Source organism: Sipha flava, unplaced genomic scaffold (genome assembly GCF_003268045.1).
Source record: "Sipha flava isolate LNK unplaced genomic scaffold, YSA_version1 41_pilon_pilon, whole genome shotgun sequence".
NCBI classification, from domain to species: Eukaryota; Metazoa; Arthropoda; class Insecta; order Hemiptera; family Aphididae; genus Sipha; species Sipha flava.
The window spans coordinates 1,470,475-1,614,653 of NW_020273144.1; the positions used below are offsets into that span (position 1 = coordinate 1,470,475).

General features: G+C 32.5%; 2 protein-coding genes across 2 annotated transcripts; both read right to left on the reverse strand.

Moving 5' to 3' along the window:
* Positions 1-6,425: 6,425 nt before the first annotated feature.
* LOC112688977 (paired box pox-meso protein) lies at positions 6,426-27,686 on the reverse strand. Its single transcript, XM_025562445.1, has 2 exons — positions 26,919-27,686; positions 6,426-8,821 (listed from the first exon to the last, which is right to left on the reverse strand). The coding sequence occupies exons 1-2, from the start codon at positions 26,977-26,979 to the stop codon at positions 7,005-7,007; spliced, it is 1,878 nt and encodes a 625-aa protein (XP_025418230.1). The 5' UTR covers positions 26,980-27,686; the 3' UTR covers positions 6,426-7,004.
* A 17,618-nt stretch (positions 27,687-45,304) lies between these two features.
* Positions 45,305-91,165, reverse strand: LOC112688909. Its single transcript, XM_025562325.1, has 15 exons — positions 90,236-91,165; positions 78,613-79,134; positions 67,851-67,899; positions 65,226-65,483; positions 65,057-65,117; positions 60,538-60,671; positions 54,910-55,251; positions 52,675-52,797; positions 52,266-52,577; positions 51,615-51,826; positions 50,458-50,848; positions 48,400-48,641; positions 47,576-48,262; positions 47,179-47,509; positions 45,305-47,106 (listed from the first exon to the last, which is right to left on the reverse strand). The coding sequence occupies exons 1-15, from the start codon at positions 90,536-90,538 to the stop codon at positions 46,040-46,042; spliced, it is 5,034 nt and encodes a 1,677-aa protein (XP_025418110.1). The 5' UTR covers positions 90,539-91,165; the 3' UTR covers positions 45,305-46,039.
* Between the last annotated feature and the right edge of the window lie 53,014 nt (positions 91,166-144,179).

Genomic DNA, 144,179 nt, shown 5'->3' on the forward strand with positions numbered 1-144,179 from the left:
TTTAAGGGTTTACTCCACTATTTAGATGCAAACACATTATTTAATCATATTAAAATAAAATTAAATAAATGTAAGATTGATATAATTAAATGTGTTGCACAGACATATGATGGAGTTAATGTTATGAGTGGTTCAATTAATGGAGTTCAAGCTTTATTTAAATATAAAGTTCCTCATGCTTTTTATATTCATTGCCACAATCATCGTCTTAATTTAGTTCTTGTAGATGTAACAAAAATGTAAATTTTTTTTTTAAATTTTTTACAAGATTTCAATAATTTTATATCTGGATCTTCAATTCATTCTAAGTTTATTGAGCTTCAAAAACAAATTTTAAAAATTCCAAAACCAATTGAACTTAAAAGATTATGCCTTACTCGTTAGTCATCTCAAATTTATACATGTCGAGCTGTTAAAGCTACTTTGGAAATTATACTGTTGTTATTATATAAAATTTCAAATGAAAAAGGTATGTGTTCCTCAGAAGCTATTGGTTTACTTAAGAACATAGATTTTAAATTTATATATTTATTACTTTTTTTTTAATGATTTACTATTCTATTTTAACTTGTTGACCAAATATTTACAAGATAAAAATGTTGATATGGCCAAAGCAATTATATTAATGAATTCTCTTAAAGAACATTTTTGTGAAATAAGAAATAATCTGAGTTATCATTCAAAATTACATAGTGAATCCAAAATAATGGCAAATAAATTAAATATAAAACACCCTTCTGCACAAAATAAAGAAAAAAAACAGAGTTAAAAAATTACTCAAACATTTGCAAAAATTTATAGTTGAAGGTAGTTCATTGGAAAGTTCAGTATTAAGTTCAGAAACTGATTTTCGAAAAAACCTTTATTTAATTATTATAGATAAAATCAATGCTGAACTAAGTAAAAGATTTTCTAATAACGAAGATTTATTGAATGGAATTAGTGTAATGGACCCAAGAAATAATAATTTTTTGGATAAAAATCTTATTCATCCATTTGCTTTAGCTTATATGTGTGATATTGATTCTTTAGATTCTGAGTTAAACATTATTAGAAAATCAATAAAACAATTTGAATTAAAATACCATTCAATAAAAACTATTTTTTCAATTTCATAAATTTTATTGGATTATCAACTAGCATTTTTTGAATTATACAAGTTATGTACTAATGCAATGAAAATACCTGTATCTTCAGCAGCATGTGAAAGAACTTTTTCATGTATGAAATGAATTAAATCATATTTGAGAAATTCTATGTTTTACAACAATCTATCTAGCTTAAGTATAATTGCTATAGAAAAATCTGGAGCAAAATCATTAAATATTGAGAATATAATCAATATTTTTGCTGAATGTCATAACAATAGAAGAATTTTATTAAAATAAATTATTTATATTATTATGTATATTATTGCTGTTTTTTTAACTTACCTACATGTGTTATACAGGTACTTATATATTATTATCTTATCGTTCTTATTATTTCCAATTAATTTTTATTAAGTAAACAAATAATTAATATTAAAAGTTTTTAATTGTTCAATTTAATCTTTAAACACAGTCGTTTTTTATTTTATCTTAAAATATTATATTTATATTGTTTTTTTTTTTTTTTTACATAATAAGATATGTTTGTTGAATTGTTTATTTGAATTAGTATTATAACATAATATAATGTTTATTGTCAGTTTAAAATACTTGTAGTTATGTTTTTATAGTTACAGAAACTCAATTGTACTACAATTGATGCCTGATGGTATAATTGGTATTGAGCGTAATTTTGGGTTAGGGAGTATAAAAATTAAAAAGTGTTTACATGAATATATATTTTGTTAGGAAATAAATACTATTAATACATGTTTATAAATCATTTTTTTAGTAAGTTTACACGAAGAAGTGTGAAAAAAATTGAAAATTTGAAATATATATATATATATATATATAAAACAATAGTGATGACAGGAAATTGTGCAGAGGGGGAGGGGGAGGGTCAACTTTCAATTTTTCAATTTTTTTCACACTTCTTCGTGTAAACTTACTAAAACAATGATTTGTAAACATGTATTAATAGTATTTATTTTCTAACAAAATATATATTCATGTAAACATATATCAAGTCAACAATTTGGGCCTCCCTAAAAAATTTTGGCCTCAGCCTGGCCCACCTGGTATTTTTTATTTTTAGTATACATACATAACTCTTACGCTGAATAGTTATTATTTCATTCTTGGAACCCATAAAGTCGTAACTACTTATAAAATAATGAAAATTTTCAAATTAATATTATATGGAAAACAATATTGTTAACTTAAAATATTTTTTTATGTATTCTGTATTCATCCTGATACGTACAAAGCAATTTTCATTTTTTTTTTGTTAACATTTTAGTGATTAACTGTCATTAAATATTGTACAATATTTATAAATACTGCTTAATGGTACACTACATTACTGCAATAAACATTAAACACCTAGATATCTACCTATTGATAATAATGATTATAATCTGGACATATTTAAGGGGTGGGCCTATGGGCCCATTATTATCGTATTTTATACATTATTTATTATTGTAGACCCTCTTATTTTTCACGCACGGGCACACGATGAAATACTGGAATATCAATATATCATGATAATATGATACCATTGATTAAACGGATTAGCATTGTATACACGTTGAATACACCTTAATATACATCCTGAAATAATTATAAAACCAGAAGAAGTAGTTAATGCATATGCTAATAAACACCCCAGATGTCTTTAATTATTGTAATTATAAAAATTATATTTAAAAATATGTTTTATTGTAAATTTGTGTAATAAAAGTTTATGTTTCTATCAAACATTTGTATTTTGATTATTTTGGTTATGAATAACGACAGTTCTTTGAGATCGAAAAGTTATAACTATCTATACTTTGAACTTTTTGTTTGTGCCTCCCCCCCCATAAGACATTCCTAAATACGCCCCTGATTATAATTGAGTCTTCATCGATATTATTGGAATATGAATTTTGACCAAAAAATAACATTTTTTGAAAATATCTTTTTTTATCTAGATAAAAATGAAATTATATTTTATCTTTATCTAGATATTTTAATTTTTTTTATCTATTATCTTTATCTAGATGAATTTGGACATATTATCTTTCATCTTTACCTAGAAAAATTTTGCATTATCTATTCCTAACACTGATCATTCGGAGCCGGAGCACGCCAAATTTTAAGGAGTATTGGATAGGCATTTTATTTATCTTGTTTTATTGGTTGTATCTGTGTGAAAAAAAATTAATGTTATCGCAAGTATTTTTATTCCTGGAGTTTTTTCCATATCAAAATCTATTGGCAAAACCAGTTTGACGATAACGAATAAACGACCAGCGTGGGTGATTGTCGTTAGTCGAATATATCCTTTAACTCATAAGCAGGACTAGGATTTGTATACAATAAAAATAGTAAAATATGCATTTTATTTATCAAAATTGCATTTAAATTTTTATAAGACAAACACAAAAATATAGTTACAAAAAAAAAAAAAAAATGATTTATTAAAATACATCAGTGGTTGGCTATTTGTCTTAATATAATACAAATGAGAAATAAAATAAAATAATTTAAAATAAATTTGTTTGATAAAAAAATCAAGTTTTATACTTTAATCAACAGGGCTAGAATTAAATACGAAATATACTCTAAAACATTCAATTTCCGCATTCTTTTAATAATATTAATTTTATTCAATATATGCAATAATATGCATTCAATCCAAAATATGCAAAAACATGCAAAATAAAAACACAATCATTTATCTTATCATGAGGTGATTCGTGGACATTACTAACAAAATCAATAATCAGAAGTCACCAAAAAAACATGCTGTTGCATACAAACATACTAATCTAGCCCGGCTCACAAGAATAGTAAATACAAAAATGACCACCCAATTAGACATTTAATTTATCCAAATTTTCTTTATTTTCTAGTTAACCACACGCTTGGCCTGTACTAACTGTAGCACTTACAATGCTCAAGTTAATATTTATAATTGTATTATTAGTATTATTATCTTCGATTAGAATATTTTTATCCATTCCACATATTTTACTTTTATTTAAATTTTATCATACTTTTGACTCATATCTAATGGCTGAATCGTTAATATTAAAATGATTGTACCGACAAAACTACAAAAGTAGTGGTGTCAACAATGGTTTAGTAGATAAACGAGTGCGAGTAGCAAGTTCAACTGCTTCTGAATATTTCCACATTTTGTACATGTACATATTAATAGGTATTCTCAAGATTCATTAAGCATTCAACAAATAGTTTTTAGCTAAACTATCGACTTATTTGCTATGAAATTCGTTAAGTATGGCTTACCCGGTGAAAAACGATTGAGCATAGAATATTTTATGCGACGTTTGCCACATTCACGTTTCCGAAATTTTATAACTTATATTATTTATATACTATTTTTCACGTATTATTACACCAATTATAAAGATATTAAACTTAAACGAGCCACGAGTTGAGGGCCGGGTCCAACTTTACCGGCAACGTTATCGATTATTAATTTAAAAATTTTCCTTCTGAATAGTATATATTTATATATATAGACAATAGTAAAGAACTAGTGAAATGGTTGAAAATGTTTTTTAGTTTGGCATTTATGCCCTAAGAAGAAATAGTTTATGCATTTTACGAATTAATATCAATTTGTCCACATGAAGATGGTTTTATATTTTCTGACTACATTCTACACAACTATATTGAAAGCACTGCCAATTTCCGCCAAGTATTTAGGCTAACATTCCTTCGCTTAACCCAAGATTTGTATAGTATTTGTATAAATTTTATATTAAAAATAAACTTTCATATTAATTTCTGTTATTTTATTTAATTTTGTAGAACGACCAATGCAGCTGAAAGCTTTCATCACACGTACAATTTGCAGTCTTATTCACCTCACCCTCATGTTTATGGAGTTGTAAGAGTATATCTCGAAACACAAGCAGAAATGTTGACAAATATTTCTTCAATTGAAAATATACGTACGCAATTACAGGTAGAATCCCCTAAAAAAGTTAAAAACTAGAATTTGATGTAAAAACTTATAAACAATATTCAAAACCTAAGAGTACAGAATATTTATTATTATATTTATATAAACTTGGAAACAAATAACAAGGTATTCCAATTTAATTAATTTTTTTTATAAATTTCAACCGTTATGATTTTTTAATTATTTGAATTATTAATTTTTTTTATTATTTAATTTTTAATTTTTAAAACAGACCTATGAAACTGATTTATTTTCATAATTTGTTCTATATTTTGAATTATTATAAATTATAATTATTTAATTAAATATTTTTTGTATAATATTGTTCAAAATTGAAATCGACATCATCACAGAGTATTTTATGCTCAATTGTGTTGGTTTTTTTGTATTTCTATATCCTTCAATATACGTACCAACAAATTTACTCAATCATGTTATATTCGACTCTCCAGTATTAAGTACTAAAGAACGATTTTAAAAAAATGTAATTTTATTTTCAATCTATTCATTAATCTTATTATCAATATATTTAATTGTACACATTATACTTATACAACGATTTGATTCAGCAAATTTTCAAACATCCTAATAGAGACCCTAGTGTTAGGTTATGTAAGTCTATTAATCCAATAAGTCCTTAATCCATTATGTTTTAATACTATAAATGGTAAATGGTGAAAGTCAATGTAAACTTCGAGTAATTTTTTTATAGATTTTAACTCGCGAGTTAGACTACATTATGGCCTAGTTGGCCAGGGTCGTAACTGCATGCTGACATACTATTCATAGATACGTTTTTAAGTCCACTTGTTGTAAGCCTTGTATACACGCTGTTACGCAAAGAATTTTCTTAAGTTATAATACATACATAATGCATTATAATTTCTATAATAGATATATTTTAGATTTACAATTTCGAAAAGTTATTAAAGTGATTAGAATGTAAAGTAGTAAAGCACATTTCTGATATTTTAGTTCATAATACAATTGTATTTGTGTTTATTTTATCAGTATTTAAAAAGCCTGTCAACAAAGAAGCAATAATATTTTACAGTTACTATTATAATGAAATTTTAAATTATTATCATCCTTCACGTCTTAACAATTGAATCAAAGTCGAAAAAGATAATTCTGTAATGACTTATTTAAAATACGTTCGACAACAATAACTTACCAAGCACATTGATAGTAATTGACTTGTAAGTAATTTACTCAACTCACTATACGCATTCGCACTACATTCCAATCCTCATATAGTTATTGTCTGTATAGGTATTTATTGATTATATTGTGCGTTTATATTTATTAAAACAAAATTCAATAATAAATATTCTTAACTTTATTTTATACATTTGATATAGTTTAGAGATAAATAATTATATTAAAAAAAAAAAAAGTAAAAGAAAATATTGGGAATATTAAAACAGTTAGTACAGCTTATTTTACGTCGTATATTCACTGTCTTCGTGCACATTATACTCGGTTGGCGAGATAAAGATCAGATAAAAATGTGGTACTGGATCACGGGCAAAACCATTTGATCATCCGCCGCTGACCGATAAAATACGAGATGATTACTTATTTATACTGCCACGTAGCACAACGGGATCTCGTTATCTTTCCGTAGCGGGGAAACGGACTGCAGTATTTGGTCATCGAATGCATTTCCAGGTCACTAAAAAAGTCACTAGAACGCGATTTCAGGTTTATCGTAAGTGATTGAACACTTGGTTCACGAACGATTAGTTTGCGTTCAGATGCTTGAGTTCTCGATTTAAGTATACTGTTTACGAATCATTACGAGCTCATCCATATGAATCGGAAGAGTGCATTTTCATTTCAACATTATTACGTCATCGCGTTTCGAGCTCCAATTCTTCCATCGCCGATAACAATGTTAATATTTTCACGTGAAAACCGACCTACGCGATTCGTTACGTGGTGGCTGCGGCCGCGGCTGGAAGTGACACCGTCGGTGACGGTGGGGGTGGTGGGGGTGGCTGTGGCAATGGCGGAGGTACGCCTGGCCACACGGCAGCGGCCGTGCATGGTGGCGATGGGTTCAGATGATGTGGTTGATGACGACCCGCTGCCGCTATACTGCCTGCTGCAGTGGCCGCGTAAACCATGGCGTGATGGTAATAACTGCTGCAGTAAGTATTGTATGCCGCGGCTGCAGCTGCAGCCGCAGCGCTACCACCGGATGAAGTGTCGTAGTTGGCCGCTGCGGCTGCCGCGGCCGCAGCAGCGGCGGCAGCGGCAGCCGCAGTGGCCGCCGAAGTGTCACCGCTGCCACCACTGCCGCCGCTAACACCACCTCCTCCACCACCACCACCGATGCTTCCACCAGTGACGCTACCCACGCCGTAATGACTGTTGGCCGGGTGTTGGGATGGGTGTAAGTGGTGTGAGTGCGATGGGTGTAAGTGTTGATGGTGGTGTTGGTGCTGTTGCTGAGCTGCGGCGGCCGCCGCCAATATGTCCGTGACAGCGTGTGGGCTAGGCCAACAGTGTTGTGGTGGTGGTGGCGGCTGGAGCGATGGTACCGTCAGGGGCGGTGGTGGTGGCGTGGACGAATGGGGAACGGAACCGACTCTCGACATGGCAGTCGGTGGTGATGAACAACACACGGGGCTACCGGCTACGGTAGTTAAGCCAGACGGTGGCGATGAACAGAGGTGATGGTGTTGGTGCTGTTGGTAATGATGATTATGGTACAGTTGGTGATGTTGAGAGTGCTGGTGATGATATTGGCCATGTTGGTGTAGTTGATAGCCTGCCGTGACAGACGGTGGCGACGAGGATGAGTGATGATGATGATGATGGTGGTATGGGCTGTACATATGATGTGCTGCGGTCGTTGGTGACAGACCACCACCACCACCACCACCAGCGGCGACAGCAGCAGCGGCGGCGGCCGCGGCAGCGACTGTGTTCTGCTGCGGTGTCGTTGTTTGTGTAGGGCCCCCACCACCGGTAGTTCCGATCTTGTTCCGCAAGATCCTGCTGATGCTGGACACGCTAGGCACGTTGAACTTGTCGCACACCCCGTCGGCTAGTAGTCGGTCACGGATTTCCCAAGCGAACACCCCCGGGTCCTTACGCTTCAGTCGACCAATATACGCCACCACTCTCGGCGTGGTCACCCGAGGTTTGCTACCTCCTATAGCGCCGGGCATTACACTGCCTGTTTCATGATACCGGGCTAGTATTTTGGACACGCAGCCGTGCGAGACACGCAGCTGCCGGCTAATGTCACACGGCCGTATGCCCACACGGGCCAATTCGACAATGCGCACGCGCACCGCGTTGGGCAGCGGTCGGCCGTTGACGAACACGCCGCCCAGTTGGTTTACCTCACCGTACTGCTGCTGTTGCTGCTGCAAGCTCTGTTGGTGCTGTTGCAAGTTCTGCTGGTGCTGCTGTAAACTATGGTGGTGCAGCTCATGCATCTGGTGCTCGTGGTGTTGCTGCTGTTGGTGTTGATGAGATTGCACTTGGTCGTGCTGCTGCTGGTGGTGCATCCGATGCTGTTGGTTGAGGTGGCTGTCGTGCTGTTGATGTTGTTGCTGTTGTAGCAATTGTTGCTGGTGCTCCTGCTGATGTTGGTTTTGTTGCTGATTTAGGTGGTGCTGATGTAACAGGAGCATTTGTTGCTGCCGCTCCCCATTACCTTCGTCCCCGCCACCACTACTGCCACCCCCACCATGCTGTGGTTCCAATAACATTTGGTTGTGTCGATGTTGTAATCCTGCAAGTGAAGACACGTTCATTAATATAGTTGCTATAATTAATGTATAAACACCACACTCAATTTTTTTATTATATGCGTATATTCAAATAGAATATTTTACAATCAAAATAGGATACAAATACTCGTACTAGGATATCATTATGGTATGTATAAAAAGAATTCTAAAAAAAGCAAATGTTTCTATTCAATTTAAATAAAACTATACTTGATGAATCGGTCAGTTTATATATATTTGAATAATTTATATTTTTAACATTTTTGTTTTTACTTAAGTTTGTGTTCATATGAATATTTTATTTTTTGACATTTTACGAATTTTTGAAGTAGTGACTCGTATTGTTAAGTAATCTGAATAATTATTTTTTTAATTCAAATTTTTTAGCTACTCCATAACTAATTTTTATGTGTCTTTAATAATTATATACAATTTTAAATCGTCTCGTGTTAGTAACAAAGTGTTTATGAGAGGAATTAAGATGTACAGTAGAATTACTTAAATCAATTACTACGTTTATATGATAGCGTTACAACAGTTTAAAATTTAACCGTTTTAAAATTATTTAAAACAGTTTAGCTTAAACCAATTTTAGATGTTTATATACAAATATATACTAAATCGGTTTAGCTAATATTTTATAAACCGTTTTAAAATTAATATTTTTACTTCATGACTTAGGTCGTTTGTTCCAGGAGGATATCTGATAAGTAATATATTGATTCATAATATATTTTCATAATAAATTTATAATTTTGCATTTATTGTGTTCTTATTAAATTATTATTAAGTTATACAAATAATAATATACAAAAATTAATATAATTAAATAATAAATATATAAAAACAAAATCTGATAAGTGATAACTGATAACATGAATCACAATAATTGTGATAAACGTATTAATGCAAAACATATCCCGCGTTTATATGTACATTTAATAATCCGGTTTGAGCATATAAAACGGTTTTTAATTCTTAAACTACATAGCGCGAGCGTTTTAACTTTTAAAACGGTTTACATTTTTTAAACTGTTTTTAAGTGTTTACATGATGTTAATGGGTCTTAATTTCAAAACGGTTTAATTTCAAACCGTTTTAACGCTATCATATAAACGTAGTAAATTAGGACCTCACTTAGTTTGGATGCTAGAAAAAAATTATTTTATTTTTTAAACATATATACAAGTTTTATTATATTGTTATTATATACAAACACTTAAATATTATTATTATTATTATTATTATAACGGTAGAATTACATTATTTTAAAATACAGAGGAACATATGTTTATTATTATTACATAGCAAAATGATCTATTTTCAGTTGACGAAAAGCTGCGACGTGTTTTTCAGCTGCTAAACAAGCTAGCATTTAAATCTCACAAACTTTTAAGGAGTTCATAATAAATTAAGATAATGATAATACATATCGGTAAACCGGCCGCTCGTGAGCGATTGTTTCAACTCGTTTTGAAGTTCGAATATGTCAAATGGAGTTCGGATAATAGTGAGTTTATATAACGGAGGTTCAGATAATCGATGTTCTACTGTAGTAATATTTAAATTAATTGTATTTCTGGCTCTGCTCAGTGGCGTATACAAGGGGGGTGTTTGGTAGATATGACACCTCCCTTGAGTCGTATCATATATTACATTATTATAGGAATATAGGTAAATCGATAATACAATATGAAATATAAAATAATGCATAATACTAATTACATATATATATATAGGTTAACACTATCGCGATTGCGACAATACGTGACGAAAATTATTCGTTTACGTTTTTGTGCAACACAAAACGTTTAATAATAATAGGTATTGTAGCATCGAATACTGATATTCAAATAGTCAAATATTCGAATAATTTATGGTAAAGCTATCCGAATTCGAATATACATTACATCTCCATTACAGACATTATATATACATATTAATTAATTAAAATAAAAGTTTTAGTTCGTACGAATTATATATAATATTTAATAATTATAATTAACACTCCCCTTCAGAAAATCCTAGCTACGCCACTGGCTCTGCTATTATACTTTTTTGTAATATATTTTTTAATTATAAATAATTAGTTATAATATAATACTAAAACGTTTACTTTTCATCCATGTTTATATTTATAAATATGGATCACCATTCATAAGGAACTATGAAGCTAAAACTAAACTAGTGAAATTATATTAAGTTGTTTTCACAGACAAATTTATATAAGTAAAATTCTAAAACGAATATATACGAATAATAATACAACCGAAAAAGGTTAATTGCTGTTAATAAATTACTACCAATCAAAATTGAAGCTGCTTATAAATAAAACTAGTTAAGTGTTAAATGTAATGAATGTCCAAATGTTAGTATATTTAGTCCTATTTTATGTGGATAAATGATCCACTCATAACATAAGTTTGTGGTTAGATTGGTGTTATTACCTAAATATAATGCTTAGTCAATGTTACAGCATATAACTTGATTAATGTTTAAAATTGTTAAAAAAAGAACCAAAACCATTAAAAACCAGATAAGGTTTTGATAAAATGTCCTATAATATAACAATCATTATTTGTCGAAAAGTATTGAAGTACAATTTTACGAATCTCAAGAAATATGGGGTTGCATATTTTTAACATTAAGACAACTATGTTTTAATTTATACAAATATTAATGATATAACAATACAATATAAATTAGCGTAATATCATTAATAATTTATCGAACGTAAACTGAATTAATTTAGAGCCCAGCAAGGATTTACGTAATCCATTAGGGGTTTGTTCATTGATTTACCGCGGTATTGTTTACAATCGTATTAATAATGTAAGACCAACGAGATGAATCGGTGAGTGTTTAATGTACCGGGATCAAAACAGTATCCGTTTCAACCACAACCGTACACGTACATAATCATAATACAATATGACCAGCTAGTATTATACAGCATTGTATCGCACACGATCTTTAACCGTACCCGAACGCGGTCAGGAATATCACGCGGATTACCTATACGTAATGTATCTACTCGTGGGCAGTAGGTACAGTACCCGCCGCGTGTAGTGTACTGTTTAACACGCTTGATATCGTTTTAGTGCGTAAACGGCGGGCGCGTTTTTTTTTTTTTTTTTAATATTGTTTAGTCTACCGCGACCGTCCTGCGAGAGTCGGGTTACCACGCGGCAGCTCATATTTCTCGTTAAAAAAAATCGCGCGGCCGTACGTCGAATCGGTGCATTGCGTATAATTTAAACGATTGTTGTTCGGCGTGTTATGACTTTTGAGGCACGCGAATATTCGCACGTATATCATTATACGTATTGCACGTATACATCGTACGCATAAAAAATAAATAATTATCGTACGTAAACGTATGTGTGCGTGCGTGTACGAACGCGTGTGTACGAACGTACGCATTCGTCATGTCTCTGAAAAACACCAGTGTAATTATAGAATCGTACGTACGGGGTAGTCGAAGTTACTAATAAACATCAATACAATTATAAACTACCCATTTATTTATCGTTTATACACCTGTTTGTCGTACGGCACGAACAAAAAAATTAACTACTTCAAAGATCAGACGGAACGTTTAATTTATGATTGATATACTGTTTTTACACTTGGAATTATACAATAGCGATTACGTTCTAACGCACGTAGTTTTTGGTTAACCCCATTCAACATTTTTTTTGAGCGCAGTTAAAATTTATACACATGCTACATGTACAAGCTAGTATCGTTGGTACGTGTAGTTTGGTAGTTTTTAATTTTTCATAATGCACAAACAATAGTAAAATGGATTCAGTCAGCGTTTTCTCGAGAAAAAAAGTAACAGTAATTTATAGGTTTTAAATATATTATATTAATACCGTTTTGATCCATTCCTTTTTTTAAATAATTCAGATAATTTTTGTATGAAATGTATAAACAATCATTTTTAATATGTTTTGCTCTTAACAGTAGTTAAACATAAGCACTAAGATCTAGTTTTATCGAAAACGAAATCTACACAGATTCGCAGGAAAATTCATTTACGATGTTTTGCCAAATAAGCGGTAAAAATATACTCATGGTGTACAATAACTATTTGCAGGGGAAAATAATCTATGTGACACGCCTATATCCGATAGTATATTCGAGTGTTAGAATTTTTTTAGTATCTTGAACAAAACGAAATGAACACTGCATAGTGTTATTAAATTGTGTTCTTAACGGAACGATTATTTACTTAATTAAAGCAAACGGAGCGTTGCGACCCCGTTCGCCCTTCTCCCGCTCGCATACCGGTAAACACATAAATTTTTTCTCACAACCGCGGTCTGGTACGACCGCATTGGTCCCGAGCGGTGTTCTCAATACACCATATTACAGCGACTACAATGCTGTTTTCAGTTTGGCTGCAGTGCGTCGCGGATCGCTTTTTATTTTTATTGTCCATTTTCACGTTTCACGCGAGCGTATAAATAAATGTGTAGGCGCGCATCCAATGCATGGCCACGGGATGGGCGGACGGACGGACGGACGGGCGAGCCAAGAAAATAATTACAATCGCCCGGCTCTGTCTATCCGGCGCTGCATGCGTGCGCGCGTGTATGTGTGTACCCGGGACAGCGCGTTAGAGTGTGCGAGCGCGATCGTGGTGTACTTGTAGCCGAGGGGCGGTACGCGTCATTTACGAATCCATTACACGGCGACGGACGGACGGACGGCGGCAGATGCCCGTTGTGCGCGCCGGGCGGGGGACCCGGATGGCTGCCATCGCGTCTATACAATACAGACGCGTTTACAATTCGACCGTACCGAGATTATAATGACGCGTACGAAGATTAATAATCGTCACCGTAAAAATAAAACGTCGCCGTTGTCACTAAATAATAATAATAAGAACGCTCGGCCACAATATATACCGTTTTCTAGTGCGTGCATTAAAAAATGTTTGAGCTTACGCGTGTATATTACACGTCGGGATACGTGAGATTGATCGCCGGCGATGGCGAAGGCGCGGCCCACTTGCCAGGAAAAAATGTAGTTATATGAAAAAAGAGCGGAACGACGCGCGTCTAATACCGGTGCAATGCATTTTGTGTACCTGTAAGCACTGTAGCGGTTGCTGTGATGAAGTCTTCTAAGCAACTGAAAGTTATCAGGTGCATCGCGTTGTCTACGTATACGGTTTTGAGATCTGCAGCCGACTGTACGTACACTAAAACTGAAGGCTGGGAAGAACCATGCAATGCTTTAGTGTTATTACGATACTCTAAAACACTAAGTAGTTAGTATTTCGTAACTATTGTATAACGAACGAGTTACATTATTAAATTATTTGTAAAATAAAATCTTATACTTTTTTAAACAGTAATACATGTTTTAATTTCATATAAAGCTCAATAGCTTGTGAAGATGTTTATTTATCAAAACCAACTGTACAAGTATTTTAATCATTTAAATGAAAATAGATCCGATAAGGTGGAATTTTCCAAAAGTATAATACATATTTTCAATAGTTTTTGAGAAACTATGTACAATCTCACTCATATAGATAAATTGTAGTCTTATGAAATTGTTGAAATACATTGAAATAAAAATTGTCAGTAATACATTAATTAATAAATAAATAGTAGCGGGAAGTTACTTATTTTAAATAAACATTTACAAAAATATAAAATTAAACCTAGAAAAAAAAACTATGATCTACTTTAAGTTATTTTAAATCTTAAATTTCGTTTTGTTTGTAGAATAAATATACGACTTTTGTTCAAATTTGTGCCCCTTTCGTAGGTACAGTTCGCCATATCCTTACTACGCAACTGCGTAGAATAATTTTAACAATCTTAGACGTTGGTCCATATGATATTCATAATAGAAAATATTATATGTTATAATGATTTTAATGATATGGCACAATAACTAATAATTGGTTTTGAATTGTGACAACGACGAGAGTTAATCGACATAACACGAATAACTTTTCCGTATAAAAAACATATTAATAACGGTTACAAAATAATAATAAATACACTTAAAATTTTTCTAATTAAACTAATCTGGAGGTATTCGAGGACATAAAATAATTGGAAGACAATAATTGTCTTGTATTGTATTATAATTGTCTATTATTGAAACAATTATTGTTTCAATAATACAAAAAATAATGATGTATTCTAATATTTATTATCTATTATATATTTTATCTATAGCCAGTTGAGCTAAATTTGTTTAAATTGTTTAGACTCTTAACATTAAAAAAATGTATGAGTATTTAATTGTATTATTTATTTATAAATTTATTAGCAATAAAAACCATCACACCATTAAAAAACGAAGTATAGGCGAAACCTAATGTTATATAAAATTGACCATAATAGGTTTAAAAACAAATTTATGTCTCAATTCTAATCTATAAAAACTAATATTGTATTAAATTTTAGGTTATTATTCCTGAAAACAGACAGATATGGTTGATATAATATTAGAAAAACTACTTCAGATATCTGGTACTTTATATTTGTATAAAGTTTCTAATAGTAGAAGAAACGACAGTATATATATTAGACATTTAACGTTTAAAAAAATTCAAAGGGGGGAAGAAAAAATGACAACATTGTAAAATAAATATTTTTCACTACTCTTAGAAACGAAAATTGCTTAAATAGCTTCAACACTATACTATTATTTGAAAAAAATTAGTATAGAACATTTTTTATTAAAAATTATATGATTATTAATTGCTAATTATTATCATTAGCGAGTGACAAAATTATTAAATTAGTATAAATTATTATACCATTAAAATATATTTAAATAAGTTATATCACTATGCGTTAATAATTAAAATTGATTAAATTAAGTAAATCTATTTAAACCTATAGTTTAAAGATTAGTATTTATTTAATGAAAACTGTGTTATACACCTATCCGAAATTAATTAAACACTCATCCGTGAAATACTTTGGACTGTTAATTCATCAAAATTTAAAATGGAATATTCACATAAAAAATCTTATAATAAAATTATGAACTTAACTTACGAACTTTTTCCTCACAGCTAGAAAAATACTAAACAAACACTACCTTAGAATAACGTATTTTGCAATTCTTCAATATTTAATAAAATACGGCATTATTACTAGGGGGGAGGGGGCTGTAACATTACCTTTAAACATAATTTATCTGTAGCAAAAAAATGCCTAGTAAAAATTATCTTAAATAAACTTAAGACATTCCCCTCGAATAAGTTATTCAAATTATTACGAGTACTTGATATTGAAAAACTTTATAAAAAACAAGAAATATATTTGATTTATAAAACTAAGTCATTCAAAACAAAAACCAAAATTCACATCCTCAGAAGAAAATATGAGTATATTGAAATACCATTTACTAACACCAAGAAAGTCTCCAACACATACTCGTAAATACAAGTTAGATTAAAATCTCTAGATACCATCCCAAATTAAATACGAAATTGTTAAAATTATTCATATTTTAAATACAAATTGAAAAATTGTTTATATAATATTCTGTACAAATATTTTGTAATCTAATTTCACTGCATATACATATGAGTATGCATAATACACGAATTATTTACTTTCTGCATATTAATATTAATATTCTAAAATTTAAAAAAAATATCTACTATTAAGCATTTTTATATTATTATATTATATAATTATATTATATATATATATATAATATATATATTATAATTATATTAATTATATTATTATAATTTCTTTATACATAATAACGTAAATAACATGTATCTATATATTTATTTATTTTTTCTTGTTAGTACAAACTATAATTTATTTTTGATAAGTATTCTTGCTTTACAAAAAGAGGTTTTACCTCAGCGTAGAGAAAATCTAATAACTTCATTTACGTATATATTTTATTTTGTGTTAAAATCTAATATCTAGTAAATATATATTACATATAAATGTGAAAATGAAGTCTTTGTCACGCATGGTCTCTGAAACTACTCATGCGATTACCTTGCGGTTTTTTTTTTTTATTAAAAGGATATATTATAGAGCAGGTTTTAGGCTTAATTTAAATTCTATAAGTTAATCGAGTAATTATTTATTTATAATTTTATTTTTCAATACACTATGGTACAACTTGGCAATAAAAACACAATCGTCTAGCTTTTATGTTAAAACTGTAAATTATATCACCACTAGACAGCTAAATAAAAAACTAAAAATCTTAAAATTTCTAACCATGCTAGCAAAAAACTTGCTGTAAGCCCTAATTCTGGGTTAAAATGAGAAAGAAAACGACGATTAAAATTTAATTTTGCGTTAATTTAATTATAATTAATTTTTAACTTGCGTACCTATTGTTACTACACACTTAGGTATACAAAAAATAAATAATTAAGTAAATTCACAACAATTATTAGATTTATTTTATCAAAAGTTACTATATTTGATACAAAGAAAAAAGTAATGATTATTTCAAAGTTGTAAGTCACAATATTCTGTAAAATTCTGTGTGTATCAGAGGACTGAATCGTTAGCGCTCGTGCCCTTCAAATAGTCTCACCATCTAATCAAAGGAGTTTTTCAGCACATTCCTTTTAACCAACGATGGTTTATAAGAAATATAATAACATAAGATCTAATAATATTATGTATATACAAATATTACTATACTTAACTTATTATAAACAGTGATTCAAAACATTATAGTTGCTTAAGCTATCAAAAAAAAAAAAAAAAAGCATTTATTTTCACGGGTGATACCTAATCGGGTAATTCAGATAGTATAGTATAAAAATTACAAAAATAATACAAAAAAGAAAAATCTTGGAGTATTCAAATCTTTGATATATGTTCCAGGTCTGAATATCTCCGACAAAATATATTTTATTTAAATATCTCCCATGAAAATATTTAAACGTTTAATATATTTTGTATTAATATTAATGTGTTTATAAAAATAATTATTAAAAGTAGGTAAAAAAAATATTATATATTTATTGCAATAATGTTTAGAAAATGATCTCGCGGGCTATAATAACTAATCACAATATTAGTCAATATAACGAAATTACATCTCTGAAATATTTAAAAGGAATCGCCCACAATCTTAAATTTTAATTTAATTGGATTATTTATTTATTTATTTATTTTTTTTTATATTGTAGTACTTTAATTCTAGATTTTTTGCAATCATACCTTTTAACTTGTATATTAAATGTATTTATTTTATTTTTTATTTTATCACTCAATCGTTTGGAACCTTAAATTTTAATTTAATATATATTTTTGTAATCATCTTGTTATAGAATTTTTATTGTCTATGGATTATTTTCCATTTTTGTTGCAAACATTATTGTATACACATATAACTTACCGTAATAAAAATACAGTCGATTATGTAGTAAATAATTTATTTTTTATTTGTAATAATAATAACATGTTATTTTGTAAATTACAAATTATGATTAGATACAATAACATATTTCTAAATATTATTAAATATTTTTCATGGGAGATATTTCTTTTAAAGATATTTTTAAACGGAGACATTTTGTACCATAGGAATTTTTTATTGAAAATATTTTAAATCGAAGATACTTTTGACTGATCACCTTTAAATATACCCGATTATGAGATTTATCAATTAATAATATTAGTAATATAAAACTAAAGTCTTTTATTTTCATGTTATTTATCGGATAATCTACGTGTTGATTTTCAAAATTGCTTTTATGAAAATAAATAACTGTGTAATAAGTTTTATAAATTACCAACTAAGTATAAATTAATTAATAATTGTATAATAATAAACTTATATATAAAATTTGATATTTATATTAAATTATATATTATATTAATAGATTAATAATTTTATGGATAAATCCAGTAAAATTAGTTGTAGTTGTGAATAAATATTTTCGAATCATGGATGAAAACTAAATTGAAACGTAATGTTAACTGATTCTACAAGCATCATTATAAACTATCAAAACTTTTTGAACATTTGTCATACTAATTACAGTAATAAGTTAACAAGCAGCAGTATAATTAATGGATACGATGTAAGCCTGTTGACTTTTTGGCGTTTATAAAACTAATGGTACTTGATTTTTAATTTAATCTTTCTAACTGTCTCCTCTGAAATGAACACTATTGATATCGGGTACAAATAAATTACATTTGTTCAGACCATAGACCTTACATGGTACACAAATGGCTGCTATACTAATGGTGAAGTACTGAGGCGACCCCTAATCTTTTTTTACTTTATCAAAATTAATCGACAGGCGTTACACCCTTATCCGAAAAAATCATGTTGTCCTTAACCAACAAAAATAATGGAATTTATTCACCCTATGTATATATTTGTATAAGTACACACCCACATTATAACTATGACGATGAATGTATTACATATACAATTAACAATATATCAATTTATCGTTGATGTATTATAGAATAATATAACCAATGATACAATTGCAATATCGATGTATTATTTTTTTTATTAAAAGTTATATATAATAGCTTTATCGACTTTATTATTATTAATTAAAAGAACTTATAATAAAGCAACGAGTTTATTTGATCGACAATTCGTCGAATAATCGAATGGTATGAATAATGAACTATTGAAATAAACGCTTTTAATTATATTATTAATAAATATATAATAAAATTTATAATGTAATATTATATGAAGTAAGTTATAAAATTATTTTTTAATTCATAATTATTGGAATGTAAATAGATTAAGAAATATACCATAATATATCAGTTTGTTTCGATAAGTAAATAACTTGCTGAATGATAATTTAACTGTTTGTTGAGAGTCAGTTTATAAAACTTAATTTAATTAAATGCATAAGTAAATCTAACGCTGAACATAATGTATACTTTAGTATATTATACACTTTTACGTTTATTATAAGATTATGTCGGTTTTTTAAATATTATTTTTGTATTCCTGATGACAATACATAATCAAAGCAATTAAAATAATCATTATGTATGTTACGTAATTTAGTTTATTAGTTATGACAATTAATTAGCTATAATATATAAATTTAATCAATATGCAGTACCATGATTCTGGTGGTAGACGATAATGAAAATAGTTTAAACAAATACAAATAAAGATTTATTTATAAAAATGAGTTACTTATTAGTCATTGATTTACTAAATATTATTTAAAACTAAAGACTAATATGTTTGTACTAGAAATATTATTTTTTTTATTATTCTTAATAATTTTTATTTTATCCTATTTTATTATATTTAGTGACATTAAGTTAGAATATTTGAATAAAAATACTAATTTTTAGAATTGCTAACATCTAAACTAATGTTTGGATATAATATTTCCTTATTCGTGGTGTAATTTAAGCCTTCAGGTTGTATACCTATACATTTGTAAGATATATTAAATATATATAGAAATAATAAAATTAAGTTTAGTAGTAATACGATAATACGATATTCGTATTATAAGATATAATATCTATTTTTTTAAAATATATTTGAATAATATATTAATATATTAATCAAATATTACGGTGGACGAAATTTGTAATATTAAATATATTTAATATATTTTGAAAAAAGAAAAATGAAAAATCATGTGACGTGAAAAAAGTTAATGAAATATTCTAAATCCGCATAACAAAAAAAAGTATAAAAACAAAATAAAACGAATAATAAATAAATGTCGTAAAATACGGAAAATGAAACATATGACATAAAAGGAAAATATTGATGTACATTTTAAATCACAAAAAACTGTAAGATGACAATTATAAACTTGAAACCTTCGGACAACAAAATAAATTTGCGCGTAGATGTCGGTGATTCGGCATAGTACAATGTTTAAAGAAAAAAACGTACCATCAACGTTCTGTCCTTATGGGCCGCGTATCGATAAATCATTATTACGAAACCCGCGTACATCACGTGCGTCGACTGTCCCTATATATAAACCGCAGTGCACACAATGTGTCAACTAAAAGAATAACTACTGTCTCGTGCACTACATTAGCAGACGTGGGTGCGTAAAATCTAAGTATATACGTATGGGCTATCTTTGCAGTATCGGTCGCTGTTTACGGGCAGCTGCAGCGCCGCGGTCGTCCGTCGCCGAGACGTGAGCGGTGGGTACGTTTAACCCTTGTGCACGCGGAGCGAACGAAGACGCGATTTAATGAGGATCAGATTTAAATAATGAGCGGCGGCGTCCCGTTTACGTACGCGCGCGTACACCTACACCCGCGACCGGTGGCACCGTCCGTCCCAATAATTGACCCCCGAGCGGGAATAGTATACGTGTGCCCCCCCCCCCCCGTGCGTGTGCAGCTGCTGCCGCGAACCACGCGACAATGATTAACCTATCCGAGGAACCCATTCGACGACCAGAGGCACATCGCGTATCATCATTGTCTGCGCGCACGTTTCGCCATCCGCGGCGACGGACCGGAATAGACGCGCGTTTCGCACGTGATGTGCGCGCGTTCACCGAAACCGTCAACCGACCGCCCCACCCGTCAATGCAATATATTTACGTGTACGTGTACGAACGCGCGTAACGCGATGCGGTTGAACGCGACGGGGAAAACCGCCGGGACCGGAACGCGACAAAAGCGGCGGAAACGGGTGTCGAGCCGCGGATGAGAGGCGAACAACACCGCCACCGCCGCCGGATAAATAAAAATACCACTGCCGGTAGCGGTTTTTTAAACACCGAGATAATTATAATTAATTGGCGTCGGCGTACATGACAAAACGACGACGGGCTAGAGAACACGATATTAGAAGCGCGCGCGCGCGACGGCGGTGATGTGATGTTCACTGTCCTCCGCTTCCCGTTGCGGTTCTCTATTATACTCGCACGCGCACGCGCACGCACACACGCCTGGTAGCGGAGCAAACTAATTTGACGACAACCTCAGCGGAGTCGATCTATGCGCGCGGCGGCCGCATAGTAGGAAGACGACGGACGGGACGGCGGCGGCTGCGGCTGCGGCGGCGGCATTAGAACAAAGACGACGTCAACCGTACATATAATATATTTGCTTCGGGAGTGTGCGAGTGCGGACGGGGTGAAGGGACGTTGCCTTGGTCGTATACTCGTGTAATATAATTGTGGTCGTCGCCGCCGTCGTCCCTTTGACGGTAGTCGCTCATTTTCACATTTACATTATAATTAGCCGGTTTGTTTCTTTGCAACCGCCACCGCTACCGCACCCCGACCGTCGCTACCGCCGCATCGTTTGTGTGTACGATATATGCTTATACGTTTGTCTCATTTATTACCGCCGCCGTGGCCGTGTTTTACACGTGTTTTCACGCTCAGTCCTGTAGGGCGGGCGACGAGGACAGCAGGGATCCCCGTTACAATTATAATTACGAATATTATTATTAGTAGGAACGACGTTTCTAAAGCTATTACGAAGACAGTAGTGGGCTGCGGCGGTGTCTAGGGTTTACACAAACGATAGCCTGCACCGAATCTTTTGAGCGCGTTTTTCCGCCTATACCGTCGACTGTCACCTAGTCTAATCCGCTACTCCGAAGGTACGCGCGAGTACACGTTCAACGATGGTGTGCAAATACGCGATCGCGAAGAAAAAAAAAAAAAAACTCTAACAATATAAACGATTTACGGCGCCATAGAATCAATCTCTAGTAGCGCACGCATTACATACTACATGTGTTATATTTATATTCACTTAATGCCGCCGCCGTAGCTAATCTGTTCGTCGACGGTGGATTATCAACAGCAGCCACCCCTATTTGTACTAGTGCATGCGAATAAAAAGGTTCTTTTCCCTACTTCGGTAGTCGGTACTAATGGTTAATACAGGCGCGCATACTTGTCCACGGTAAGTACCCGTACTACTAATAGTCGGTGAGATGCTACTGTCGCCGGCGCCGGTGGTTTGTTATTGCGGCGGCGGGTGTCGCACAAACAAATCGGCAAACAAACGAGCGCAAACATACGTCAACAGTGACGGTGAGTGAGAACCGCCGTCCTGGTTTACATTGGACAGAGGTTCGGGGTTACGCATCACTGCTGTGTATAACAACACGAATTCGAATGTCACAAATAAGGAGGACACGGCTTGGTGCGCAAGCCGTCTCAAAATCGTTTACGGCCCCGCAGAAAATATTTTGGAAAACAATCAACAACATAATAGAATATGTAAGCGAATGTACTGCCAACCTATATACATCTGCAGTGGAGTTTTCGGCGAGGAGAATCAGGGGAAAAGAAGGGAGGAGTGCTAACAGCGTAAAAAGCGAAAAATTTCAAGTTTAATAACATAAAACGGGCACGTGCATAATAAATACCGCGGTCGATGGTGTTATATTTATATACCGTCGTGTAATAGCTGGCTAAAAAACAAAAAAAAATAAAAATAAAAATAAAAAAAGGAAATAACACGACGACTGTTGTAATATGACAGGGCGTTGAGCCAACATCCACGACGACAAATCTGTGATGGCAAGAGTTATAATTATAAATGATTACACACGCGATTATGATTATTATGATCGTGTAGATATTTCCCGTGCTCTATGCTGCGTGTACGCCCACGCCGCCCACGCGTAATTATAAAACGTAAACATACGCTAATACAACGACGACGGTCCCTTTGAACAGATTAATTTTTTCTTTGCACTCATCCGCTCATGTGTGTGTGTGTTGGGATTTGGAAAGAAAAACAGACGCTTCTAACATACATATTATGTCTATATAACGAAATTACCGCATGTACCTCCATGTACTCAACGGTGAGTTGGTACTCGATACACCATAAATATCTTTTTAGTTGAAATTTATGTACAACAGCTTCTTAATATATTAGAAATAATAACAATATGTGCGCTTATATATTTTTTCCAGATGAATCAAACGCGCGTATTGCAATCGTTTAAATTGATTTTACTGAACTCCTCGAGTATATAAAAATGAGAATATAAATATTGGTAATGTCATCCGTGCGGAACAAAGCATATTAACACTTAGACATGCAAATTGTGCCGAGAATCAACTTATATGCGAGTTATTCACTCGCAAAAATAAAAATAAATAATATATATATATATATTATATATGTTATGGTGAAAGACAAGGCGATAATTAATAAAAGACGTAATTTACGTGTAAATAGCATTTGTAATTCAAATTTACTAATTTCACCGGTCAATCATGTCATTTACTAAAACTATTGGTAAATAATAACAAATCTCATATTTTTCATAATTTTAAACCAATTAATTATTTTACTATGTAATACACATGAAATAATAATCATTTATCGTAAAGGATTCCTGCTAATACCAATCTTATCCTTATTATGATATATTTGATTAACAAAGCTATGTCACATACGATAATCACTAGACGTCCGTAAATAACTGAAAAATAATAACAAATATAATAATAAAATAATGACTCATACCGATACGCGGCATGTTAACCTTACCAAACCATAATTGAAAAATAAATTAAGACAAATTAATATCTAAATTTACATTTTTCTCCAGAAATCAAAAACTTTAACAACTCTTTAGTTGGTAAATTTGGATTAAATACGTAATATTTTGACTTAACTATTAATAGACATCAATTACCGGTAAATGTCTATAATTACAACATTTACCAATTAGCAGGGATATTATCTCATTTATCGGTAAATTATATCATTCACTGCGTTGACATCTTTCACTTTAGCAAATTATAGGTATGCTGTACAAGCAAAGAGTTCATAATTGTACTGGTTCAAATATAATTAATTACCTTCAGAGACATTTCTAAAATTTTAAGAGTGGTTTTGAACTTAAGTGACTACTGATTAAAAAAAAATTAATATTTTTAATGGTAAGTTGTATATAAGTACTAAAAACGTGTTAAGCTAATATAAAGTTTTTAAACCTCAAACTAAGCGTAGATAAAAAATTCAAATGTGTAATTTATAACATAATAACAAACTAAGAAAAATAATTTTGGTGGTCTTTAAATGGTTATTTATCATTACTTTTCAGTAGCATTCAATACTTGTTGTTGAAACTATCTATATCTAGAATTTAAATAATTATACAGAATAAAAAATGTTGAATTTAATTATTCATTAGTTGTAGTATATAAAGCGGCAAAAAAGGGCATGAAGAACTCATCTATACATTTCATTATCATTGATAATATAATTTATCAACGTTCCATATATTCCCATGCAGTTAATAGATAATTAAATATTAAACTATATATATATATTATGAGGTCTTAGTGAAAAATATTTTTCACAAACGATTAATTTATTGTAAAAATGTGTAAACTTATAAATTACTTACTTATTGTTTCAAAAGTACAATTTGTTAATATTTTTTAATAAAATAAAAATAATGTATCTATATATATATATATTAATAAATATACATTTTATAATTTATATTTAAAATTAATTAGTTTTTTTTTTGTAGAACACTGTTTGACACCTAGTGACGTCAGTTAAATCGTAAAGCGATTTTTTTTTATCAAACAATACAGCGTTTCAGTAACCTTTTTAGAGAAACGTTAAAGGGAATACTTTATAAGTGCTGTTGAGAGGTAGGGAGGCTGAGTCCCCTTGTGCCCTCCCTCCCACTTAAGTCTTGATTAGTTATTGGTTTTACAATAAACGACTCTAATTCTCATATCTTTTGTGTCATTTTAACGAAAGTGATCATAGGTGTGCGCACGGGGTGTTCTGGGTATGCCTGTGCACGCAGACATTTAATTGAGGCCCTAAAATTTAAGTTCTATAGCAAATATATAAAAAAAGCAAATTATATTTTGGGATATAAAAATAATGAAACGTAAAATATTTTAAATTTGTATTGAAAAACGTATTTAGATTATAAAAGCTAGATGTTATTGATTACAAAAGTTCAAATAATAAATCAACATTGCAATTATCTAAAAAAAAAGATATTAGATTCAAATATTCAAGGAAATATACTAGGGTCCCTTGCGATTTAATATTGTACAGCTTTTACTATATATTATAAAAGTGTTATTATTGAAATATACTAATTTGTTACTAAACACTGTTACGTATAACAAATAAGGTGACGTCGAGCCAACAAAACGTTTATGTGTACTTTGACGAACGATGTGAATAGTAAGTTATACGTATATACAGATAAGGTTCTATCGCGTGTGTAGTTAATTATTTAGTTCGTGAACTTAATGAATTAGAAATTGAATCAAAGATTGCAAACAATAAAGACCATCACCGCTATGACGTTTTTACAGATAATATACTGTTGTTTTTTTTTTTAATATTTTTTAGATATTCACAGACCGGATTTTTACAGACGATTTCCGGTCGCCGAGCCGGTGCAAACTACATTGGGTCAGCTGCAGTATGGTCGTAGCAGTGAGCTTTCTTATCGGACAACATTTTCCACTGCTATCAATATAATATGCACCGAAGTGCATTCAACACAATCGTAGTTGTGTTCTCGTAAATCTTTTCGCATTGATCATCAAGCATATTTTACCGCCAAAGGTGCACTCGTACACAGGTACACGCACGGTGTTATCTATCGTTTTACGTGTACCGTTATTGCATTTATTAATTAACCTAAATAATAATAATTAGACATATAAAATGTCTGCGGTTACGACCATTGTTGTCTGTACGAGTATGAAAATAGCTGTAAACAACACTACAGTAATAGTATACAATTCAAACCGTGTTTTAATTAAAACAACTTGAATAGTTGAAAAGGGCTGTTGACGTTGAAGAGTCCGGTAAGATTTCTACTTCGGATTCGAAACGGTTGAACGGTATACGCCAGCGTTTGTGACCTCGATAAGTCTAAGAACGAAAATATTCATAACGAATTAGGTTTTACCTATTAGATTCGTATGGTAACTCGAAATTATCGCTTATTATACGTATCCTATGCATGCGAGACACGGACTACGATCACATAGAGTTCGGACGGACGATGTGATCAGCCGAAATTATACGAAATATGAATTCCAATAATGCACTTGCCATTAACAGCCACGTGCACGTGAACCGGTATTGTTTAATTATTGTCTATTGACCGTACCTAGAAGCTGTTCCGATGATGTCGACAACGATTGGTGCCGCAGGTGATGCTGCAAATCCATACGCCGGCGTGGCCGTCGGCTTCCGGTGTCTTGTGATCGTTTTTCTATCACCACGAAGCTGTAAAAATCGTCCGTTGCCACGGCTGCGCCATCATCCCGACGTCACCGAGCAATCCCGCGGGGCACAACCTATCCGGCACCGCCAGCCGGTGCGCCGACGGCGGCGCGAGCGCGCGCGCACAACCGCGACTGCGACACGACTGCCGCGGCGACGGCTGCGGTAACGTCGGACGATAACAACAAACAATTTTTCTCGAATTTTACCGCTGCCGCCCGTGGGTGCCGGTCGTTGCGCGGCGTTACGGTGCGCGTGCAGTCGGTTGCAGCGATTGCACGACCGTGTTAAGACGCCGACACGGGTGCGCGCTTAAACGCGTCTCGCGCTCGCGCTACTATCAACGTACCGTATCCGTAACGCGTAGTGTCGCGTGTCCGCCGCAGGGCCGTGCCGGGAACGCGGGATCGGACGTGCGTGCCGCGCTGCTGGTTAGTCGGTCGGTCTGTCCGTGTCCGTCCGTCAGTCGGTCGGTTGGTCGGCCGGTACCGAAAGTCGCGGCTGTTAAGGGCTGTGTGGGCGGACCGGAACACGATCGCTTATTGTTAGCGTCGCGCCGTGGGAAAACGATGATACGCGTATGCACGGACCGTAACTGGCTACTGCAGTGTTGTTATACAACTGCACAGCGCGCGCGCGCGCTATACGACTGTAACGCTAATGACGTTTTGCGCGTAACGTTGGCGGCGGTCGGACGCCGATCCCGTGACGTGTCGGGGGCGGGAGGGGCTGCTCCGCGTTTGCGACGGTTCAACGGCAGTGCCAGGAGGCTGGAACACGCGACGCATCGCTAGGACCCCGCCCACCGGCCAGCGCCGGAAACTCCACTACCCGCTACGCGCACCACCACCGTCACCGTAACCACCGTCACAGCCAATCACGATCGTCGCCGTCTGCACCCGTCGGCGTAAACCCTTCCGTCGTCCGTATCCCTCGTCCCGCACGTTAATCCACCGCTTAATGCGTCGGTGCGCACAAATATTTTCACCTACGCTATACTAACGTGCGTAACGAGCTTATCGGTTTTTCGATTTTCGGATGTCGTATTATTATGCTCTATATCGTTAGTCATTCGTAGTCAATAAATGCTAAAAAAAAAAAAAAGAAAATTAAACAATGTTGATTTTTCTTCGAAATCTGTCGATTGTATAGAAAAAAGCGTTGCATTAAGTGAAGAGGGATGGGTATAACCTCTAAATCTGTCAACTTTCCATTATTTTGTCTATTTAGTCGCTTTTGTAATAGCGTACATTTTTTAATACGGAATACGAACGGCTACGAACAATACGAAGCAATAAGCAACGGCAGTGGCATCGATTCCCGAAATACATGCGCGATGCGAGCACGGTTATTAGTACAAGTCACTCGCATCACTGTACGTCTTGTGTCATGTAATAATAGCGGCGATAAATCTCCGGTGGCGATGGATGGCCAACGCCGTTGTCGGTCGGACGAGCGTCAGCCGAACGACGGCCGTCGCGCGTATAAGTGATACGGTCCATGTACGCGCCATCGGCGCTGGGACACGGAACGTTTATCGCTTGCGTGCGCTTGACGGACGATTGCGTCCTAGTGTAAATATCGCCGCCGGGTTGAACGTCCCCGCGCCGTGATGCCACGGACGTCACTTTGCCCGGTTGGTAACTATTGCGTCCCGTTCGGACGAACGCAGCCGTATGAAAGTGACAATGATATTGCGACCACAGCAAAGCAGAAGAAAAGTAAAGTTGAGCTACGAATCTGGTCCGACACTCATGTTTTTTTTTCTGTTCCGGTTTTCCATTGAACCATAAATACGAATTGGTTCTTAACTAAGAGTGGTCGTTCCAAAAATGAGCTTGAGGGCTCCCGTACCTATTTTTTCGGTAACCGAACAATTTATAAATCATAAAATATCCCCATCTCGTAAACCTTAACAATAATAATTAACAAAAGTCATAATTATTTAATAATATACACATTGATTTTGAAATACTTTTGATAACGAAATGTGATTAATTACATCAGATAAAAGATGAAACAGTAATTATAAATAATTATAATAAAATAGTTATTTTATTATAATTATTTATAATTACAGTTAGTTAATTACAGTTATTAAGTTCATAGCAGTTCACACGTCTAGTTATACTATAAAAATGTTTGATGTACATCATATACTTATCTTGTAATAATTTTTTTCTTTTAGTAATTAAATTTACATTTCAAATTGTTTATCTGTTTCCTGTCTACTCAATATTTGTGTTGGAGGTAGAGAAAATGTATAAAATACATTTTATTTTTGTTTATTTATTTATTTTTATTATTAGGATAAACCTCGACAACAAGGCCATTTTTTCGATGAGAATTTATTTGTAACATATATATATATATATGTTACGATAAAAATAGCAATATCGACGGTAAAACTTAAAATACAAAAAATAGTTTGATCAAATCCCGAATTATTTTTATAGTCAAAATTTTTTCAAACGATATTTAGTCTTAGTCTTAAAATAACCAACTTGTATTGGTAAAAGTCCGATATTTTTTACCAATGATGTGATATTTTTTTCCCTTGCTTGAACTTGTTTATAAATGATATATACTATATCGTATATAAATCATAATAATCATATTTTTTTATTTTATTTTATATTTTCGCAAATCTTATTGATTCTATGAAATTAATGTAATTATTTGGTTGTTGAATATATTATATTTACTTTACTGCGGAGTATTTTACCAGCATTTAAGCTTTATACTCATATATACTACAATTACAATTAACTATTTGAATTTTTCTTCTTCTTTTTCTACAACTTTTACAGTCATAGAGTTATTTTCGCTGCCTCTACTAAATTTTTCCATCTGCCTCTGTCGATACTGTTCTCTATCGTTATTCTTTTGAATACTTATTTAGATCATCGTTGACCCTGTAAATCTAGCGTTGTATAGGCCGACCTCTAGATCTCTTCCCGTCTACTTTCCCTTCAAATATTTTATTTATTATTTCATTCGACCTCCAGACGTAGCCAGTCCATTCGATTATTTTACTCATTATATATGCATTAATTCCAAGCTTTTGGTAAAAGAATTAAATCACTCTATTAGTTATTCTTCTTCTACATAGGTACCTACTTCACTTTTTATGATATGACCATCAATTTTTTTAACTACTCTTCTTTCCAAGCAAGTCATTTTTCTTTCGTCACTATTTTTGATTGACCAAGTTTCGCACGCGCAAATTTGAACTGTTCCTAGATAACTAGAATATAAGCATTATTTTAATTGTCTGGAAAGAAGTTTCGATTTAAATAACATTTTCAACGCATAATAATCCTTATTAGTGGCGAATTCTCTCAGCTTAATTTTATTATGTATATTATTCTGATTATTTAGATCTGCCCCAAGATATTTTAAATTTTCCACTTGTTGAAAGGAATAATTCCCTTCTACCAAATCCAAGTAGTCTCTTGTACCTCTAGTCATGACTAGATATTTTGTTTTGTGTTTGATTAATTTCTAGACCCATTGGATTTGCTGCTCTTATTAATACATTTTTTCTTGTCATAACCTTTTGGCGAGTATTACTTATTATAACTATACCATCAGCATAGGCAAGAAAAGTGTTATTAGATAAACATTCCATTCTTTAGCGTATTGGTATTGACCTTATAAATTTTCCAAGTACTAATTTGAGAAGGACAGGGGACAACGCATCACCCTATTTAAGATCAGCTTTGACTTCAAAGCTCTGTGATATACTATTTCATAGTATTTCTATGTCATAATATATTATATGTATTATTATTTTTTTATGTATTTAATTTTTTTTCTATTTTATACTATTTTTATATAAATTATTATAAACTTTTTGGATTAGTTGAAATATTATAATTTATTTAGTTCGAACAAAAAATTAAACGAAATAGAATACTAGATGCAATGATCATTATATTGTTAAAAAGTTCATTATACCCCATAAATTGTATCCATTATACGGAAATGTAGGTTATATTATAGTTGAAATTTGCTGAAATTAGTTATTCAGAAGCGAATTTTTATTTTTTACTAATGTTAAGTAATACTTAAGAATATCTATCATTCCAAAATTAATTAATTTTACATATTATCAAAATACACGGAATACAAAAATTCAAAAAAAAAAGTCTTGTATAATTCAACAGCCTTAAATATAATAAAATATTAATATAAAATATTTTAAGCGCGGGTATTTTCTTTCATTAAATATGGTTATTTTAATTTCTATATCTTTTATTTTATTATTATAACTCGATAAAGAACAAATTAAAATAAATATTACAAATAGGAAAAACAATTAAAAATCTAAAAAAATGAAATGTTTTAAATTAATTTTGAGTGGTTAATTAATGATAACTTAATTATTCACTTTTAAAGTAATTATTTAATAAAATAAATTTAAAAAAATAATGTACTCGTATTGTTGAAATGTTTATGTTATGTTATAATTTGAAACTGTATTGAAATATCTACTAATGATCTAGCATAAATAATGTTCGTTATATGTTAAGGGTTAATATATAGAATTAGATGATACACCCACATGTAGATGTTATTTTTTCCTCAGTAAAAACGGATGTTGCCTAACCCATTAACTAGAGACCACCATGTTTACTAGAATAAGATACTATAATAGTCATACACACTGTCTTGGGGTAGTATGTCTAATCAAGAGTCCTAATCCAGTAGTATTTATAAAGAAATATATTGAATATATTGTAGTTAACCTAGGCTGCCGCAAGCAATCACACATTTTTAGACTTAATGAATATATTATGATTGGTTCAGTGTTGAGTTAGTTACATTAAAAAATTAATAAGTTACTCTACTCATGACTCATTACTTAAATGTAATAAAATTACGAAATTACTTTACTTCTCATTGAAAAAAGTAATTACTTTTCAACTTTCAAGTTACAATTCAAAGAAAAAAAAATTCAAAATAATTGATCTTCTAAATTTTTAGAAAACACACGATAAGGTGACAATATGAATTTGAGCCCAGAAAACAATCTCTCCGCGCTTACTTGGGTAGAAGGAACAGAAAAAATTATTTTTGCTAGTTTAGCAAGCTCTGGATAAATGGTTTTTATATGTTTCCAAAACTTTAAAATTTCCAATTTGTGGCTCAACCTTTTTTGATTAATGTAATATGATTTAAAACGATTTGATTTTCGATTCTAGTAGCTATAGAACCTTGATTTGACGAGTTGAAACTTAAAGAGGACTCATTTACATTTTCTCGAAGAAAAATTTCAAGTTCTTCTAAATCATCTATTGCAGTAAAATCGTTATGTTGTATAGTTTGACTTTTCGTAGAACCAACAAACTCAATTTCTTTTTGTTCTAATTCATTTATATGGATCCAGAAATTAATTAAATGCTCTATAGTAATAGTGGACTGTTCTTGATTCAACATATTTTAAAAATGAGGATCAAGATACATAAAAGATAAAAAAACTTTGTTGTTCATTATATGTTGTTCCCTCATAATTAAACACTAGGCTAAATTATTTGAAAAATTGGTAGGTATTCAATGATTGTGTTTGAATTTTGCAAGTTAACCATGCTCCATAAAAGTCAGTAAATGTCAGCTGTTCCGATTCCTATTTTTTTGCACATATTTTGGCAGGTAGTAAAGCTTTACATATATAGTACATAACTACTTAACTACTTGTTAGTTTCAATAACTAATATATCGATAAAAGTTAACATGGCATTTAAAAAGTGACTACAATTATTTTATTAATAGCTTCTCAAGAATAACCAGTAAAAATCTGTCAATATTTTGGGCAACAATGTCAGTTATAATTTTTTCTGTTTTTTCAAATTGTTCATCAACATCATTAAAGCTTTCAATTAATAAATTAGATATTTCTCCGTCATCAAGACCTGGATTGAAGGTTAATACATTTTCATGGTCACTAGAAAAAATGAATTCTATTTTTTTATTTGTTTACAACATATAAGTATTACCTACTATTATCATCAGGACCGTGGAGAGAGGAACCCGGGCCCGAGAGGTATATTTTAATTTTTTCTGCAGTGTTCTTTAAATTCTTATCATTAATTGTGTTTATTTTTTAATAATTTGTAGTCCCTAATTTTCGGGCTTTCTCAAAAATTCCTGGTCCGAGAGGGATCATCCCTTCCCCCCTTCACGTCAGGTCTGATTATCATTATCGTCTTCTGATGTTAATGTAGAATCTCTATCATTTACTAGTTTATAAACTGGTTCATCGACTTTTATATTATTATATCCATACAGCTGTGTTTTTAATTCATTTTCATATAAATGTATGACTTTTAGCATATTTTCTCCATTGTCCGATGTAATTGTGTAAACTTGATTTATGTCAATTTTAAATATTTTTAAAATATTTACAATTATATCTTTTAAATGTTCACCTAACAGAAAAATATAAAGAGCTTGAAATCAATTTTAAATATCTCTGAAAAATGTCTCGTTATATTAAATGTATACTTTACCTATATGTGATTCAGTACGTTCTATTAAGCCAATCGTCTAAAGTATAATACTATTATCTACTAAACTAGCTGAATTACCCGTCATTGCCGGGTTTAAGTATATAAATGTATGTAACCTGCCAAGATTAAATTTTGTTAAATCTATTGAAATTTAAATTAATTAAGATTTTTGAAATAATATTTTATACATATTAATTTAGTTTTTAAGATAATGATTATTATCATAACCTATTCGATAAGTTATAACTTACAACTACCTGAACCTCTCTACAGTTTGATATTCTGTTGAATACATATAGCATCTCACTTCTCCGAATATTTTACCTTTTGTCAATAAGTTCATGGTCTTCTTGACTTTTAACCGAAACACTCTTGCAATTATATCATGTCGATCATATGATCTTTGTCCGGGAAGTAAGAGCTCTTTTATCTCGTCTCAGCGAGGATTACATGTAAAAGTAATAAAAGGGTCAGGACGACCGTAATGTCTAACGTAGGTCATAGCATCTTGTGTTCTTTCGTGCATGTACCTTGGCCCACCAGTAAAAGTTTACGGGAGTATAACCATTTGGCCTAACTGATTAGCTTCTATGTCTCGTCGTCCAATCGCATCTTTTAAATGAATATAACTATCTGCACGCAATTTGGCTTGGTTGTTTTTGATGTAATTTAGTCTTTCAGTTTCAATTTTAGCGTATTCATCTACCAAATATTGACTGAAAAGAGAACGATAATTAACTAAATAGTTGTCTTCCCCTTCTCTGTCCATTATTCTAAAAACTTGATGCAGAGACATTTTTTTTAAGCGGTAACTTGGTTTTTGGATCGCGTTGTGGTATATTGATTGCATACCCATCATCCCCCCCAACAAAACATTAAAGGATACTGCAGTGCGTCGTATGCTCGATGTATCTCACTGATACGGTTAAGTGAGTTACTTCGGTTTTCGAGGATGATGTCTCTTCGATCAAACTGCTGATCTACTAACACTAAAGCAACTTTATTTGCCGTTGGTGCATTATACCTGCCTCTATGTTCTTCTGGTGGTTTTTTATCTGCATGTATTACAACTTTAAATGACTCTGAAGGAGGTATTTTATCGATGGTAAATTGTAATGATCAATTGTAAATTATGCGGTGGCATGCCTAGTAAATCCAATGAGTTTAAAAACTCTGTTAGATAATTTACTACTTCAGTAGCATCGCAAACTGTATCTAGATTTGTATGACACCAAGTTTTCTGGTAATAAATTTTGTATCTTGAGATTCAATTCGTTGACCTCCACATTTTTTGCTACTAAAATTGCTCTTTCTGCCAGCCACTCATGATTTGTGTATTGTCTGTGTACACTGGGACATATCTGGTCAATGAGAGCATCTTGCGAATAAATGATTGTGCAGAAATCGTTCGGTAATTTTATACATCCCGTTTCATCTGTAGTAACTTTCCCATCTCCAATATCTAACAATTGTTTTGAGAATCTTATGCACGCAGCTTTTTTTGATTGAATCAAAATCGAAGTATCGAAATCGTTCGCTATCTATCTTTATATATATTTCGACCATGAATTGTTGACAAAGCGTATGCATCGTAAAGTAACTTAGTCCTAATCGCGTCTAATCATCAACCGATATGCATAATAATTTTTTGAACTAACATTCTTATTTGTTTTGGCACCTGTTGCGGGATCTTTTTGTTTAATATTTATGCGATACCCGTCATTTACTACCAAAAATAAAATTAATAGTTTTTAATAGTTTTTTAATAATTTTTTAATAGTTTTATTTAATTTTCAATAGCGCAGTTATCAACCTGGTCAAAAAATATTAAACCGATTTCAACCCTTTAAATTCAAAATTTCGAAAAATTCTTTCTTAGCGCACGTCTACATCATAATAGCTATCTATATGCCAAATTTCAGCCAGATCCGTCCAATGGTTTGAGTTGTGCGTTGATAGCAGTCAATCAGCTTACTGTTTTATATATACAGAAAAAGAAGAAGAAGATATTAAATGTTTATCCCTAGGAATGCTTTGTTCAGCTGTGTGACTACATCTAATTTTATACTTATAAGCTTAAATAGTGTATCTTTAATAATTAGTTTTTTAATCTGATCGCATACTTCATGTAAGTATTTTCTAAAAAATATAGACAGTTATAAATTATTAAAACTTAAAAATATTGACTAATTTACAATTTTCTTACCTAATGGATTTTGAATTTATAACAACACTATTTTTTATACCATTTAAAACTGGATCTAATATCTTGCGGAGTCTTGGATCGTTTCATATATTGAATGGACGTCCTAACCTAACCGTGACTAATTCAACACAGGAATCTGTAATATTTTTCATAGTTATCGAAATTTGTACATTTGGTCATGAAGAGTTAAACAATCTTTGATGTGCTTGACTTTTTGAATTGATCTTTAAAATGTTTTTTTTTCAAGGATTTTTTTTTTTGATTCAGGTTGATTACATTTTTCAAACAAATCCACATGAACACTTAAATTTTTTTTTTAAATTTCTGTCAGGCTTTCCCTAAAATTATTCAGAAGATTTAAATTAAATTTTTTACCTGGAAGATATAATATATTTATGATGACTAGACTTACTCTTTTTCATTGAACAGTACTCTTTTTTGATATATTGTCCTAGTGTTCATAACAAAAGTGTTAGTTACATTAAATTGCATTATTTTTTATAGTTAGATTATTAATTTATGCTTTATGGTTTGATGTAATGCATTTTGGTTGGTTGGTTAATTAAATTAATTATATATTGTTTTTATAGTAATATGTAGGAAACATATTAAAGTTTTGTATTAATTTATTCAAATTTTAAACTTTGTATTTTTACGTTTTTGAATTAAATTAAATATTTATACTTAAGTTAAAGTTAACTTAAATTTCAAAGTATTTTCATCATTAAGACTAAATAAGTTGACATTATAATTTCAAATACTTAGTTTTTTTTTTTTTTTTTTTTTTTTATAGTAAAAAGAAAAATCATGTAATCAGATAAAAAAACAATACATTATATAGGTAGATGGGCTAAGACATAGGCAAAATGGTTGGAATAAATATTGGCCAAATATGACACAGTAGGAGCCAAGTTCTAAATGTATATTTTTTTACATTTTTATATCTAGTCACCATAAATATATTACCCAATATACATATTATGTAATCGAGCAAAAAACAAAATTCAAAAATGAATGTTAAAAATTACCTAACTTTGTGGTAAAATTAGTAAGTAGTAGCATGGGCGTAACTTGGAAATTTATTAGGGGGAGGCAAATATATAATTACGTATCTAACAAAAAGGGTGTCCGTGGCAAAGGTTGGACTAGCTCTATAGCTCGGCCCGGTTAAAATAATTACGAACAGCCCAATGAAATATTATAAGTTGGTAAGTATCTAATCAAATTATTGTTTAACTGAAAATGTATCTTCGTAACTTAAAAAACAATATATACACAAGTATATTTGTATATTTTCAGATTTAATGTTTTACCTTAAATAAATCCAGTTTACGCATGTATATCTTATCTATAATATTGATATAATGACCTACCTATTAAAGAAAATTTTACACCATAAAAAATTATTTGATTAAAATATGTTTATACATTTAATTTTAATTTAGTTAGAATAGTGGGGTCGGCAACTAATATCTCTTTTATGCGGCCCGCAGTAAATTTCAAAACTAGTAAATGTCATTGAATATCATATACATTTTTTATATTGTCTGTCCTTAAACAATTTTTAATTTGTGAATGTGGCTCAAAGGTCCATAAAGGTTGCCAACCACTGAGTTAGAACATATTGTTTTTTATAAAATAATTAATTACCGGTAATAATTGACTTGAAGTCAATGGAAAGGTTGGAAACTAGTAACAAACTTGTTATTGACTGAACGTCAAAACTATTAAAATGTTTTTAAATAAAAGTCTAATAAATCTTATAAAAATTATTATTATTAAAAAACAATTTCGCTATTGTATATCTTACACACAGTGTCTACCCATATCAATATTTTTTTTTAGTTAAATGTTGTTTGAATACACGCGAACGGTACGTTGTATGATTAACATATTGTACACATCTTTTGTATTCAAATTTCCTACAATTTTTCTATCCATAAATATTGTGATGAAATCATTGTTATCAGTCGGCTTATCGCGACATTAAATATGGTAAATTTTCAAACTCCGAGTTATCTAATCCTGTGTCAACGCATCCATTAGTAATATCATATTACAAGGCGATATTTTTTATTTTATTTTAAGAATGGAAAATAGACGCATTAAAATAAAAACAAATAATTCTAAGTAATTTTATTTAATCAAAATTACAGCAGCCCACCGGGGTATGCCCCGGTACCCAGGTGGCCTAGTACAATCCTGTCCGCAGCTAAATGCCGCTTTACTATCTACATATTATACAAAATTATTCACTTTCCAACATTATGTTAGATAAGCAAAAATTGAAAATTAAGATTAAAAAAAAAAAGAAGATATAGTAACCAGCTGTTTTGTATTTATTTTAAACCAAATTATGTTAAATATCAGAGGGGGCACTGCTCCTCATTATTTATTCCAGGTGGGGGAAAATGGTCCCTCTTGCCCCCCCTACTTTACGCCTATGGGTATTAGTAAATACAGATAAAATGCTAAAAAAATCCTATTTTCCAATGTAAATTATAAATTAAGCAATAGAAGTACAAAACATTTTTTTAATAAAATATATATAGATACTTTTTAAATAAGATATTTTTAATTAAAATGGCCACCAACCAGCCAATATACTTCGATATGTAGTTAAAAGATGAAAATAAAGGTATGGATTGTTACGTATTAGTGTATTACTAATAAAAGCATAAATAAATAAACATAAGTATTTTTATAAGAATATACTTTACAGTCTTTACATACCAGGGGCGGCTCCAGAGCCTTAGTTAAGAGGGGGCCAAGTTATAATTTTACAAAAAGAAAACAACAATTTTACAACACAAATTCAAGTCGTCTATTTTTAAAATTGGAAAAAATATCAATAAAATGATCTATTTGATCTAGAATATCTACTTTATGATATACATTAATTAGCAGGGCTCGGGAGTTAAAGCATTTGCTCATTTTTATGGATTGAATTAAAATGTAGCAGAGTACTATAGAAGTATATGGCGAGTTAAAACACGTACAATTATGAAATTTGAAATTGCCTTTTTTTACTTTTTTCAGCAATTATTCAAAAAAATGCTTATTTCCAGTTTTTCTAATTACTTTTTCTTATTTCACCAGTTTTTTTTTTTACGTTTTTATAGTTTTCTCCTGCAAAGTTGTTTTTGATAGAATTAAAAATAAAAATAATTCTTATCTTATTTACGTTGTCATGTAGTTCGTCGCCGACCGAGGCGTAGGGTTAACAAAGATATTCTAACGCTGAAAATAAAACTGAGTGTCAATCATCAGAATGATTAAAAACAAAAAAAATAATTTACATTTAATTTTTGAGAAAAATCCCTTAGAAAATCCATAAAATCCTTAAAGTCTTGAAAGCGAAGATTTATTTTTATTTTGTTTGATTTTTTTAGTTAGAATTTATAGTTTTTTTTTTTTTTTTTTTAATAAATATTTTTGCTTGATTTTAAATTTTTTAAATGCTTATTTTAGTGCTTATAATGATGTTTTTAAGTGCTTTTTTAAAAGCTTAATTTGATGATTTTAAGTGCTATAAGTCTCGAGCACTGTTAATTAGACATAATGCTGCAGCATAAATATCATTATAGTCTATTTTCAGTCATCATTGAACGAGACCAAGTTTTTAATTTTCGAAGTGTGGAGAAACTCCTTTCAACTGTCATACCTTTCTATGGCTCTATCTACATACTTGTGCGTGTCGTATGATAGTACATATTATAATATGCATTTTTTGTTAACAATATACATTTTTTTATAAATACAATATGGGCTTGGGAGGGGGCCATGGCCCCTAGAGCCCCTTCTGGAGTCGCCCCTGTTACATAAAAATGTTTTACTATTTGTATCATTTAAAAAATATGAATAAATTATTGATTCTGATAATCGAACCATTTTATTGCTTAGTTTTTACGTCCAGTACATGCTGCAAGTTGCAAATGCAATCCGCATAAACTACTTAATAATTACTACACTATAGTCACAATTCACAATGATATCAGAAAATTGTATGACCTAAGTCAATAGTCAACAACTAATTACTATACCTATATTATAAAAATATGTAAATTGTAGTAAATTATTTAATATCAGATCATCACATTAATTGATTGGATGTTTTGGTATGATATGCTATTCTTAATGATGGGCGGATCGAACTGCCGAATGACAACTATCGAATAATTCAATGGTGTTATACAAATGTTTATAGATATAATTAGTCCATAATAACAATTAATACATTATACAGGTGCGTATTTTGATCGTTATAATTAGAGCCCGGATTTATATGCATTTAAAAAGTGTCAAATATTATGCAAATATGCAAAAAAAAGTGCCTAAATATGCAATTATATACATTATGTTACACATTATAAAATGTGTTTTTTTTTAAAACCACACTTTTATACCAAATAAAATTCTTAATATTTTATTAAAAACCAAAAAAAAAAATGATATATCCACTGTTTTATATTTTTTATATTTCAAATCATTTAAATCAATCTAAAAGTTTTAGGAAACTTAAAAACGTGAATACAAATGAAAAAAAAAAATTAAAAATAAATATTTCAGGTTATTTGAAGTAACCTACTCTCAAAAAACGTATAGAAAACTTTAAAAATACAAGCATTTTTGATTTATTAAAAACCCATTAAATATGAATTTTATATTCATTAATGAACAAATATGTAATAACCCTCGAAATATGAAAAATATGCAATATAAAATTTGGTGTTTAAATTCGGTGCGATATGAATCATGGACATTTTAAACCTCCATAGACGTGCATACACTTAGTACAAACATGCAAATGCGTATAAATGCATATAAACATTATAACTTATAATAATTATTTTATTATTTATCATTCTACAAAATCACCAGAAGTCGTCGTCCAAAACTATTTACGTTATGAATTATAAGAAAATAATCATAACGAATGGGACGTGCAAATAACATTCAACTATTATTATTTATTAGCTAAATATATAAAATAGAAATAAAATTGGAACCGAAGAAACCACAAAAATTATCATCAGACAAATATCGGTATCGGTTCCCGTTTAGGTTCCTATAAAAATCAAAAATCGGTTTCGGAAAGATTCCGGTTCCAATATTTTCAAAATGTTTCGTTTAAAATACCAGTATTTTTAATTTTGGTTCCAAGCCCTGAACCTAAGGCAAATCTAAAAAGTTACCCTAAAAAAATTAATGTTTTTAAATCTTAATATTTCAATAGATTATTCGAAAAATATGATTATTCTAACCCCAAATAGACTAAATAAATGCATTTGCTTTAAATTTTTAAGATTTTTATGAATAACTTAAGTCTTAACTTATATATTTAATACGTACCTATATCAAGAATAATTATAATTTATTTAAAATAAGTTATAAAAATGCAATTAAAAACTACATAATTTAAAATATTATTTCGAAATTAAAAATATAAATGATAAAATATAAAATTTTTAAATTGAACTAAGTGCAAATGTAGAATCCATTGGTATATTTATAATTTATATGTTGAACGCAAAACATAGATTACAGTGTTATATTGATATTTGAGGTACTTTATTGTACTGTGTACTGAAAATGCAATGAAATCATATATTAATAATCAAACACAGTAAATAATTAATATTTTGTCATAAGTTATAAGTATTATTTCCTTATTATAGGCGAAAATATAACAATTAATTGTATTTAAAATGCATTTACATTTATCAAACATTTTACATTCTTCAATAAATCAATACTTAATTATTTTCATCAATTCAGCATGGAATATATGTAATTTAATTATAAGTGATTATAAAGTCAGTTGGAAAATGTGTATGATTCCCGAGTTTAAAATATACCTATTATAAGAACAACTGATGTTTAACTCATAATCGTTGTTTGTTATTAATATCTAAGAAATTAATTGTTGTATTAAGTCTACAACATAAATGAACAAAAACAAATATAACCCATACATTATCTGTCCATTTAAAATTTTATCGAAATATTCTTCAGATTAAAAGCCTATCAAATAATTTTATAAAGAAAAACAATATTTTTTGTGTTTTAAATGAATTATTGTTAGTTATGATAACTAAGTTTTTTCTTCATTTTTATTTTTATGATGTTAATACGACCACTTGAAACTTAATAGTTTAACAACCTATGAAATAAATAAAAAAGTACAAAATACGGCGATATGTATAGGCAATTTAGGTACAATACAGTTTATATTAAAGACTACATTTTTAACAATGCTAATACCGGCGCAAAATTAATATTACGTCAGCAATGTTATTAATTTAATAATTGTACGGAAGTATAAATTTCTCGTATTGTACATATTCATGATTATTTATTGTAGATTATAAGAATACACAAATTGTAAAAAAGTGAAATACTTAACGATCATAAACATGTAATTATAATAATACTATACATTTTCCTAATTTCTGAATTTTAATCATGTTTTTATGTTGATTGTATCAATTTTTTTTAATGTTTAAATCTAGTAATATGACTTCATTAAATATACTTACAGACATTGACAGTTTTTATTATTTTTATAAGCCTTACGTTTGATAAAAGTGTTTAAGTTTATTTTAGTGTTTATTATTGTTTATCATTTATATTATGTGTTGTTTTAGTTAAAATATTGTGTTTGGAGTCTTATTAAATAAAAAAAAAAAAAAAAGAATATCAAATTATTTATTACTATTGTATTTGAGTTACAAATTAACGAGGTAATTCAACAAAACCTATGATGTCACATATGATATCGACATTTTCTCCCAATTTTTTTCATTGTTTCAACACTATTTAATGATGAAAAGCACTCTTTAATATTATTTGGAATAATGTTGTAAGTCAATACCATAAAAATACATTTTATAATATTATTATATTTTTATAATATAGGAGGCAAAACACTATTAGTCACTTAATAAATTTCAGCTGACTTGTTTTACATAGGCATAATCAAATTGAATCACTTTATTTAGCTTATCATAACCATGCATATATTCGCTTATGAATGATTACAATATATTATTTTTCATGATTTCAAATTACACTTATAGTACGATATACTAGATATTTTATAATTATGTTGAGGAATTAATTATTGTTTATTAAATTTATCATAGTCAGATGCTCATATAATCAGTGTTTATCCAATTTTAACATTTTACAAATATTACTAATTTTACTAATACATTTTATAAACGGGAATAACTTTTTATAACTTAAATGTTAAAAAGACAAAATTAAAAACCCATTTTAAAAAGAATTACCTAATAATGATTATATTTATTTCATTATAAAAAAAGTTGATGCTTTATAGATGATACTATAAGTAAATTAATTTTAATATTAAAAATTTTGAAATTATTTTGAACATTGTGTATTTTTTATCATCAAATCAAATAGATAGAACGAATGACACAATAATTTCAATTACATTAGAAATGTTGGTTTTTACGGCCTTTTTAATAGTCCCACAAATTATTAAAACTGAATAGTACTATACACCTTTTGAAAAAAATTATAAAATTATAAAATTACCAATAACTGTCATGACAGAAAGTCGTTAGAAAATAGTTTTGATATCTAACTATTCTTTTTATTTCTTATTATAATTCATTCAAATTGCCTATATAAAACCCCTTTAACGGTCAACATTAATCCTTATGTATAAAAATCTCGTGTCACACGCTGTGTTACCATACTCCTCCAAAACGGCTTAACCGATTTTAATGAAATTTTGTAAATACATTTGGTGGATCTGAAAAGAGATTTTTATCTATTTTTCATACTCCTAAGTGCTATTGCTTAATAAATCGTAGTTTAATTTAATAATTTTTGACCTGGTCAATAACTGCGCAATTTAAAATTAATTATTAAATGATACTATTAAAAAACTATTAAAAACTATTAATTTTATTTTTGGTAATAAATAACGGGCATTGAATAAATATCAAAAAACAAGATCCCGCAACAGGTGCCAAAATAAACAAGAATGTTAGTTCGAAGGATTATTATATATATCGGTTGATGTGATTAGATGCGATCAAGACAACCATTATTCTACGATGCGTGAGCTTATGGTCGATATGTATGTAAAGATAGAGAGCGAACGATGAAGATACTTGTAATTCAATCAAAAAAAAGCAAGATTCTCAAAACAATTGTTAGATATCGGTAATGGGAAAGTTACTACAGATGAAACGGAATGCATACAATTACCAACCAATTTCTGCACAATCATTGATTCGCAAGATGCTCTCATTGACCAGATATTTTTCAATGTACACAGACAATACAAAAATCATGAGTGGCTGGCAGAAAGAGCAATTTTAACAACAAAAAATGTGGACGTCAACGAATTGAATCTCAAAATACAACATTTGTTGCCAGAAGACTTGGTGTTATACAAATCTATTGATACAGTTTGCGATGCTACTGAATCTGTAAATTATCCAACAGATTTTTTAAACTCATTGGATTTACTAGGCATGCCACCACATAATTTACAACTAAAGGTTGGATCTCCGGTTGTTTTGCTTCGTAATTTGAACCCACCATGGTCGTGCAATGGCACGCGATTAGCCATTAAAAAATTAATAAAAAATTTTATCGAAGCCATCATTTTAAATGGCAAATTCCGAGGTGAAAATAAATTATTACCGCGAATCCCTATTATACCCACGATGTGCCAATACAATTTAAACGCCTTCAATTTTCAATTAGATTGGACTATCAATAAGTCTCAAGGCCAAAAGATGTCTGTCTGTGGCTTAATTTTGAGTACATCATATTTTTCATATGGACAATTATACGTGGCGTACTGTATAGTGGACAAACCATCTAGTTTGTTTGTGTTGACGAATAATGGGATAACCAAAAATCTTGTATTTTATAATTATAAATAATTACTATATAAAAATATTCCATTCAATTATTCAGCGATAGTTTAAATTAAACAAGAAAATAACGTCCAGGATATTGAAAAACATTATTTCTTATTGATCACAAATTATAATATTGAATACAACTATATAATATTTACAATTTATTAATTTTTGCATTGTTGAATAAATATCTCAAACATATTGATGAACTTTCTTTTACTAAAATATTTTGAAATTTTATACTTGAAATTTTATGTATTCAAACTAAAGACATTAAAAATATGTTTAGTCGATCCTATTATAGAGATTTAAATGACAACCATAAACGAGTTTTAAATAATAACTCTATCAAAGTGTAATATAAAAATAGTTTTAATATGGAACTACTACAGTTGCATTTGTATAGATTTATATTAATTTTTATACTTTTTTAAACTATTTTCAATCTCCTTTTAAAATAGTGTTCAATATAAGCAATTTAAAATGTATTATTTTTAATAAAATATTTTTATCACCTTTTATAGAATAAAATGTATACGATCACAATGAAAATAGGAGTATATATAGTGACAAAAATATTTATAACACATTAATAATAATGTAATTTAAAAAATATAAAATAGACTTCTCGTTCAATGTATAGAATATGATTGTTTATTTTAGTTGCAAATCTTACAATATATATATTGTATATATATATACATATATATTTAATAACGGTACACATGAGTGACGTGACGTGTAATGAGATATCATTGGACCGCATGAAGAAAAAAATATTATATCTTATTGTCATTAATAAAAAAAAACAATGATAAGTATAAAAAAATGTATACATAAATATATATATGTAAATGTAAATATTAATAATATTTATGATAATCGGTAGAAAATTAATCTTACGGTATAGTCGACGTAAATAATTCGACATGCGTGGGAGGAGAGCAAATACATAATCGGCTATGCATCGACTCGCGTACATGTCGCGACGTATACGTGTATAGTAAATGGCAAGCGTACCGCCGGTAGTAATTGTATGAATAAAAATTTAAAAAAAAAAAGTTAAACATACTAATAATAATAATAATAATAATAATAAAATAATAATAAAAAAAAAATAATAAAAAAAATATAAAAGTTCTTATACACGAGCATTGTTTGTAGTACACGACTACAATTATATATAATATGTACTATGGGATATAAAGGATTTAATACCTAACGTTGTTGCTACCGCCACGTGTTAAAATAATTTGATTATAATAACCGGTACGGACGGCGAGAGACGACAACGCACAAATATACAAAAAAAAAAAATAATAATAATAATAATAATAGAACGGGGATGTGATGAGTCTCTGATTTTTAGTTTTTATTCTTACACTAAAACAGTAAGCGACGGCGGTTTCGTCGATTCGTCACCATCGTCCGCATTGTTGTTGTTACTGTTACTGTTAATGTTGTTGTTAATGTTGTTGACGGGTGTTATTGAATGCATAAGCGTTTCCGCGTAACGTTGTTGCTGTTGGTTGTGCAAATATTGTTGTTGATGCGGTGCCACGTGATGATTGAGGATATCGCCCCGGCTACGATGGTTGTACTGTTGCGGTACTGCGATTTGCTGCTGTTGGTGTACAACCTGTTGGGACGCGATTTGCTGCTGATAGTGGATGGGCTGTTGCTGCTGCTGCTGCTGCTGCTGATGTTGCTGCTGCTGCTGCTGCTGATGTTGCTGCTGCTGTTGCTGCTGCTGCTGCTGCTGATACTGCTGCTGTAGCTGCCGTCGCTGCTGTTGATCGTTGTCCACATTCAGTGTCTTCTTGCACAACAACAACGGTTGAGGTGCCGCCACATTGGTCGGCCGTTGTTGCTGTCGCGGCAATGCCACGGCCACCGATCTGACGGCGGCCACAGGTGCCACAGAAACGTTTGCCTTGTCCCCTGCCACGGCAATGTTTGCCTTGTCCCTTGCAGCGGCCTTGTCGTCGTCCAGGTCGTTGCCGTCGCCACCGGTGTCGTTCACGTGGAGCTTCCGTTGCTGTTGCGGGGATGATCCGTCGTCGACCACCGTGGCGTTGCATAACGGGTGGACGATGCTGACGCGCGAACAGCTCAACGACGACCCGGCCGACAGATTGTTCCGTCCGCAGCCACCACCGTAATCACCTCCGGCCGCCGGCATGCTGTTCCTATTGCCGCCGGTCACCAGCCGTTTCAGGTTCTCCTCGTTCTGGCGACGGACCAGCGACAGCATCAGACCGTCGCCGCCGGCTGTCGACGAATCAGCGGCTGCCGATGCGGCATCCCGCGCCACTTGTTCGTCGCCGATCTTCCTTCGGGCGCCACCTCGGAAACGCAGCAACAGGAACGCCGCGACCGCCAGGACGGTGGCCAACGCGCCGCAAGCCACGCCACCCGTCCAATAGTAGTAGTACTGCCGGTAATCTGAAACCCGGAAATCATTATTGTACACGATAGGTGATGAAAACAATGTGGACGCGACGGTAGAACACTTACCGTCGTTCGAGGAGGAACCCGCCGAACCAGCCGGCACGGTGGTCAATGGGGATTCCGCGGACGTGCCGCTGCCGATCGTCACGTCCAGCACGGCGGCCGTCAAGAACGCCAGCGCCGCCGCGTCGTCGTAGCTGTCCCCGCCGGCGTTGGAGGAGGCTCCACGCAGGCGGTGACCGGACGCCGCGGACCCCGCGGACGCGCCGCCGTTGAGCTGTTTGTACAACGTTTGCACGGCACGGCCGACGACCGACGCTGCGTCGTCACCGTCGTCCGTCGCGACCGTGGTCGTCGTCACTCGTCGCTGGTGCGGTTGCTTGTCTGCGACGACGGCCTGAAACGAGACGATTGTAATTACCAGCCACTTCAAAAACGTGCGCCGCCCAGTTTTCATACGTACCACGGACACTCGGATGGTGACGCGGCGTCTACGGCGGCCGCGGCTGTTGTTCGCGATACCGCTGCTGCGGTCGTTTTCGTCCCGGTCCTCGCCCGTAGCCGCTTCGCACATGACGTACATGCGGTTCTTCCGGTCCTCTTCTTCCTCCAAGCTCGGGTCCTGGTCGCCGTCGCGCGCCCAAGCTCGAGCCAACAGGCGCCGCAGGCTGTGGCACACGGCCGACACTCGGGTACCGCCCCTCAGACGTCCCGGGTCCAACGTGACGCGCAGCCGACCGCAAGCGTCGCCTCGACGACGGCGGTGCTTCTGGTGCGACGGGTGCTTGTCGTTGGGCAAACAGTGTCGAACCGCAGAAGGCCAGACCGTCGTCGACGTACCGTCCTCGTCCGCCACCGCGGTCACGCATTGACCGCGGGTGCGGTGCTTCACGGCGACGTACGCGCTGTCGTCGTCGTCGTCGTCGTCGTCGTTGTCGTCGTCCACTTCGTCGTCGTCATCATCGTATCCGTACCGGAGACGAACGTCGACACCGCTGCCGGTACCGCCGCACGGCGGTCGCAAGCACTGTCGCCACAGAAGCAACGAATTGACGGCGGGAGTGGTGCCGCCGCTGGCGTATTCTCGCTTGTCTAAATCCCCGTCTAGTAGCTCCTCGTCGTCAATGTCGTTCGCAATCGGCACACACACCTATGTACAGACGCCCAAAAACGACATCGATTATTGCACGTGATACCATACGCAGCGTGAAACCGCGGTACACACGTCATCGAATGTAAACGCATGCACGTTTATAATAAAAATAATAACCGTTCGGAACACGTTACCTGATTGGTGCCGGTGCAGGTCGCGTCGCTCAAACAGTCATAGGCCGTGGGCCCGCACCACAGGTTCGTGCACGACATCGCCGACGTGGCCGCGGCCGCCTTATCGTCGACGTCGCTTGTAGCCGATTTAGAACACCTGCATTCGTTACAACCGTCATCGGCGAGCCAGTGTTTGCGACGGTGACGGCCGCTGCACAAGCCGCCGTTTACGACCGGCTGTTCTTCCACCGCTACTGTCGGCCCTGCAACATATAATACGATCGTATAAATAATCGGTGCGTAACGGCAGATGCACGTAAGAGAACCGTTGGTCATCTTCGACTTGTGTATTAAAGGGGTATCGAAAAGACGAAGGGTCGACGCGAGAAGCATTAATAATAGTTATACATACTGAAAAGTATATTTTAAGCGAAGATTGAATAGGAGAAAATTGTACGCATGAGCGTATTATATTTGTAAGGGTTTTTGCCCGATTTATTAATGTATGACCTATGAATATGCATAATGCAGAAAAATACAGTTTAGGCTGTACAAATCAAATGTACTAATTAAATAATCAACCGATTCAACTGCGACCAGATCGATTTATTAATCAAGGTAAGCGTGATAGGCTCACAGCATTTGCGGAAGACATCAAATAATGTCGTTATCGGTGTATTTAACGAACAGTATGTTGGGGCGTTCGGGACACGAAAGGAAACAGTTGACCGACGCTGTTGTACGCAATAAAACATAAAAGTAAGACGAGATGATAATCTATTTTTTTATTAGAGGATCAATGTTAAGGAACCTAATACTTGTAGTACGTCTATGCCGTTCATTCGAAATGTGTACAATCTTATAATGATATGCTTTACACTAATATTACAAAAGCGATACTGCAAGTTACGGTACACACCGGTCGGTGGCGACCGTGATGCACGTTCGTCCATCGATTTCTTTTTTTTTTTTTGTTACAAAAAGTCAAATCGAGGCACGCATACATTATAATAAATAAATAAAATATAATCGTATGTGTATATTAATAATACTTGTGACGACGGTACGGCTACGTATAACCCGACGCGAGCGCGCGCGCGCCCGTGTAAGCCATGACGGCACGTTCAGTCAGCGGGGCGCCTCGGCCGCCGCCTCGCGGCGAAGCTTACACGCCGCCGCCGCCGATTGTTTTTCAGGTATCGCGCGGACCGGAGCCCTATTGCACGACGGACGACGACGTTTTCCCATTAGACCCCCGCCGGCCGCTGTAACGACGGCCGCGCAGCAGCACGCCGTCGATGAGAAACCACCGCGGTCGAAGTTTACGACGGCCACCGCCACCGAGTGCGCGTGCGCGCGTGTTCACGCACACACGTTCGTTTTCACAAACGGATCGGCCGCGGCGGTCATTATTATCATAACGACGTGCGGTGTTATTTGCCGGGTAGGCGATGTGGTGGCGGCCAGGGGGCGCGGGTTATTACTCGTCCGCGCCGCCGTTATATTTGTAGTTTATTTTTTTTTCTCGAGTAAGCGGTGGTTTCGAATTTACATTATTCAAATATACATCACCACCGCCGCCGCGCGGCCAGAAACGGACGGACCACGATGACGTCCATCGGCCGTGCGCGACTGACGGACACATCGCCTCCGCCACCGTCGCACCACGTACGCGTATACACGCGCGTCGTATACAGAGCGCGGCGGGCTCAGCGTGAAACCGTTTACCCGTTGCGGACACCATCCGGCCGTGGCGTGCGAGTGCGCATAACGAGATTTCGTTTACGCTGCCCGTTTTTCAAGTATATGTAATAAATTACGTAAAAAATCGATACGCACCGCGAACGTATTATTATTATTATTATTATTATTATTATTATCATAACGCACATAGCAATGATGACGAAGGGAAAACTGTGTACGTAAATTAGAAATGTTAACACAAACGGCGAGGCAGTGTTTCACGTCATCGACATTGGTTGCGTGGGTCTCGACTGGACCATGAGAAAGACCTATATCGAACAATCATCTCCTTCACCCCTCGTACGCGTGCACATTATAATAAGTAACCGCACTCACCTTTATTGTTGTTTTCGTCATCTCCGTCATCGTGTTGTTGCTCCAGCTGTCTCCATACGGTCGTCCCCTGACCCGTGGTACTGGGTCGCCGTGTAGCGACCACGGGCATTACAGTCGAAGTACGCGGTGATGGAGGTTGAGGTGATGTCCTCGTTGATGGTGTCCGAATGCTAGCTGTGGTCGGTGTGTTCGTGGTACTAATTATCGTCGTCGTCACTGTCGTAGGCGTCGTCTTCGAGGCTCCAGTGACTCCGGCCTCACTAGGCTCCGTACAGTTTTTGCCATGCCAAGCCCAGCCATCGCCGCTGCACTGACAGTAATAGTCATCCGGCGTGTTAAGACACTGGCCGCCGTTCCGACAAGGATTCGGCGTACAATGATCTCTGTCGATCTGTCGAGAAAATCATGATTAATAATAACAATCAATAATAATAATAATAATCAACTGTATCGAGAATATTTTATTTATGAATAATGTCTTTTTTTAAAAAAAAAAAATCTCAATTGCATATTAATGTTTTTCATTGTAATTTACATAAGACATAATAAATTCAACTCTTAAAACTTCACAGTTTAACTTCGTAGAATGATAAACAAATTATTTTATCATGTAGACAGGGAGTGATGAGGTTATATAATTATATAAAATATGGTTCTTGAAAACATAAGACCACTTTATTATTTTTGTATAAAGAAAAGTAAAATGAACATAATCGAAAATACTGGTCAGATCTGTCCTAATACTGACTGGATATCATATTGATTTAGTAGTTAAAATAATTTAAAATTAAAATTAAAAACTTAATTCCTGCATCTAAAATATCTAATATTTTATTTTTAAATTATTACATGTACGTAATGCATAGCTAATACAACTTACACCAACTGCATTTATAAGTATACTTATTTTATACATATTTATCATTTGGCCTGTCCTAATAAGTCTAGTTTTTCCTATAAATATGAATGTGTAAAACAAATTATAATGATTCTTCATAAATTCATACAATAATAAGATATAACATAAAATTATTAAAAAAGAAGTACAGTATATGAAGTATATGAGGCACATTTTTAGTCATTAACTTCATGTCATAAATGATTTTTACTTTGATTTAGAGTCCATTCATATGCTATTTTAGCATAGGATTACTTACCTCACAATTTTCACCCGTGTAACCCCACTGACATATGCATGAATACGTCTGCTGCTGTTGCTGTTGTTTTGTTGATGATCCACTTCCGCCACTGCGCCATCGTGGTCGAGCCGGAACGCATTCACCACCGTTTTTACATGGATTAGTGCTACCATTAGCACCAGATTCACCATCGCTACCACAAGGATCAATTTGCGTTCTACAACTTTTGCCTGCGATCGGATAAATGACAAACAAAAAAAATATCAGTAAAGTATTCCTTATACATTTTGTAATAATCCTAAGGCGAATCTCCCAATTTCTCAAAGCTATTAATTTATAATTTTTTTCTATCAATCCGTTATTCGATATATTGGATGTACTCATTGTCATTTATATTTTGAAGCCATTGAGCTTATGATAATATTTATTTTTAACAAATTTATTTTGTAATGATAAAAAAATAACTATAATATTTTTAACAATTGCTATTTATGGTACCAAAGAAAAATTTACAATACACATAAATAGTTTTAGGAAGATTTTCAAAAAATAATTCGAAAAGGCTCAATGTCTTTTCTAGTTACGTCCATATCAATAAAAAATTATACGGTAACTATGTACCCGTATGGTATAAGATCAGTGATTGAACAGTGATCATAATATACTAACCGGTATATCCTACGGGACACAAACATGTGTATCCTCCGATCAAGTCCAAACAAGTACCTCCATTGGCACATTTCACATCCGGTCCGGCACAATCGTCCACATTGACAGTGCATCCGACAGTGGATGCCACCAACGTGCTATTATTGCTCTCCTTTGCAACCGTCGTCCATCCCCGTCGGCACACGCACTCAATCGATCCAACGGAATTACCGCCAGCCCCGGTCGTTCTACATGGCACGGCGTTCTGACCACACTGGTGCTCCGTCACGACCGATTGTCGTTCCCTGTGTTGCCGTTCGCATTCGTCTACATCTATCGGAATAGCACGAAACAAAAAACAACAAATTAAAATACAAAACAGAGAAAGTGGTAAGAGGAGAGTGTTAAAACAGTGAAGAGGATGACGTACCTATTTCGCATCGGCGACCTCGCCAACGGTCGTCCGGACACGCACACCGCCAATTGGCTACCAGGTCTACGCAAGATCCTCCGTTTAGACATCGTGGTGGTTGTATAGCACATTCGTCAATTTCTGTATGAATCACAAAAGCATCACGTTCATTTGTACGCGTTGTATACAAGTACGAAAAGAGATTATATATATATATATATTATTATATTATATATATATATATTTTTTTTAATTCCTAGTCGTAACCAACTCTTCAGACCAAGGACTTTACCTCCCCCCCTTTTTTTAACGTTTTAATAAATCTGCTGTGGCATTCAACTCCACAGCCAACTCGGTATCTGGATCGTAATGCAGTTGCACACCACTTCTCTACTTCAATCTCCCGGCACACTCACCATCCAGAGCCAGAATAAAACAAAACGTCAAAAAGGTTTTTTTTTCCGGTCATCTTCGTCATCGTAATTATAACGCGACGTCGGTGACATACCGAAATGTCATCCCGGTCGTATCCGTGCGTGGATTTATACCGTGGGCGCGCGCGTACACATCGTCACTGCCACCGCCGTAATGACTTTGCGGATAAAACGACGGCGGCGGTACTCTTGGCCCCGTGTTTACCATAATAACAATAAACGACAACTCGGAACGACACACACACGCAACAAACAAACAACAACAAATCGTCATCGTCAACGACGTTCTTTCTCTTTATGCACTCGCGCGCGCGCGCGCGTGTAATAATTTTGGAATCGGAATTTTGAATAATAATAACACGCGTGATTTAAATAATAATTCGTCATCGTCGTGCGGTGGCGGCGCGAACCCCCTCACCGCCCACCAGGCTCATCATATAGCTGCAAGTGCACATACATAACGAGAAAGACGCGATGAAAATCGTTGACGAGTACACACTCGAAGGTAACCCTCTCTCTCACCACACCCGTGGGCCAGCAGGTCCCTCGTTAAAGTCACTCGACAGCGACGAACGTTTTCGGGTGATATTCGCATATGTATGCGGCCGTCGTGATTCTAAAGGACGCCATACACTTGACACTGATATGATTTCCTTTAACAACGCATTGCATTCGTAGAATTCAACCTCTAAGTTCGTATTAATTAAAGTTAGCCGGCCAGGGTAATCAAATGTAAATTTAAGTATGAGAACTTTTATCTAGAATCCGTCGTCGTGTTTTGGATTTTTTTTTTTATTCTAGAGCGAGGTATATATACCTACATAAGTATTATTTTTGTTTTTAATTGCTTATTTTAAATATTTATAACTCGCTTTATTCGATTAAGATATCGAAAGACGGGTGAATGATAGCATCTCAGATAAAGTTTAGTGTTCTCATCATTAAATTGGATAATAGGTCAGCTAACATAAATAACATGTTCACCTGTAACGTATACAGTTTTATTTTTATGTTGCATACACGACGAACACAGAAAACAAATCAGTGTATTCCTGCTTTTATAATAGTTGTTGTTACATATATACATAAACGTAGTATAATACAGATGAAAGAACAAATAAAACTCTCCCATTATATTATATCTTTTATCTTATAATAAAGTTACTTCGTTTTTGTTTATATTATGGTTAAATAAATTGTAACTATACACTGTTGATCAAATTTAAAACGTTTCATACCACGATGAATATATGTGCGCGACTTATGAATAATTTAAATATGATTTTTGTTTTATTCTCAATCTCCATACTTATTACTGATTTACATTTATATATGAAACTAACTGCATACTTTAATTTCTTTATTTCGTCGTTCAAAAAATAAAAATTAATTTACAAGTAGTAACCTGATTTCAAGAAATTGCGTGAAACATAAGTATTAATTTGAATAAAATGTGTATTAAACGATGTAAAATGAAATGCGAATGGAAACGTATCAACTTTATAATTTTATTGATATCCGGAACCAAAACAGATCATACTTGTTTAAATCAAATCCAATGTTTATGTATATTTATTTATTTGCATATTTATGCGATCCATTTATTAGTCGAATTTTTTACATCAAGTTGATGTAATTAATACAAACGTTGAAATTCTAAAAGTCGGACAGTATAATTTAAATCCGTCAAAATTCTAAAACATTATTATAATATTTAAATTATTTTTATTTCAACGATTATTTCAAATAAAATTAAAACACCATACGGATGACTGCGTGTATGTATATATACTATATGCGTGTGTGTGTGTGTGCATACCTGAGTTACAAGTGCTACCCGTCCAGCCAGGGCGACAATCACAATGAAACTGCTTGGGCACCAAAAGCGGTGGCGGTTGGACGGCGGAACCTAGTGCTGGCGCACCGTTGGCGGTGGATCCGGCACCACCGCCGTTGACACCACCGCCGGCCACGTTGACGGCGTCAACGGTTCTACATGTTCCGCCGTTGAAACACGGTTCAGTCGCACACGGGTTCAGCACCACGTCACAGTTAGCGCCGCCAAATCCTTCGGGGCACGTGCACGTGTACTGGTCCGGAGCCGTGCTTTTGCACGTCCCTCCGTTCAGGCACGGTTCATGAGTGCCACAGTAGTTCAAATCTGTGGACGAAAAAAATATAAAAAATAAGAAATAAAAACCAATTTAATTACAACATTGCGTTCGCGTGAACGTCAACGGCGGCGGCTGGAGAGCGTATCGAGATTTTCTTTTTCCGATTCGGTTTCGCTCCTTGCGTGCGTTTACCCGGACCTCGGCGACCGTGTAATATAGCGGTATGCGGCAACGGCGGTGGTAAGGGTGTTGCCCGGCACGACGACGATAAGTAATAGAGGGACGGCGAGGCGTATAATCGGTAGGTAGGCAGGTTCAGATGGGTAGTTACACGGCGGTGCTTGTGGCGGGCGGGTGTACAATAATGTTATATTATACACTGGCCGCGGTATTTTTCGGTGCAGCGTGTGTATACACACACACATATATATATATATATATAACGACGACGACGACGACGATTGAGATTATTGTAATTACAACGATCGGTGGGTGCGTGCAGGTAGTTTTTGTTGTTGTTGTTGTTGTTGTTGTTGCTGTTGTTGTGCTCGTGGTCGCGGGGAGGGGCAGGTGCGCATGTATTATACGTACAGTACACACACACACACATATATATATATATATATATGTATAGTTGCAGGTCAGTTTATAAGCCGCCCGTGTGATCAGTTCGACGACGATAGCAGCGCGTATAATATATACGCGGGCGCTCGCGCGCGCGTTCGCTCGCCGCCGCCGCTGCTTCGTGGTTTAGAAAACTCGTTTTCATCGGGTGCCGCGGCGGCGTGCGACTCCGCGCCCCGCCGTTGTTGCACAACGCGACGGCGGCGGCGGAATCGTGATCCGACCGTCCCAGAATACTATTACGCGCGCGCGCGCGCGTGATTATTACCCCGCGCGGCGACGCGAGCAAATACGCCGACGTGCGAACGTAGTAGGTACGTGTACGCGGCGTGTAACCGTGTACGTACCTCTCCTACAAGTGCAAATGTGTACGGGGTATGCGAGTAGTACGCGCGTGTGCAAATGCTTACGTGCGTGAGCGTGTACGAAGTAGGTGGACCCGTGCGCCGGTCGAAAAACATAGCCGTCGTGCGCGTTAATGCAGCGCTCGCGGTCGTAACCGTTATATTATTATTATTATTATGTTACACACTGCCGTTTTGATTAATACGCGGCGGCGGCGGCGGCCGGAATAATTCTGCACGCGCGCCGCGTACAAACGGAGTAGAATATATACAACGTAACTCGCGGGAACGCGCCGACGTGAAATGCGTCGTGCACCACCGCCGCGCGATAATTAACGCCGGCGTTGGCGCGACGTGGCCGCGGTGTTTCGCCGAGTGGTCCGCGGCGCTGTGGTCCGCAAAAACGTAGCAGTGACTTTCGGCGGGACGACCGGAACGAGATTACTACCACACTTATACACGACTGTATCCGATTCGATAACCGACCGTTTTTTGTTTGTAACGGAAACGGGAAAACATAACGCTACGATAATAAATTATCGCGTCTGTGGCCTCGGAGAACGAGAACACCGAACGATACGGCTGTGTTCGAACACATCGTGTTGTTAATCAATGAAAACTTTGTTGCGATCATTATTTTAATTCGTTAGAAAACTTGGTCGGTCCCAAGTAGTTATGTCGGTAACAGTTCGACGTATTGAATTGCTTTAAAGTAAAATATGCACTTAGCCATTTAGATTCACTTAAGTAACTCGTACAAATATAGATATATGATTGGTAGCCACATCATCGCGCGTGTTTTATACGGACGACGACATTATTATTACAGTATAATAAATTACTATGTGTACTATGTGCCAGTGGAGTGGGTCCGGAACCTGATGCATTGAAAGTGGTTCTTCCGATAACGGCATTAAAACTCCTGTGTCGTAATTAAAAACGACTAAGTAATATTAATGATTGTATCTAAATGGGAATCAGGTGAAATACTAGGGGAGGGCGAACAATTTTTTTTCATTCGCGTCCTTTTAAAATATTTGAATACACGAAAATGTGTTTTAATCATACAACATTCTGTGGAAGATTCCGAAAACTCGTTTACATTAAATCATTTTCAATCAGAGAGTTCACTGAAACGTTTTTAAGATATTTAAATATTAAATCGTTCACGGAAAAATTATTTTTCGACTTTGTGTTGTATAGACTCAATTCATTCGAACCTCTCCCTATTTTCTAGATCTATTCGCTATGTCTACGAACTCCAATAGTCAAGCCGAAGAGTGTATACTCCACCAACGTAAGCAAATCAAACAACAATTATTGTTGTCAAGTCTTCATACAATTCAATGATTGCGGTAAAATGTACATGTAGTATGTATTTAATTTCGTGCCAAAGTGAACGGGATGCGCCTAAGGTAACTTTCACACGGAATACATTTCGTACATATAAATGCCAGTACACATGTACAGCGATATAGGGACAACTACAAAAGTAATATTATAGCGTGACTTATTGCGATAAAAATGTATAATACATATATTTTGTACATTTCTGGAGGCTTCTTTACGTATACATGTATGGTTTCTATTGAAAAAAATTGTGTGAAAATTCCGTTATTGGTCGAAGGCAGTTTTTATCCGCGAAAACCGTCTCAATATTAATCTCAGTTTCAGTGTCAGTCTTAATATTGTTACACCGCAGCAAGCAGTGCACAAGACGATTACGTCATACAAACATTAAGTTGTAAATGTATATATATAAGAAAGAATAGAGCGGTGTGAAACGTATGCAGCAGTTGTCGAATATATTATAATAGCTGTTGTAATATATTAACGGTGGCGGCATTATGCGACAACACGACCGATTGATCGATGATCGCAAATTACGCGACCACTGATAATAATAATAATAATAATAATAATAATAATAATTTTAATGACCGTGTGGTCGTCGACTAAACAACCGTCTCACTCGCCCCTCCGCGTGAAGTTACCAAAGCGACAATAAATAAAACTTCCTGGTATAATTAAGCACATTATACTATATTGTGTTGTAATAAGTCAATCGTGCGGTCCCGCAAAATGTGCACAAAAAATATAATATTTATATACTGTTACGATGAACTACACGTCGTTAATGATTGCCTCGAATAACGTAAATCGAATAAAAAAAAAAATAAATAAAAAAATTTAAATAAAAAAAAAGACATTATATATATATATATATACATATGTTATGTGCGTGTGATGTTTCTACACAATAACGAGTGCGACGGTGATCGTCGCCATCGTCACCGATACGAAGGGTGTGTTGAATAATTGTTGAAAAAAAAAATAATAATAATAATAAAAAACAACTATTGAATATCGTTCGCGCACACTTGATGTTTCGAAGCAGCGATTGTACTACGGCCCCACCGATAGAAGAAAAAAAACCTATAAAAAACAGAACGCGCGTAACAAAAAACGACTACGATAACAATCGTCGCGCGGAACGGGATAATTTTTATGAGTTCACCGCGGCGCGTCCCTCCCTCCCTTCGTCCTGCAGCCGTTTTTATTATTATTTTTTATTTTTGTCGAACTGGGCAACCGATTGAAAATCGCCGATTGCTGCCGCCGCGGTGGGTGATTCGATACGCACCACCAATCATTGAAAAAACGCCGTACTCGTTGCCAGCGTTTAGATCGGTGAACGGACCCTATCCGTGTAATAGTCATATAATCACCGTGAGTCGAGACGGATGAAAATGAATTTGAAAAACAAGGTGATTTGAATGTATATATATTATACATAAGCGGACACTAACACTTGAAAATATGTTGGCAAAAATGCACTTAAAATATGTAGCTCAACAGATCCGATGCGATAAAAAAAAAAAACCATAGGTATACAAAACGATACGCTACAAGAATCTTAAACATGCAAAAAATTGAATCATAGACTGTCTATTCGTTCAACTAAATGTACAAGACAAAAATAATCCAAATACCATTGAAATTGCATCTATAACGATTGATTGTTCAGCGTGATTGCGTTGATAACTTATATGGTCATATATTTTTAAGCATAATTTCATTTATTATAAACAAATATGCATTCTACATAGGTAATGAAAATATTTATAAAAAATGTACATACTTATTTGAAAGATGACATTTGTGAATAACAACCATTTTTTCCATAGATCTTTTTTACGTTGAATAACTTGGTGTGGGACCGAGTATATTTATCTTAATAAGACATCATTTAAAATCTTTTTTATTCTCGTCGAAGAAATATAATGTCGAAGTAAAAGTAATGTGAGTTTTTCTTTTTTTTAAATCGCAAACAAACGAAGGGATTTTATCAAAAGAATGTGCACTGAATTATAACGTATCATGACATTTATAGATAATTTTTTGAAGTATTAGAATAAGATATTTAAATCGAAGTATACCCATACCTATATTTAGTCTGGCGCCACTAAATTTATTTTATACAATTATATCTAAAATAATATAAACATATACTATAATGTTATTCGAAGTAATTGAACCCTAAAAGATTAGCGTCAGATGGCGCCGTTGACTGAAATCTACACATACGCTTTACACAGGGTACCCCTTGTAAGGTAGGGTTAGGTAGAGAACTTTTTGTATGCCAACATTTCTGAACTGATTGAATTGTAAATTCTTATTATGTGAATGAATACTGTCAAATAAGAAATACCATACCTAGGACAACAAAACGTCAAAATAATGTCGTTTGATAAATGAAAAGAAACAAAACTACTATACATGAAAAACTATTTTTGCTTTCTTTAACGGTTGAACGCATTTTAATAAAAATAATAAAATTACTTGAGTTTCGAAAAGAAAAAATATAATTAAATGAATATAATAGTAAAAATTTGTTCATAATTACATTGGCACTACTCATATAAATAAAATGTTATAATATATAAATAAATATAAGAATAGTTTATACATAGAAATAAATAAATAAATGATTTGCTTGGAGTATTATTATATTTGTAAAGGATGACAGGTTTCGAATTGAAAATACATTATCAGGTATATACAAAGTTAATAAAATCGCGAAAAATGAAAAACTTGTTATAAAAAAAATATTTTGAGTATTTAATTTTTCTAAGTCTGTATTTATATCAATATTTCTATTATGGTTATTTTTTTTAAAACGTGTTAAGCAAAATTTAAATTAGGAGCAGTAATAAAATATGTAACATTTATATAACATTTACAGTATTATATGTAAATATTTATATTCTTGTTATAAGAGTTTTGAAACCAATTTTGGAGAACAAATTACATTTTAATGATATTAATCTATGGCTTTTATGAATATAAAATAAAAAAACTCACCTTGATCACACAAGATGCCACCCCAGTTTACATCACATATGCACTGCCAAGAAGTACCGTTGCAGTATCCGTGCTTACATCCAGGATACGTCATGCACTGATCGCACAGCTCGCCCTGCCATCCTTTGCGGCACCTTAATTTTAAAAACAATAATCGTGTTAATGTATGAACTCAACCATAAATTTAACACAGCTACAATCTGGTAAATACTAAATACAATGGCGATGACACGATCGTAATCACCTCCTGTCGACTAGCAGAAGAATCGATTAACGTGTGTTCGTCTATCCAAAATTAGACACTATAGCCTATAACTAGTAAGAAAATTAAAATACCGATAGTACCTACATAGGTTTTGGTGCGAGATATAATATTCAATGGGTGGTCTACAGAGGTGGGAAGTAATAAATTTGAAAGCAAAGCTTAATCATCGTACTCAAAAACGACTGTAAGTGAAGCTCGTTGAATCACTGTACTGTAATCATGTACGGTATTATATACTATACTACGTATTTTAATATAATTTAATATTATATAAATGTAAATAGTTCATAACAAATTATAAAATCTTCATTACTTTTAAATTACTAAAAACCATTCATGTTTATTTTTATTTTATTTTATTTTATGATTTAACGGGCAATGCCCTTTTTACAAGATTTAATAACTGTTGTATTAACATGTGTGTAAAAGAGATATTTCATAAGCTACTACCAAATAACATTTTTAATAACCAAAAATATTTATTGTTTCAAAATGAAATAATAAAAATAGGATTAAGTTGTTTTGATAAAAATTTAATGAGTAATTGTTTTAAACTATTGATCAAAATGAAATTGAATCATACAATTAATTTATTGGTTTCATTTTTGTTTTGATTAACCTTTCAATAAAACTAGGTGAAAACGAATAATTATTTAAAAATATCTTAAAATTATTACACCCTTCAATTTTTAATATTTTAATGACCAAAACTTAATAACTATAATGTTTTATATTATTGTTTACTTGAATACACTGTGAAAATGTCCGGGGATTCAGACGATTAACGAATAATCAGTTATTCACATTATGTAACTATGTTTAAACTTTTGAATACATGTGTGTATACCCATAATTTGATCATGTTTTCTGGATTATTTTTACTTTATTTATTTGATAACGTTATAATAATACTGCGACTTTATTTATTTTTAATGACATTTATTGTTTAGTTTTTTTTTTTTTAGAAACCTTAATAGTTTTTTAGTGTTACTATTATGGTATTATTGTGTTTCTTTTAAACTGATAATAAAGATGCTTATTCACAATAAACTAGTAGTATTGATATAAGACATAAAGTAAAAGTAAAGAAAAAAGTACAACAGTTCTATATTTTTCTCAGTTACTGATAAGTATACAAAACTGGAGAAATGCAACTAAAGACAAGACGAGTGAAGAAGAATTATTTTGGAAACCAAGGGTCATTATTATTACCTGTAGCGCTTATGAGTAGAAGTATTGTTACAGCACTGAAGAGTAGGTGTAAAAATTAAGTACGAGTTTGCCTATTTAAAAACTATACTTGTCTAAAGTAATACAATTATTATTTTCATTAAATCATTTCGATAAGAAACAATTTGTAAGAACAAAAAAATTTTCAAAGTTTTAATTTTGAATTCATATATGAAAAAACATCCGGTGGGAAATCGTTTACCTGCTATATGAATTAATATTATTTTAATACAATTTTTAAATGAATTTGCTACGTTATCCGTTCGGTCGTATATAGTAGATACGTCTTCGAACTATATCCCGGTCTTAGATTTATTCGTTTCGTTTTCAGTTTAGACAACAAGTTACCACCTAATCGAGTGTCAGTGGTCGTAAATACAAAAACCGGTAAATAGTGTGATAATATTTGAATACGATAATGTTGATACGAAGATGCATTATGTTACGATCCCATACCGTTGCTTCCGAGCGTAACATTTTACGATAATACTTACAGTGTTATATATTTCGAGCGGTAGAAATATTATGCGCGGGTAAATTATCATATATTAATTATATTAGTTCACGGCCGACGTCGTGGCCCAGCGGTCGAGCGGTGTAACGCGACGGGTCGTGCGGTGAGGGTTGGGTTGATGAGAAATAATAATAATAAAAATAAACGGTTAGGATTTTCGTACGGCGGCAACGGTGGTAGTATGGGCGGGGCGCGTCGCACGAAACTGTGAGAAACTGTCGGTATCGCGCGCGTGTATTTCGGGAAATATCGTAATACGAATTAATTAGTTATACGATGCAATATAATAATATTATAATAGTCTCACGCGCGACGGCAGCGGTGTTGACCATCACCGCGTGTCGCGTACGCCGTACATCGCTCTTAGCGCATTTCGTATTCATATCGGAAAGCCACCGTAGCAATTGTGCGCGTATGCGTGCGTGCGTGTGTAAGTTTGTGTGAGAAAACTATACGGGGCGCGCGCGGACTACACGACGAAATTCCGCCGCAGCCGCCGCGTCGGTTGCGTATATTAAAATTCGGCCGGCGTGCTCCCCGCGCCGACGTTGTCCACCGCGACGACGAGGACGACAACAGCAACAGTCGGCCGCCGCGTTAGCTCTCGAAAACTCGCCGGTCGCCGTTTCCCACGCCCCCACCAGCCCGGTTCGGCACGGACGAGCGAGGGCGGTGGGCCGCCGGATTGCGGCCTGGCTCGAGTCCAACGACGACGGCGAAACCGTACCGCCGCCGCAGCCGACGACGATGACGGCGTCGTGTCCGTGCGATATACCCACACGCACACGTACGTAGGGTACACCGACGACGTAGGTTTTCATGATTCGAATACGCGATGACCGCGACGACAAAGATGACGACGAAATCTTGCGCGCGGCGTACGCGCACGAGACGCACGGGCGTCCGCGCGCGAAGGGGGCCGCAACTTTCCGCGACGCGGTATACAGAGTGTTCCTCGTACTGTACACAGTTCGCTATGTATCGCGGTACATCTCGAACGAGATGACCGATACGAATCTTTAGATTTCCTAACACGTTTCGTTAACGGACGATCACTGTACCTATTTGCCGATTGTTTTTTTTTTTTTTTTTGTTTAATTTTACCGATTTTGATTTATTTTTCATATATATGGAGGTGTAACGATGATAAGCAAATATTCGTGGAGAACACTCTGTACAGAGAACGGATTTGAATGCAGAACGCATTTTTTTTCTTGCTCTGTTCAGGGCAATGCTCTGCAATTATTACTAAATGTGATTCCTAAGTCGAGGAATTTAAAAATGAGTTTTATTTTTTGTTTTTCAAATGATTTAATAATTATTTTTGCATACGCGCTTAAGTCGTAAAATTAAACACAACATAAACATTTTGTTTAGGAATTTCCTTTTGTTTTAACAATATAACACACGATAGATATGCTCATCATTTTACAAATAATAATAATTTACTTCGCATCAAAATTTGAAAATGCACGCTAACATTTTTAAGACACTATTGAATTTATCAGTGATTTTTATAGAACTAAAAATACATATATTTAAATTTGCATGAATAATTAAAATTATTTTTTATTCTACGAGTAGTTGGCAATGCATACCTAATGATAATGAATCAATATTGTTGATTATGTGAGCGAAAGCATACGTTAAAATTCTAATTATAATATTATATTCTTTCGATATCGGTTCTATATTAAACGTCGAGTTTTGATATTGTGAACCACAATTTTATTAAAACGATCGCCTCCAGCTTCGTCGTACCAGTAGATTATCTAAAGTATATTATATTCGTTTATTCCCAAGAATTTCATTAATGCATTGACTAAGACAATACTAACAACATAATATTATTACGTTAGGAATTTGCATCAGCGTCGAACACACTCGTTATTTCGGGTTTGGTCAATAATTAATTATTTATAATTTAAGGTGATGCTGTACCGGTTAATGAACTATAGTTGCATAACGACTTAAAACTATAGTGAGTAATATCAGAATGACCGACCAACTTGATCACCAAAATAACCACTAATAATATAAAACGTGCTAACATAACAGGTTGGAGAATTTTTCAAATTCGTAAATGGCAATAAATTATTTGTTTTTATCCGCGTAATTAAACAATAAATATTATTGAATGTAGCGTTAACGATGCCACATAAATGCTGTGCTGACAGTGGTCAACAATTAGTGTTTTTAACGAGTGCAGAATGTACCTGTCAAAATTTTCGTTTTCGTTTTAAATACAATATAAAATTTGTCCCTCTTGTTATTCAAAAAATCTTAGATTGGTCATCTAATAAAAACTGCTGGTGGTCCATTAATTTCCTTTATCAACGCCACCGTGTTATCATTTTGTGGTGGCGTTGACAGTTACGCTGTTTGTACTCATTATTGTCGTCGTATAATAAACATATCTAACCATGCGTAGGTTTTGAACCATATAACATTATAATTATGTATCATAACGAGAGTAACTATACGTCGTATAAATATGTATAAATACTTACTCGCAACCGCCAGGATAATCGCACTTTCCGTGTACGGGATGGCATCCGGTTTTGCACACGGCTGCGAACATACAAAAAGCAATGATCATTATTATAATTACAACCGCTATTATTACAATTATTATTACGATTTGTGATATCCGAAAAATGCGAATATTTCTCAACTCACCTTTGTCGCACGTCTCGCCCTGCCAGCCGGGTATGCATTCTTTCCGGCCGTCCGTATCGCCGCACGTGTAATGACCGAACCGGTCGTCTCGTGGCTTACAAAGCTTGGTGCATGTCTGACCGTAGTAGTTACGGTCACAACGTACACGTACCCGGTATGCCATGCGCGCCGTGCGGCCCAGGTGAGACAGAGCTTTCCACTCGTTGCCCGGCAACAGGATACCGGAATATGTGGCTTCTTCGATAACGGATAGCGCGCCTAGAAAAATCCAAAACAACAATTTAAGAATCGTTTCCGATGTACAATATATAATGTTGGTACCCTAAAACCCTACAAAGTGCCTTATACATTCTTTAGAAAAACACCGTAAAATAATTTATATTTATTTAATTAACTGTACTCAATATAACTTACGATTTGCGTTGATTTGATAAAATAAATTCAAAATATTTTATTAAATAAAAACGTAACGATAATATCTTATAGCTTATATAATTAATTATGTATACTGCTGAAACAAATATTTAACTGGAAAAGTATCGTCCATGACATCAAAACCATCAAAAGCCGGGAATCTTTTATAGTTGCAGATTTCGTAGGACATTTTCTATATTAGGTATCAAAGAGTTAGTGGTTAGAATTATTTATTTATTATATTTATTATTAATATAATGGCAGTATAAACTGTTTCGTTTTTATTATTTACTGGAATAATCAGAATTTTATTTTCGTTATGCTTAGTTTCGTGTTCGTGTATAAATGTCGGAGTTGTTATACGATCACAAGACGCTATGGTCAATTAAATTTAAATAGTTTTATGCGAGTTATCATCATCATTCCGAAACGGTCTGTAGGAATGTAGGATATACGAAATAAGTTATAGCACCTCTATAAATGAAAAAACTGCGCCAATAGCCATGGGATATGAACGTACTATGTAAATATTTAATTGTTTTCTTTATTTTTTTATAAGCATTGTCTAATGGTATACGACTACAATTGTTCGTGGTAAGCCACGACGGCGTCGTTATTTTGCGCGCGTGCAATACGATTTAGGCATCTTTGTTTACGCGACAGACGTTAGCCGTACAACGCCATTGCAACGGAAGAAGAATAAAAAAAATAAAACACGAAACTTATTCTCTCGACACGAGCGTTTAACTGGCGCATAACAATATTATGAATTGTGTTTCAGTAATATATTATAGTGATTTTTTTTATCAACGTAATTTTTATATTAAAGGGGAAAAATGATTTAAATTTACTCATTTTAGGGGATTACAGTTACAGCAAAAGTCATTGACTAGGCAGCGTATTAAAACGTTATTAATTATAGTTATTAATATTGCACCGGTTGAACATAACCGGGATGCCTATCGAAAATTGGATTAAATGTTTTAGTAGATCCAATCAATTCCATAAAATCGCCCAAATCCAGCATTATCGATTGATATATTAGTATGAACTTTTAATATGATCATATTATTTTTGTAGAAATTGAACGGAATAATGGCTTTTAACCCTACACATTCGTCGTCGTCGTCGTGTTGGTCGAAAAGTCGGTACCGCGCTGATTCGATTCGGTACCCGCAGTCACTGTACAACGGCAACCGTACACACAACTCGAATCAGTAGTATAACAACGCGCGTGGAATTGATTGAGATGATTTTTTTTTCTTCTCTATTCTCTGTCCGTTTCTTAGGCGTTTCGCCTTGGCTACCCTTTTTTTTTTCCTTCGTTCCGTTGTTCTCGCGTTTATCTCGTTGTCGTACAACAATAGGCATCATCGTTACAATCACACACGCACGCACGCACGCACGCACAAAAAACCCGGGCGTGGACGAACGGACGAAATACACGTATCCGTATAATATAAATTTATGTGTGTGTGTGTGTGTGTGTGTGTGTGTGTGAAAACAAAAAGAGTATACGACGACAAATCTTCGATAATAATAATAACACATAACAACAACAATAGTAATAAAACCGTCCCGCCGCCGCATTCCAACACGGAATTGGAAATTGGAATCGGATCGAAGGATGTGTACAACGTTTTGTATACATGTACCTACGGAGTAGAGCACCACCAGGCACTACGACAATTGCTGCAACGCATTCGGCCCGGGCGGAATGGGACGTGACGCCGCCGCCGTGGCAGGCGTGAGGCGTAACTACCGTGACGAAACGACGACGACGGCGACTGTACCGATGGGGTACCGTACGTACACCGCGGCCGCTTTTAATAAATATACGTAGTCGTCATCGCGTCGTTATACAACAATAATGATGATAATAATAATCAGAGTATGATGCGATGACTTCTCGATCGCCTCTTCGGTAATACATGTGTACGTATATACGTTATTGACGAGAACCGACGACGATTATATACCATTATTGTGCGTCTATGTGTGTATGTGTGTGTGTGCGTGCGTGCGTGGGTGTATATATCGGGCCGAGTCACGTCGTGGTCGCATACAACGACATCGACAACGACATTAATAATAAAATACTATGTGACATTATCGTTTTGATGTGTGCGCGCGCGTTACATTACATACATAATGTATAAGACGACCGCTATGGAGATGACATTAGTCGTTTCGAGTTTGTGCTATGCTTACCCGTGTAATTATTGTAGTCCATTGCTTGCAGTATGAATGTAAACGATCTCTGCAACATAAAAAAAAAAAAAAACCATTAGCGAAACGATCAACGGAAGACAGTAGCAAAAGGTGTCGTCCCGTAGGCGTGCTGCAGCGGTAGTCGGGCGAATACACGCATAAATAATTTTATAAAAATTCGTACGTCCTATGCGCGCGCACGCGTGTTATGATTTCCACGCTCGCATATTCGGAACATCGTAATTAATGACGTTCATTCGATCGGAACGGATCTTTTTTACGGCACGTACATACGAGTATCGACGACCGGGACGACGGTAATAATAATTTAATAATGGAAGACTCAGACGATGGTGGTGGCCGCGGCACGCGGGACGAGAACCGCGAACCGACGTCGAGCGCGATAAATAACTTGGGTTATTTATTGTCGACGGCGATGTCGCTGTTACGGTTAACACGCGCACGCGCACGAATAAAATGTGCGCTGTACGATATTGCATTTTTACATTCTTTCTACGTCGGCGTACACCGGCGTACGTGTACCCGATGTCTTCCCTTCGCCGCCCCTCCGCTCCCGCCACCGCCCACGGACGATCGCACGGATACCGTGTACAACATTTGTCGTTGAGACGATACCGTGTCGCTGGCGCGAGCGCGCGCGCGCTCGCTCTCGGTCACAAGACCACGCAGCCGCCCCGCGATAAATCATCGTCGTGGACACGGCGACGAGAGGAGAAACCGCAACCAGAGTACCATAGGTATACGGTACGACATCGTTGCGCGGCACACATAATAATATTATATACGCGTACGTACGCGCATAATATAATAACAACAACAACAACAACAACAATGTACAGGTATAATGCGTACGGCGATCGGGAGACTCCTACGCGAACCCTCGCCGGATGGCCGTCACGGCAGACACGATTTCCACGGGTACGCCGGCAACGGCGACCGATATACCACAACCCGACCGATCGTGGTACATGTACGCGTAGACCGAATACGTACAGGTACACACAGCAAAAAACACGTACCGTCCGCTCTGCGCCGCGCCGCACGCGAGCACGAGAAGAACAATGAGGAAGTGACGGATATAAAAATATTGACGTTTTTCCTGGCTTCGACGGTAAATATATCGGTGGAAGGTTATTGCGGCATCTCGCGCGACGGTCGAGACTTTCTATTTTGTCCGCCTTCCAGGACCAACAGCGATATAAATACGTATATAATAACGGTCGAAACCTTTGTAAGTCTACGGTCGCGTACGGCAAGTGTAGTGGACGACTGCGAAGTCTTGCCGTTTCGCGCCCGAGTCCGCAACCCAGGATCTAGATTTGCCGCCGGACGGTTGGATGCACGCGTTCATAATCAGAACGGGGTGAAGGATTAAGTGAGATAGAAGGAGAGACAGAGAGAGAGAGAGAGAGAGAGGTACGGAAAAATAAGGTGGAAAATATAAAACGTCGTGTCATCGCAATCACCTTGCATCGCAACTAAATAAGTTACAACCCGTCGGCGGCCGTTTTTCCGCCACGTCACCGCGGCGTGTAGGACGCGTGCGTACCCGACCGGTCACCACCAACCATCATCATAATAAAGCCATGGCGGTGGCGGTGTTTTTCCGCTACGTCACGCCGTCGGTCCATACGTTTGGCGGCGGCACTAACGACTCCATACGACTAATTGCCCGGTCGCGGACGACTGTATTATGCGCGCGCGACGCTGCTCGGTCGGCGGTTGTCCCGGCAAGGAGCGCCCACCGCGATGCACATCGTCGTGTATTGGTAGCGGTAGTGGTAGCGGCCGGGACCTAATTCGTTATCCCGTCGTCCGGGTCGGCGGTGGTCTTAACGACGTGATGTGATAAACGACGAGAGCGAGTAATCAACGTGGCGGCCGCGTGGTTCAGCGACAAGGAAATTAAGAGATCTCGCTAACGAGGTGTTAAAGACGATCCGGCTACAGCCGTGGCGGTTATCGGCGGTACACTGCGTACACACGCGCTCCATTTAACTTTGATTTGCTTTGCTGCAGTATCACCGAAACAAGTACCGGCCGCATCAAGTTCAGCGGACAAAATATACCATGTTTTCAATAAACGGCATGTGAATTTTTCTTATATTTTTCGTTTCAGCCAAAAAATGTTGTTATACTATCGTTTGACCAATGACGCTGTCAAAAACCGTAAGAAAACATTCTTATTGACCCAAGATCTTTTTGATCTCAATAAAATATTTTTTGCTATGAATAATAAATAAAATAATTTTGCCTCGAATTATTATTATTCTACTATATTGTTATTTTATAACAACATTTCAATTTGCCAAGAATTCATTCTAGATCCATCACCAGTTTCAATAATACACTAATTATAATACGCGTTGTCCGGTTTTAGTATTTATTTTCATGCTTATTATTAATGGCCAATGTTATAAAAATAATGGCCATAAAACCTAGCCATTTGATTATTGCAGTAAATTTCGCTCTCGTTTTCATACACAATTACTAATGTAAAATAGCAATTTGTTATTTCCAACCGAATAACCTAACCAATAATGCAGGTGGTTTAAATGTATTCATAAAACAGATCTTACGGCCCAATTGTTCGCTCAACATTTTTATTGCGTTAAATGTTATATTTACATGGGACTTCAACAATATCGGCGATGTATTATGTTTCGGATCGGTAAGAATTGAGTGCTTTTTACACTTTTCACTCAAAGGCCATCTCGATTGACGTCTACACACATCGTCGTTGCAATAAGTGCCACCACTCGCGGAAACCAACATTATCTGCATCAATACATCATGTTCGTGGTATTGATTGCGATCTGGTGTGTTCGTTAATTCGTCGTCACCGCAATATCCGTATAATAAATAGTACAATTTTATTCGCTACGTCGTCCGCACTAGACGTCGTTATTGATATAGCCATTAGCTGCGCGCAACACAATCGTAGTTATCGTCATCATCAGCTACTTTAGCGGTGTACTTGTACTTTCATCGTTATACGACTGCGGTGAGTTATAAAAGTCGTATTGCGCTCGGAATATATATTTACACTGCAGCTGCTACTGCCGCTGCCAAGTGTCGACGTACAAATATAATAATAGTTACGTTCGCTGACAGTCTTTAAATCACCGAGCATTGTCGTTAAGCGATATCCATAAGTGACGACCTGCGGTTAGGTGTATACATTATGGTGTACGTACGCGCGCAGTAGATATACCAGTGGTAAATAACTCGTCGATAAAATACACCTATATACTACATATCGTGTACTATACATAGGAATAAATACGTATTCTATAAAGGATGTTTTGATATGATGTCGAAGAAGCGCTAATAAATATGTCAAACCCGAACGAAAAAAAAAAAAAATAAAAAAATACCTAAGTAGTCGATGACAGACTTTCGTATCGATCAAGGCGATGTAATAATAATAATATTAATAACACACGACTGGACGTCATTGACGATGAAGCAAATGGTTACATTGTACGTATGAAGCTGCAGCGTAGGTACACCGCGGTGATAGCGCGCGCGCTGTGTAATGCAGTGGAACGGTAATTACGGCGACTGAATATAATAATCATAATAGTAATAACAATAATAATAGTAAAAGTTATAATAATAATAATAATAGTTATAGTAATAATAATAACTACCGCTCATATACAACAACGGGAAGACGACGACAAAGACCGACGACGCGAGTGCGTAGGAGGGGACCACGCGGCGCGGTACCGCCGGCGGTTATCCGCTCGGTCAGCAGCAATCACGTTGCTGCCGCTGGTCCCGGTTTTGATTGATTTATTGCGCGCGCGCGCCCGCGATCGCTCGCGTAGCCGTTACCGGGAAAATACGACGTCCGCGTACAATACGTACGCGCAACGGCCGCGGCGACGATGTGCAAGTCGTCGCCGTGCAGCCACCGAGCGAGCGCGAGCGCGTGCACGTCGTGTGTATACCGGGAAAAAAAATAAATTGGCCCGGTGGCCGGTTCGGTGTGGTGGTGGCGCCACCAACACGACGACGACCGACAGACATTCGCCGTCGTCGTCGTCGTCATCGTACGACCGATGAATAAAAGAAACTAGGTCTCCTCCCCATCCCACTCCCGATCCCGGCGTATCGCACGCGCACACGGTAGCGAAGGTAAAATCAGCGGAAAAAAAAACCCACCGTTGCCGTCTACAATCCGTTGACGACGATTCAATCGACCGCCGCGGGGTCAAACGTTGTCGTCGTATCCGTTTAATATACCTACACGGCGGTGCAGTTTATGTATTATTATCGTTCTGTATATATATATATATATATATATTATTGCGAGCACACCGTATAAATGGTAGTTCAGGTCTCATATCGCGCGAGTCGTCGTATAATAGCGCAGTATAATAATATAATGTATTATGTGGGTACATTAAAGTTGCGTACGCAGGCAGCGTACGTGCCGTGCTGTACGACGACTCGATGGCGCCGCCGTATGTACGACGATGACGCCGCAACGGCGAGCCGTTGCACCGGTAGCGCCTGTCACGCGTTTATTGACGGGAGCAAATGCACAGCGTCGACGACCATCCGGGGGAGGAGTGGGCAGGACTGGAGATGTGAGGCGATCTGTACAAGCTGCTGTGCATGACCGTACACCGATTTATGTGTAACGTACGTACGTGTGATACTATAGCGATTGCAGCCGTAGATTAGTTAAACGGAGTGCTGTGCGGAAGACACGGAAGGATTTCGAGTGGTGCGATGAACCCAGCAAAGCACGTCCCTTGGTCACCGAGGTACGTGTTGAAAACGAAAATGAATATACGTTTAAACCGTGTAAAATTCTCGACGGGACTAGATAATAATATTGGTTTGAGGAAGGTTTTTCAGCCTCATCCGAGCTTATTCAGACAATACGGACCGCCGTGTACACATACAACACGAATATGTCCGCGACGGCACCACGCACATCGAGCTGTCTCTGCAAGGGGCCCGCAGCCGCCTCCGCCGAAACGGTTACCAATAAAAAAGTGCACTTTTTTTCTTTTTTTTTTTTTTTTTTTGACGCGAGAAATGAAAAAGCGTGTAGACGTAGCGCGCGCGTATATTAAATCACTGTACAATGTGTGCGTACACACGTGAACGGGCTCGCGCGAGCGCTTACGGAGTCTGTACGCGTTGTGTACACAAAATGTGTGAGGCGGCAAAAGAAACTGCGAGAGCGGAGTGGAAAAAAATTAAAGAAAAAAACCGTAATCATGACAGTCGTCACACGTGCGCGGTCGCATAGTGTATCACATTATGTAGAGTGTTGTTTGTGGTTTGTGCGATGCTCAGCAGCTGTGGGGCCGCGGTGGATTAACAACGATGGAGAAAAAAAATTCAACAGCTACGCTGCTGCCGATATAGTTGCGACAGATGACCGGGGGACGAGGACGAAATTATCGTCGTATTGTTTCGCGCCTTTCGTGTATAACACACGGGTATACGTGCGCGTATGCGGTATCCGAACACGGCAACAGCACTGCAACAGCGGTGCATCCCTACGCGAGGGACGCGAGTGATGTGACAATAGTCGAAAAAAACGGCTGCGAAGTGCACTGGCACAGTGCGTATATAACGTTTATGTGTATTCAATATTATATATTAGTCAAGTGCGGCGGTCATCTCTATAATACGCCGTAGTATAATGTACGTCTGTTGCGGCGGGGGAATCGTAAAAAGGAAAAAAAACCACAAAACAATAGGCGAACGATAATCCCGCGGGGGCGCGCGCGTCATTAACCATCTAGATCCATTCATACCCCCCTCATCGTTTATCCGTCGGGCGGCGTTGCACATGTCGTCTGCAGTCGCTACGCAAAAAAACCGCGGTCACTATAATATTATACGGACGAGGGAGAAACCAAAATGCCATGGGTATTATATACAATATATACGTGTAAGTACTACAGGGAGAGAATTACGCTAACCCTTTGCGCCCTTGTAGTATAATGAAATAAAAACACATACTTACATACATTTTTATGTATACGAATTGATAATCCTTGGAACCGGAAGAGTTCCGTAATATCGAAAAAGTTGAATAATTTTGGAATTTGTTATGAGATAAAAAGTTGTCCGTGTTTCGTTATACGTTGTGCAGAATATTACAAATATTTTTTTATTTCTCTTTGTAAAAAAATATATAAAACAATGAATTAACGTGGTAATATCATTGGTATTTTTTTAAGATGATTTTTATGTCTTTTTTGGTAAATTTCCGATATTGCCTGATCCAGTACTACTTTCTTCAGCCCATATGCATTTTTTGCGCACATAATATATACATATATATATATATGCTATTATCTATTAAATTTGGCGACCGATTACAACACATTAGCGAGTGAGGTAAGATCAAATCACGCGACACACCAGAATATAAAGTACCTACACCATGAACGAGATTACGCTGTCCAAAACGGATCTTCAATGACGCATAAATTAGTCTTAGATAGAAACTTTATTTGGTCTAGCCATCGTGAAAAACCGTGAATATTGTATAATAATAAGCCGGAAGTTCGTAAAAAATTTAAAATGATTTCAGAGTGCCACACGATGTTGTATCGAACATTTCTCACCGTATTATATATATGTATTATGTATACACATACACGACTAAAGGATAACTGTGACAAGAAATGCTGCAGTATAATGGATAAGCAGATAATATAACACGTATATGAAATACATGTACAGATATTTAACAGTATAACGACTAGAAATTTAAGACGAATCGGCGCGGCACATGTTTCAATCGACGGTGGCCGTTATCTATAGACGACGAAAAGCCGACGAGAACTTGTCGTCGTCGTCGTCGTTGTGGTATTCACTAATTAATCGGAAAATACTGCGATGGTTTTTTTTACCACCACCACTACTACAGATACTAGTAGAATTCCAACTGTCCCCCACGACCGCACCACCGCACACCACCGAACGGCGGATCAGGTATGCGTAGCGGCGGTGTCGTCTCGTCTCGTGCTGATGCTGCTGCTGCTGCCGGCCGCATGGCGCACGCGCGCGCGAGAAAAAACCCAATTAACAGCGACAGCAGTGGCATGCGTGGACGGCGACGACAAAAATATTTGTATCCATCATCATCATCGTTACCGCCACCGGTAAAAACAACAACGAGACAATGTCGCGTTCCAGGTCATTAAAAACCTAACGTTTAATTTAGACTGCGATCGAAATTATCTAACCTGCCGACATCGCACAAACAACAACGATAATATTGGATTATTTAATTAATATTATACACATACACACATACTCGTTTTGAAGTCGACGGCCGTTGTCCTCGCAGGTGTCCCGCTCACGCCACACGGCTTTCCCTTCCCCACCGTGGACACCGGACACACTCGACAGACCTGTACACGACGTTTTAGTGGAATCGTGTGTTTTCGTTTTTAATTAAGGGTGAGTTTTAATCGACCGCTGCCGTACGAGAGGCGACCACGGTGGTATTACCCCCTTCCCGGCCGTACCACCAACACCGCCGCTGCATATATAAATTAAAAAGAAAAAAAACCGACTGGGCTGCATCGGCGAGTTTGTGGGTAAGAGAGTGAGGGTGAGAGATAGAGCGAGTGACGGGAACTGGGTGAGAGAACGAGAGATACCGCGAGCGGAAGAGAGGTTGGCGGCGGCAACCGGTCTGCCAGCTCGTTTCGCCGCCGCCGACGACGACGACCAACGTGCGCGGCATGAGACCCGAGCCAATTAACGAAAAATATAATCGGAAGAAATACCTCGGCGGCGACCAAGACGACGAGTATTAATAATAAAAAAAAAATAATAATAATAATAATAATAATAAATAAATAAAAAAAACGAGACGAGAAATACCGAAATCGAATCGAATCGTACGATAAATCGTCGTCGTCGTCGGCATTGTAGTGGCGGCGACAGGTGTGTACAGGCGGTCATTGAAAAAAATAAAAACCAAAATAAATAAACATTTTTTTTTTAGAAATCCGATTGGTATTAGTGTATTATGTCCTAGTGCAAGCGCACACATACACAGGCACGTTATTTGTAAATTTAAATAGTCGGTACTATATGTATTATTATGTATACCTACGTATATACGTACATTTTATATATATTATAAAAATTCCAATAGTATTATGAAGAGGTATTTGAATATTCAAATCACGTGTGCGGTGGAAGAATCGGTTTTGCAGCGGGACGTAACGACGGAAATACACATATTTATAACCTGTACGTCGCAATATCGTTGACACGGTAATATTGTTGTAACGATATTATATCATATATCGACGAAGCTCAATTATAATGTAAGCAAAAAGTATAGTTCTTTCGATATTTATATGTGCGCTCACACGCGTATTTATGTCAAATCGGCCGCCGTGATGTGGATTAAAACAATTCGCCGCAGTCGGTCGACCACGAAATATCTATATCGTATACACATTTTGAACGACTTATAAGCGGTACACACGACGGGCTATTATTGTTATTACAATTACTTTTATGATTGTCGTTGTCGTTATCGCGTCATCGTTGCTATATCGATCGATATGTATATTAAATACACACGACATGATCGTTGGTCAACGAGCTGGACCGATCGTGGGGAGCGGATTACGCGAAGATCTCTGTATACGTATTTACAACGTACATATTATACGCGAACGGTATTTTATATTATCGTACTTGTACGATGGTCGTCGTGACTCTGATCTTTTCTCTTACACTGATAATCACTGGCGGATAATATATTATTATGTCCGTGCTGGCGGGACGCGTTTCAAACGCACGAAAACCATATAACCCCCTGGTACGGTCACACGGCACGAGCCGGATCGCAAGGTGCATTGACGGTGGGCATCACGGCCGGAAGAGAAAATTTCAAGAAGAAAAAAGGTGTACACGCAACGGCGTACGGCAACGACGACGACACGACGGTGAAAGATCTATACGCAATTAACAGCGTCACCAGCGGCGAAGAGAAAAAAAAAAGTCTGCGGAGACCGCGAAAGACTCGTCGATTGCACCTCGCACATGCGATGACTACGACAACGACGGTCGTGCTCGATTTTTTTTTTTTTTTAATTAAAAACGCAGAAATACGGTTGCGATCGCCGTGGTGGTATGGAAAAATCCACGACCGAGTGCAACGGTTTCGTGCATTCGCGTCGGTGGCAGTCGAGAGTGGTCACGTGTATTCATCGTGGTCGTCGCGGTGCGCACGCGATTGACCGAGTTAAGTACGGTAAGGACGACGACGGCGGCGGCGGCCAAAAGGACGAAGACATCATCGACGACGAATAATTGTAAAACGGCCTGCAGTGGACGCGGACCAAAACGTATCCCGTACCGTGCGGTGCGTACGGGGAACAAGCGCACGCGACGGACGGCGAGGGGGTTAAGACGAGAAAACGGTACGCCGGTCGTTCGTCGTGACGAGATGAACGACGACGACGGGGGCATCGTATATAAGTACGTACGCGTGTGTGTGCGCGCGCGCGCGTATAATATACGTATACACATGCGTTTATATACGAACGTACGTGCGTGTATGTTTAAATACGTTCCGGGAATTAAACGAGTTTTGTAGACGGCCGTACGCAGCCGATCTCGGCTGTTTTTTTCTTGTGCGTGCACGTGTGTACGTGTGCGTGCGCGCGTCCGTTCGTGCGCGCGCGTGTGCTTGGTGCTTCGGCGGCGATGCGTGCATACGTTACGCCGCTGGCCGACCCGTCCGCCGACGGGCAACGCGCAGCACCGGTGGCGTGGTCATTAGACGCGCGCGCGAGCACAATTTAATAGGAAACGTCTCGCGTGGCATGTGTACGGATGGTATTCCGATGCATTGCGCGCGTGATATGTGCACGTCGCACCGACACGGTATTGCGGAAAAACGTTGCGCACGCCCCGCGGGGCAGTAGTGCGCAGGGACGTCAGTCGTCCGCGCGAGAAAGGCGAAAAACCCGAGTTAGCGTACGCGACAGTAAATCACCCCTTTCCTCGACCGGCGTGTCAAGACTCGACATTTATCCTAGATCCCGCATATGCGTGTGTCCGCGATGCTGGCTAGTCTCCAAGATGGAAAATTGATAATCAGCAATTAAATACGCGTTTTAATTACGTGTGCAATTGATCTGCATTATAACGTGTATTTGCTATACGGACTGTGCTATAAGAACTCTTAAGTATAAACTTAATCAAACCTGTATTATTTTTACTATCAGACTAATTAAATTGTTGCCTGAAGCCAGAAATGTATTTCAGTTGTACAAAAGTCTTCTTATTTCAACAGTGTTTTATCGAATAGTAAATTTCATGGAATAACTTATATTATTATATTTAATTACTATATTAATATTATTATAATATTAATAACTTAATAAGATCAGATACTAGAGATATTTTTAATTTGTTTTGCATCTTTAGTCATACGATGAAAAATCTAAAGAAAAATGCTTGAAAATAATTCTAAATTATGTCTAACGAACGGTTATGTTAAAATTTGTAATTGTTAACATACGAACGTTTAAATAATTTAAAATTCAGAGTTAATCACGTTACCATATCTAATGGTAAGATTAGTAAATATTTGGCGGGCAAACATAAAACGTATATAATTAGAAAGCTAGCAGCTTATATCTATTTTCACCCGTGGCACCACCGCTACAAACACTGTAATAAATATTATACTTTATAAGAAAGTTGGTGCATGTGTACTTACGGTCCAGCTGAACGAAAACGGCAATGCGAGATTGCCGCCGGCCGCTCCTCGGTTGTTGCTGCCGTCCGAAGGAGAGTCGACCGAGGCCACGGTGTCGCCTCCCAGTGTGAACGAATTGCCACCCAGCACTGGGCTGGTAACGTTTCCGAACGAGCAGTGGTGTAGTTGCGAATTGGGTTGATGGTGATTCAAGCCCATGGCCGACTGCTCGTCGTCTACTCTTCCACCGCTGGCCACCAAAGCCGACGCGGCCATCAAGGATACCGGTTGCTGCTGCTGCTGCTGTCGACTTTGGTATTCGCGTAAGCACACTTGGAACAACGTGTTGCATTGCGGAGCATTCGTGCACTGTAGTGACGGCATGTTGGATCTGCCCGCTGAGGCCGCCGAGGACGGCGGTTGCTGAACAGGCTGTACCAAGGAAGAACCACCCGAACCACAACACTCGCCCGTGGCCAATTGGCCGCGGTAGTTTTCAATCTCCAGTATCTGCAGCTCGAAGAATCCCAGGGCTCGAACGTCCTGTGTGCATTCAAACCGGAAAAACCGTACATTTTAATATTTGCTGCTACGTACGTAAAATCATTATTATATTATTGCTGAACGTATACTCGTATATGGACACGGGTTGTGCGCGGAGAAAAATATTTATTTTTGTTGGAAAGATATATGAAATACATATCTTTCGGCGACGAACTAACATCTTCGAATAAATTACGAGTATGTATCACATACAGGTAGTTATAACATTATTGAACAAGTACGTGCATACATGCGCTTACGTCATTCATATAGTATTCGGTGATTTATCATGGATACGATGGGAGATACTGGGTATTGAATAACTCGAAATAAAAAATGTGTTATAACATATGGTTTTAAATAAATAACCAGTGAGTAAAGTAAAAAATGCCAATTTTTACATTAGAAATCAATATACTAACTAAAAACCTGGCGTTAGTTTCTATTATCGAACAAATGGCATGGTATACAGATGTGATAGATTTCATTAAACGAAATCACATTCGAGAAGATTTATTTAGAAAAAATTATGGTAGTTCACAGTAAAATCGAGACTATTTTTCTAACTATTTTTCTTCAAGTAATTTCGATTCGCTTAAATGGTATCCACACGATAATTTTTTTTCCTATTTGTCAATAGATGATACTATCTTTACGTGAACTTAGCAACTATACAAATAAATATTACGGCCGTTATATTATAGTGTTTTCGCTGTCGCGATGGTGACCTAAGCGGTCGACCGTCATGTGCCCAAAGTGGGCATTGTTTTAATAAGTAATTACGTTTTCACAATGTCATATGATCGTCGAATAAAACTGAATTACGCTATAATAATAAATACAATAATCAATAGGTTACGCGCCTTAACGGCTTAACGCCGGCATTATCGCCGGTATTGTATTCGGCTTACTGCTTCACCTTGATCCGCGCAATGTGCAAACTACGAGTCGGCCATCGATTACATTACGCATGCATCACATCCACAGGGTCTTACAAATAAAATGTATGAAAACAACGACGGTAATATATTATAATATTAAATAGATGATAAGAACACGAATCGGGTGTGATACATTGTACCAGGGAAAAAGTATAGAAATTCGGAATTAAAAAGCCCCACGCGCGTGACTTAGTACACGAGTTATGCCTAACAAATCATTGCACTGTGATATGATTTCACATACGCTGCATGTGCATTGTTGCATACATCACACACATATACTTTTAAATCTGTATTCGCAGTTCCAACTGTTGTACAAGTGACGTGGTATTGCTGTTTAGGGAACGTGTATATAATTGTATCACGTATCGCCGCCGCGGGCATCAATTCATCGGCCGACCGTGATGATTAGAGTACGGATTTTAAAGCAATAAAAGACTAAAAAGAAAAGCACTCAAAAGAAAAAAAGAGCATATTTTTGTGTTTATTGTCGTTTCAAGATAAATTTATCTACTATACTCACCATACGCTACGTGACAAACTGAACACACGAGGAAAGGTTGTCAAGAAATAATTGAACAAGATTTGGAATTCATTATATAATATAAAAATAGTTATTAAAATTTTAATCACATTTATTTAGAACACAATTTGAAAAAAATATAACTTAAAAGGAAAAAAAAATACCCAAAATACCCAAAAAACGCAAAAGAGCAAACCAAAAACCAAAAAAAAAAAATGTTGTGCATTTTATTTTAAGTAATAAATAAAAAAGTATGAATCAAATTTTTTAGCTGATATAACTTCGTTTTAAAGGAATAAAAAAAAAATTAAATTCCTTCAAAATCCGTACTCTAGTGATGATAAATCGAATAATCGACGTTTCGCCACCGCGTACACATTTACGTAGGTGCGAGCCGACGATAGGACGACAGCGGTGATTAATAATATAATGTCGTACCACGACAGCGTACATATATTTTCTCACGATGTTATATTGTTTCAAGAATACTGTCCGAGTGCGTCCCGTTCTTTTATCCTTTACAGCGAAACCCTAATACGTCCACCGATATCAGCGAATGTGTCATGTATATTGTGCGTATTTCTAATAGAAAAATACACGGGAAAGATCCATAGGAAATTTTCTTATTTTTGCGTGGGCAGTAAAAATACGTACCTAATGGCAGAAAGCGACGAGAAAACTATCAAAGGCATTAGAAAGTTTTCATATTTAACTCAACATTGTATTTATATCGCCTGCAGGTACTTAAACATTTGTAGAAGTGTAATTGTAAAAATATTATTTTATAAAGCTACTCTCAATGTCTTAAATAACAAACCAAACTTTACAGACATTTCGAAAACAAAAACAATATGCTATTTTCGAAAAAAAAATAATATTAATTAAAATTAATTATATATTTAAGGACAAGAAATATAATTTTAATCATATTTTCTTAACTCAGCCCATCGAAAAAGAATAATGCTTTACTCGCGTAACCAAACATTATATGGCTTCATCTTAATGCGGTTATGAACTGATGGAGCGTAATTAAAAACATATAAAAATATAAAAACTAATTTTTGTGATACAAGCCAACTCTCCACCTCGTGGTATATGCGTTAGAAATAACTATAAACGGAACGTAATCAAGCATCCCATTTTTTTTTTGTTCTTAAAAAATTACCGCTTTAATGAAACCCTATTTTGAAGTATACTTGGGAGTTTCACGCGGTTGCGTATACCGAAACGGTGGTCCGAGGCGCAGGAGTACCTTTTTTCTGGTAGGTGGTAGTTAAGTCGTTAATTAAAATAGAAACAATCTAATTTTTTTTTTTTTTTTTTATTATTATTAGTTCGATCACGCGGGTTGAAAAAATATATAAAAAGGGTTGTTATTTACAGCCAGACAAAATGAAAAATAACAAAACCCCCGGGTTGCCGGGATTTCACACGCTGACGTGATCGTAGCGGTTCGGGTGGTGGGATGGTAGCAAATTATCAGCACACACCGGGTTTTACTCGCGGCTCGCTACACAATATAGACCACTTCCGTGAAAGACCCGAACAGGTAAAAAAATATTCGCCGACTTCAACGGACAAGTCTCTTACTGCGCTGTTCATATATTTTCCGTAAAAATTCACTACAGATATTCCACTGCACCGTTTATGTACCTTATATATTCCATCGTACACACACACACCGCATTTACATTACTAATCATCGTATACGCACGCGTTTCGTGCAACATTTCCTTATAACGATAAGCGCACGCGGACAACACAATTCACTGAACGCGCGCGGTCTATTGTCGGACACGTTATTTTGGGACTATGGTGAGTCGATGAAACGGGGGGAGGCTCGAAAATGATTGTTATATGACGACGCGACAAACGAGCGCGCGCGCGTTCATTCACACACACACACACACACACACACACACACACACACGCAAACGCTAGCGCGCGATAATAATGGAAATTAAAATGATAAATGATCGAGTGATTTGTCTCATCGTTGTCGATCGCCAACGCACGTTTAACGGACTGGCGTCGTCGTCATCATCATCATCATCATCATCATAATCATCATCAACATATACTTATATGTATATAAACATATATGAGCAGTGTGTGACGGGCCAGCGATTTATTATACGCTCGTGATGACGATGAACGGAGGACAATTGAGGTAAAAAAATAAAATAAAATTGGTCGTCCCGCGCGCACCAATCTCTCCGTCTACTGTTTACGTGCTCGTAGTATTTATTACGATACATATTTATACGAACACGCGTGTTCTGCGCAAATCGCACACGATATATTAGAATTTGCGCGCGGCGTGACAACAACAGTGGAGTTTCAAGAGTGAAAAAAATCGACAGAAATATCCGTTTTTCGTATTATTAAAAGATATACGGCTGCGTGCACGTTCATGAACATTTTCCACCGCCGATAATCGCGTGAACTTCTTGCACTCCATCGTCGATCAAAAAACAACTATCCGCGTTTACGCGCACGCAACACGCTATAGCCGCTGCCACCGTTTTAATAGCGAACTATAATATTATTGTTATTTTGGACTGAAAACGTTTAAATAATAATCTGAAACGCAAAATTCACAGAGTAGGTGGAAAAAAATCAAAACTACAAATAAAATAACTAAAAAATACACTTATGTTCGATAATATTTAGATAAACTAACAATAAAGTTCCTGGAAATAATAAATCCTTGATAGACGTATTTTCGAAAGATAGAAATCGCTAGCAAAATATCTTCAAGCGACCCATACGCGAAAATATATCGGTTTGTCAACTTGACAAATTTAAGATTGGCAGACATACATCGATAGAGTTAAAAGCTAGTCTTTTCTGAATATCTTTAGTCCTAGAACATTTTTTTTTGGCAATGATGAGCTCATTCGTATTCGCATCGACTGTATATCTTTATGTATTATTGTTTTGAATTTATTACAGTTACTCGTATTCATTCAACTGAAGATAATTAGTAAATCTTATTTCTTTCTATCTATATCCGTGGCTTTAATTTAACATTACGGCAACATTATTATTATTATTGGTGCAAGAGACGCGTTTTCTCGATGTAAGAAAAATGCACATCGTCGAGCGTATCGTGTGCACGTGTGTGTATACGTGTCTATATGTATTCGTGTGTGTATGCTCACGAAGACATGGCCTACACGACGATGACGACGACGACGACGACGACGACGGCGACGGCGACGGGTTGCGTGCCGGCCGGCCAGCAGCGATTGCCACGCGGTCCGGGCGTGCGTGCCACCACGTTCGCCGCCGCCCACGTAACGTGTGCCGGTGCGACGAAGTGCACGCGCGTTCGTATCTATAAGTATTCACTGCAAGCTCTTGGCAATCCATCTCTAAACCGCAGCTGCTGCTTCGTACACTACCACCACCGCCTCCTCGTCTTCCTTGTCCAACTATATTCTAATCTTTCTTACACACATTGTTCGTCACGACTGCACGGCGAACTTGCGCGCGCGCGTTACATTACACAGAAATACGAATTATAATTACACGAATTTATTATCGTTTACACGAATTTCTCACGTCGTGTTTACAAGTCATTATCGGATGCCTCTGTGCGCGTATACACCGTTCCTCTACACGTTTTTTATGTTCCGTGAACGGCACCGGGCACCGACGTTGTATGCACTGGACGCTAACAGGAACCCATCCAAAACGTGTACGTATACTCTCTCGGTGGCGGTTTCGGACGATTCGCGTAACACATAATCGTACCGCATTATCTCTCGCACGCACCGTATTATCATAATGAAAGGTACCCCCCCCCCCACATACACACACACACATGCACACACACACGCACGCCACAGTAAACGATGTATTCCGAAGGACTTCCGAAGGCGACGAGGACCGTGGAAAATCGTGTACACCATTTGCAGCGGCCGGCGAACAACACGAGATGAATAAAAAAACGGAAAACCTACCGTGGCGACGACGGCGGATGGAAGGGAACGCAACGACGTGTATAATAGGCGAGACGAATATAATAGACCCGTCGTCCATCTCTCCTGCCGCAGCAGCGTGGCTCCGTTGTGAGAATAGAATAAAAATAAATGGAATACATATTTTTTTTTCTCTCCCGAGAGTATAATAGAAGGTAATAGAAGGTATATTTAGTGGACGCGCACCGTCGGCGGCTGCGCGTAGAGCATACCGCGGTCGTCGGCGTACACCGCACCAGCATCGGCGGGGAAGGAGGCCGGGCTTCATACCGCGACGATACATAAACATTTCGTCGACGCCACCGCAGTTGGGCGGAGCTTGGTCTTCGGCGGGCGGCGTGACGGAGTCGCGCATGTACGTGTATACGCGCGGCGGCGGCGGCGGTCTGGCGAAAAGCTACCGCGACACAACGGCGTGCTGGGTGTCGAGACAAAAGTCCACCCCCGCCTCGTCGCCGTCGGATGTTGCACCGGTGATCCGGGAGAAATGAATACGGCTCGTGTTACACCTACCCCACGTCCACGCGAATAGTCCATTTCCACCCGGAGACCATTCCGAACTTACAAGCAAAACCAGCGATCGTTGGCTAAAAGTTCGGTGGAAGAGAAACGAGATGGAATAACAGCGAGTTCTCTAGTGACAAAATTATACATCGACGCTCTAGTTATCTACTTTGTGACAAATCGAAATATTTTTGATTTGATTTATATTTAACGTTATGTATTTTCATTAAAAATGGAGAGTCGGATGCCTATAGTTCCATAACAATACGGAATTCAATTGTACTAAAATATTATTATTTTTCTTATTAATTAAACAAAAAGTAAATTAGGTACATTTTACATTTTATAATGATCTATAAGTAAAGTATATGTACATGTAAAGTAGATATATTCTTGATTAGATGTAATACTTATAAAGTAATGTAAAATTGATGTCGAGAGATAATTATGACAGTATACTAAATAAATAATCTTTTGTAGGCGTGGAAATGTCCGAAATAATTTATAAAATTGCCATATATTCAAATAAAATGAAAAACTAATTAAAGTATTATGTATGTACATTTTATTACGGAAAAAGTTTCTTTAAATTGGTCTTTTTACCATTAAAGTACAATGATATATTAAAATTTATAAAAAATATAGGTATTTTTAACAATGTTATTATATCAATACAATTATTGTTTTTTGTTTTCGAATTATTGCAGTTGTCATTGAGCATCGATTTACGAGAGAGAATAAAAGCAACGGTCATTGATGATATCAGCTTGCGAGCCCCAAAACGTATTCCGACAGCCGAGGGTCTTCACTCTTCATCGTTCCCCTGCAGTGATACATGCACGTGTTAGCAAACGAAATACGTTATTGAACCAGTGGCGTAACACAATAAGGCTGCCTAGCGGGGAAATAACGCCACGGGTCTGAAGACCTATAGATGAAAGTGACCGCAAATTTTTTTTTTTTTACTACATCCGATTAAAATCAAAACAATGTTTACTTCTAAAATTCGCATGTTTCTATTGACGAATTATAAATATTTCGTTACTCCAATGTTTTTTGATCTAACAATAATAATAATTAAAATATAACATTGCGGTTGTAACAAAGTGAACGATAGTTGTAATATTTTACCGAAGTACCATCATTGTTGTATCTCTCACGACGATGGTGTCTCGGCAATCGGCACACGCAGAGATAACATCCAGTGCAGACATGCAGTGTTCTAAGATACGTAATCCAAATAATATTACCTCTACATCTGAACACATCTATGTACCGCGAACACAACAGCGTTCCAATAGAGTGTTCTAATACGTCTACCATCCGTATTATTTGATGTGCAATTGTACAGAGGTAGATAACTTTTATACGGTGCACAGCAACGGTTATTACGAAGGTATACTCACTAAATGTTTTGCCATCACGAGAATGTACCTAGATATGTGCGTGTGCGTACGTGGTACATTTAAACGTCAAGTTACGCCACTTGAACTGAAACGTTTGTTATAAAATATAAATTTATTCACGGTACATTGTTAGAACGCGAGGACTAGAGAGAAACCTAGTTTGCGGGAACCGTTTTTTATGCTGACGACGTTGCTGCTATACTTATAGGGCATGGGTATATTTATACGCCGTCTTTAAGCGTCCGCGAGAAAAAACTGCCACCCAACCGAACCGGTGCGCAAGTACGGACGTGTGTGTGTGTGTGTGTGTGTGTGTGTGTGTGTATGTGTGTGTGTATCTGGGTCTGTATGTGTGTTTGTGCGTGTGAGTAAATGTTTTATCGACTGAAATAATAATAATTATTATACACTTGAATTTGTCTCGCTCGAGAACAACACGCAGAGGCTGCAGCATACGTAATTACATATTCAGCAGCGGTTCCGAGATGAAATTCACGCGAGACACACACCGTTTTGCGCTTCAAACCGCTCTCGCCGTATGCGTGTGCGTAATGATTACCGAAACTTTACTCGAAAAACATAGTTATCAGCAGCGGTAGTGGCGTAATTAAATACCTTTAATCGTACACGACTACTATAATAATACCACGGCGACGACGGGCAGTGGCAGCCTCTCCGTAGAATATTTAGCAAAAAAATAATAAAAAGTACCGTAGTGCGCGCCATACGGTCCGCGGTGATGAGAATAGGTCGCAGACTGGTGGAAATTCGGCGATCAAGTGTATGACGCGCAATCGGTGGTGTTGGATATATTTATACGGTTGCGTGTTCAACGACGCTCGACGTGAATTTCTGAGTAGACACATCTTTCAACCCATTTTAATTTCCATCGCGGTGCATGCGTGTTTAGTATATTTTAATCGTATTGTTCTACACATTTTACGTGCGATTAGGTAAGGACTGGTATAGTATCTTGATTAGAGGCGTTAGCGAATGAATATCATCACTATACAACATTGAACGTTCAATATTATTAATACTACGATACGTAATTTTTTAAAGATAGTAGTGATTTAAATTTTTATTTAAAAATAATACGCAATACTACCAGAGTTTTGATTTTTTGACATTTCGATCGAAAACTTATAAGAATTTTAATTTTGTTTTATTTGATTATAATTCATACGGTTTTAATCACTTCTTCAAGTATCACACCAATTTCAAACAAAATCGTGTACCATTGCGAAACTAAAAATACTTCGGACTACTCATATTGTAAAATGTAAACAAATAAAATTTTTAAAAAGTAAATATGTACATGATTTTTTCCCGTAAGACTACGATCTGAATATCTATTATTTCGGTTGATTATTTAGGATATTGGTTATAATTAAATTGCATTTAACTCAGAAAATACTTTGTTATAATTATAAATAACTTGTTAATATAAAATAATTGATTTGTGAATTTATTGCTAAACTATAAACTTAATAATACAGTTGTAGTATAAAAAAGTTAAGAAATAAAGCTTAATCACTTACGTAACTATAACAGAAACGTATACTACTTTAGAAGGGTTTCTTACAACCAAACCGAGTCGTTGCACCCTACATCGTGTTTGTTACCCAAACAAGCTGTCAAATATCCTTAAATAATACTCAAACTAACACTACTCGTAAAAAAGATAAATACGCATACTGTACATAAACGTGTTTCTCACATAGTTTATTCAATTAAATCCGAGATTGAAACGTTGATTTATGTGTTCATATTATTTATTTCAATATATATATATATATACAAATGTTATTACAGCGATTCGTTATTTAACAATAACTATATCTTATCAGTGCTGGATTTATCAGAAATGAGAGAGATGTATTGCATAGAGACTTCAGAATTTGATGAAAATATATTAGTTATACGAGTGTGTAAATAATTATTTAAAAATAAAAACTCATATGCGACATTTAATTGCACGGTAAGTGTAAAATCTCTTGCTACAAACAAAATATTGTTTTTGTTAATATGTAATTTATAATTATTTAAAAGATAAATAGTATATAATTGCAAAAGCTGACCCTGACTAAAAAGTGCCTAGATTTCTTTTTTTTTTTCAAATTATTCGATTTTTTCGATATTACTTCTATTGAGTAAGATATCCGATTATTGTATTTCGTAAAAATAACGGAGCAACAATTTATAGCTGCTGCCTCGGTTTTCATACACCCGCGTGTTAAATAGAACAGTTTTTGATGAAATAAACCGAATTAATAACGCGTCATACTATTACGAGGAGGATGTGAAGAATCAATGATCGGAGATGTACAGTTTTTATTTTGTTTTTTTTTTCTCTTGTTTACCGAAAACACTTAACAAACATGAATGAACACCACCTTCGGTAATATTATACGGCAGTTCTAACCTCGATGCGTAAACACCTACAGCCAACGGCGCTACGAACATCGCTTACAACACTCACACGCACACACGTACCCATAATACACGTACTTGTGTACACACAATACTCGCACATCAACAAAATACCCGAAGGGATAGCACGCTTCCACGCTTGATTCATAATGTTATTATCCCGCTACAATCTATACGACGTGAATGGTAAAACAAACACCATATTAACACCGTGCATGTCATTATAGTGTAGCGCCGCCGCTACCACGGTGGATCTTCTCGTAAGCGCGTGACACGACGAATCATAAACGCTATGAATAAAGTAGAATACGGTTATCAATACGTACGTGCGCGTACAATATCTTATTGATATCGTTATTGTTTTCGGTGTACGTAATGGTATGTTACGCCGGCGCATATTACACCTATTATTGTGTCTGACCGTACGGAGTTTGCGGTAATTGATATTTATGACAAATATTAATCTAGTTTAATTTAAATATGCACCGCCGCCGACAGTCGTGGGAACCCGTCGTCAAACGACCAGCGAGCGAGTAACCAGTGCTGGAGCACGGTGCCCCCGAGACCCCGTCGCCCCCATAACGCGATGCATAGCGATCGCGCGCGTGTAGCGTCTGCAATTCGACGGGAACTATAAAAATTAAAGCATAAATTTTTTTTTCTCTACACTATACGCTCCGCGCGTGTAAATGCGTGCCACATAATCCGCGCACATATCGCGTACGTCATTTACACGGCGCGGCGACGCGCGCACATATACACGTTGCGTATACATGTATATCTATAACACGTGATTAAAATAATAATAAATAATAATAAAAAAAATTAAGAATATTAATAAAACAAAAAAAAAAAAAACAGTCACGAGCAAAGTTTTTTGTCCACTACCGTCGTTGTAAACGCATCTGCGATATTAAAACATTTTATCGGTATTACAATTATACATAACGGCCGCGTATCTCGACACACAGTATACATATATGGTACATTAGGCGCATACATATACGGCTCGCGTATAGCGTTCAATAACGATACGTTTAATATATCTCGTACACAATAAATACGCGCGCTTCGGAAAAAAAATTGACGAACCATGTCAGATTACAAAAATTATTCCATCGTAATCCACATATATCCGGAAACGAAACAATTGAAATCCGCATTGGACGTACGATTGTGTTCGTCGTCCTGCAGCAGATAAGTACCCGGACGGTCAAAAGTGTACCGCGTACTGTACGCGCGTTTCGACGGTTTACGAAAATAGGATTGCGCGCGTTTAAAACCAATATAAAAACGTGTGTACGTTACCTGGACGGTGGTCGTCAACATTACGAGCAGGGCGACGGCCATCAGTGCGAACGTGGATGGTGCGACGCGCCACTTCAGCTGTCCGCGGTCGTTGGTTCCGCCATCGCGTTGACGACAACAACGACGACGATGTTGATGATTTTGATGATGATCACGATGATGCTGATGGCTCTTCGTCCACCATCGTGGTCGCCACACCCATTTGCTGGCGCTGATACTGGTGCTGCTGGCGCTGCTGGTACTGTTGGTGCTGCTAGTGCTGCCGGTGGTGAGGCTGCCGGCGGTGCCGGTGATGACGGTCATCGCGTTAGTATGGTCGGCTGCGGTCCGGATCGACTGATCGGCGAGTAGGTAATTGTCAACGGCCACGGAGCTATCGCCGTGCCGCCGGTGGGCTCTGCGGCGGCCGCCGATCCCGCCGCACGTGTAACCTCCACATGCGGCGGCGGCGGCTGCGGCCGGCGGCGGAATGATGTTGATATTGGTCCGGAACGTTTAGTCGGGGTCGGTAACCGCTTCGGGGTGTCTTCGTCGGTTCGCGCGAGTCACGAGCAAACTGCACTCCCGGTGGAAAAATTTACGATAAAACGGTATGATATTGCGGTCGGCGAAAACGAACACTTCAGCGAAGTTAACGCGTGTGCGCGATTGCCGCGCCGGGTGTTCGAAAACTCGACGACGTGAGAATTCAAGAGAAAAAAAAAATTGAGAAAAAAAAAAAAAAAGTCGAAGTCGAGAAAACACACGACGATACGATATATAATAATGACTGTGTACGCGCTACAACTACCGCCTACTACTAGTGAAAAGTGGTGATACACTGCCCGGACACGGTTCTAGCTAGCGGCACGGCGGCGGCGGAGGCAAACGTCTGACCACGGGCAAAAAGCGGCGGGAGTATACACAGCCCGGAGCGGCGCAGTGCTTCTGGTAGTAGTGCAGTAGTAGTAGTAGTAGTAGACGTCGGATGGCAGTAGAAGTAGTAACGCGGTAGTGGTGGTGCCGCCGGTGGTGGGAGTATAACGAGACCGCGGCGCGCGCGCGGAGGTGGTGGAGGATCGGCTCGCGGCTTCGGCTGCGGCGATGCCGGTCACCGGCTCGCGGGCGCGCGTCGCGGTGGTCGTCGTCGGCGGCGGCGGCGGCGGAGACATCGAGGCCGCCGGCTAGATCACGACGACGAATGTCGAAGCGGCGGTGGTGATGGCGAGGGGAAAGATTTAGTTTGCCATAACATATTATACCGATCGATCTATTACATTATACACGATTGAGTCGGTACAGAACATCTAATCCGGTATTATTGTATTGTTATTGTAATTCGGTACGCGTATCGATAACGCGGATGGGACACGTATGGTTACGTTTTACATAAGTATTGTAAAAAAATATTATATTACCAGTGTACCATGCCTTTGACACACGGAGTTTCCGACCGATTTCGTCACAATTATGCTTGAACATAATTTTTTTTAAAACGAATCGTTAGAAAAAAATACAAGTCAATTTGAGAAAACGTGTAGAACAGTTACGCGAGACGTTCGAGATACATACTAGGTGCTTAAATTATTCACAGAAATGTTCACAGTTTATAATCCGGTTACTTTTTACCGTACTATTAATATTCATAACGTTCAAAAAATGTTTTGATCGTAACATTAATAATTAACACTATTATTTAATTATCAATGAATTAACTATTATAAAGTTACTTTAAACATCAAATATTGAAAACATAATATTCGGTCTATGCGTTCTAGTTGAGTATTTGGACAATTTCATTTTAACACTTGAAACTCGTTAGCTTTTTAATGTATTCTAGTAGCAAATATTCCAAGTGCATTAATACATATGCATATGAATTTTAATAACATGTTGTACTTGTATTGTAAAAATGTATTTCAAATTTGATTTAATTATAGCCGAACTAAATCGAATCAAGTTTTAAGGGATAAATCACATACTAATAAAATTTATAAATATGTATATTAATTATTTAATAATTTAGTAAATATTTTCAATATCTTTAGTAAATATTTTCAATATCTTTAGTAAATATTTTCAATATCTGTAAACAAACATTTTTAACGGATTTATTATTCGAAAGTTCGATTTAAAAGAACATGACTAATCTCATTATAAAAATTCAATATATTCTTCTATTCACTAATTAATTAAAACATTTCAGAGAATTTAATTTTGACCATTTAAATCATGTTATACAAATATAAAACATAAATAAATATTATTTTCCAGATGAAAGTTACTTAAAAGAGGTTAATATAGTTATATAATTTTTGGTATAATTTAGTGTTTCAGCAACTCGCATGTTTTTAAATTATTGTATTTAAATACAAATATTTTTTAACTATTCGGAAAAGAATTATTTTATCAGTATTTTAGATAATATCCTTTATAAAAATACAACAAATCATAAGTTATGATTTTAAAAATACTCTTCGCAAGACATTGTGTGTTTTTATGCAGAAATGGGTCATTTTAATAACACATTTTTCGGACGTCCATCTTAAGAGGATGACACACACGCACATATTTAGACCAAAAATGAGATTTACACAAACACATTTTAATTGAGCGATAATCACTCTAGAGATCCAGAATTTCCACACAATGCACAAGGGAAGTTTATACGTGACGTAAGGTAGTTATCAAGAAAATTACATAACTTACATGATTTAATGTATTATTCAAATACTTTTTTAATGGCATTGAATTAAGTTAAGAAAAAAATAAAAACGCTACATCATAATTAATATTGTTTAATAAGATTAAGATTGTATATCTTATATGCGTAATTTTTAGGCAATCAACAACGATAATGTTTTTTCGATCGAATTTTTTTTTTGTTTTTCGTTTGTATTAATATTTATAAATGTGTACGTATTTTGGTTTTTTTTTGTCCCATATCATATATGCGTATACGCGTGTCCTTTGTCGCGATAATGTTGTGATATTAATTACGTATAAAAATAAAAATATTTATATAAATATAAATGTACAACGATTTGTAGTAGGTATTATTACATATTTTCACACGCAATAGTGTGGTGCGGTAACAATGTGATACAATTACTCGTCTTGTACATAATTATATGCATTAGCCGGTACTATACTTAGTATTGTTTTATGGTTAGTAAAACGTTGATCATTCTAATTTATTACAAACTTTGCTTATAGGTTTGTTAACAATAGTCATGTGTACTTACAAATGTAGTGATTTGTTAACTTTGTTTTATGAAGATATTATGATTTTTATAAGTCTTACCACACAATCTGTAGTATTGTGCGTTTTAAAAAATGCCGTCACATTATAATTCTGTAGATTCATTTGTATTAAACATCGATGTTCAATAAAGAATTGTATAAACTAATAATAATAAAATAATAATTCAATGTAAAAAAAAAAATTACGTCTGTTTCGATGCAAACAATCGACTTGAAATATATTATAGAGGTATACATAATGCACTAACACAACGCATTCATTTTGTAAATCGTATTAAAAAACTATAATGATTTCTCATACCTTTTTTTATATTTATAAACCTCAGATATATTTAAGTTTTTTCCTTGTTTATCAGTTCGTGTCATCGATTGAAACTTTAAAATATATTAATACGATACGATTAATTAATCTTAAACGACTTTCGAATTTGAAATAAACTACATTATTGCGATATGATGATTGAAAATACTGATTAACTATAATTTGTACATTGGAAAATAATCGGCATCCTGTCAAATAAAAATGGTCTAAACTATGTATTGGTTTATAAAATAATAATTTATTAAATGTATTACCCGTATATAAAATATAAAATATGTTTTATATATTTACATATGTGTATATAAAATATGCATGATATATTCACCAGCAATGCTCGAACATAATTGTTGTCAATGTTTTAGTAGACTTGACTGATTTCAATTGGAAATTAAAAATTAAATTATTTATACACATGATATACGTTAGAAACTAAAATAATTTCATAATAATAGGTCTTAAAATCTTGAATCATGAAATAAGATTATACTATATATTATAATTATAATATATGAATTATTTACTAAAATCAAGTGGTGTAATAATTTTAATTATATTTACACGTGGTAAAAATAACCCCGATTATAATTGTTTATCATTTTTCTGTGAGAACCATCGTATTTTTATTTATTTTCTTATTTTTTGATCATCTAATACATATAAATAATACAATAAATTGTTCTAAAACATGTTCTAGTATAACAAACTAACAATAATAAACATTATTATTTTATACATATAAATTATATAAATTGACTAGTAAGACGATCGATATAGACGTATAAATATAATTTTTTATACTCTATATTGATAATTCGGTAAATCGGTTGTTTTCAATGATTTCTCTTGATTTCAAAGAATATTTATAGTGTTCGATAATTTATTCTCGAGGTCGCGATTAAAGAATCGGCAAAAAAAAATTATAATTGGATGAATATATATTTTATTCAAAACAAGTATCTTAATGACACAAAAATGCACGCGATGTAAACCCACGGTTTTACTTTCTCGATTTTAAAAATCGAGCAAGTATTTTCTGTTACCTAACTCGATATTGAAATAAAACACTTTTTCACGATTACCTAACTAAGCCCTGTCGGAGTAAAATAAATGAGCGTACAACTTGAAGCATACCATGGACAGTGATCTATCTTTATGGGTATGAATTCAACCGATGTCAGTATTAATTATATGCGTATACGTTTAAATATTGAATATTTCATTGTAATTATTAAGAAAACGGAGAAAGCTTGAAAAATCCTAAAATATTATATTGCTTATCTACTAAATACTCATATTGATATTAATACGAGACGAAATGAATCAATAGAAAATTAAACATTTGCTGTTAAAAATAATCATACTGCTATAATGTATATCAAGGACCGCAAATTTAAATAAGTTGTCGAATTGAACACGTGAAATATATTTAATTATTAATATTATCTTCTTTTTCTTATTTTTTTATGTAACTGTAAAAAATATTATTTTACGAATATAATTTCAATAAAAAAAAAAATTGTATTTATCAGTATTACAAATGGATAGGTATATTAAAATTATGTATCGTGCACAAAAATAATACAAAGCTGTAATGCACACAACGCCTGCATATTGAATTCATGTAGATTATTATTTTTTTAGCATGAGTCAGGAAAAATCTCGAAGAATATGTGAGTAATTTATGTTTTGTTCTTATTGTACATTTATATCAAAACGTATTAAAAGTGGAGTATCAAGGTGATCTGAACTATGATTAAAAAACGTATCATATCCTTTTCTGCTGCTCTTGTCTGAAAATTAAAAATATTTCCAGTTTGAAAAAATATAACTTGTATATTTTTCTATATGTATACTGATTCATGATTAAAGAATGCCCCTGTGTACGTATAATATACACAGGGTTCGGAGGGGTATACATTATTCGCAGTACGATTTTTACAACATATATATATATATATTTATAGTCAAATTCGATTGCAATTAAAACGCATGAAATAATACAACGGTTGAAAATAATCGTAAAAAATTAATGACTAGTATTAATTTAAAAAATAATTATCGTGCACGGCGTGGAATTCAGTTTGATATATTATCGCGGGACAAATTTTGACGATTTAAAAGTAATAGGAAAGGTATTACAATTATATCTATATACACATTAGCACTTGACGTTTAATAAATATTTTTTTTTAAATTTTTTCACGCGCAATTTATATACCACTCTACTTAATATCTATGGGGAAATTTACTGTCGGCCGACTTTGAGTTGGTTGCCGTTTTAATTTGCACACGAGTGTGAGTGTTTATGTGTGCGCGCGTGTGTTTGTATGTATGTGTGTGCGTGTGTATATGCGTACGTATGTGTACGTGTACGACCATTATAATACGCATAAAGTGTGTTTTAATTATAGAAAATAATTGGGTCGTCACGACCCCCAAAACCCTCCCGTCCGCGCCGTCGCCGACCCCACGGTCCCGACTCCGCGCTCGACATGGGCTTGATGTATATTTTGATAATCGTCGATAGTCGCTCGCGCGAGCACATACCGGCGCACAGCCGCCGGACACGACTGCAGGACTTTGCTCGCCACGGGTTTGACCGCGGGGCCCGGTCACGCGGTGGGAGAAACGAGACCAAACACACCAGTTTCGAGTATTAAATATATTGTAGCTTATAATATAGACGCACCGGGTATTTATAGCGGGCGGGTAAGACGACGGGTGATATTGTAAAAGAACTTTGTTTCGGCGCACGAACGCGACCTCGTCTACAACTATCGATCGATACGACAGCTATACATAATGTATGTGTTTACAATCGATAATTAAAATTACGAGTTTTACGGGCTCTCGCGAAATTTTTTCTGTTATTCTGATATTATTATTGTTTTTTTTTTCATCCCACGTCGTAACAACGCTAAATGGGGATTCGAGTAAAAACTCGATTTTCTTAAAAAATCCGACGTCGATATACATTCCTCTTTCTCTCTCTCTCTTTATTTCTCACTACCCACCATAATATTGTAGTCTCAATTATAACTATACGTTTATTATATACATTTGATAGTCTATACACTATTCGTATAAAAACGGTAAACATTGCATCGAGAATGAATGTCAAACGCATAATGTAAAACGATCCATCGTAATACATACATGGAGAACACTTTCAAAAAATACATAATTTATTCTAATTTCTAAATATGAACTGTAATTTTAATCCATTTCAATCTACGACGCTACCTCACAATTATCGATAAAAGTATTTAAAATAAAGAGTATTTCGTAGCGCATTATTGCTGTGACAAGCATTAAAATGTATACATCGTTTTGTAGATTAAAAATTAAATTTAGAAGACCGCATAAATATAAAGTGAAAGCCACGAAATGCGGTGATCCGTTGAAACGATTTATTAATTAAATTCATACTATCTTATATTGGTCCACTTCGTGATGGATTTTTTAAAAAAGTTAGTTTTCAAGATCTAAAATTGGTTATATAACTATAGTTATGTGTATTATTTTACGACGTTTTAGCAGACTGAAAAAAAAAACATTTATATTATTATTACATAAATGTATTATGATTAATAACATAATATAGTTTTACTTTATTACAAAGTTGCAAAGTCCGTACATTGAATAATAAAAATAATAAAACCGAAAAAAAATAATAATTATGGTAGTAATAAAATAAATGTTTTAAAATGTTTAAGTATATGTGTTTCATATTCAAGTAATAAAATTGAATGAATTAAAAACTGTTGAATTTAAATTATATAAATTTTCAATTGTACAGAAAAAAATAAAACCGTTGATGATAGATAAATATTTAAAAAATAAAATGCATTTAAAATACAAATATCGAAAAACTAGGCGTACATGTATGATATATGTATATTTTCAAACACATTACTGAATAAATCAAATTCTGCTATGACAGGTTATTTGTCTCTTATTTATTTATCTTTTACGCAGCGATTCGTCATAATAGAAAATAATTTTATTACCTATGATAAATATGTTAATGTTTTTATGTATTCATTCATTAGTTTATATTTATATGTGCATACCTATTACCAATTGTAGTCTTCACACTATTTCGTTCACTATAATTCATACACAAGTAAATGTGTGACAAATGTTAGATATCAGTTTTTGTCAAATTTTACTATGGTATTATTATTAATACAAACATTTTCATTTAACTAATGAACATATAGGCTTGGGCATATTATGCATACTATAGAAACTAGAAGCAATTATAATATAGTTTATTGTAATTTATAACTATTAATTACCTACAAAGTATTATTGTAGATATAAACGATAATTATTTTTATTTTACAAACAAGTAATGTATTTGCTTTCAACTCTACTTTCAAATTTTTTGGACATCAAATAAATTATATATTTTTCAATTTTTCGATCATTATCCAATTTAACTGCGGGTAAAATAATTCAGTCAATTATTTAGCGGTAAAGAACTTGCTAATTCTTATTTATTATTTATATATAATTTTAGTAGGCATATGTCATATCAACAAATATATATATATACTAGAGGGTAGATTTGCATGATACAAAATTTGGAGTTTCCTAATAAACAATGACGTTTTATTTACTATAGGATATTAGAAGAGGGCGGGTTAAATTCTACCAATCAGGTCAGTATATAATAATTACTTATTCGTTGCTCGACTCAAAAATGATTACCAATCCGCCCTTGTATAAAATTATATATGCTATAGAATAAGAAGATTAGATTAAGATAACTTTAATTACATACTACTAAAATCATCATAACACCACCGGTTCGTAAAATATCTTCGTCTATTTATTATATTTCAAATATATGTGAACCTGTAAAGTATTAATTTACCTGCGCTTTTGTCTTATATTTCATATAATACGCACAATGATCAGTATAATGGACTAATTTATTTATGCATTTTGACGTACTATATAATTGATATAGGTACATATTCATAAAATACATAAGGTAACATTTATAAACTATTTGGTACTGTTATGATTCACTGAATTATGGTAATCTTTGTTTCGTCAATCTACTATTACACTACAAAGCATCGCGTTTGTGTGATTGACACTATCTTAAATATAGTGCACACAAGGCAGTCAGAGACGCAAATCTAGAGGCATAGGGGAAATGCTCCATTAATTTGGCAGGTGGATAGATAATTGATCGATACTCGATGATCAGATTTCAAACATAACAATAAGCATACACTTATAAAAAGTAATTTATATTATCCAAGCACAGCGACTATTTTTTTTTTCATAGATGGGTATTTAATTATTTTGTTTTGCCCTCTAATAATTCCAACTAGTTTTCATTTTTGGACGTAGCCTCCTTTTTCACAAATTTGCATGATATTATAAGATCTTTACTTAACATTATCATAATATATACATATCAATGTATTTCAAACATTTTTGGGCCACACATCCTCAAAATAAAAATAAATTAATCGCACCTCCCACGAATAAATAAAACAAAATATAAGCAAATTATTATCATTCTAAAAATAAGTACATGTTAGTGTAATATACAATATAAATATTTACCTTGTGTCACAGTTTCGGAACCGCTGATATATATCGTAGTATAGGAGCGTTTTCCTAACGTATATCTACGTAGATAGTATATTCATTTATAACGATTATAACCGAACGTTTGTGAAATTAAAATATTGAGAAAAGCCAACGAGTATGAATGTTTTTGATAAATTCCTTCAGTATCAATCCGTGATAACTGATTTATATTATTGTACTGTCGCAAATATGTACATATACATCATATGCGCAGTACCTATATCTAGTATATACCTCCTACAGTATATTACGTCTACTACAGTGCCCGTTTGTTTAAGGTATTATTAGGTTATATTTTTTCCTCTGTCCTTTTCAAACACCATTGCTATTATATTGCTATTATACTATTATACCATCACGATTCACGATTTTCTTTATAGGTAAACACGACTATATTCTTGTCGTTAAAATATCATAAAAAATTACTAGCGCAAAATTAACGACGTCAGTAAATTTCAATTATTATTTTTATATGAAATATTTTCATATACGGAATCGTATTTGAACACAGCACGCGAGGATGCATATTTTATACTAAAATTGCACTCTACGTAATAAATTGTTTTTAAATTAAAAACAATTTATCAACTTAGTAAGTAAGAAAAAAATCTAAATACACCGTATTAAATTGTACATAGAGAGTTGAGTGTAGACCATTTGGACGGTATGTGCTATTATTTTAAATTTGAAAGTGATGAATCATCATATTCGAAAACCAATTCAGAGCGGAGCTCGTTAACGAGATGAACAATATTATACACATAATTAAGGTTTTTGTTGAACGTTGTAGAAGTTGGAAACAGATTATTTAAAAGTAAAAATTATATCGTTTGAATAGTTCTCAGTAAAATATACGCAATTACAACAATTGCCAATTTTTAACGAAGACAATTAGTATTTTAAATATGTTGAATCTTAAAAAAATGCGCTCTTAATTAAATCCTAATTAATGATAACGTTTACAATAATATTATATTTTTAATGAATTACGTCCGGTATTTTATATTTAATTTAAACTACAATAAAAGCTTGGGAAAATATATAGAATTGCCTAAGTAATTAATAATTTAATTTCATGTTATACCAAGTATAATTAAGAGAATAAATATCTAAACAAATAATTTTGAACTCCTAACTATTATTTGATTGATGTAAATCATTCAAAAACCAATAAAATCAAATAGTTTTAAATTATTTAATTTAAAAATTTGTTCTATAAATATAAACATATGCATTTAAGAAAAGTATATATTTTTCATGAAAGTATAATTTATTCTTTTTGAAACAAAGTATATTTAAAATACTCAATTACATATTATTTCTAATATGCAAAAATGTATAGCCAAACAGTAAATAATAATTCTGAAATTATTAAATTATATAACAACTAATTTATAATCGTAAATTAACGAAAATTATTTTAGTTTTTTTGTGTTCAGTGAAATTTATAATTTGATCAAATCAAGGAATAGTCAAATAAAAAAATATGATGAGGCACATACATAAACATTGATCTAAATATTTATTTCATAATATATTTTCATGACTTTAGAAAAAAATAGACGAGCTGTAATTAAGTTTACTAGAAAAACGGACTTCACTACATTAAAAAAATAAAAAAAAAAGTATGTGCTTAATAGGAACTTCCGCATTTTGATGTATAATATCATGAAACAGATTTGATAATCTTACTTAACTAACCAAAATATATGTTAATCCGTGAAAGTCTAGGTCATAACTATAAATTATAGATTACTAAATCATCGAAACCAAAATATTTTCAAAATTAGTTGCTTAAAATAGCTCAGGTAATTTATTATTTACCCATTGTTTCTACTGTAGTGTCATATTATTCCTTACAATTAACTCAATCATTTGACATGCTAGAAACTGTTACTACACGATAACCGAATACAAGTAGGTACTGATGTTAACATGCATGTGCAAAGACGAACCTATTGAATGTGTACTATATTTTTATATTGTTTACTACATATGTACACACATACCGAGATTTATTATTTAGAAATTTTATGGCTGGACGTAATATCACTATGAGTTTATAATTCGCCCCACTATGAAACCGGCATAATAGATCAGCTCTCGACGTACACGATCGTCGACCGCCGTAATAATAAAACCAATAGTTTCTTTGTTTCACTTCAAGTATTAAATTCGTGAACTCTCACATACATTTACAGTAAATCAGTGCTGCAATTTCAGAACTATTTTTTTATTTTTACAAATATTATTATTGTTATTATTTACTGGAATAGTCTACAATCAAAAACAATTTTTATTGAATATCATTTTATTACTACATGGAGGTGGGGGCGTATTGAAAAGTGCAACATTTTAAAATAATACAAAATTAAAAAATCGTGTATAAAAAAATCAACATGAACATTATTATATTTTAATAATTATCGATCAGTTGGACAAAAAAAAAAAATTAGGTATATTACAATAAATAACACACAGTAAATTAAATTAATTTATCAATGGTGACAGCGGTATAAAAAGTAAAACGCGTAGAATAACGGTAAAACAATTAGAGCCATTATATTGTTATTAGGTACTCATTATATTTTTATTAGGTATTTATAACATTTTTAACATATATAGGTAAGTAACATGATTCTTAAACTGTTCCGATATAAATAATCCTATACAAATCGTTCTTTTTCATCAATATTTTTCTCGAAAGTTCCTAACTGATAACTTTATTTTTGTCAAAAAATTACTGCAAGACTTTATTTCCTTGTGTGAGAAAAAAATAAAAAACTGTATTTAATAATAAAAATTGAAAACTTTACCCTATCTAAAAGTGAAATTATTTCAACTACTCAAAATTTCAATAAATGTTTTCAATGCAAAAATTAATATATTAAATAAAGATTTTTATTTATTATTAAAATAATTATCTACATTAATGTTTTTATACTAACCTTCATCAACAAATACCAAACATTCTTGAAAGTGTTTTAAATCAACAAAAATAGTAAGAAACCGTCAATATTTTATCAGTATATAGAACAGATTTTAATAAAAATAAATAAACAAACTATGAAAATACGTAAAATTGTATTAAATGTCTCACGTATTAATATTATTTTACCGAAAAGAGGTTGAATAATATGGTTTTAAAAGAATGCAAGTATTTATATATATATATTTTTTAAATTTCCTTTGACCCAATCGGCACTGACCGTTAAATCGATCATTTTTGAACAATAATATGAACTGCCATTTATTTTTTTTTAAATAGTTTCTTGGAATTATTTTAATAAGTAAACCAAATAGTTATTAATATATGTTATGTATTATGTGTATTATACATATATGTTGAAGGTGTTTTGAATTTAATTAACATTTACAACACTTTCTGTTGACAAGTCATTATAAATTAGTTCAGTTCATTTAAATACATACAAAATAAGTATTTAATACATTTAAAAATAAGTAACAATAATAAAAATAAAAAAAATAGTTTTAACCGTTATCAGAAAATTTTAGATTTTTACCTAAACATGAACACTCAGAGTTGAAGAAATTTTAAAGATATTACGATACATAGTATGATGTGTAATAATTCAAGTCCATTTATAAATATCTATAAATTTACAAAGTAAATGCACGCTATTAAACCCGTTTTTTACTGAGTAGTAATTTTAAATTGTAGTATTAAGCATTATAATTCTTAATGGATTCTTAATTAAAATATTACCAAGAAACTTTTATGTATTATAACATTTTTGTAATTATTTAAATGTATTACATAACTTGGCTAAATGTTTATATTTTATTACAAAAATGTATAAATAATATTTGGAACCTTAATTCTTCAATAAATCCAAGAATAAATTAAAAACAAAAAAACTATGGGTTTTTACAAAAACTACGAATTTTTTTTTAATACATTTTTTGTATTTATTTGATTTTAAATAAAACCATTATACTTGATAATTTAACGAAATAAAATCCAAACTATAAAATAATCATAATTTAAATTAAATATAACAAATTTTAAAACTTTTAATACCATATTTAGTAAATTAATATAGGGCTAAACATTTAAAATGTCTATTATATTATTAATATTTGAATTAAAACAAATGTAGCAAGTTTGTAGTACTTTCTCAAAAAAAGTACAGTACGTTTCTATTTTTTTTTCTTATTGAGATTTTAATCATTTACAAACAATCATGATACATTTAAGAAACTCTAAATTATAATTAATTTTATTAAAACTACATACATCCGCATTTAAGATACTTGTTAAATAAGTGACGCTGTACACTCAAGCCCTTTTTTGTTATTTTTTTGATCTAACTATGTGGGCGTTTCGAATATAATTTACGAATCCAGCAAGGTTCTTGTTATTTAAAATAAAATGTATTGTATTAAAAGAAGCACCTACTCATTTTTTGTAATTTCAATTTTAAATTTTTCCATTATAAACGAATCTACGATAGTAGCATTTTTCATCAAATAATTAAAATGATTCCATTATACTTGGATTTTATAGCATTCTATTTGATATTAGTATAAACTTTCGTTAGATCTACAAAGTAAAGTAATTTCAATATCCATGTTTTTTAAATTATAGAAAATATTTGATAAATCATAAAAATTATAAAATATATATTAAATAAAATTATTAATACACTTGATTATTTAAAATCAAAAAAAATGTATGTAGTGCTGAATTGAACACTTTATAAGCTGAATATTAAAGCTTAATGCATAGTTATTTTTTATAAATAAATAATACAATAATATTAGGTCCTAGGTCCATAAAAATATGATTTTTTATTTGTATGTGCGTGTGTGTGTGTGTATGATATTTGGAAGAAAGCATCTTCTTTTAAATGAGAAGACAAAAAAATAAATAAATATTATAATTATTTAAATACTACAATTTTGTTAATACCTAAATAGGTTTTGATGAGGATTATTACTTTTTCTGACTAATCGATTTTTATACATGATTATTAGTGTTGGGTCAAACCGAACTATTACAATTTTTTATTGAACTGAAATTTGAACTCATCATTTTATTTTTCCTTTTATAAATATATATTTAAATTATGAACATTTTACTTACATTGTGAAAAATGTAATTCACCCTAAATTTATAATAAATTATAATAATTATTTATTAACATCCAATGCTATTATTTCTGATAATTTTTTTAAAAATATAGAGTACAAACAATATATATATATATATATATATATTTATATATTTCCTTTTCACTTTTCCAAAAATGGATTTGAGATTTTGATCATATTATCATTCATTATTTTATCATATGAAAAATAATCTGTGATAATATTACCTATAGATATTTATAAAAATAATTACATGCTTCAACATGAAATTATTTATTTTTGCATCATACTTAAAAGTATAAACAAATAACTTTAGATTGATTAATGTTATTTTCAAGTTCAAATTTTGAACATACTTAAGTGGTAAATAGTTCGGTTCGATTTTCTTTCATTTTGAGTTCGGTTCGGTTCGATATTCAAAGAGTTTGACCCATCACTGATGATTATTTATGGGGCGGGTTTAAGGGGGTGGCTAAGGGGGCATTATCCCCCCTCCTTGGGATTATGCTAAGTATTTTACAAATACAAGTGTTATGATTAGAGCCCGGATTTATATGCATTTGCATGTTTGTACTAAGTGTATGAAATTCTAGGGAGATTTGAAATGTTTACAAAATAATTTTCGCCAATATCTTACATATTGTCCCACGAAAACGTATACAGCTATATATTTGAAAAATTTCTTTGATTTATTGCAAATTAAATATTTACATATAATATACTTTTTATCTATAATTATTGTATTGTACAAAATTTAAAACTGATGACGCATCTCAAAAATACATTTCAACAACCTAGCTATCTTGTATTTTTAATATTATTGACAACATTTTTATAGAGTAAATACTAATTATAAAAATAATATTAAAATATATCAAATAACTATTTTGAGAATCCCACTATCAAAACAAATTCTTGTTGTAAGAATAGTCTATATCATTCGTCTTTATGTTAAATTAGAAACAAATTATACAGTTAATTATTTTTTGACAACAGATAAGATATTGCTTACTGTTGGCATTTTTTATCATTATCATTTATGTTTCCAAATAATTAGCTAAATAGTGAATCTGTATATTATTAAATAAACGCTATAAGCTATATTCAAAATAAACACTTTGGTTATTTTAATCAATCACTAACTACTAATTCAGCTATTAAAGCTTATTAATTTATAAAGATATCACATTAATAACAAAGTAAATCATTGCGATCGTTTGGATTTAATCGAATTTATCGACTCTAATGCATTTGTAAAATAGTGATGAGATCTAATAAAATATAACAAAAACTTCTCGATTCCATATAATGTTAGATAAATCAATTGGTGTACAAAATATTAATATTTATGGACATTGGATAGAACGTGTTAAGAATATATTACGTGATTATCTTTGAAATTCACACGCTTCTTTTCGTTGGTATACCATTCTCACTACAAATATTCGTATACATTTTATTACACCAAATGTGTTGAATATTTGATTAACATAAATTTGTTAGTACTGATCTTGGCATCTTTGTTTAAATTAAAATGCAACAGCTATCATGCATTATTTTTACTAAAAAAATAAAAAAATACGATGACGAAAATCTCATGGGTTTTTTTCATAAGATGAATTGAGCATAATATTTTTACATTCTACAGTTCCACGTAAATAGGTACGATATACAGGATATTCCTGAAATGGTTGAGGGAACTAGTACACGCGTACTCTCTGGAGTGGCCAAATGAAGAATGTTTTGAAACGTTTTTTCAATCTTCAAAACCTGGGTTTTATTTAATTATCTTTAGAATATAAATTAAAATATATATATATAAATAAAAAAAAAATAAATAAATAAAAATATTATTAAGAAATAAGGAGAAATTAGCAACTTAAGAAATAAGTTATCAAGTAGATACGAATTAGGTTAGGTTAGATTAGGTAAATGAAATAGTATCATAAATACTCGTATAATATTGTAAGCCGAATAGAAAGAACTTGAAAAAAATTTGTCAAACAATTTCTAATTCTGATTTCATACATGATAGTGATACTAAAACAATACAATATAAATTAATTTAAAAATCATATGCGAGGTATTTTTTTGTAAGGACAACGTTTACGTTATATTATATACATAATTCGTACACGGTGTTTTTACAAAAAGTATATCGAATATATTTATATATAAATACACTATAAATATATATTTAAATCATAGATGATTATATAATGGATTATCTAAAACAAAAAAAAAAATTATTTTATATACCTATATTCATATAGTAAGTGTGTATTTGATGAGCAGATGTAAAATATAACTGATAACTATATAGTTAGTTTTTTTTTCTCATTAGCTATGAAAACACTTGGAGTTTGTAGAATATTTAGTTTATTTTATGTACAGAAATGAATTGAAAACTGCACACCTTTCAAATCTGACCCTACGTTCGTTAATATAGGGCACATATTTAGCAGTTCTCCTATTTGGTTTTTATTCACACATTTTATATGTAATTTTCTCCATATTTAACACAGTTATAGGTGTATGAGAACATAATTAACACACGTATCTCCGTTAGTTTAGCTATTATGATATTGTTGAAGAAGTGTTAAGATTAATTTGATTAATTTTGTGTCTTTCGATTGTAAAAAAAAAAAAAAAAAATAGTTATGGAATAAAGTAGAAACATTAAAAAACTCTATATTGTTGGTTTATTGCATTTAAGTTTCGCAAAAAATAATGATAATTTACGTTTTTATACCTATTACAACCCTAACCAAATATGATTTAATTAAAGTAATTTGTTAGATATACTGGTACAAAGGGTTAATGGAGTTCTTTATTCTTGCTTCGTACAATTTGATTAGTAAAATTTATAATTAGTCAAAATTTATCTATGCATTATACTCACAATGTAAAATATCTATCAATTTTATATCAGCTATATATATTCGGCGGCAACGGTCAACTTGGTGGCCCATACTACTGATGACAATATGTAATGTAAATGACCACTTCAAAGAATCGCTCTCTTTCAAGATAATCATATTGAATGACAATGACTAGGTCCAAATAGTCTTGTCACGTAAAATAATATCGGCAGGATATACTGATTGTTGTGCACGCACATGACACCACTGTTTATTATATTCACCGTTTATAATTGGAAAGATTTCGTTCTCCAAGTCTTTGTAAAGGAGCGGGGATATTAATTCGGGCAAAGGCTATTTTGGAAACAGCACACCTAATTATAAACAATAAATGACATACTACTATATGAAAATATGTACTCGAGTGACTTTGGATTAATTTTTAAATTGTTTATGTACATTGTATTACTGTGTTTTAATTTCGTATTTATTTCTGTGTGTTACGTAAGTTTTAACGTCTAAATGCTTTCGTATTACTCTTATTAACAAACAATGTCTAAAAATAAGAATTTGTAATTCAATTTTGACATTTTTAAGAATTTCTGAATAAATTTTAATGTCATAAAAAGTAATTATAAAGTGATTAAAGTTATCAATTATCAAAATGCAATTCTTTATGTTGCTTTAAATATTGTATTTCTAAAATGTTTAGAATGTTTTGTGTGCCTATATTCAGAACACTTTTTGAACATTATTGCTGGTAAATGAATCAAATAAATATTTTGAATATTATTTTTTATTAGTATTAAATTGATTGAGATAAGCAATTTTGATCAGTACTTTAATAATATCCAAATCAGAAATCAGAAGTCTAAGAAAACTCCTAAGGCCATGAATGGTGGTAAAATAAAACGTGCAAACACGTAGCCAGGTCCTGGAAGTCATTAAACGCGTGGGAATAAATTGAATTTTTTTAAAACGTGTAAAAACACTAAGTATATGCGCTTTTGAGGCAGCGTCTGAATTGGGCAAGACAAAAAGAACTTTTTCGATTTGGTTGTAAGAAGAACTTAATAAGATTGTTTTTCAATTATTTAATTATACTAAAGCTGCCCAATTTATTTTGGATGCGGGCAATAATTTCAATTACATTTAGATGGTGGCCCATCTTATGAACAAGCCTTGTTTACACTTATGAATCACCTATATTATTTTATACATATTAAATGTATAAATATTTAATTAAGCAACATTTTAAATTGGATATGTTATAATATTATAAAAAAAAAAAAAAATACTTTCAGTGAGCTGAAGTTTCAATAAGCTAATAATTTTTTAATATTTGGTGATAAATTTGAAGTTTATAATAGCTGTTCAACTGATGAAATCTGAAATATGAGGCGCAATCGACGAGCTGCATTATTTATTTTTTACACAGGTTAGAGTAGAAAAAGCTTTTTCGCATGTATACGTTGATCTAAATATACTTGATTTCTGCCAAACAAGATCACACGTTGCAGGGAAGTCTTCCTTCGCAATTCATTTCCAAAATTTTATTTATTTTTATTTATTTTACTTATTTATTCTTTTAACTAGCTAAATATACATATAAAAACGCAAAATAAGAGCGATAATTAGAAAAATGTATAATTCATTATTTTCTACGTCGAAATACAACCGTATTTAATTTTAATTACGTATTATCACGATCGCAATGAAAGGCGGATGAGGAGCAACTGACTTTGGTCGTTATTTTTACGATATTTCGAATAACAATTTACTGTTTAATCTCTCCGAGCCAATACACGACGACTACGTTGACAGACATTCACGACAATAATACCGATAAGTTAGTGACAAATATACGCGAGCATGCCTCGCTATGCATTTTGACATGTCCGAGTAAGTTCGATTATATTTGTTCTAATTATAAATGCCGCACTAGAGCATTTTATCGGGACCGGTTGTATCCGGTTAAAACGTAGTGTGACATGAACCTAATACTTACTGGACGCACACGCGCATATAAAATAAAACGCACAACAACATTTTAGGAAGTAATAAAAATTTAAAATACAATAAAATGTTGACGGGCGAATTCAAACGCGTTGACATGCCATTTCAGGACCCACGTGCCCGGGGGTTTGGACAGCCTTGAACTGTGCGTTACATTTTTTCCATTTTCAAATGTCGAATACTGCAACTCAATAGTTAATCGCAGTACGTACTAAGCAATCGCAATATGCTAAATCTTCCAAATCTTCCTCTTAAAGTATTTAAAAAAAAAAATTCTCTATGGTTATTAGATTTTAATAAGATTATACAATAAATAATGAACTGTAATACTACATAAAAATATGTTGATGTTAGTCAATTTTTATGTGAACGTAAGAACTCCTAGACTCCCACTCGAGTATTCTCAGTGGGGCCCAGTGTTTTATTATATGAAATTTAAATTAAACAAATAAAAATAAATAAATTGGGTTTTTTCGTAACCGTTCAAGTCGGAACCGAGTCGCGGTGGTGCACACCGTCCCGAAGGTGTAACAACAAGACGTGTCCGAGGCGGACCATAGATGCGTGGCCCGTCGCCGGTCTTCCGATAAGGTTCCGTCTTCCGACTTCGGAGGGACTGATAAATCTTTTCACGCCGGCCGGAACGTTACCGTCGCGATATATCCGGCGCCCGGCGACGGCTGCAACACATCGTGCGCGCGCTCGCGGCGTTCTGCGTAGGCAAACTGTCTTGCTTTCTCGCACGAGTTTTGAGGCACCCGCCGCCGCGAAGACTGTGTACGGTTGTCCGCAGCTCCGCTAAAACGTTGGAACGGTGTGCAGATGGCGTTTGGTACGTGCTTTGGCCGTCCGTGATTACGCTCAGAAACTCTCGCGAGCCGCCGTTACCGTTGACGCTACTAGATAACGCCATGGTCGGCGTACGTGTCGGGTTTTTATTTTCGATTTTTTTTTTTTTTTTTACGTACAATTTTTAAATCATAAATTTCTTTCCAAACGTCCGGCCGATAGCCAACGTGCGCGCACGCTAACGCGCGCACTCGACAAACTGATAAAACGGACAAACCGTCGTCGCGGTCGACCGTCGGTATTGCGAAATAAAATTATTCGGAATGTTGCCGTTTCGATAAAAAATATTATAGTAATATTGCGTTACCGCAGCACGGCAGTAGGTCTGACGCTTTGACGGACGCGATTCACACACGGTCCCAGGGCCTTGTTAAAGAGAGGTCAAAGGGGGCAATTGCCTCTAGGCGCCGTAGTTTTTTAAAAGTAAGGGGGCGCCCTTATCTGCACTTAATACGCTACCTGTGCCCAATGGTCCCGTAGAAAAAAATTTGCCCTGGAGCGCTAAAATGTTTGACACGGCTCTGCACGGTCCGCTCAGTCAGGGCCGTGGAGAGAGATCAAGGGCCCCAGGGACAAATTAGTCCAAGCCCTTCTCACACGAGGTATTAAACTTGCTACCGACATGCAGTGTTTTCTGTTGAAATGTGTACACCAAAGAGATAACATAATCGCAGTCATGTTTATGCCACAGACTAAATGAAAACAATTTTTTATAGCCTATAAGTTTTAGATCAATATTGTAGTGTTCACTTTATTGTAGACTCGTTATACAGCATACGCTATAATTATTTGGATAGGTTATTAGCACGATCCATATAAATAGCTGAGCACCATGTCCGAGACGTAGTGAACTTGGTCAGGCCCCGGGCCACCAGGCTCAAGTCCCAGCTGCCCTCCCCTCTCTTGTCGGGCTTGCGCTTGGTCTTGAACGACAACGGTGCACGGGGAAATAAAACCATAGAGCTACCGTCACATCGGTGGTGACTAATGATTGTGCGGCGTAACGATCGTCGACGGTCGAATCAAATCCGACCGATGATTCCGAACAACGCGCGAAAATGGAAACAACGCACAGTTAATGATACGGCGATTATTTATGTTTTCGATCGGGTCGCGGACGGTAAAAATCGAACGGTAACTCTTAGGAGTGCTAAAATGTTTCATCCCAAAGTGGTCCGCGCAAGGTTAAGCTACATCTACATACCTGGCACGAAATGTTTTAGTTTTGCCATTTGATTATAAATTCAGCAGTTTTCTTCATCGTGGAAATTACTAAATAGTAATAAACATCATTATTATTTTATCAATTATTTTTATTAATAAGCTATCGAACCGGTAGACGATAAAAAGCAAAAAAAAAAAAAAAATCCTGAATAGTATTCCAACAATAAATACTAAAAATAAACTTGACTGTCATCACAATATTTCATGCCTAATAAATAAGTAACAAGGCAAACCCAAATACCTAATACTCCTACTGCGTACATTCATGCGCTAACGTATTAAAAATATTATATGCTATTAAAAATATTTTTCCTTTGTATGAATATTATATTTTATCATCAAAACATCAATAATATATTATTAACTATTGATTTATTAGTATTATACTATTCATACTACAATAAAGGTACCTACTAAACATAATATTAAAGTTAGAGATTAAAATACCGTGTATATTTTCACATAACAGGAGGAACTTGTTATTTAATTTAAAAAAACAATATTTTAAGGTAGGCTTATAAATTGTTAAATTCCATGAAAGGCGTGGGGCCCCTAAATTTGCAAGGCCCTGGACAACTGTCCCTTCTGCCCTGTCCTTCCACTGGTGCTACGTAGCATGAGTGCATTATTAATGGAAACTAGAATAAAGTTATTCTCATAAAAGCAAAATAATCTTCTTTAAACAATATTTTTACCTTAAAATAAACTGGGGGGTGCCAAACATCCTTTGGTACCTCCGTATACGCATCAATAGGAGGTAACTAACTCTTAACGAGCAAGGACCAAAACTGTGCTCGTACAAAGTTAATCGAAAAATGAATGTGTATATATATATATATTTTGAGAATCTAATAAGCAAATATAATATTTTATTATTAATAATACGATCATACGAGAATAATACTGTATGAAGTCTTTTCACTTCTCTTTCACTGTCTAAATTGATCGATATTCGGGATCCAAATTGGAACTTCCTGTATGATTAATGCAGGTGATTGATGCTATTAAAATGATGTTAGTAGGAAATTAAAAAAAAAAACTAAATAAAATTAATAAAATAGTATTTTTAAATAATAATAGTTATTATTTATTTATTTTTTTTATGGACAGCAAAGCTGTTGCACAATAATAATAGTGATAATAATAATTATAATAATAATAGTAATAATAATAAATAAAAAAGAATAAAAGGTTTGTACAGTTTGGATATTATGTATATTATTAATTCGAGTATCAAATGTTTTATTAATTATCGATAAGAATATAAAACGTTTTATGATCCCGTTACAATTATTTAATTAAATAATATGCTTTAGTAGAAATTAAATCAACCAAATGAAATGTCTATATAGTATAAAATATTTGATATTTCGGTATCTCCACTGTAAGTATTTGAGCTTCCGAATAGCTCATAAAATATTTCGGATCCCTTGTAAACGAACATCACAATCGGTATTTGTATAATTAAAACCGATTTTTTTCAACAGTAATTCAAAAACGAATTTGCGCACACTATCACCGTATGACAAAGTAAAATAAATAATAATATCGTAATCGTTAGAGTAGTGTGAATTATCGATTGAGCATATAGCTTAATATATATACACATTATATAATATATATTAGAACACTAGAAAAAACCATGCACCTCAAACACATTAATAAACAATTAATAAACGTTTGTTGAAATATGTATACACATTTAAGTAAATACAATTTGAATTACTCGGTTTTCTATTTAGTTTTTCAAAACAAAGATGATTTCGTAAAATTATGTTCTATTTTAGAATATTAAAATATTATATTATTCAAACATTTTCGTTTACATAAATGTTTGCAGTTCGTTTTAGTATGATTACACCAGTATAAGTATGTTAAAGATTGTTAATTTTACGGAATTTTTAAACTCTCGTATAAGTAGATACTAATAACTCTGAAATTTGACACGAATTATACGTGTTCAGTTATATAATTTGAGCAGATAAGCCAAATCTTAAAACTTACATTATTAAAAAAAATGGAGTACTCACAATAGATCTTTGTACTTTTCTACGATAAATTAGTTTATAGGTTATAAGTTATAACTTATAACATTTACGCACGACAGTTACTCTTTACCGAAACGAGAAATGTATATTAGACTTATAATAATATTTATTTCTAAGTAACGGTTAGTTTTTTGTTCTAATTCGTTGATTCTTTCATTAGTTCAACATACAAAATCAGTGCTGTAATTTTTATAATTTCCCAAAAACCTACGGAAAAACGGAAACATGGTTAAATATGTGACAAATAAATGTTTCACAAAATACATTTTGATTATTTTCATACTTTTAAACTTAAGTTCAATATATAAATATTTTTGTGAACTTAAACCTTGAGAAAATTCTTACTATTACAATGATCCGTTCGTAACAAATGGATACCGAGTGTAATAAAGTAACTATTAGTATAGAAAAATTTTAAACTGTCCAGTTTTGAATTAGTCAGCTGGAATCTTTTATATATATTATAATAATAAATATAAAGTTATATATATATATATATATATAAAGCAAAAAAAAGTAAAACTTTAAAAATACATAAAAAAAATGTTGTATAAACCATATTCAATCACTCAGTTATATACCTACTATATATACCGATGCCAATACATATGTATAAATAACAATAATTTCTTTGTTTAGTTCGAAAAAAGAGAACTCCGGAGAGGTGATTGAACATTTCTTGTGTATCTTAAATGTAATCATTGCAGGTATATATTGCATATATTGCAGGTAAGCATACGTGGTATGTGTTTTGAGTTATATTTTTTTCATAAAAAAAAATGCTCAAATCGAATTCTTCGATTTATATCATGTGAACGAAAAACTCTGATATTCACATTAGATAGTACGTACGAAATGTAACCAATTTTCGAAATCGCTCCCGCAGAGAATGACGCATTTTATATATATATATGTATATTGTATATACGTGATGTGATCGTATGTATAGGTATTTTTGATTTACAGCATAGTGCTAGGTTTTCGTTACACCTACACGTGAAATGCGCTATGTGTTGATGTACGCAATAGTAAAGGCCAAAATCTAGAAAAAAATAAAAATCCCAGGAGTACGAGAGTGCAGATTTATTAAAAATTGCATACGAAAATGTATATGAATGGGTAAATTATAAAATTCAGCCCTCCCAGTTCTATCGCCACCCACAAAATGCTAAACAAGTCTTAATCGTTTTATATGTGTACATGTATCTTTCTCCGATTTTTACAGTTTCAGAAAGAACTTAGCGCCAGCGAATTTTTTTTTACTATAGTTATATAATTATATTTTTAAGTACATACTTACACACCCAATACGTATTTCATCTAAAAAGAAGTACGATTCACAAATGATCTAAAATACTATACTGGCTCATTAATATATATATATATATACATACGTGTACTCATATATTATATTCGGAGCTGCGATTATTATGATCATTTTTAGGAGAAAGTATTTTCCACAAACATAATTTCTATTCCATACTATTACAGTATTAACCTTGAATATAAATGTGCCTAAAATTAAACCTAAGTTTTAATATTTTTTCAAAATTCGATCTCAAACTTTTAAAGTATGAGTTTATAAATCAATAACTAAATATTTAGTATTATTCAAATATTCTCTGATAAACATATATGAATACATGTTAAAAAAAATAAAATCATTAAACATTTTGCAAAATATGAAACGTACCCCTATAAGTCCATAAAAAAGAAACTTATTAGGAGTATAAAGATATACTTAAAATAATACTTTAATAGTTTTGAAAATGGTATTATTTACAAAATACTAAAATATTATCCTATGAGTAGAATGAAAAAAAAAAAGGTCTGAGTATATAACAATGTTAAAATTCATATATCATATTGTAAAATATTAAATAAATAATAAATTAATTGAACCATTTTGCACTGATTTTCTCTAAATTAAGGACTATATAATTAAAACTAAGTATGTATTAATTATTGATTTTTTTAAAATGTGACCGCTAATAATCACTTAATTATTATTAATTATCAATTATATTACTAATAATAAGTTTAGTAAATTAATGTATTTTCGTCTACAAAACCATCGAGATCTAGTTCTAAAAGTAATTATTGCTTTCTTTTTTCGGTGAGTTCATTTTCGTTATATATATGAATAAACATAATAATAAACAATTTTAAACGAAGGATAGTATACTATATTTATTACGTACGTATAGGCCAGGGGTTCCTAACCTTTTTATCGTCGAGTACCATCAGACACTTTTATAATCAATACACGTACCACCTTAATTCTAAAGCTTAATTAGGAGCCAACAATTTTTTTAAAGTATATTTTTATTATTCATTAATTTTTATAATTTTTTATTATTTTAAATGTATAAAAGTAAAAAAAATCTCAATATTTAGTTAAATCTTAATATTTAAATTACAATTATATTTTTAAAATTTAATGTGATATTTGTTTTTGTTTATTTTGTACAAGAACATCAATATCAGGTTGAATAAATAATAATAAAAATAAATTGCTACGATTACAAACCCAATTTCATCGATATTTATAAAATTAGATAATAGCAAATAAACTAAACCAAATAATATTAAATGCAAATAGTAATAATAATAATTATACCAAAACATTTCTTCACGTACCACCTACGAGTCTTCCGTATACCACTAGTGGTACGCGTACCACGGGTTGGGAACCCCTGGTATAAGCTGTGAAATTCCAATAATTCAATATTATTGAAATTCAAGATATTTTTAGTTGTATACACTTAAAATCACAAGTTTCAAACTAAAATCCACTACCACATTTATCTAAAAATGTTAAAATAAAAAAAATCAGAAAATCCATACTTCAAATGATAAAGATAATCAGAGATGGAACTAGGAATTTTTACGCCCGGGTAAAATGTTAAAATTACGCCCTATCCATAGAATAATAAACAAATTCTCAAATAAATTGTGTTTTTATAATCAATATACAATCGTACTTATTGAGTTTTAACCTAATATCAGTATTTAATGAAGTTAAAAATATCAAATTAGTTGTTAATAATTACGAAAATTACACCCTCTAAAATGTTACGCCCGTGGATAAATCCCCGACTTCCCCTCTCCCAATAGATCTAGCCCTGAAGATAATGCGGACAATTTTTTTTGGATTAAAAAAATTAATTTCAGTATGACTTAAATTATCAAAATAAATATAAACGTTACATAATTTGTAATTTTTCTATAAGATTTATTCTTACACTTAAGATGAACAAAAATTACCTACAATCCGTGACAAATGTACGTTTAAAAATAGCAATAGAAATATATTTGTGCATGTTTTTTACTAAAAAGTGTGGTTGACAAAATATAAAAATGAAATATTAATAAAAATCAATACACCATTACTTCGTTCAATATTTTTAACTTTGATCAAGATATATAAACTGAAATTTATTGATTAGTCGGTATTTTGTGACCTAGTTATAAATATTAAAACTTTATAAACAATAATAATTTTTTATACTTGAAACATGTTTTTAAACTGAACTTAATTTACTATGTTTATAGTTTTTATTAGACCTATTACAAAATTAAACGAAATGTTTATTTTTTGAAAATGAATCAATTTTATTAGGAATTCAATGTAAATAAATTTGTGTTAAAATATTAAACTTTGTTACACCAAGTTAAAATGTCTAATTTATAATATTAATAATAAGTAATTAATAAATGTAAAAGTTAAACTACTTTTTGAGCTATACCAGTAATATTTAATTAAAAATATAATATAGTCACAAAATTGAAACATTTAAACGCTATGATTGAAGTTAATGTTTTTAAAATGTTTATCAATACAAAATATTTAGACAGTTATTTTCATTCAGTTAACTTTAGTTAACATATATTAAGTCTTTTAAGAAAAAATATTAAATAATTTTGTTTAGACTAATTTTGAAATGTTCAATCATGATTAAAGAAATGTATTAACTATAAAATAATAATAATAACATTGATGTTTTTAGAAATTTTACTGAAGATAATGTTTATAAAAATAATATTCAAATTGATATTAAAATAATGTTCAAAAGTCTTGCTAAAATTATTTTTATAATAATTTTTATTAACAAGTTAATTGCCATGAGTTTTACAATAGGTACTCACATGATTTGTTTGTATTTAGACAGACTTCTAGAAGGGGGGGGGGAGCGACTTAAATTTTTTCTTTAATTCAAGCTCAAAATTTACAGCTATAATTTTTAGTAATATTTAAATCAGGTAGAATCCTTAATATTTGTGATTATTTTTTTTTTTAATCTAATGCCGGATCCACTTAGAATCGACTTTTGTGAAGTTCTTTTTTAACACCTGTCTGTATTTTGAAAGTTACGTTTATGTTTTATTTGATTAAAAGGACACTAAGTATTGTTATAAAATGATCCACATTAAAAAAAATTAAAATATATATCACACATATGATCGATTCCTTAAATTCAGATTCAGAGAGGAGCGATTGCCCCTTCGTCCCTTCTTAAATACGCCTCTGCTCAGGCTTCAATATTTAAATCATATTTGTTGCACACGCTTTGAGTACTAATATAGTACTCATACTGACCCTCAAGCTTTGAGGATTAATTTTGATGCTCATTGTTTTTCGTAATTGTTACTGAAAAACACAATTAATGTTCAATTTATGTATTGGAATGGACAGAGGAGAAAAAATTGAACTAATTCGTATAAATAGCACTAATATTTAAAAAACATAAGGCCTATGTTATAATCCATTAAAAAATACAACATCGTAGAGGATAAAACAAGTGAGTACCTATTTTTGTACTCATAGCATGTAAAAAGAACTCTGAACTCTCTTGTAACATCTATAAAATAAAAATCTTTTTACATACAAATTAATATTGTTCATTTTGTCTCAAAATGTTGTTAAATTATTTATTTTTAATTTATAATAAATAAATACCAATACCTTACTTATTACAGTAAAGTATTGGTCAGAATTTGTTTTTATTTTCTGGGAACAAAATGATCACAAATGTTTTTCGTAAAAATGTCATATCTTTCAACAATTTTTCGCAATTTTCAACAAAATGACTAAACATTTTTCTGAAAATACTGAAAAAACTTTTGTCAAAAAATGTCAATGTCAAATCAATAATATATATATATATACATCCGTATCACCTTTAATATCTCCACGGGAAATCAATATATTTAAACGTGGTTTTTTTACAATACTTAGTATGGAAATTCTGATTAAATGGCAAAAATTCAATTTTTTTTTAAAAAAAATTCAAAAATTCAAAAAAAAAATTTATGCATTTAAGAATTTTCAATTTTTAAGATAGCTTTTTCTTGAACATATTTTTTAAAAAAATTAAAAAAAAAATAAATATTAAAATTGAATAAAAATTGACTAACTTAGAGAAAGTTATATTTTTGAATAATTATAACAAAAAAATTAATTTTTCACATTTTAATAATTCAGTGCTTTGGTCACCTAAGTCGCCCTATTTAACACTAATGGATTTTTTTTTAAGTGGTTATTTGAAAAATCTTGTGTATCCGTCTTGTTCATTGCCTGATCTCCATAACAAAATTGGACAAAATATTCAAAATATTTTACCTGAGACATTGGAAAATTTTAAAAAACGCTTAGGTCCAAAAACTTCAGCTCTGTGTTACAAATAATGAAGGACACTTCGAACATTTATAAAAAAAAAATGTATGCATTATTTTCGTTTTTATGTAATAAAATCTTTTTTTTTTTTATTAACAATAAAGTTTAAAAATATTATATGAATTTTAATTTTAATGTTTCCTAAAAGTTCCAGTAATAATTAGATATTTACAGATTGTCATAAAAAATCAGCGTTCCAATCGAGATCAATTAATTCGAGCAATTCATGTTTTGCTAGGTAACAACTATTATTATAATTATTCAAAAATATAACTTGCTCTAAGTTGGTCAATTTTTATTCAATTTTAATATTATTTTTTTTTTTTTTTTTTTGAACCGTTTTAAAAAATATGCTCGAAAAAATGGCTATCTTAAAAATTGAAAATTCTTAAATGCAAAAAAAAAATTTTTTTAATTTTTTTTTTTAAAAAAATTGAATTTTATGCCATTCAATCAGAATTTCTGTTCTAAGTATTATAAAAAAAAAAACCGCGTTTAAATATATTGATTTCCCGTAGAGATATTAAGGGTGATATGGGACTTATGGGACATACTGTACATATATATATATATATAAAAGGCTATATGAGATTTAGTAGTCATTTTACTATACTAAAAATTATTTTTCAAAAAGAATACCACGTAATTGTAAAACTAAAAACTCCAATTAATCCATTCCGAGTTTAATAACTATATGGAAATTTGGAAAAAGAACATAATTATAAGGTAATGTAAAGCTCTTGTAGTTTCTTATACTATTTAAAATTAAATCTATCACTCTTATTAAATTATTTTCATTGCATAACAATTGAAATAAAGTATATTTTTAATTATTCTTCACAAAAAGCATATTTATTTAATTTACTTATATAAAAATTTGTTAGTAGTTAAATAAACCGAATACCAGTTTTATACGTAATTAAGTATATCAAATACCAGTATAGATACCTACTGGATTCATATAAAACGTTTCAACAAATAACTTTATCTCTTAAAGACAATAGATATAATATATCATTACTTCCTGAATTAAGTACCAAATCAATAAAATGGAATAGAAATTAAATTATAAATATTGCTATGGGTAAAATTAAATCTTAATTAGGCTATTATTATTTCGTTTTTTAATTGATATAAAGGTATATATAATATAATATATAACAAGGGCGTCATTTCACATTTTTCATTGGGTACAAAACCAGAATTGAAAATCTAAATTAATAGATACCGGTTGCTCGCATGGTCGAATCATCCCATGAATATTTTTCAACAGCTTTTTTGTGTAAATGTAGATTATTTCATAGAAATTATACTATAAAACAAATAACAATAATTTTGTTAACAAAAATGGTTTTTATTTTGTTTTAACACAAAATTATATGGATCGCCAAAGCAAATTGTTCAATAATCAATTAGGTCTGCGATTCCCAAACTGTGCACCGCGGTGCCTTAAGGGCATCACGATCATTTTCTAAAGATACCGCGGTCTATGTACGGTTCATAACAAATAGTTTTAAATGTATAAAATTGTTTTTCCTATGATTTTCATAAAAACTTAATACAATACATGTATAAATATATTTTTTTTATATACATATACTTAATTAAATAAAAATTAATAAATAATATGAAAATGTATATTTGCAATTTTCTCGTTTTAATGGGAAACTTGTGTTGGAATTTTTGAAATTATAGTTTCCATATAAGGTTTAATATTTTAACATCAAAAATTGCTACTCTTAAGTCTGTTTTTTTAACCAAAGTGATTATTAATATTATATCTGCGACTAAAATTATTGAAATACACATATACGGTACGAGTGAAGTATAACCAGATATAAAATACCAATCCAATTAATTTTTAATCGGTGATCACAATCGTTTATACTTAATATAATCCGTCGTCAGATAAGATTACGCGACACGCTATTTTCGATACTTTATTAATTGTGCATTCGTAATAATAAGACTGATTTTTAAAATAATATATTATTTAATAACCATTTATTCATTACCTCTGAGACCCCAAACTATCTTTCGTATTCCCCAAGTTGAAAACCACGGCTCTACAAAGTGGGTAGCAGTGTTTTTTTTTATTTTTTAATATGTTTTATCCTAGAATATAAGATAACATGACAAACTCTTTATACATTTTTATTTAAATACAGACCAATATAAGAACCATTTTTTATACTATCATTGAGTACTAATTTCCAACAAAAATTAGGATTTGAAGAAATTCAGAATCGTAGAAATGTGTGCGAACGCAATTTTAAAAATCATTCAAAATTACCAAATATTAATTTTACTTCTTAGGTGATAAAATATTAAATATTCGAGTAATATAAACTATAAACTATGGTGACCATAATGCGTAATTTAAAGTCTCAATATAATATAATAGCCATAATAGCTATAGCTCATTATATTGGTTTGATTCAAATATTTGTTCAAGTATTACATAGTGCAGTATTGCAGTCGTAAAAACTGTTAAATAGTCAAACATTTTGAAATTAAACTAGAAAATTATATAAAATATAAAACATTCACATTTTACGGTTCTTAATTTTTTTCATTAGACACATATATTTTGAATTTTACACTCTAAAGCAAGTAAAATATTTTCTCAGAAGACATAATTAATATAAATCTAACACTGTACAAGTATTATGACAGCGTACAAGTAAAATATTTGTGTTCTATTCCGTCCATATAAACTTTAAATATCTATAAATAATTAAATATTGAATCGAGTAATAGTTTTTATACATCAAAATGTTCAACAAAATATTCTTCTTGGTTATATAACATTTTGAAATTATGGTGCTATTCAAAAAAAGAAAATTATTACGATAAAAATCAGTAAAAAAAAATATAATTTTGCTCAAACATTTTATAGTAATGAATTCGAATTGAATTATAATATTTCTCTGAAAATGTATAGTAACCGAAAAAATTATTTTAACCATAAAAAATCTACTGGTAGTCATATAACCTATTTTTTTTAAATTAATTTAAATTTTCCTCGAATTAATTTAATCCAGGTTTTCAAATAATAGTGAGCAGTAATACTGAGTTTTAAAAAATACAATGTAAAATAATATCTATGTATAGAAAATTACAAATCAGAAGATCAAAAAATGATATTTTTTAAGTCTCAACATAGTAAACTTAATCAATTTAATATGAACATTTTCCACGACTCATAAATACAAATTAAAAATTAAAAATATATGACATATATACCAAACATATAATTAACATATAAATATATGAATAGTTTATACATAGAAATAAATAAATAAATTCCTAACCTGGAGTATTATTATACAATAAAATTTCCGTTAACGGTTAAATTTTTTGGTCTCATCGTGTGTTATAAGAAAAATAAATTAACACCTATATATATAGTGGGCACTTTAAACGACGGTCAAATTTTAAGATAAAATAGTAGAAAATATGTACAAGTGAGTATTTACCCCATATTATTTATGACAGCTAAAATGTATTGAATTTTTACGATAAAACTATGAATACGCCGGGTCTGTGTATTTAATTATGTTTCATTAGTTTTTACTGTCAGTTGAAAACGTTTTAAATTTCATAGTTATGGTGGTGCCCAGAAAATTATGAATTTAATTATATTATTTTATTTTAATATATTTTAATTTAATAATATTAGAATATTATGAAAAAGAAAATGTGAGTGCATGTGCTCTTGCAGAAAAAATTTGGAATAGAGAGAACTCAAGCAACCAATTACATAAAGAAGATACGGTTTTAATACTATGGAAATCAAACGGCTAATGATGAAATAAAAGCTATAAAATGTCATAATGCCAAATCAATTAATATCAATGATGTTTTGTATGAATGGTTATGTACTAAACGTGCTAAACATATTTCAATCAGCGAACTCAAAGAAAAGACTTTACAAGTAAGTAAAGAACTCGAAATTGAACATTTTAAAACGCAGTTGGTCGGCTTGATAAATTTAAAACGCTGTACAACATTTTTTTTAAAGTTGATTGTGGTGAAAGTAAATCAGTTGATATAGAAACAATGGACGAATGATGTATGAAAGTAAAAAAATTTTTTTTTTCTTATGACAACCGTACTATTTTTAATGCGGATGAAATAGGATTGTTCTATAAAATTCTCCTTAATAGAACGTTAAGTTTTAAAAATGAAAGTTGAAATTCTGAGAAAAAATCTAAAAAAAAGATTGACAGTCATTTTTGCGTTAACTGATGAATTTTAAAAACCTTTAATAATAAGTAAGTCTAAAAAACCCAGTTGCTTTAAAAATATAGACATAAAACGTTTCAACGTACTCTAGGAGGTAAATAAAAAAGCATGGATGACGCAAAGTATAATGGCTAATTGGTTCATGTGAATCGATCAAATAATGAAAAAAGAAAACCGTACAATTATCTTGTTTTTTGATAATACAATATCATATCCTGATTTAAAATTAAAAATTTAATATTTTAATATTTATTTAATATTTTTACCACCAAATACAACATCACACTGTCGCCTCTACATCAAGGTATAATACAAATTTTTAGTTATTTATCGACAGATGATACTTAGGCGTATAGCATCACGGTTTTAGACGCTTTGATATGGATTAAACAATCTGTAAAGCAAATTACAGCTGGTTGTGTCACTAAATTTTTTAAAAAATAAGCTTTCACTATGGAAAATTTGCATGAAGAAGATAATACAGACCTCGAAAACTATATTATTGTTGATGAACAATTAGTTAATAGCTTGCCAACTTATATGCAAGGTGATAGCATGGATTTTTTTTTCGATCACTCAAAATCAGAACTCTAAATAAGATAGAAATGATATCAAGTCATTCATCACTAGAGATAACTATGAGGAGGAATGTAATAAAATGAAGAAACCAAGGAAGCTGAAGAAACTGAAGAACCTGTGTACAATGTATCGAATTATTCACATGTTGTTAATCAAATAAAGCAATTAGCTAATTTTACTCTTAGAAATGGTGACGTAGACGGTTTATTAAAAACAGCGGAAATTAATTTCGAAAAAAATTGTTCAGATAATAAAAAAAATGTATAACAAAATAATATTACTCAATATTTTTAATTTTAATATACATATATTTGTACATGTTTATAATATACATAATTTTTAAATTTTAAATTGTACATATATATAATTAAATGACTATTGTCATTAATACATTTTTAGTATGTACATATTACAGTGTATCTGGTTTTTTTTTATGCCCTCTATATAGCGATAATCTGAGAGTATTGCACTTCTATTAACGGTCGGTTTTATAAGACGGCCACCTCTAAATAGCGGTCATTATTTCTAGTCCCTTCGGTGACCGTTATATGGAAATTTTACTGTATTTGTAATGCACGACCGGTTTCGAATTAAAAATTCACTGTCAGGTACATACAAATTTTATTTTATTTTACAAATTAATTTTATTGATTTTGTATATACCTGACGATAAATTTTTTGTATTCAAAATTCAAAACAGGACATACTTTACAAATATAAGAATACCCTATTTATTTATTTGTTTATTTATTTATATACTAATTTATGAGTATTAACCGTTTATATTATATAAAATATTAATTTTATTTATTTATCAACTTTATATCTTAATGTACAATGAGTCAATAAATTAACAATAAATTCATTAAAGTCAAAAGTATTACGCACAATTAATAGAAGTAAAACTAAAAATGTAATATTCATTTATTTATAGAAAATATGCAACTATGCAATATATTTCAAAAAAATTGTACTAGTAATAAATTATTAAGAAATATATCAACAGAATAACAAAGTATAATGTGTATCATGCACTATTTCCCAAATTAATTCCATACCCCTACTACAAAATAAAATTATAATACTTTAAAATTATAACTTCTTTCTCTTTTTACATCAGCTGTAAAATACAATACCAAAATAACATAAATCTCAATAGTATATTTTTTTATAATAAATAAAAACGTATACGGTGTACGTTAAAATATAAATATTGTAAAGAATATAAAATGGTAGAATTTCTAACAACAAATATGTAAATAATGTACAAATTATCGTATTTTTATAATTTTACTCACGTTAAAACTATTTGACGCACATACAGAAGTAATGAAAGAATTGTCGATAGTTAAAATAAAATACGGACAGAATACAGTCGTACACTGCAGTGACTGTTTTGCTCACTTCGTCTCCAGCATGCAATGTTATATTATTATTATTCTGAAAATAACTCAGTTTATTGAAGTTATGCAATTATTTTTCAGAATTTAAGTGTTCATAAATAATAATTGTAATTATACGATAGGTATATAATAAACAAAATGTATTAAATATATACTTAATAATGGATGACAATTTTACCAACCTTGTTTCTTGATAAATATTCTTGATGTGAAAATTACATAACATATTGACAAAAATATATACATCTAAAAACCATCTTATTTATTATTATACCCTGTCATGTAATTAAATTTAATGTGAGAAATAACTGCATAAGTATTGAAATAAATAAATTTCTAAAATTTAAAATATTGATAAAAAAAAAAATAATAATAAGAAATGATTGAATATGTATTTTTGATATAATTAAATCATGGAATTCATATTTGAAAAAATATAGTCTTAATAAAAGTTAAGAAATTAACAAATTTAAATTATATTTTCATCTAAGCAATGAAATTTATTGAATTTGTTGTATCTAGGATTTGAATATAGGATTCTTTTGATAGACAAACTAATAATAGAAGATAAAAAAAAATTAGTCAAATTATTTTAAATATTGTATCAATTTATAAAATAGTTTAATTCTATTCAAATAATAATGAACATTTTTTTGAGTTTCAAAAAATCAAATTAATTTAAACGAAAAATTCATAAAGAATTTTTTGATTTTTGAAAGCTGTTTATAAATTTTTAAAATCTTAAAAAAAATCAATTATAGTAAATTCTCGATTATCCAAACTAATAAGGACCATGCAGGGTTTAGATAGGCAAAAGTTCGGATAAAAAAAGTGTTATTATAATAAATATAAAATTATTATTACATATGTTTGACTTATTATAATTACTATTACACATTACATATTATATTATTACTTATTACGAATATTAGAATATTATTAAATATTATAGACTTATTATAATGTATTATAATTAATCATTTTTTGTTAGACGAATTGCTGCTACACGCTTTTGTGTAGCTAAATTTTGCAAACGTTTTAATAGAAGTAATTGTGCTGGACAATATTCATCCTATGTCTCTAACTACCAATCTGAACTGCAGAAAATGCCTCCGTAGATGATGGTCCGTGTGTAACTTTTCTTTCGTCGCAACTGCTGTCGTCACTTTCTTCTTTCTCATTTTGATTTTTCAAAGAAAAAAAGATTAGCGACTTCCAACGATATTATTACGCATTAACGTTCGGATAAAAGAACGTTCGGTTATATGAATTAAAACGAAAAAAACATTCAGATAATAGAGGGTTCGTATAACGGAGGTTCGGATAATGGAGGTTCTACTGTAATTACGTATGATCTTTACAGATAAAATCTACACCAATCCATCAGTATTATAAAGGACAAGACATATTGCAGTACAAAACTTTTGCAAAATATTTATATATTAAATGTACCCAAATTATCATTCAAGAGAATGAAGGAAAATGAGAACATCAATTTTATTTTTAAGCTTGTTACCAAATATAAAATCTATCTGAAATAGAATAAAAATGTAATTAACCATATGCATTTCAATATTGAACTTTACTTTTATATTTATAGTTACCAGTTTTTGATGCCAGTTTACTGTAAAGTTAAAATTCGAACAGGATTCATTGCTACTAATTTAATATCATCAAAGTAATAATGTATTATTAGTAATAACGACCTAATAACTCAGAATTAAAAATGATAAAATAATTTATAAATAAATACGTGATCAATATTTTTAAATGTTAGTCAATATAATCATAATTAGTCAGGTTTGCAAAGCAACTGAAAATTATGAGTTTTTTAAAACAAAATGTGTACATTGTAAAGCTGACAATAGTATTAGTATTTAATATAAATAAAATTTATATTATGAGCATCAAACGAGTACGATAAATCTTAACAAATACAATATAAGAAATAAAATTACCCAAAATCGAATGCTGATTCTCCAATAACCTATAAAATGGCCTTGAACATGTTTAATAAGTATTACTTATATGGACTAAAATCAAAAAAAAAATAACAATAGATTAAGAGAGAAAAATTAGTGAACTTAGTCAAGTTAAATTGTATATCTAGTAAAGCTATTTTATTTGTAAGAATGTAAAAATCAATTTTTATTTTTAATTTCTGTACATACTGATAAATTTTATGCAAAAATTATAATACACTGTATGTATTATATAACATGAATAAAATTTTAATTTTCTCATGTTTCATTTAAATTATAATTCTAAAATAAAATAGAAGGTTAAATTTTTTTAACTCAAAATGCATCACCATGACGTTAACATTATTCCGATTACGTCAATTTGATAACATGGTAAAAACGTCAGTATTCACATCAGGATTATATGCTTGAAAATGAAATAACAAAAACATATCATCACCGCAGTTTAGAAGGGTATCGAACATATTTTGATGACAAATAGTAAAACTAAAAAAAAAATAACTACCAAGTACGCACTAATATAGATACTATTATACTACTGGATGCAATTAAAAATATTTTAAGCAAGTAATAGATAAAAGACTTAGAGAGCGTCTTAAATATTGTAATTCATTGAAAAATTCATGTATTTTTTTTTTTTGATATATTTAACAATAATGGTGATAAATAATTTATTATCATTGTTTTAATATCCAGTGGCGTAGAGTGGGTATCGGCTGCTCGGGGCGGAAGAAAATTTGGCCACCCTCTTAATTAGGTATTTCAATTTAATGTATACTATACATTATATACATTAATTCTATAGAACATTTCGGCAAGAACAGTTATCATTATTTTGAATTATACAGGTTAAATTTTAAATAAAAAAGTTTATTTGTTTTACAATCACGTTTATTAATACAAAAATTCTTACTTCAACCATTGATATAACAGGTACAAAGATAAAGGTTAGAGTAGAGTAGTAGCAATTAGGGGGGGTGTTGGGCTAGGGAGATTAGCCCCCCATAAATATTCCTTGTTATACATGGTATACTACATACAGCATACTTAACTTATAATTGTGTCACATACAAAAAGACATTGTAGTAAATTCAACTAAAATACCTATATTAATATGGTATATAAGAATTGGGGTGATCTACAGAATATTTTAAGTTTTGAAAGGAGGGCTATAGCCCCCCCCCCCCCCCCCAGATATTTTACCTTAGTTGTGCCTATGTACAAAGGTATTATTAAATCATGCGATCGTCGAGGTGAACCCTAATTTTAAGTAGGTAATAGAACCTACTTAGAGATACTTATACTAATTATAAATATCTTATTCCGCTCTAATTTATTTTATTCTTTTCGTTTTTGATGCTAAAATAAAAAAAAAAATGTAATGATAAAAATTAGAGTTACAAAAGAAACTATCGATCATTTAAAAAACTAGGTATATTTTACATCATATCTATAGGCAAAAATCTGAAAACCGTAAATATTTGTTCGGAACCCTGGGTATGCGAGTGTAAAACTCGTACATGGCCGGATTAATAAATTAAAGCTTGAACAACATATCAGACAGTCCAAAATAAAATTACATAAATAAAATATTTAGCACTCACACAGTTGAATGTAGGTAAACGTAGCGGAAAATTCAAATTTTCACAAAGTTATCCAATAATTTCATAACCACTACACGTACTTATTTACACAAAAATCACAGTTACGAAACAGTGTGAGCTAAACAACTAAAGATCTATATATAAAACTTTCTTTGAATTGTCAAAGCATCACGTACTTTCTTAAAGGGATGTAATAAACAATATTGAACTTAATATATATGTAATAAAAGTCATTCTCGCTGATTATAAGTCATAAATAATCCAAGCACAAAATATCATTCAAAGAAAGGGAATTCCCGAATTTGTTACAGAATAAGTAATGAAAAATTTGTGCTCTTTTCGTTCGGTCCAAATTTATAGTTGCGTTAAAAATATGAAATGGTTCAAATGTTTACAAAATATATTTTATTATTTATTGTGAAATTTTAACGTCCCCTAAAAAGTGCCACCCGGGGCGGGCAGCCCCCTGCCTCCTCAACACTACGCCACTGTTAAAATCAAATAGTAATTATTATTATTTAATTCAAAAATATTTTTATAATTAATAATTTAAAAAATATATTTATTTACATATATATGTGTGTTTATAACGTATTTTTTAACGCAGTCGTTAGATGAGATACATGCTATACACTATATGAAAGAGCTGTAAAATAAATTAGAGCATAGTCTGGACAGAAAATATGTTTGTATTATTTTTAACAATTACTGAACAGAGTTATACCAGACTAGATATTCGGAATATTTAATTTACATTGTTTTATCATGACTGAAAATGCAGACCTGTGACAATACTAATAATAAACACACACCATTTTTTAGCCTAAAATGATGAAAAATATTTAATTTAAGTTTAATTTAAAACTTATAACATATATAATTAATTATACTTCAGTTGAATTTGTAAATATTTGTGTCCTTTTTTTTTCTTTAATTTTGAATGTTTTTTATGTAACAATTTTCATTAAAAATTCACAAAAATAGAAGCTTTAGAAACTTTCAAATAAAAATTGTAATCCTCTAATTTCTTTGGTAACGAAGTAACGAATTATTATTTAAACGCACTTAGATATTACTTATAAAAAATGTAAATATTATTATTATCTTAAATATTCGGTCTTAAATTTATGCCAAGAAGTTAATCAAAGTAAGTACTATAAGTAATTTATCTCTGTTAAATATTTAATTTTATAAAATACAATTTTTTTCGTTTTTATATATATAATTTATTATTTTATATAGTTCTACAAATACTGTTGGTTGTAATTTCATTGCATAAATTTTATATATATATATATATGAAAATAACGCTTTAAAGTATTCTTACAAGTAAGTTTTATACGATGCATTAATTTCGAGTAGAACCTAGAAACAATTGATACAATTAAAACACATCTAGTTTTCATGTGACTTTTTTTAAATTACTAACTTTGTAAAATACAAATTATATAAAATTGGAATTAGTAACAATATTTCAGACTGTTACAAAATTTTTTCTTGTGGATATTTACAATTTAAACGCAATGCTCTAAATCTCTCGAGGATTCGAGTTCTTCGTTTGAAGTTACACCACAGGAAAGGATAAAGGGACTGTGGATCATGGAAACCCTCTGAGAAGTTCTGACTTCGAACGACGATGAAACTGAAAATAGCCCGTTTCGCACAATGTTAATGTGAAGAGGGGAAGGTGCTATATAAATCAACTAAAAGCAGATAGCGGTAACACGTTTGCATAAATTATGTTTTCGACTTTCCTCGAAACAAAATATAATATAATAATAAACCCTATAGAGATGCTACTCAAACATTGGAAATACTATTTTTCATCAATTAATTCCTGTTATTTATTTATTCGATTTGTATATTTTTCAACAGTATCTATAGTTAATGATTTGATTATAGATAACGACCACATAATAATGCTTTGTTATCGTTTTATTTTATAACATTCATTTTTTATTACAATTATATTAATTATATTTATTATTTTAATTATGTTTGAATCTAGAAACATTTTCTTTTATGATCTAAAATTGCTACGTATTGAATTATTCATAAATTAATTACAAATATAAATATAGAAATAAAATGATGCATGGAAAAAGTTTACACGAAAAAAAAAATAAACAGTTGTTCAAAAAACTGCAATAAGGTATAGCATTTCGATAATTTTAAATTTAAAAACAATGTATATATAGTCTTTGAAAATACTATCTACCGATCTACAACATGGCGTTAGTCGATAAAAAAAACCAGAGGATAAAAAACAAGTTCACAAGAGGATGTGAACGCAGTATAACCCCAACCTCGAACGAGTCGTAAACCCTTCTCTCATCGTCCCTATCTCAATATATTCTATTCATCGCACCCGCCACTGCTACCCTTTTTGCATACACAAATATATGAGTATAGGGGATGCAGCCGTGACAATTACAAATAGTAATAATTCGAAAATACTATATTATAATACGCGAGATACAGTGAAATGAAAAACATAAATGCGATTTAAAAACTACTGCAGCACTGCATAAATCGCACATATCAATCGACAAGTGTGTTGATATCGATTGAAATTCGCTATATAATGTAACATAACATGGTTATCGTTCAGAATAGATTTAAAAACATTTATAGACTTCGAGATATTGTAAATTTAATAAAATATAGTTTATAATATATATATAATGGCTAAAATTCTGTTAAAAAATATTAAATAATATTGTATAAGAATAATAAAATCAAAAAATATTGTTGTGTGCATAGCATTTTTATGTTTTCTACCATTATTCACAAGGAGTATAATGTAAATATGTAATTATACGTAACTCAAAAATATAATAAGTATAAAATATAAAAAATATAATTCATGAAACAAGAAATACATACTTATGATTAACTTTGTAAAAAAGTATGTTATTATTATATATTATCTTAATTTAATATGTTTAGTATAGTTTTAAATTAAACAATAAATGTTAGTAGAGAATATCAAGTAAGTATTGAGTATAATGTATAATTATATAGATGATGAAATAGTGTATGGTTTTTAATACGATGGGTAACGATGAAACGGTTGATCTGTATTTATTTGTCGTTGTGTCTGATACACGTATAAGATCCGTGTTATTATTCATAAGAAAAGATAGCTACACATTTTTTTATATTTCAGCCTTTATCGATCGAAGATTGGGCACAGATAGTCAGTACTTTATACACAGGTAATTTTAAAAATGTATAACAAGATATTTTTAGGTAAATTAAGAAAAACGGTATAATTTAACTCTCGTCTTTAGCACAAACTGTGTATATCTATTGGTTGCTTTTTTTATACAGACAATACAGCGTACAGAGAATAAATAATAAACTATTTTTTACATTTTATTCAATAATAAATTTAAGAATTTCAAAAAATTGGTACAATTTTTTAAACATTTGTAAAAGATTTTAAAATTGAGTGTCTTTTAAAATTACAGACTTCTGTAAACAAGAAGCCTGTACTACGCATAATTAAACACCTCAAACACCTGTTTATCCAACCATTCAACTTCCTGTAGTCTTGTTAACTGGGACTGCCGTTGCTATGGTACCAAAAACTAGAATTATTTTATATAATTATTATAAGACTATATTCTATATTCTTGGTGAAAAAAAAATGTATTATTTTATGACAATTTTCTTAATATTACAATGATTAACTAAATATTATATTTACACTATTTTATTAAATCAGTCGATAATATTTACCAAATATTGATTTAGTTTTGATGCGTTTGCTATTTTAGTAAATACATTTGAACATTATATTATATAATACACTAAGAAAACATATAATAATAAAGATACTTTACTTTAAAATCATATACAAGTAAGTATAATGTTTATTAGTCACAAACTAAGTATATAATTTTTTCAAAAAATAATAGTTATGAAAGTAGTACTTTTATAAAAAAAACTTAAGAAACTAACAATTTTAGTACAGAGTTATAATCATATTATGTTTAATATAACTATTTTCCAGAAATCTATACTAAAAACATTTTCATGAACAATAAACGTTAAATTTCGAAGTACTATATTGAAATTCGTTAGTATTCACAGTAGTATTATATATTGCTAGAGTTTATAATCTCTTTAAAAAGAGTTTTAAAACTTGACAAATACTATAACCTACAGTTCATAATTATAGTTATTTTTTATTTCATAACTATTGACATTTTTAAAAAAAAAATTCACTTAAAATTATTTTTGAAATACTGATTATTGTTTTTGTTAATTAAAAAAATAATTAATGGCACTCTTCTGCGCCGCGTTAAAATGAGAAAAGAGATACAAACGGCTAACATTTAATCATTGCATCCTGGTTGTTTTTTATAATTATTATCCCTTAAATTATTACAATTGGAAAATGTTATTTTTGGAATTATAACCTTTAGAAATTAGGCCAATGGTATGAAATTCATTGATTATTCATATATTATTATTATTTTACTAGGCCAACATATTTTTTTATATAATCATTTTATTTTGTGTTCTAAATTATTAAAGTCTATTTAAATGTCTTCAAATTCTCAATTTTAGTTATGTGCCCACATTGTTTTTAAATAAAAGTCATATCATACGAACAGAACTAATAATTCATAATATTCTATATATAAAAGATAAATTTTGATAAGTAAGTACACAACATTTATTGATTTTTTTCTTACATACAATTTTCATTTCGTACTATTATTTCGGTATACATTGATATTTCACATTTTATCGAAGTAATCGGATTTTACAATTCTTTTTATTTAAAACATTCATGACAAAAGACTACATTTATTGATTTGAAAAATAAATATAAATAAGATCTAAAAGCAACAGTTAAAAAAAAAATAAACATTTTTTTTTTATTGATCAAAAACGTTTAAAATTAACTATTTTGTTAGCTACTTCAAAAATTTTATCATTTTTTTAGAGTTTATTCTTCTGAAAATGTTAGTGCTTTAAGTTTTCAATATCATACATTTTTATATTTTTTTAATTTACTGAAATTATTTTTATCGGGCCGGAATTGATTTATTAATTTTAATTTTTTTACGCAAATAAATTTGAATTAGTAAATCACCATCAGACCGAAGGTTAGTATTTATATATATTTATAATAAATAAAAGTTGTTAATACTATGCGTATATCTACTCACAATATAAGTACATCAGTATAATTTGTATCAAGATATATCTGATTTTGATTGAAACAAATTTAATACATTTAATGTATTATTTTAATTTCCAATTTGAAAAATATGAAGTAATTTTAATATTTCTCAAAAATATGGAATATTATGACTAATGAGTGTAATTTTTTTACAATTCTATGTGGTTGTATATCAGAAACACAACAAATTAAAAATTATTTTAGTATAAAGTAGCGTTTTCTTTGTATTTTCCTTGCGTTGATTAAGGAAACTAAAATGATCCTATTTCATTTATATGATACATATATGTTGTTTGAAATAATGAAACTTACCAACATTTAAAATGACATAGTAAGTAAAATTTTCGAAATATGTAATGACTGTTTTATGCACTTCCAGTTGGTAATAATATATTTATAAAAATTAAAACTAAACATTATATTACATGGAAATATATCCATTACATATTGCAAGTGATATGAAAATACGTTGTGGAATAATATTGTTATAATACTTTTCAAACGTATATAAATTATATGTGTATTAATTAATATGATTATGACTATTATTAATGACTATTAACAGCCCCTCATGGTATTTTTTCTAACTTTACTTTCGTATTTTTTTGCATAAAATTGTAAAAGTGTTTATTAAAAAGCGAATCACGTAATTTATATTTTGATGGATGTAATTTATTTTTCTCTATGTATGAAGCTAATTTTGTTGTTTAATTATTATTTGATGTTTCGGAAATAGAGGCATAAATAAGGAAAACATCTTGGAGGGAGTTTAAGCTATATTCATAAATATAATAAGGATAAGCATTAACTATTTATAATAATAGTTATAATAATTATATATTATAATAAAAATATAATATAAGTTATTTTTATTAATTATTGTAAATTTGGACGATGTTTGAATAATCAAATTCCCCCTAGATGTTATGGATTATAATATCATACATAGGATTGTTTAATTTTTTTACTTTTTAGCTTAAAAATTATTTGAAAAAAAAAATTAAAAATAATCTTTGCTAAATTTTTATAGATGAACATTCAACGCCCTTAAATGTATTAACTTATTTCACTATAACCGTAGCACACTCGTAGATACTTTTAATAATGGTTGAATAGGATTTGAATATAAGTCTTCTAAATCAACACAATCAAAACCAGTTGTAGGATATGGTTCAGAATTTTGATTTTCAAACTTTGGAGGATAAACTCTCGACTTCAACTAACTTAATATTATCCCAATCTATTTTTTAATTACCATTAATAATATTTTGATCAATTATATAATTATAAAATATATATATATATTACATTGCATTTATTGAAGATTGCACAATATAATTTTTATTTTAATATTAAAAGTACTGAACTTAATGTAATTATTTAATACACATCTCAAAATATTAAATAATCGAATAAAATGTGAGCTAAAAGGCAGATTTTCATATTAAAAAGTAACAAAAAGTAACTAATACATAAAATTAAGATGTGATTGTCTTAAGTTAGAATATTTAATACTAAAAGGAACTGATTCAATCACTTTTATATCAATAAATTATAATTATAACTAATAACTTTAAACACATTTAAATATTAGAAACTATTATCTACTTCAATGATTCATAAAAATATAATTAAAATTAAATCCAGGCAATTATATAGTACTAGTTAGTTATTAAACAATTTTGAGTTAAATTTTTACTTTTAATTTTTATAATATTTTATGCGAAGTTATGATATATAAAGGTGATTTACGTGATATATAAATACGTGAGTAAACAAATAATAAAAGTATTGTTAAATAAAAGTGATAAAATGCAAAAAAAAATCGTTTTTTGTAAGAAAATATCAATAAGAATAAATTATTAAATTTAATTTAAATCAATTGTTAAAAAATATACACTTCGATTATAATTACGCAGATTATTAATATTAATTTTTACTATACATATAAGTTTCCATTTATAAAGAAATTTTACAATATGTTAATTTATTTGCCTGATTATTGATATTTTTAGGAGAATCCTCCAAGTTTTTTTTTTAAATTACGTCTACAAACATAATTTCAAAAAACTTACTTGTTTGCTTCTCTTTGTAAATATCTTCATAAACTTCGGACAATGATAATATAGGTTCTATTATATTAAACAGCTTATTTATAATTTTAATCATGAAAAAATAATATACATCCCAAATCGATGTTTTATCATTACGATTATACTATGGTAATTAATAAACAATCAGTGTCGGTATGGTCTACCCGGTTACTCGGCGATAACCAGAGGCCCTGAAATTTCTTCTTAAAATAGGGCCCAACGCAACCAGGTTAATATGAAAAATGTTCCTGAATTAAATTAAAATTATGTTATTCTTATCTTAATCTTGAAATATTGTTGACGCAATATAACTAGACAGTGGCGCACACTCAAAAATAAAGAGGATTAGTATACTGAATGGAAAAATACGACCCACCCACCAAGTCACTTTAAAAAATAGACCCGTGGGGACCTTACCCCCAAATTTCCTTAAATATAATTTTATATTTTTATTAATAATTATAACTATAATATTAATAATATATTAAATAATTTAATTTTTATCTTAATATTTAAAATATTTAATACTTATAAAATATTAAAATATAAGTTCTCGGCTAATTATAAAATAGAATTGTGTTTAAATATATATAATCCAAATTTTTGCTACAAATACAATTTTTGTAATAACAAATATAATTATTATTATTATAAGACTTAACATTTATACACACTGGGACTCAGTTATAAATTTCTGTAAACCATTAGAAATTAATACAATAAAACATTTTCTAATATACTGCTGGTATTAGCAAATGTTTTCAATTGTCTGTTATGTTATGAATGATAAAATACTCATTATTTAATTAGTTACCTCTGTATAAACTTATAGGCTAAAGACTTTATTGCTCTATAGTTTATTTTTAATATTTTTATACGTAGCAGAATTATGATGTAGATATTTTGGAGCCCTAAGTCAATTCAACCACCAAAAAAATCAAAGGTATCAGCTGCTACCCTTGAATCCTCCAGGTAAACTCATTCTCTTGATTAAAATCGAACATAAATAAACATAAATCGAATATAAACTGAAATAATTTGAAAAATTGAGATACGTGTTATTAACGATAACATATTCGAATACAGTGATAATTCGATAATATTGACTTTGGAAAATGTATAAAAACAAAAATAATATAAAATTTGTAATAGAGTTTAAACGTGGCGAAAGAAAAATTTAATAGATATTTATTTAATTTCATTCCAATATTATGTTGATTTGGGACCCATTGTACATTTTTTGCCGAAGGCTCAATCATGTTCTAGACCGACACTATATACCATAACTGAAATAGCAAAAAACATGGTTTTTTTCGTTACTACACATTATCTTAGATTTGTATTAGATCAATAAATAACAATTTACTTTATTTTAAAATATTCGTTAATTTTTTTTTATTGAAATTAATTTCAATACTAAAATTGTTTCTACATAATACAGCAAAATGCTCTGTTATGATTATTAGTAAGATTTTTACCAAACTTTTACTATTATACATGTAAAGTCATAACGAGGAAGTTATTGGTTTTACAGCAGTACATACCTACTTTTTATGTTCTAACCTGGGCACATTTTTTGGTAGAAGTAGCATCAAAAATGTAATGTATTCCACGTACTGATTAGAGATGTGCAGTTTTTTATGCAGATAATTTATTTAATTTACAATAGTTTTATGAAAATAAACAATATTTTTTACTCTACAACTCCAGGTAAATTACAAAACCTTCAAGCAATGAAATAAACAACGAATATCATGTGGTACAATAATTTTGTAAAATGCATTTATATTATCTTGTATAAAGCTCATAAACTATTAGAATGCACTTCAAAGAAATAGTTAATTTAAATTAACTTTTGCTTCAACATATATTTTTCTAATCATTGAGTTAAATATTGTGCTGTTACAAGTTTTAATCTGGTATCTTAATTTTCTTTGCTTTAATTGATATGTTACAATATTACAATAGTATGAACAAGGCATACTATACGCTATGACTGTGAAATAGATATAAGTGAAAAGCACACATGAATTCGTATGCCAAAATATCTACGTGGAAAATATTCGGTGATGTACATATTTTAAAATAATAGTGTAGGTTGAATATCTATTTTTATTATCAATTTATAATCGTCTTGAGTCAAAATCAGTTTTAAATGTATCCAGCCATCAATTCATTTTGAAAATTTTATCAAATATCAAATATTTATTCAAGGATCAAGTAAATTAAACTGTCAACTATTTAGTCATACATCAAGCTTTTTTAAAATACTAACTAAACAAAACAATCCTGCTAAATGCTTATCATAAAATATACCAATGTTAGAACTAAGTCATAATGTTAGACGAGTATGAACTTTGAACGAATGTTATCAATACGTATGAGCACGTATATTAAAATGTAATTACAAATACCTTTAAATTATTAATATAAGATATCTAGGAATGTCTGTAAGATACGAGGACGTACGTACAAAATTCACAATAATATCAATGAGAAATGATTGTACTCAAAAAATCATTGTTAGCAAATATTCGTTTATTAAAATGTGTTTATACTAATGATGGGTCGAACTGTTCGAATCACGAACCGAACCGAATCGAACCCTTGATGTTCGGTTCGGTTCGAAATTCGAACTCGGCATGAAAAAAAATCGAACCGAACTATCATGCATCTTTTACTGTTCGAAAATCAAACTTGAAAATATTTGTTGAATCAGACTTACTGACCACGATAGTTCAAAAACCAAATATTTGTACAATTCTTCAAAAGTTATTTTTGAAAAATAAAAATTGATAATTATTTAGAAATAATTAGACTATTGACGATAGAAAGTGATAATCTGTAAAGAGCAAGTTATGCATTAATTATAATAATAATGCTATTATTATAATAATAATGTTATTTTTCCAGTCGCATGTTACACATCCACCCTCCGCCGACCAAAATATTAATAAGTTGTTTATCGCCAATAGAGGCAGTGTATCTACATTCATAAATAAGCTATTTTGTTTTTATCATATTTATTATAGAGGTTAAAATCTATTTTGGATAATCAATGATAATATTCCGATACCGCGACTATGCTGTTAATAAAAACATGTTTACAACTTACGTTTTACATTATAAATTCTACTAATCATTCTATATTTGTGCCTTATAATTATTATTACTATTTTTTTATATATTATTAAAATGTACTGATTTTATTGTCATATTACACTCAATACTCAATGAATATTTTATAAGCTACAGGACAACACGAGAGAGCACAATACTGGTTTTGAAAAATAATAATAAATTATCTAAAATTTAAATGTATTGTAAATAATACAATTACTTAGACCTAAAAGATAAAATGTAGAATAGGTAATACGAAAACTTAAAATACAATAGTTATTAATAATTATGGTTGATTTAATTTGTAGGTAGGTACAATGTACATGACAAAAAGTATTGAGTTCGAGTTTGAGTTCGACTTAAAATCATAATAGGTTCGGTTCAGTTCGAGTTCGAAAAAATAATTTTAAGTACGATTCAAGTTCGGTTAGATTTAAAAAATCAAGGTTCGACCCATCACTAGTTTATACATTATGATGTTCATAAAATAAATTGATAGCAATAATTGTCGAGAAAGCTTATATAACTTTAATAGTAATTTATGAGAAAATCTAATTAAATTAAGCTAATACTAAAATGTAAAGTCTTAGGATATAAAATTACTTTATTTTTATTATTCACAAATACATACTGTAATATATAAATTATTTATTAATACAGTTAAAAGTTACAACGCCTGAGAAAAAAAATAATGAATTCATATTGTTGAGTAATATTAAAAAGATATATATATATATATATTATTTATATCAAAGTTCATATGTTCAAATTTTAAAATTAATGTTTCAAAAAACGTTAATTATAGCGGAAATATTTAACTTAAGTAAAATTTAAATTTAAACTAACATTTTTTTTAGTATATTCAAAAAATTTGCTACTTGCTGCGCTCGATTGGGGCAAATTTTACATCCATTGCATACATATTTAAAAGGTCTTACATTTATAGTCTTTTTTTTTTACATTAAACATAATTTTATTTTGTGACATAAATTCATTAAATACATTATTACCACAAAATAATTAATTGCTTTGTTTCGCTTCACAACAAATTATTTATTTGTATTTGACAAACGTATTTGTATACGTATACGTATTTGACAAATTATTACATATGACTGAATAAAATATCAAATATATATTTTGTTAATTTTCATTTATAAATGTAACATTTATTGCATTACTTTAGATAAATCTTTTAAATATTTTACTACTTCAGGCACATCTACTTAATTTTTTTGTTAAATGCAACAGTTCTTTCTCTACAGATATTAAAAACAGAGACTCCACATCTTTTTGTGTTAAATTAGTTTTAGTTTACTAAAGTTTCGTTAGTAATTAACTTCTGTAACTGATAAAGTTAAAAAAATGAATATGCTTTACATAGTGTAGTATAAGCAGGACACATGGAAATTTAAATTGTATATAAAAATGAAAACAAAATGCAAGCAATTTTTGATTGTGATTTCTATAAACTGTATTACCTAAAACAATAAATATTAATTATTAATCATGATTAAATATACATTATAAATAAAACATAAATTGATGCTATGAACTTTACAAGGAAACATACTTTCATAAATCTTATTAACTTCTTTGTTTTCCAATTCCAATTCTATGTCACTTATCTCGTCGTTTTCGAGTTCCGAGTATATTAGTTTTATTCTTTTCTTTACAGAATCCGTCAAGTTTTGGTATACTTTTGAAAAACTTTTAAGTTCCAGTACCACTGAATAGATTACTAGGTATTTTAGCAAATATTAGGTGTATCTATATTATTATTAATATATAATATAATGTAGAAATATCTGTGCCCTAGGATTGTGAATTATTATCTATAATTGTTAATTTAACAATTAGCATAATCGAATATAAAATTATAATGTAATATTTTTTTATTAAAAGTAGACCATGACGAAGGGGTCTCGCACGACAGCGGCCCCTGTGGATTTCTCTTACTTTCCACCTGGACCCGTCCGTCACTGCACATTATTTATATATCAGTAGCGGTTATAAGGGAAAGCCACCTAACCTAGGTGGATTGTACCCCCTTGAGATTTGGTTTTTTTAAATTTAGTATATTGCTGGACCAACAACACCTATCTGCAAATTGTATACAATTATTATAAGATAAATTGTATAAGTCAATAGATTTATATATTTTTTTTAATACGTTAATGTTAAAGCGTGTTATTATTTGAACATCGTGTAAACCACCACTGGTATGTATACACACATTATCAAATTTGAAAAATTACATATATTTTCAACAAAAATCTTTCTAAACTCCAAAAAAAAAAGAAATGTTCGATTGATAATTGTTTTATTTTATATATAGGACTATCGAAGAATTTCATTAAAAACAATAGACATTTAAGCGTATAGATACGTAGACACCGATGACGCAGTTCAAGGGACGCGGCAACCCAGAAGTAAAAAATGCAGCGGCTTACGTACAGTTCACAAGTCATTATGCGTATAGGAAGATACATAAAATGAATGTGAAATTAAAGAAGAAAAAAACGCTTCGTTACGTATAACTTATCGATTTGTCCAGAGTGTAAATAAATTAAAAATTAAACGGTAAACGTTCAGCATGGCTATATTTATAATTAATATTACAAATTATAACATGCAGTTTAAGTCTGCAGTTTTAAAGACGGCGTGTGGTAATAAATCGTAAGTAAAATGAAAACACCGACTAACTGTAAACGTTATATGGTACGCGGTGATGATTTCCATACATCCATAGAGTTGTTATTAATAATACAAGGAATTCGCTTGAACGTCGACCAAATAGCCGGGGCTCGACCGCCGGACGAACGTTTGTGCGAAACGAAAAGAGGTACGGAGCGCGGCGTTCGGTGCCACGGCATTGGGTGTTCATAACTATACATAACATAGGCGCGTTTATGTTCTGGGCATTATAATATTTATTCGAAATTCTAGTTTTCTTAAACTGGATTTGGCTGATCGGTGATTTACATGAGGCGGCAACGACATTCGACTGTTCCGAAAAGTGTTTACGAATAGAGTTCGGGCGGCCACGGGTCTCCCGGGACGCTGCGCGGTATAGGCGACAACCGGCCTGCAGCCGCGGTAGCACCCGCGAACAGAAATCCGTCTCCCGCCGCCGCCGCGTCCGATACAAATTCGGATATACGGATATAATGGTAAAGTTTTTGAAAAAAAATAGCACGGGCCGAGCGTGCAACGCGTTGCGAACAGACGACTACGACACGGCGGCGTTCTCGGCAACCGCTTATGTGCGGTGTATATATATTTTCTTAACGTTGTAGTTATTTAGGTGCGCGCAAGAGAGAGCGAGGGCGTCCGGCACGGTGTCCCGGTCACTGACCGACACGACGGCGGCGGCGGCGGCAGCAGCGTCAGCAACAGCAACTGCAGCAACAGCAGCACCAAGCATTGGCTTTCACTAATGTGAATATAGCTGCTACAGCATCATCGTCATCATCATCGTCGTCACCGACGTCACCACTGCTACCACGTCGGCTCGTGTGATTACGATTATATGTTTTTGTTTTATTTTTTTCTAAATATTATCGTCGTCAAAGTCGCGCGCGTGTTCCGTCGAAACTAATTTTCGAAAAAAACTCTTTAACACCAATACACGGAAGACCTATTCTTCGGCGGACACGCGGTGCCCTACATTATAATACCACATACGACGAAACGTGTACAACTTGTGATGTTTATTTTTGAAACAGTAACGTTTTGGCCGCATCGGTTCACGTGGTCGTGTAACTAAAGAGTGGGCTTGGGGAGCTTGAGCACTACCAATGTCTTGTAAAGATCCCTAAATCTGTTAACGAGATTATATTCTCAATATTTATTTTTGTTTTTCGTGTGTAACGACTTTTTAGAAATATTAGGTGATTTCTTGATTGTTATAATTTACAAATTCAGTGTGTAATAATTGTCAGAAGGAAAAATGTCCGAACATTTTTTAATGAGTCTTATTTATCTCATTATATTATTATGCTAATTAAAAATTAAACTACCACTCAAAATGTTTATAGAAATAGTGAAACAATCGAAAATAAACTGTAAATAAGTGTTCGTAGATCATCGTAGAAATGGTATGGGACTCTTTTTCCATGATCGCTTATACCTCCTTTTAAATAATTGGTAAACGTGTCAATCGCCTTTACACTTTAACTTAGATGGAGATTGGATCATAACTATGTTGATATATTATTAACATTGTACGTATTTACATAGAACTTCAGGCATTTTTTCGTACCAAGCTCAAAAATCCTCTCCCAACCAGGTCACTGCCACAATAATTTATAGATATGTTACGCGTATGGCGTTGAGTTTAACGAACGTCGATGAGGACGAACTCATTTAATTTTTGAAGTGTCGTTATACTGCAGGAACGGTGGGTTAAATGTTTGTCGTATAAATATGGAAAAAAAAATATGGATACATTGTATACCATAAATCACAAAAATATCTGACGATAAAAAAATCTAATATGGTATACGAGTGAAGTATGTGTAATGAGTAAGACAAGCTGATGAAATTCTGCCCTTTTGGACGCAGAATACCCAAACGTTTGCCGCTACCGAGTTTCAGGCGTCTTCCGACGACGTAACAGTACTTGTGCACGTCGTGTGTGAAGTCCATGAGCACGCGGCAACGGGTGCAGCGGAACGTCAGCGGCAGCGGATCGGTTGACGGACCAGTATGTTCGAATCGCATACTCGTAGCATATTTGCAC

Excerpts from the sequence above, each read along its gene's own strand:
- LOC112688977 (XM_025562445.1), bottom strand. The coding sequence starts at position 26,979 with ATGGATTTGCAGCATCACCTGCGGCACCAATCGTTGTCGACATCATCG. Across the intron at positions 8,822-26,918 it reads ATCATCGGAACAGCTTCTAG|GATTACAACATCGACACAAC; the intron begins GTACGGTCAATA and ends CTTCACTTGCAG.
- LOC112688909 (XM_025562325.1), bottom strand. The coding sequence starts at position 90,538 with ATGACCGTCATCACCGGCACCGCCGGCAGCCTCACCACCGGCAGCACT. Across the intron at positions 67,900-78,612 it reads CGTTTTCGTTCAGCTGGACC|AGATCGTTTACATTCATACT; the intron begins GTAAGTACACAT and ends TTTATGTTGCAG. Across the intron at positions 47,510-47,575 it reads TCACCATCCGAGTGTCCGTG|GCCGTCGTCGCAGACAAGCA; the intron begins GTACGTATGAAA and ends GTCTCGTTTCAG.